The sequence below is a fragment of the Chiloscyllium punctatum genome, chromosome 6, assembly GCF_047496795.1.
Source record: "Chiloscyllium punctatum isolate Juve2018m chromosome 6, sChiPun1.3, whole genome shotgun sequence".
In the NCBI taxonomy this organism is placed as follows: Eukaryota; Metazoa; Chordata; class Chondrichthyes; order Orectolobiformes; family Hemiscylliidae; genus Chiloscyllium; species Chiloscyllium punctatum.
Genome location: NC_092744.1, coordinates 21475439 through 21619617, shown reverse-complemented (window position 1 = coordinate 21619617; position 144179 = coordinate 21475439). Strand labels below are relative to the sequence as shown.

Here is a 144179-nt window from a genome sequence, read left to right as displayed (position 1 = left end):
CATGGTCAACAAAGAAATGCTAGGTGTGATGTCCCAGTAATAAAAAGATAGTAAATGTGTTTTGTTTTTACTGTCACAGAGACTGTAAGGTCTCCAATGTGGATGAGAAATGGATCATATTAAAATTGCAGCCTAGTTAATACATTTAATTTTCCTGACTGTCACTGAACAGTCATTGACAGCCAAATGACTATTGCCCATTCGCGTCATTGTTGATGATAAATTTGACCACAGTCAGGCAGGTGAATTGGATTGATAATGGATTAGTGAGACAGAAAATAATCAAACTATTAAACTTCACTGGGATTTTGGGCTGTGCTGCAATAAAACCTATGCTAAAGATGTAGCTCCCACAATACAGACAGACGCTAAAGTACAGAATGACATTCTACAGCTTCAGAACACTATTCAGCAAACTTGGCCTTCACTATCTCTTTGAAAGTGCTTCTGCTGTTCCTCTGATTATTCCTGACAGCTCTCCATTACTTCCTTCTTACAAGTGTGTACCACCAGTCATTTGAAAGCTTTAATCAATCCTCTTCCACCACCTTCTTTCATATTAATTTAGCATTTCAATACCATCATAGAATCTCTACAGTGTGGAAACAGGCCATTTGGTCCAACAAGTGCACACCCTACCCTCCAAAGAATAAGCCATCCACACCCATTCTCCTACCCTATTACTTTTACATTTACCTCTAACTAACACATCTAACCTACACATCCCTGAACACGATGGGCAATTTAGCATGGCCAATTCACCTAACCTGCATATCTTTGGATTGTGGGAGGAAATCAGAGCAGCCAGAGGAAACCCACACAAACACAAGGAGAACGTGCAAACTCCACACAGACAGTCACCCGAGGCTGGACTCAAACCCCCGTCCCCGATGCTCTGGGGCAGCAGTACTATCCACTGAGCTACCTGAATTTGAATCCTAAACAAATTACAGATGATGTTTCCAATCAAAGAATGTGGGTCAATGACTTCATGTGAGTTAAAACAGGTAGTTAAGATAGGTCATTTAATTCTTCCTGAATTTGCTTGCATATTCCAGAATGCCGCTGTTATTTGTTTTACAGTTCATTGTACATTTTAACGTTTTAATATGTTTCATATTACAAAAGCACTGTTTAATATCCAGTGCTTGCCAATGAGTTCTTTGGATGTTAACAGATGTTCACATCAGACCCTTTAATAAGAGTTAAATTATTTGTTGATTGATATCCCCAATATTGATTGGAACCTACTTAGTTCAAATAGTTTGAACAGGGCAGTTTTGTCAGGTGTGTCCAGGAAGGCATCCTGATGCAATATGCGGATTGGCCAACTAGAGGAGAGGCCATATTGGATTTGGTGCTTGGCAATGAACCACGCCAGGTGTCAGATCTCTGGAGAAGCTGGAGTGGGAGTTGGAGGAGGGGGAATCACAATGTTATTAGGCAGGAACTGGAGTGCCTAGATTGGGAATAAACATTCTCAAGGAAATGCAAAACAGAAATATGGAGGTTGTTCAGGAAGCACCTTCTGGACAGCTTTGTCCCATTGCGGCAAGAAAGGGATGGTAAGTTGAAAGAAGCTTGGGTGATAAGGGATGTGGAACATCTAGTCGAGAGGAAGGAAGCTTACTTAAGGTTGAGGAGGCAAGGATCAGACATGGCTTTAGAGGGTTACAAGGTAGCCAGGAAGCCATTGAAGAATGGATTTAGGATTGCTAGAAGGGGGCATGAAAAAGCTTTCGTGGGTAGGATTAAGGAAAACCCTAAGGTGGTATACACTTAAGTGAGGAACAAGAGGATGGCCAGAGTGAGGGTAGGGCCGGTCCAGGACAGTGGAGTCAGAGGATGTTGGGGAGGTCCTTAATAAATACTTTGTTTGTGTTCAGTACTGAGGTGATAATTCTGAGGACAGCGGGAAACAGACTGATATGATGTTAGGTTGATGTTAGGAATGAGGATGTGCTGAAAATTTTCAAAAACACGAGGATAGATAAATCCCCTGGGCCAGATGGGATATACCCTAGGTTACTACAGGAAGCAAGGGAAGAGATTGCTGCACCTTTGGCAATGATCTTTGCATCCTTACTCTCTACTGGAGTAGTACCAGATGATTGGAGGGTGGCAAAAGTTATGCCCTTGTTCAATAAAAGGGAATAGGGATAATACTGGAAATTACAGACCAGTCAGTCTTATGTCTGTGGTGGGCAAAGTATTGGAGAGGATTCTGAAAGACAGGATTTATGATTACTTGGAAAGCCATAGTTTTATTCGAGATAGTCAGCATGGCATTGTGAGGGGCAGGTCATGCCTCACAGCCCTTATTGAATTCTTTGAGAATATGACGAAACACGTTGGTGGAGGTAGAGCAGTGGATGTGGTGTACATGGTTTTTAGCAAGGCATTTGATAAAGTTCCCATAGTAGGCTCCTTCAGAAAGTAAGGATGCATGGGATAAAGGAAAACCTGTCTGTCTGGATACAGACTGACCCATAAAAGACAGAATGTGGTAGTAGATGGAAAATATTCAGCCTGGAGCTCGGTGAAAAGTGGTGGTCCACAGGGATCTGCTCTGGTACCTCTGCTCTTTGTGATTTATATAAAGGATTTGGATGAGGAAATGGAAGGGTCGGTTAGTAAGTTTGCCAATGACACAAATGTTTGTGAAGTTTTGGATAGTTTTTCAAGGAGAAGAGAAACATTCCACAGCTAAAAGTCATCATAATAGAACCAGTGTTTACTCTGCCATGTCAATAGTATTGAGTGGTAACAGTGCAGTTCTACAACCCGCACATTCCCATCCAGGAGGTGCTCACCTTCTTAACCAGATACATTGGCAGATTGCACTGATGTATAGGCCACCTTCAGGATTTGGACCATCAAGCAACAAATCAAAGTACCACCATCTAAAGGTAGATGATAAGGGAATGATTGTTCACCCTCCCTCCATCTTCACTATTGATCTGAACTGCAGCTACCTGGCCTACATTTGACAGTCCAATGTTTATTATTTCTATTTTGTTGTGCTTTGGTGTTGTTCTGGCAGGTCTGTCCACATGGCAGCCAACTTGAAGTTGCAAATTGCAGACCTGCAACTTATTTCATTTCATTTATCTATTATTTGATATTATAATTGGATGAGGTCAAGCTTAAGATTAAAAATGGCAGGACATCCCACACCTTTATGCTCTTCTTGCTCAATGTGGGACCTCAAGGAAGTGGCTGATGTCCCTGACTCCTTCATATGCAGGATGTGTGTCCAGCTACAGCTCTTGTTAGATTGCATGATGGCTCTGGATGAACTCACTTTGGAGCATCCGCGATGCTGAGGAGGTCGTGGATAGCACATTTAGTGAATTGGTCACACAGCAGGCTAGGATTGCTGGGGGCGAAAGGGAGAGAAAGTGCAGGAAGGCAGTTTTGGAAACTGTTGGGGGAGATAGCTCACCAGGGAAAGGCAGCAGTAGCCAGGTTCATGGTAGCATGGTTGGCTCTGCTGTACAGAAGGGCAGGAAAAAGGGGGTTCAATTGTAAGGGGAGTAGATAGATGGTTCTGTGGTTGAAAATGAGACTCTTGAATGGTATGTTGCCTCCCAGGTGCACAGGTCAAGGATGTCTCAGATCAGTCACAGGACATTTTGAAGGAGGAGGGTGAACAGCCAGCTGTTGTGGTGCATGTAGGCACCAATGACATAGGTAATAAATGAGATGAGGTCCTACAAGCAGAATTTAGGGAGTTAGGAGCCAAGTTAATAAGTAGGACCTCAGAGATAGTAATCTCAGGATTGCTACCAGTGCCACGTGCCAGTCAGAATAGAAATGAAAGATTAGGCAGGATGAATGAGTGGCTTGAGAGATGGTGCAGGACTGGGGATTTCAGATTTCTGGGACATTGGGACTGGTTATGGAGACGTGGGACTATTATAAATTGGATGTTCTATACCTAGGCTGGACTGGAACCAATGTTCTAGGAGGTGCTTTTGCTAATACTGTTGGTGAGAGTTTAAACTAATGTGGCAGGGAGATGGGAACCAAATTAGGAGGTTGGTGAAAAGCAAAGAGGTAGTAACTAAAGCCTGTAAGGAACTAGATAATGAAGTCTGTGTGACTAAGGGGAAGAGTTGGCAGGGAGCAGATGATGAACGCAAAGGGCCAGGTGGTCTGAGGTTCATGTGTCTGAGATGCAAGTAGTAGGTAAAGCAGATGAATTTAGGGCTTGGATTAGTACCTGGGTGTATGATGTTATTGCTATTACTGAGACTTGGCTAAGGGAAGGGCAAGATTGGCTACTAAATATCCCAGGATATAGATGCTTCAGGCGTGATAGAGAGGGAGGTAGAAGGGGTAGAGGGATTTGCATTACTGATCAGAGAGATATCACAGCTGTGCTAAAGGAGGGCACAATGGAGGACTCAAGCAGTGAGGCAATATGGGCAGAGCTCAGAAATAGGAAGGGTGCAGTAACAATGTTGGAGCTGTACTACAGGCCTCCCAACAGTGAGCGTGAGATAGCGGTACAAATATGTAAACAGATTATGGAAAGATGGAGGAGCAACAGGGTGGTGGTGATAGGAGATTTTAAATTTCCCAACATTGACTGGGATTCACTTAGTGTTAGAGGTTTAGATGGAGCAGAATTTGTAAGGAGCATCCAGGAGGGTTTTATAGAACAGTATATAAATAGTGCAACTCAGGATGGCGCCGTACTGGACCTGGTGTTGTGGAATGAGCCCAGCCAGGTGGTTGAAGTTTCAGTAGGGGATTACTTTGGGAATAGTGATCATAATTCTGTAAGTTTTAGTGAGACAAGAGTGGTCCTAAAGAAAGAGTGCTAAATTGTGGGAAGACCAACTATAGCAAAATTTGGCTGGAGCTGGGGTATGTGGATTGGGAGCAGCTGTTTGAGGGTAAATCCACATTTGATATATGGGAGGCCTTTAAAGAGAGGTTGAGTAGAGTGCAGAACAGACAAGGTCCTGTGAAAATGAGGGATAGAAATGGCAAGATTAGGGAACCATGGATGACCATGGGGTGGCATGGTGGCTCAATAGTTAGCACTGCTGCCTCCCAGTGCCAAGGACCCAGGTTTGATTCTAGCCTCATGCAACTGTGTGAAGTTAGCACATTCTCCCAGTGTCTGTGTGGATTTCCTCTGGGTGCTCCAGTTCCCTCCCACAATCCAAAGATGTGCAGGTTAGGCGAATTGGCAATGCTAAATTGCCCATAGTTTTCAGGGATGTGGTCAGGGTGCATTAGTCAGGGGTGAAATGTAGAGCAGTAGGATAAGGGAATGGTTTGGGTGGGTTACTCTTTGGAGGGTTGGTGTGGATTTGTTGGGCTGAAGGGCCTATTTCCACACTGTAGGAGATTCTTTGATTCTATGACAGGTAAAATTGTGAGACTAACTAAGAGGAAAAAAGAAGCATACATAACGTCTAGGTGACTGAAAACAGACGAAGCTTTGGAAGAATATCGAGGAAAGAGGACCAATCTGAAACAAGGAATTAAGAGAACTAAAGTGGTCATGAAGTATCTTTAACAAACAGGTTAATGAAAATCCCAAGGCCTTTTATTTTTATATCTGGAGCAAGAGGGTAACTAGAGAAAGGGTTAGCCCACTCAAGAATGAAAGAGGGAAGTTATGTGAGTCGAGAAAATGGGTGATATTCTTAATGAGTATTTTACATCGGCATTCACCAGGGAGAGGAATATAATGGATGTTACGATTAGGGATGGGTGTTTGATTAATCTAGGTCAAGTTGGCATAAGGAGGGAGGAAGTGTTGAGTATTCTAAACTGCATTAAGGTGAACAAGTCCCCAGGTCCAGATGGGATCTATCTCATTCCTTGGTGAATGCCGATGTAAAATACTCATTAAGAATCTCACCCATTTTCTCGACTCACATAACTTCCCTCTTTCGTCCTTGAGTGGGCTAACCCTTTCTCTAGTTACCCTCTTGCTCCAGATATAAAAATAAAAGGCTTTGGGATTTTCATTAGCCATGTTTGTTAAAGATATTTCATCTATCTCAGATTACTGAGGGAAGCGAGAGAGGAAATAGCCAGGGCCTTAATAGATAACTTTGCAGCATCCTTGAACACGAGTGAGGTCCTGGAGGACTGGAGAATTGCTAATGTTGTCCCCTTGTTTAAGAAGGGTAGCAGTGATAATCCAGCTTAAAAATGTGTTGCTGGAAAAGCGCAGCAGGTCAGGCAGCATCAAAGGAACAGGAGAATCGACATTTCGGGCATAAGCCCTTCTTCAGGAACCTGATTGCTGAAGAAGGGCTTATGCCTGAAACATCCATTCTCCTGTTCCTTTGATGCTGCCTGACCTGCTGCGCTTTTCCAGCAACACATCTTTAAGCTCTGATCTCCAGCATCTGCAGTCCTCACTTTCTCCTAGCAGTGATAATCCAGGTAATTATAGACCAGTGAACCTGATCTCAGTGGGAGGGAAGCTGCTGGAGAAGATACTGAGGGATAGGATCTATTTCATTTGGAAAAAAATGGGCTTATCAGTGGCAGGCAGCATGATTTTGTGCAGGCAGGGTCATGTCTTACCAACTTAATAGAATTCTTTGAGGAAGTAACAAAGTTGATTGATGAGAGAAGGGCAGAAAATGTCATATACATGGACTTCAGCAAGGCGATTGATAAGATTCCCCATGGTAGGCTGATGGAGAAAGTGAAGTCACATGGGGTCCAGGGTATACTGGCTAGCTGGATAGAGAGCTGGCTGAGCAGAAGGAGACAGACAGTAATAGTAGAAGGGAGTTTCTCAAAATGGAGAACTGTGACCAGTGGTGTCCCACAGGGATCCGTGTTGAGACCACTGTTGTTTGTGATATGCATATATGATCTGGAGGAAGGTATAAATGGTCTGATTAGCAAGTTTGCAGATGACACTAACATTGGTGGAATAGCAGATAGTGAATGGGACCGTCAGAAAACGCAACAGAATATAGATACATTGGAGAGTTGGGCAGAGAAATGGCAGATGGAGTTCAATACAGGCAAATGCAAGGTGATGCATTTTGCAAGTTCCAATTCAACAGTGATCTATATGGTAAATGGAAAAGCCCTGGGGAAAACTGATATACAGAGAGATTTGGGTTCAGGTCCATTGTACCCTGATGGTGGCAATGCAGGTCGATAGAGTAGCCAAGAGGGCATACAGCATGCTTTCCTTCATTGGACGGGGCATTGAGCACAAGAGTTGGCATGTCATGTTACAGTTGTATTGGATTTGGTTTGGCTACATTTGGAATACTGCATACAGTTCTGGTTGCTGCATTATCAAAACAATATGGATGATTTGGAGAAGGTACAGAGGAGGTTCACCAAGATGTTGTTGGTATGGAGGATGCTAACTATGAAGGGAGGTTGAATAAATTAGGATTACTTTCATTAGAAAGACAGAGGTTGAGGGGGACCTGATTGAGGTCTACAAAATCATGAGAGGTAAAAAAAGGGTGGTTAGCAAGAAACTGTTTCCCAAAGTGGGGGACTCAATTACTAGGGATCACGAGTGAAAGCAGAAAAGTTTAAGGGAGATATGCGTGGAAAGTTCTTTACGCAGAGGTTGGTGGGTGCCTGGAACTCCTGGTAGAGTCAGGCACGATTGCATCATTTAAGATGTATCTAGACAGATACATGAATGGGCAGGGAGCAGAGGGATACAGGCCCTTAGACAGAGGATCTGGATTGACGCAGGCTTGGACGACCAAAGGGCCTGTTCCTGTGCTGTAATTTTCTTTGTTTTTTATGTGGTACGGTAAACTACCTGTCAAGAATTGCCCAAAAACATTGTTTTAGTTACACACAGGCATCAATAAAATAAGAAGAATATGTGCATGGAAAAATGAATGCATCTACCAACAAGGAGTCCTGTAACTCTCCACCCACTAAGCCCTCCACAAGGCAAAATGAGTCAAAGAAAGACTCAAGGAGGGAGCAGAGGGAAGAAGGAAATGACAGACTGCTAAATGTTAGCACCATTCCAGAAATATCTCACTTCTCAGCAGACTGAACGAATGGAGGAAGAACTGGTAGTTGAACAACCAGGGGAGTGACAGCTGATAAAGAAATCTAAAGAGAAAAAAAAAGAGCACACTGGCAAGAGACCAATCCCTTGGTAATTGGCAATGGTAAATAGCAAAATTTGGTAAAGTTGGTTTTACAATTGCTTCCATTAACGTGTATAGTGTTAAAGCCACTACACAACGTATTTCCACCTTGGATTAAAGCCAACCTCTTGTTTCGGCAGGTAATACCACTCTTCAGCTCTTCCAGCCAGTGGTCATGATGGTAGTTCTGTGTCCATTGGCTACAAGGATTCAAATGCATGATTGACATAGAGTACATTACCAGCCTCTCCTTGTCATACAGCGGTTCTCATCACTTGGCAGTGCCTCACCAAGCAACTGCCTAATTCAGATGGATCAGAAGGGGAGGAGGAAGACCCAGGGAAAAATTCACAAGCACTACGGTGAGAGAACACAATGCTGTCTTCTTTAATGAGATTGACTCTGACTCTGAAAAGGATTCTGGGTAATCCAAGATGGAGGACGGGAAAAGTTTCTGGCTGTAAGAGCTGCTCCTTTTTGGAGGTATTTTGGGTGTTGGAGGTGATTTCCTCGAATTCCAGGAGCAGCAATTTCTGTTGTATATGCTGTTGCATTGTTTTGGAACTTTCGGAAAAAAAAGTCAAAACTACACTAATTTTAAAAGGGAGAAGAACAGACAAAGGACGCACATGGTAAGGACAGAGCAGGAGAGAGAGAGAGAGAGAGAGAGAACACGAACCTGTAGAGTCACTGCCTTTGCTGTTTGAATATGTGTATCACTGGACATCGGGGTGCCTCTGGGAAAATGAACAAACAGTGAAATTCACAACTAATCTTGGAGGAACTGTTGGGCGAAGTTCACAGCACAGAATCAGATAAGTGAATTGTTGTTTTAAGTCTGTTCTAGAGAAAGGCTGCACTAGTGAGTATAGTGGATTCTTTCTTGATTATATGTTTTTGGAGATAAGTCTCTTGATTAAACTTAAAATATAAGCCATAGCTATTAATTTAACCTGGGGCAGTGTTTGTAGAGGAATAAGACGGTGTTATTTTCTGGGTCTGTACATTGTGAAGGAGCAAAAATGGCCTTTGCAGTGATATGTACTTCTTGTCAGATGTGGGAATTTAAAGAGAGTTTAAGGGTTACTGTGGATTATATCTGCCATAAATGCTGTTGGATGCGAACCTTACCAGATTGAGTGGATCGGTTGGAGAGACAGATAGAAGCGATGAGGAATTTGTGATGGATGGCAGTTATATGAAGGGGGGAAAGTCTCAGATACAGTCATTTAAATGGGTAAACTCCAGGAAGGGTAAGAGAAGTAGGCACCTAGGGCAGGAGTCTTTTGTGGATATACCCATTTCAAACAGGTTTGCTGTTTTGGAAAATGTAGGGGGTGATGGATTCTCAGGGAAACATAGCACCAACAGCCAAGTTTCTGGTATTGAGACTGGCTCTAATTCAATAAGGGGTATGTCGGCTTCCAAGAGATCAATTGTGTTAGGGGATTCTGTAGTCAGAGGTACAGACCCGATGTTTCTGTGGCCAGCAGAGAAAAATCAGAATGGTGTGTTGTTTCCCTGGTGCCAGGATCAAGGATTTCTCAGAGAAGGTGCAGAATGTTCTCATGGGGGAGAGGGGCCAGCAGGAGGTCATTGTCCACACTGGAACCAATGACATTGGAAGGGAAAAGGTTGAGATTCTGAGGGGAGATTACAGAGTTAGACAGATATTTAAAAAGGAGGTCCACAAGGGTAGTAATATCTGGATTACTCCCAGTGCTACGACCTACTGAGGGCAGGAATAGGAGGATAGAGCAGATGAATGCGTGGCTGAGGAGCTGGTGTATAGGAGAAGGATTCACATTTTTGGATCATTGGAATCTCTTTTGGGGTAGAAGTGACCTGTATAAGAAGGACGGATTGCACCTAAATTGGAAGGGGACTAATATACTGGCAGGGAAATTTGCTAGAACTGCTTGGGAGGATTTAAACTAGTAAGGTGGGGGGTTGGGACCCAGGGAGATGGTAAGGAAAGAGATCGGTCTGAGACAGGTACAGCTGAGAACAGAGGTGAGTCAAAGTCAGGGCAGGTAGGGACAAGGTAGGACTAATAAGTTAAACTACATTTATTTCAATGCAAGGGGCCAAACAGGGAAGGCAGATGAACTCAGGGCATGGTTAGGAACATGGGACTGGGGTATCATAGCAATTACGGAAACATGGCTCAGGACTGGCAGCTTAACGTTCCAGGATACAAATGCTACAGGAAGGACAGAAAGGGAGGCAAGAGAGGAGGGGGATTGGCATTTTTGATAAGGGATAGCATTACAGCTGTGCTGAGGGAGGATATTCCCATAAATACATCTAGGGAAGTTATTTGGGTGGACCTGAGAAATAAGAAAGGGATGATCACGTTATTGGGATTGTATTATAGACCCCCTAATAGTCAGAGGGAAATTGAGAAACAATCTTGTAAGGAGATCTCAGCTATCTGTAAGAATAATAGGGTAGTTATGGCAGGGGATTTTAACTTTCCAAACATTGACTGGGACTGCCATAGTGTTGAAGGTTTAGATGAAGATGAATTTCTTAAGTGCGTACAAGACAATTTTCTGATTCAGTATGTGGATGTACCTACTAGAGAAGGTGCAAAACTTGACTTACTCTTGGTAAATAAGGCAGGGCAGGTGGCTGAGGTGTCAGTGGGGGAGAACTTGGGGGCTAGCGACCATAATTCTATTTGTTTTAAAATAATAATAGAAAAGGATAGGCCAGATCGAGAAGTTGAAATTCTAAATTGGAGAAAGGCCAATTTTGACAGTATTAGGCAAGAACTTTTGAAAGCTGATTGGAGGCAGATGTTTGCAAGTAAAGGGACGGCTGGAAAATGGGAAGCCTTCAGAAATGAGATTACAAGAATCCAGAGAAAGTATATTCCTGTCAGGGTGAAATGGAAGGCTGGTAGGTATAGGGAATGCTGGATAACTGAAGAAATTGAGGGTTTGGTTAAGAAAAAGAAGGAAGCATATGTCAGGTGTAGACAGGATAGATCGAGAGAATCCTTAGAAGAGTATAAAGGAAGTAGGAGTATACTTGAGAGGGAAATCAGGAGGGCAAAACGGGGACATGAGATAGCTTTGGCAAATAGAATTAAGGAGAATCCAAAGGGTTTTTACAAATATATTAAGGACAAAAGGATAACTAGGGAGAGAATAGGGCCCCTTAAAGATCAAGGTGGTAAAAACAATGACTGCAGATGCTGGAAACCAGATTCTGGATTAGTGGTGCTGGAAGAGCACAGCAGTGCAGGCAGCATCCAAGTAGCTTCGAAACCGACATTTCAGGCAAAAGCCCTTCATCAGGAATAAAGGCAGTGAGCCTGAAGCGTGGAGAGATAAGTGAGAGGAGGGTGGGGGTGGGGAGAAAGTAGCATAGAGTACAATGGGTGAGTGGGGGAGGGGATGAAGGTGATAGTTCAAGGAGGAGAGGGTGGAGTGGATAGGTGGAAAAGGAGATAGGTAGGTAGGACATTTTGCATCAGTATTTACTGTGGAAAAGGGTATGGAAGATATAGAGTGTAGGGAAATAGATGGTGACATCTTGCAAAATGTCCAGATTGCAGAGGAGGAAGTGCTGGATGTCTTGAAATGGTTGAAGGTGGATAAATCCCCAGAACCTGATCAGGTGTACCTGAGAACTCTGTGGGAAGCTAGAGAAGTGATTGCTGGGCCTCTTGCTGAGATATTTGTATCATCGATAGTCACAGGTGAGGTGCCGGAAGACTGGAGGTTGACAAACGTGGTGCCACTGTTTTAGAAAGGTGGTGAGGACAAGCCAGGAAACAACAGACCGGTGAGCCTGACCTCGGTGGTGGGCAAGTTGTTGGAGGGAATCCTGAGGGACAGGATGTAAATGTATTTGGAAAGGCAAGGACTGATTCGGGGTAGTCAACATGGCTTTGTGCGTGGGAAATTGTGTCTCACAAACTTGATTGAGTTTTTTGAAGAAGTAACAAAGAAGATTGATGAGGGCAGAGCAGTAGATGTGATCTTTATGGACCTGAGTAAGGCGTTCGACAAGGTTCCCCATGGGAGACTGATTAGCAAGGTTAGATCTCATTGAATACAGGGAGAACTAGCCATTTGGATACAGAACTGGCTCAAAGGTAGAAGACAGCGGGTGGTGATGGAGGATTGTTTTTCAGACTGGAGGTGTGTGACCAGTGGAGTGCCACAAGGATTGGTGCTGGGTCCTCTACTTTTTGTCATTTACATAAATGATTTGGATATGAGCATAAGAGGTACAGTTAGTAAGTTTGCAGATGACACCAAAATTGGAGGTGTAGTGGACAGCGAAGAGGGTTACCTCAGATTACAACAGGATCTTGACCAGATAGGCCAATGGGCTGAGAAGTGGCAGATGGAGTTTAATTCAGATAAATGCGAGGTGCTGCATTTTGGGAAAGCAAATCTTAGCAGGACTTATACACTTAATGTTTAGGTCCTAGAGAGTGTTGCTGAACAAAGAGACTTTGGAGTGCAGGTTCATAGCTCCTTGAAAGTGGAGTCGCAAGTCGATAGGATAGTGAAGAAGGCGTTTGGTATGCAAACCTTTACTGGTCAGAGTATTGAGTACAGGAGTTGGGAGGTTATGTTGTGGCTGTACAGGACATTGGTGAGGCCACTGTTGGAACACTGCATGCAATTCTGGTCTCCTTGCTATCGGAAAGATGTTATGAAACTTGAAAGGGTTCAGAAAAGATTTACAAGGATGTTGCCAGGGTTGGAGGATCTGAGCTTCAGGGAGAGACTGAACAGGCTGGGGTTGTTCTCCCTGGAGCGTCGGAGGCTGAGGGGTGACTTTCTAGAGGTTTACAAAATTATGTGGTGCATGGATAGGATAAATAGACAAAGTCTTTCCCCTGGGGTCGGGGAGTCCAGAACTAGAGGGCTAGGTTTAGGGTGAGAGGGGAAAGATATACCACACGCAGATGGTGGTACATGTATGGAATGAGCTGCCAGAGGATGTGGTGGAGGCTGGTACAATTACAATATTTAAGAGGCATTTGGATGGGTATATGAATAGGGAGGGTTTGGCGGGATATGGGCCAGGTGCTGGTAGGTGGGACTAGATTGGGTTGGGATATCTGGTCGGCATGGCTGGGTTGGACCGAAGGGTCTGTTTCCATGCTGTACATCTCTATGACTCTATGACTCACTTTGTGCCTGTTCATTCTCTGATGTCCGTGAATAATCCTCATTTGACACAGGTTAGAAATGAACAATTAATTCTTAACAAATTTCATAAACCAACAGAAAATTCTTTCAGAATGGTTAACTGCCGATAATTAATAACCATAGTCCTGATCCCCAAAATCTAACAGTGGAGTTAAATGTGGGGTCCACAAGGAGTTGAAGTATAACTGGCTTGAAATTTGAGAAAGAGGAACATTTTCAAATTGTGGTTACACGCATAAGAAATAATTCTCAAGTGAAAGAGGATGTTGCAACAGTTTAACTGAAAAAAACAGGTGCATCTAAACCGGGGATGAACTGAAAATTGTGGTTGTGACCTTGATAAGCTTTCTAAAACGTTTTGGAAAGGATTGCTGAGAGTTAGATTTTGCCATGTCATTTCCATTTTGCTAGTTTGTGGTTTTGGATACTACTTAAGTGGGAATGTTCACCAATGGTTACACAATGCTCAGCACCATTCACGACTCCTTAGATAATGATGCAGTCCATGTCCAAAGTCAGCAAGAGCTGGAAAGTATTCAAGTTTGGGCTTACAAAAATGGTAAGTAATATTCATGGCAGGCAATGACCATCTCCAACAGAAATCTCCATCTCCCCAGACTTTATAAAAGATCTTAAAGTTAGGGAACCCTTAGGAAGCAGCAATCATAATATGGTAGAGTTCAGTCTGGAGTTTGAAAGAGAGAAGGCAAAATCGGATGTAATGGTGTTACAGTTAAATAAAGGTAATTATGAGGGCATGAGAGAGGAACTGACAAAAATAGACTGGAAGCAGAGGCTTGCGGGGAAGACAGTAGAGCAAAAATGGCAGGAGTTTGTGGGTATAATTAAGGACACTGTACAGAGGTTCACCCCAAGAAAATAAAGATTATCCAGGGAGGGATGAGACAGCCATGGCTGACAAAGGAAGTCAGGAAATGTATTGAAGAAAAAGAAAGATCCTATAAAGTGGCCAAGAGCAGTGGAAAATCAGAAGATTGGGAAGGCTACAAAAACAAACAGAGGATAACAAAGAGAGTAATAAGAAAGGAGAGGATCAAATATGAAGGTAGGCTAGCCAGTAATATTAGAAATGATAGTAAAAGTTTCTTTCAATACATAAGAAACAAACGACAGACAAAAGTAGACATTGGGCCACTTCAAACTGATGCTGGAAGCCTAGTGATGGGAGATAAGGAAATAGCAGGAGAACTTAACAAGTACTTTGCGTCAGTTTTCACAGTGGAAGACAGGAGTAATATCCCAACAATTAAAGGGAGTCAGGAGGCTGAGTTGAGTATGGTTGTCATTACAAAAGAGATAGTGCTAGAAAAGCTAAAAAGTCTTAAAATTGATAAATCTCCTGGCCCCGATGGGAAACATCCTAGAGTTCTGAAAGAGGTGGCTGAAGAAATAGCGGAGGCATTGGTTGAGATCTTTCAAGAGTCACTGAAGTCACGGAAAGTCCCGAATGATTGGAAGAATGCGGTTGTAACCCCATTGTTCAAGAAAGGATCAAGACAAAAGATGGAAAATTATAGGCCAATTAGCCTAACCTCGGTTGTTGGTAAAATTCTAGAATCCATCATTAAGGATGAGGTTTCTAAATTCTTAGAAGAGCAGAGTCTGATTAGAACAAGTCAACATGGATTTATTAAGGGGAGGTCATGCCTGACAAACCTGTTGGTATTCTTTGAAGAGGTGACAAGTAGGTTAGACCAGGGAAACCCAGTGGATGTGGTCTATCTAGACTTCCAAAAGGCCTTTGATAAGGTGCCACACGGGAGGCTGCTGAGCAAGGTGAGGGCCCATGGTGTTCGAGGTGAGCTACTGGGATGGATTGAGGATTGGCTGTCTGACAGAAGGCAGAGAGTTGGGAATGAAAGGTTCTTTTTCAGAATGGCAGCCAGTGACGAGCGGTGTCCCGCAGGGTTCAGTGTTGGGGCCACAGCTGTTCGCATTATATATTAATGATCTGGATGAAGGGACTGGGGGCATTCTAGCGAAGTTTGCAGATGATACGAAGTTAAGTGGACAGGCAGGTAGTACTGAGGAAGTGGGGAGGCTGCAGAAGGATCTAGACAGTTTGGGAGAGTGGTCCAGGAAATGGCTGATGGAATTCAACATGAACAAATGCGAGGTCTTGCACTTTGGCAAAAAGAATAAAAGCACAGACTACTTTCTAAACAGTGAGAAAATTCGTAAAGCCAAAGTACAAAGGGATCTGGGAGTGCTAGTAGAGGATTCTCTAAAGGTCAACATGCAGGTTGAGTCTGTGATTAAGAAAGCAAATGCGATGTTGTCACTTATCTCAAGAGGGTTGGAATATAAAAACACCATTGTGCTACTGAGACTTTATAAAGCTCTGGTTAGGCCCCATTTGGAGTACTGTGTCCAGTTTTGGTCCCCACACCTCAGGAAGGACATACTGGCAGTGGAACGTGTCCAGCGGAGATTCACACGGATGATCCCTGGAATGGTAGGTCTAACATATGAGGAACGGCTGAGGATCCTGGGATTGTATTCATTGGAGTTTAGAAGATTAAGGGGAGACTTAATAGAGACGTACAAGATAATACATGGCTTGGAAAGGGTGAATGCTAGGAAATTGTTTCCGTTAGGTGAGGAGACTAGGACCCGTCAACACAGCCTTAGAATTAGAGGGGGTAAATTCAGAACAGAAATGTAGAGACATTTCTTCAGCCAGAGAGTGGTGGGCCTGTGGAATTCATTGCCACAGAGTGCAGTGGAGGCCGGGACGCTAAATGTCTTCAAGGCAGAGATTGATAGATTCTTGTTGTCTCGGGGAATTAAGGGCTACGGGGAGAATGCGGCTAAGTGGAGTTGAAGTGCCCAGCAGCCATGATTGAATGGCGGAGTGGACTCGATGGGCCGAATGGCCTTACTTCCACTCCTATGTCTTATGGTCTTATGGTCTTAAAACAATTTAATCACTGCTCCTAGACATTCAGTCACTTTACCATCACTGAATCCCTAATTATGAAGATCCTAGATGTTACCATTGACCATACATGAAGCTGGACTCACCATAAATACAGTGGCTACAAAACAGATCAGATGCTAGCAATATTGCAGCGAATAACTCACCTCTGACTCCTCAAAACCTGTCCACCATCTACAAGGCACAAATGAGGGGTGCGTCAGCTGTTGTGCCTCCCTCACAGTGTGTTTAACTCATTTCCAGCATAGAACCTGCAAGTCTACTCTAAATAATAATAAATAATATTTATTTATTTAACACAATTAATACTATAACAACAAAATACATGCTATACCAATAATTTACACTATAAATCTAATCAACTAATTTAACGTAATTCTGGATGATCATATACCACACCAGATCCTGGCCCTGATCTCCGTGGCGACAATCATCTGGTCGTCTTCTCCCAATGGTCCCAGAGGTGTTTTCTCTTCACAATGGTTGGTCATGAGTTACTGCCTCTGAGGGTGGTGTTGCAATGACTCTTACACTTAGTACGAGATGGCACAGCGGCTCAGTTGTTAGCACTGCCACCTCACAGCTCCAGGGATCAGGGTTTGATTCCTGCCTTGTGTGACTGTGTGGAGTTTGCACATTCTCCTCGTGTCTGCGTGGGTTTCCTCCAGGTGCTCCAGTTTCTTCAGTGCAGGTTAGGTAAATTGGCCATGCTAAATTGTTCATAATATTCAGGGATGTGTAAGCTAGGTGCATTGGGCTAATATAGGGTAGGGGAATGGGTTTGGGTGGGTTACTCTTTGGAGGGTCAATGTGGACGTGTTGGGCCGAAAGGCCTATTTCCACTCTTTAGGGATTCTAATTCTCGTAGTTATTCCTGCCCTTTTGGGAGGGTCTTTAGTGTCCTCCAATAGATTTATCAGGGCGCAATCATTCTGATCAATCGGACACAACCAGGTGTTGACATGTCAACGGCAGGTTGGTCCTGAGGCATCCATTCCTGGAGGTGTTGGGCGCCCATAGGTTAGGTAGCCCTCTCCAAATAAGGGAGTCAGGTGCCCCTGTGTCTGCTTGAGGTTCTGATTGTCCTGGGGACAGCATTCAGGTTGATTCTATTAAATTCAAATTCAAGAGTACATTGTATTGTCTGCAGCTGCTGGGTCAATTACATGCTGTCTGTCCCTGGCTGCAGCTTGTCTGGATTCTGCAGTATGTTTATTAGCATAGTCACTTAAGTCAAGGTTTGTCTCAAGTTCCCAGTATGCCTCATTTATTGTCCATTTTCAGAAATCCATCATTTTCAGCAGTCCGTCCAGCCACACAGTGCATCTTTTTTCGCAGCAGAGAGCGGCGGGAGCTGGGCGGAAGTTCAGACGGAGCGCAAAGCTGGTCGGGTAGGTAAGTGATTGTTATATAAAGAACTTACCTCGACGCCAACGGTCTTTTCGCAGCAGAGAGCGGCGGGAGCTGGGCGGAAGTTCAGACGGAGCGCAAAGCTGGTCGGGTAGGTAAGTGATTGTTATTAGAGTGGGTGTGTTCTAAACCCCAGGTCCTACAAAGTAGGGTCTCCCTCCTCCTCTAACCTTAATTAAGAGTCCACAGAGTTGCCATAGGAAGAGGGTCTAAGGAAGTTTAGATCGAAGAGTGAGGCTTCAGCTCAGGAATCTTGATAAGGAGGTTGAGTAAAGAGATTACGCCACAGTTGAAGAGGGTGAAGACATGACTGCTCAGCTGGTTCAGTGCGCTACGTGTTTGATGTGGCAAGTCAACGACTCTGGTGTGTCTGGCTCGTATATGTGTGGAAAGTGTGCGCACATTCAGCAATTGACCGAGCATATTGCAGCACTGACGAAAGAACTCGAAGACCTTAGGCTCATCCGAGAGAACGAGATCTTTCTGGACAAGACCTTCAGTGATGTTATTACACCAATCATGCCAGAAGAGAGCAGAAGAGTGCAGACGATGAGGAAGGCAGAGAGGAGACAGGTGCAAGAGACGCCGGGAGAAGTACCTGTCAGGAACAAGTTGAAGCTTTTGGAAACAGTAGAGTCTGATGACACTACCAGTTCGCAAGGTGGCCATGTTTGTCAATCAAAAGTTGCCGCAGAAGCAGAGCGGAAGAGTCGGACATCGCATAGAGCCGTGGTAATAGGGGACTCCATCGTGAGAGGAACTGACCGGGGTTTTTGTGGCAGCAGACGGGATTTAAGGATGGTGTGTTGCTTTCCTGGTGCTAGAGTGAAAGACATCGCGGACAGAGTGCAGGACATCCTCAAGGACGAGGGTGAAGAGCCCGAGGTGGTGGTACACGTCGGCACAAATGATGTCGGGAAGAAGAGGAGGAACATACTACAGCGAGACTTCGCAGAACTAGGAAGAAGGCTAAAAAGCAGGACGTCCAAGGTGGTTATCTCCAGTTTGCTTCCAGTTCCTCGGGCTAGTGTGGCCAGAAACCGGGAGATAATGGACTTGAACGTGTGGTTGGGGAACTGGTGCAGGAAGCAAGGTTTCAAGTTCTTGGATCACTGGGGTATATTTTATGGTAACCATAAATTCTACAAGAGAGACGGCTTGCACCTTAGTAGAACAGGGATCGGCATTCTGGCAGGCAGGTTTTCTGCTGCAACACCGCTACATTTAAACTAAGTAGCGGGGGGGAGGGGACAAGCTGGATGTTTAAAAAGGAAATTGAAGGGGTAGTTAGAACAAGAGAAGTCAAGAAAGACAACTGTATCAAGGAGGCAGAAAACTGGAAAAGGCATCATGCTGTAAAGTTGAGTGAAATAAGGGTTGAGGGGAAGGGTGAGAGCAGTAACAAATTAAAAATTCTATATATGAATGCACGAAGCATTAGACACAAGGTGGATGAGCTTGAGGCTCTTTTGGAAATTGGCAGATACGATATTGTGGGGATAACTGAGACGTGGCTTCATGGGGACAGGGCCTGGGAAATGAATATTCAAGGCTACACGTGCTATCGTAAGGATAGACTGACGGGCAGAGGGGGTGGGGTGGCCTTGTTGGTAAGGGAGGATATTCAGTCCCTTGCGCGGGCGGACCTAGAGTCAGGGGATGTAGAGTCAGTGTGGATCGAGCTTCGAAACACTAAGGGTAAAAAGACCCTCATTGGAGTCATCTACAGGCCACCAAACAGTAGTCTGGATGTTGGAGGTAAGTTGAATCAGGAGCTGAAATTGGCTTGTCGCAAAGATGTTACTACAGTTGTTATGGGGGATTTTAACATGCAGGTAGACTGGGAGAATCAGGATGGTATCGGGCCTCAAGAAAGAGACTTTGTGGAGTGCCTCAGAGATGGATTTTTAGAGCAGCTGGTGCTGGAGCCGACCAGGGATAAGGCGATTCTGGATCTGGTATTGTGTAACGAACCAGAATTGGTCAGTGACCTCGAAGTGAAGGAGCCATTGGGAAGTAGTGACCATAATACAATAAGCTTCAATCTGCAATTTGAGAGGGAGTGGGTACAATCTGAAGTGACAATATTTCAGTTGAATAAAGGGAAATATGGAGCTATGAGGGAGCAACTGGCCAAAGTTCAATGGTTCAATACCTTAACAGGGAAGACCGTGGAGGAACAATGGCGGATATTTCTGTGTATAATGCAGAAGATGCAGGATCAGTTCATTCCTAAAAGGAAGAAAGATCCCAGGAGGAGACATGGGCGGCCGTGGCTGACGAGGGAAGTAAAGAAACATATAAGGTTAAAAGAGAAAAAGTATAACTTAGCGAAGATAAGCGGGAAAACGGAGGACTGGGAAGCTTTTAAAGAACAACAGAGGATTAGTAAGAAGGAAATACGCAGAGAAAAAATGAGGTACGAAGGTAAACTGGCCAAGAATATAAAGGAGGATAGTAAAAGCTTTTTTAGGTATGTCCAAGGCAAAAAAATGGTTAGGACAAAAATTGGGCCCTTGAAGACAGAAGCAGGGGAATATATTACTGGGAACGAAGAAATGGCAGAGGAATTAAATGGGTACTTCAGATCTGTGTTCACTGGGGAAGACACAAGCAATCTCCCTGAGGTAACAGTGGCTGAAGGACCTGAACTTAAGGGAATTTCTATTTGCCAGGATTTGGTGTTGGAGAGACTGTTAGGTCTGAAGGTTGATAAGTCTCCGGGACCTGATGGCCTGCATCCCAGGGTACTGAAGGAGGTGGCTCGGGAAATCGTGGATGCGCTGGTGATTATTTTCCAGAGTTCAATAGAATTGGGGTCGGTTCCTGAGGATTGGAGGGCGGCTAATGTTGTGCCACTTTTTAAGAAGGGTGGGCGGGAGAAAGCAGGAAATTATAGACCAGTTAGTCTGACCTCAGTGGTGGGAAAGATGCTGGAGTCTATTATAAAGGATGAAATTACGGCACATCTGGATAATAGTAACAGGATAGGACAGAGTCAGCATGGATTTATGAAGGGGAAATCATGCTTGACTAATCTTCTTGAATTTTTTGAGGATGTAACTCGGAAGATGGACGAGGGAGATCCAGTGGATGTACTGTACCTGGACTTTCAGAAAGCTTTTGATAAAGTCCCACACAAGAGGTTAGTGAGTAAAATTAGGGCGCACGGGATTGGGGGCAAAGTACTAGATTGGATAGAGAATTGGTTGGCTAACAGGAAACAAAGGATAGTGATTAACGGCTCCATTTTGAAATGGCAGGCAGTGACCAGTGGGGTACCGCAGGGATCCGTGCTGGGACCGCAGCTTTTTACAATATATGTAAATGATATAGAAGATGGTATCAGCAATAACATTAGCAAATTTGCTGATGACACAAAGCTAGGTGGTAGGGTGAAATGTGATGAGGATGTTAGGGGATTACAGGGTGACCTGGACAAGTTAGGTGAGTGGGCAGATGCATGGCAGATGCAGTTTAATGTGGATAAATGTCTGGTTATCCACTTTGGTAGCAAGAACAGGAAGGCAGATTACTACCTCAATGGTATCAAATTAGGTAAAGGGGCTGTTCAGAGAGATCTGGGTGTTCTTGTCCACCAGTCAATGAAGGCAAGCATGCAGGTACAGCAGGTCGTGAAGAAGGCTAATAGCATGTTGGCCTTCATAACAAGAGGGATTGAGTATAGAAGCAAAGAGGTGCTTCTGCAGTTGTACAGGGCCCTGGTGAGACCACACCTGGAGTACTGTGTACAGTTCTGGTCTCCAAATTTGAGGAAAGACATTCTGGCTATTGAGAGAGTGCAGCGTAGGTTCACGAGGTCAATTCCTGGAATGGCAGGATTGCCTTACACGGAAAGACTGAAGCGATTGGGCTTGTATACCCTTGAGTTTAGAAGACTGAGAGGGGATCTGATTGAAACGTATAGGATTATGAAAGGACTGGACACTCTGGCAGGAGGGAACATATTTCCGTTGATGGGGGAGTGCCGAACCAGAGGACACAACTTAAAAATACGGGGTAGACCATTTAGGACAGAGATGAGGAGAAACTACTTCACCCAGAGAGTGGTGGCTGTGTGGAATGCTCTGCCCCAGAGGGCAGTGGAGGCCCAGTCTCTGGATTCATTTAAGAAAGAATTGGATAGAGCTCTTAAAGATAGTGGAGTCAAGGGGTATGGAGATAAGGCTGGAACAGGATACTGATTAGGAATGATCAGCCATGATCATATTGAATGGCGGTGCAGGCTCGAAGGGCAGAATGGCCTACTCCTGCATCTATTGTCTATCTTTCAGAACCCCTGCAGAAAGCTCAAGGTCGCAGTCACAAGTGCTAAAACAACAAAAATTTGCAAATCCGAATACACACATCTCTTGTTCCTCTTTATTCACACTGCTTGTTGAATGCTCAGCAAACTCTAAGAATAATTTGTCAAACACAGTAGACAGAAAGGGTGGACTGTAGATTGTGTGGATGAGTGGGTGAGAGCCCTTGATTGGGCAGGTTGTCCTTCATGAATCTTGGTAAGATGTTATGTACAATGGCATACTCATGATGTGGAGGTGCCAGGGTTGGACTGGGTGGACAAAGTTAAAAATCGCACAACAGCAGGTTATAGTCCAACAGGTTTATTTGGAAATTACAAACTTTCAGACACTGTGAAGGAGCAGCGCTCCGAAAGCTTGTACTTCCAACTAAACCTACTGGACTATAACCTGCTGTTGTGGAATTTTTAACAATGACATAGTGAGAGTGAATGGTCGGACTTGGTGGTGCTGGTGGCTTTGTGTGTATGAGGTGGTACAGTGATAGCAATTCTCACCCTGCAGAGTGAAGTCCCATGTTGGGTGTCCCGCTTTGCCAGGGACACAGCACTGACCTGAGCTGCTACCTGGGTTTCACCTGGCTTGATCTGGCAGTGTGACATCCTGTGGCAGTCTGCTAAGAAATTAGTAGGACCTCATTCAACTCCACGTCTAGGTCCCTGTCCATGAACAGGGAGGAAGCCCTCCTTTTCTCTGGTCCATGTCTTCAGCGATAATGGTCAAGTACCACTGTATGAAGAGCAGTTCCTAGCTTGAAATATCTGAAGTGCTGTACAGGGCTTTAAATATGGTGCCCGTAGTATGAATGCCACAAGAAGTGGCAACTCCTAGAAATGGAGAGCAGCTCTACCCCTCCTAACACATGTCTTCAGCGATAATGGTCACTCAAGAAAGATGCCAAAGATAAAATAAAAATAAACATTAAAAAATTGCAGATGCTGGAAATCTAAAACAAAAACAGAAATTGCTGGAGAAACTCAACAGGTCTGGCAGCATCTGTGGAGAGAAAACAAGGCTGATACTTCATGTCCAGTGACATTTCTCCAGAATGTTAACAGTTTTCTCTCCACAGATGCTGCCGGACCTGCAGAATTTCTCTAAAAAGTTGTTATTGTATCAAAGGTGCAAAAAAGCCTGGTTGCATGATTGAGAAGGTGAAGAGTGGAAGATTTGTTGTTCCAAGGTACAACAAATTAAAATTTTATATTTGTATAGATTTATCATACAGCACAACAACACAGCAACATCAGAAAATCCTGACTTCTGAAGAGGAATCTTGCCTATTTTCTGTCATGCATAAACAGGTTGGTTAAAAATCAGCATTAATTTCTAAAACGCTCCTCTTTTTTCATTTTCCACCTTGAAATATATGGATTTTTTAAAGACTGCAATGTAATAATATGGCAAGGTGATATAAACTTAGCAAGTTTAAACATCTCAACTCAAGTCATCTATTTTGCAAACCTTAAATGCCAGGGTATTTTCAGGATTAGACTGTATCGTTTGTACTGAGTTTTTGCATGTGAAACTAGTTACCTGTGTGATTTTGTGTGCTCTTTATTGACAAGCATAGTTAATATATAATATGTTCAGTGAGCTTGTGTACTACTTATTAACATTCTGGATGTAGGTTTGCTCGCTGAGCTGGAAGGTTCATTTTGAGACATTTCGGCTCCATACTAGGTAACATCTTCAGTGTTATATGTTTGGGTTTCTTTGGGTTGGTGATGTCATTTCCTGTTCTTCCTTATGGTATGTAAGGATACTAATGAGAGAGGGGCATGTCATTTTGTGGCTAGTTGGTGTTCATGTACCCTGGACTTCAACTAGCCACAAAACGACATGACCCTCTCTCACTAGTATCCTTACATACAGATAAGGAATGACACCACTTCAACTGGGACAAACATCCACCCTCAGACAAGCCAAACAGAGACATGCACAAGAATTCCTAAAGGCAATGCATTACAACCAGAACTCTATCAACAAACACATTGACTTGGATCCCATTTACCACCCCCTGAGAAAAAGAACAGGAAATGACATCACTACAGGAAATGACATCACCAATCCAAAGAAACCCAAACATATAAATAGAAAGCAGGAAACATCAGCAGTGCTTCATCTGGAGGCTCACTGAAGATGCTACCTAATATGGTAATGAAACGTCTGAAAATGAACCTTCTAGCTCAGCGAGCAAACCTACATCCTGAACATCAACCTGAGCTACAAATCTTCTCAATATTCACTAACTTATTAAGATGTTTGTATGATTGTATCGTGGCCTTTTTGTATTCTGTATCCTGACATATTGAGTTTAATATTGGTTGAAATATGCATAATGCTTTTCATTGTAAGGATTTCCTCAGAATTCCATGTGGCATACTTATATGAGAATTTTTTTTTGGTTCCAAAGAATTGAAAGACTGTGAAACTAACCTGACTAGTTTTGTAGTTTCAGCTGCTGATAGAGAAATATACCTTCCTAATTTTCCTTTTTTGCACTCGTTTTTGCTATGTGTGTCTGTGTGTATGGCGGGGGGAGGGGAATAAAGGGGTAGGGCGGGGACAGTGAACTTCAAAAAGGGTCAAATTTTAAATTCATAAATTAGAATTTTTTAACTGTTCTGGCTAAAGTTAAGGACGTTCCAACTAAGATTTTTTGTTACGTAAGAAATCTGGTTTGGTTTGCTTTTATCCTCAGTTACAGTTAGTAAGAAGCTGATTGGTATTTTTGATCATTTCATTAAATCTTTACATTTGCAATAACTGCAGGAATAGTGGGGCTTGATTTTCATTACACGGGGTGGCACAGTGGTTCAGTGGTTAGCACTGCTGCCACACAGCACTAAGGTCCCAGGTTTGATTCCAGCCTTGGACGACTGCGTGGAGTCGCACATTCTCCCTGTGTCTGCGTGGGTTTCCTCCGGGTGCTCTGATTTCCTCCCACAATCCAAAGGGGTGCAGGTCAGGTGAATTGGCTATGCTAAATTGCCCATAGTGTTAGGTGTAGTAGTCAGAGGGAGATGGGTCTGGGTGAGTTACTCTTCAGAGGGTCAGTGTGGACTGGTTGGGCTGAAGGGCCTGTTTCCACACTATAAGAAATCTAATCTATCCCTGTGGGTCATGCTAAAATCAAATAAATTGGAGAAACAGTTGTTTATATGAAAAAAAACACACAATTCTTTGATTTTTCTTGAGCAAGTTTGGGACAAAAACCTACAGTTGTTTCTACAACTTAAAAAATTATTCATGTGCCTGAATGATGAAACTGAGAAATGTTTATATATGCATTTTAATATCATTTACCATGAGTTTGGGCTCGTGTAATTTTAGTTAACCATCTGGGTTTGTCTGTGTTTGGAGTTAACATTTAACTTTTTAAAAAAAATGATACCCATAATTCCAAGTGAGAGAAATTTATCCAGAGTTCCTTGAGAACTATTGAAAGGTCTTTGGGAGAGGACTATCCAGGTTTATGCAGTCTGGGCTGGGAAGTCATTCAAGAAAGAAGCATACATCCAGCTATGAAGTGCTGAGAATTCTTTTGACTTAGTAACGTGTGCTAGGCAGCATTTTTAAGAACAGGAGTTTAAAGTAATGCAATTATCTTAGAATAAGGAGTGTTGGCATACAGACAGTGGAAAAGAAGTCAAGTTTTTGAAGTTGCAAAGGAGCTGCATCAGGCATGGTAATAGCACTGGAGGAAACTAAGTCAGGAGTACAATAATGATGATTAAGGAAAAGATACCTAGAGTTCAACAGATGACTTGAAATTTTAATATTTTCAAGTCCAACAAAACATTAGAAAAAGTCGCTCCTACATTTGGAAATGTGTTAGAATAGGTCTTGCTAGAAGTACAGTTCTAGTTGTTCTTTTAAATGTAACCATTTTGCAAGCTGTACCATACTTGGGTTATTTCTACTGTGTGTTTAAAAATATTTGAATCAGTATTGTAAGGGAATAATGTGGAATTTCCTTTGCTTGTATTTCTGTTCTTAATTTGCTTCTATTTTGTTTTATTGTTAGAAGACTGCAACATGGTGTTCTTAAATTTTATTTTAAAAATCATCTCAATAACAAAATGAAATTATGATCTATCTAACCAGTCTCCATCGGGAATCTGATTTATCCAGCACTAACATTCCCCATAACAACCGGAGCCACTAGTTTTTGATACATGGAAAAGACAATGTTATAGCTGATGCTTTATTAAGTGTACAGATGAAGGAACCAAAATAATGTGATCCAAATAAACACCTGTTAAGTATAGTTGTCATGAAATACATTGTATGTTTATTGTTACTCCATTCAGTATTTTCAAAGTCTGAAAAATAGAGATTTTATCTATGTGCACATTTGCTAAATACAGCAACATCAGAAAATCCAGGCTATGTCATAGAAGCATAATTTGCAGAGGAGTCTCTTCCATCATGCCCATTATATATCATTGAAGTTGATTGAAAAACAGCACTAATTTTTAAACCATTCCTTTATCATTTTCTGTTTCATATTATTCTTTGTTCAGGACTGCAACATGGTACTATGGTAAGGTGAAACACATGAGGGAGATTGGTGAATCTCCAGTTAACAAATCTATTGAACTACAGCAAAGTAAAATAATCTCGGAGTTGAACTAGTCCAAAAGCAATGTAATTCCCTTACTTTGTTCATCTTTGTTGGTTTTTTGGTTTTATGGTTACTTCTTAACATGTTCAAATTATTTTGTGCATCATTTATAAAATGCATAGATGATTTTTATTGATATCTTGAGTTAACTTAGTGGATATTATTATTTAATATGTTTTGGGTTACTTTATTCTGAACTGTTTTTTAAATGTCTCAATTACAATTTTTGAATTTAATATTATGATTAACATTATGACTTTCCTCTCCAGGCTACTGGAGAGACTTGATTCTATTTGTTATTGGATCCTGTTGCAGTTTACATTTTATGGTTGAGTAACAGTCTGCTATTTGTTGATGTGTTGGACTAGCACTGTGCTATGGGTTTTGACTTTTGACGGAAGTTTGTCTGCAAGTAAAAAAAGTTTTTTATGTTATGTTTTCAATGAATGTGGATGTGTATAATGTGTGGTCCACTCCTAAGAGCTAGTCTACAAGAAATGGAAGGTTGCTTGATTGTAGGCCACAGAGAGAATCAAGTATTTATATAAATAGTACATTGGTATGGTGCAGACATTACAGCAAGTCATAAAATTGAATTGAATATATCAAAATTAAATCGCTGGGTGTTTGGAACAATAGAATTGGTTTGCTAATTCCTTACACTGTAGGAAGCCTGCCCATTTCTCTCACCTCAGAGATAGTGAGGACTGCAGATGCTGGAGAGTCATAGTTGATAAAGTGTCGTGGTGGAAAAGGCACAGCTAGTTAGGCAGCATCTGAGGGCAAGACAGCCAATGTTTCAGGCTTAACAGGACTGGTCCTATTGAAGGATTATGCCTGAAATATTGATTCTCTTGGTCCTCAGACGCTGCCTGACCTGCTGTGCCTTTTTCAGCGCCACACTTTATCGACTCTTATTTCTCTCACCTGTCCACCACACATATTACATTGCCTATATGGAAATGTAGCTCACCATAAGTAGTTGACTCTTCATGTGATTGAAACCAACCAAGACTAGGAAGCTCACTGCAGCCTTCTTCAGGTAATGTGCATTTGGGCAAGACATGAGGCCTTGGTGACATCGTGAAATTAACACAGGAACAAAATGAACAAAATTCTGCATATTTACACATATTAGAATAATGTTGCACCAAACTCAGATGTAGTAATTTGTTCTAATCAGAATTTCAACAGGAACTATTATTCAGTGCACATATTTTTCATTGCTGTCACAATTTAGGGAGGAGTGTTCGCATATAGCTGCTGCAACGGAACCAGTTGTTCAGATGTGTTGTTGTACACAACAATAATTGGCTGAAAAAAGATCAACAATGGCATGAATATAATAAAATTTCAAAGGGTTTTGTACAAAGTGAGCAAGTCAGTTCATCACAGTTCAATCACATCTCCAAAATCTAAACCTCTCTGCCACCTGTCCCAACTGGGCAATGCTATTGTTCCCTTGAGCTATAAAAACATTTTCACCAAACGATATTGCAAAAAAACAGAATCAGGTCATTACCCCATTGGGTTTGTTAGGATTCCATTCTGCTTTTCCTACATATGATGAAAAGTATAACCATGTAATCATTTTTGGAATTTGGATTGTTTTAAAGAAATGAATGATTGATATGATTGACTGGATTGATACGAGTCAGTTCTATAAAGCTTTTTCTTCATTCAGCAAGTCATCCTGCAATAGTGACGTAAATTCAACACTGCAAAGAAACCATGTGACTATGGACATCTATGGTGCCAACGGAAGGATGTTTATACTTTAAAGTTTATGACAGGTAGTGGAAGCACATTAAGGCCCTTAGTTTACATTGCAGATCAGAAACCACCAAAGTTGAGTTCAGAAGCAAGTCTTATACAGAGGAGCCTTGATTATGTAGCATTCAATTAACCAAATTTCTGATGATCCTAAAAGATTGCAAGGTCCCAATGCATGTTATCTGGCATCGATTATTCAGCATTCGATTAACCGAATGAAATACTCCCCACCCGCGTCCTTCGGATAATCGAGGTTCCTCTGTATTTCTTCATAGCAGGTGATTTCAGTGCAATTTTTGGGCAGCTAGTCAGTCCACCACAAATATCTAGTTTGTGCAGGTTCCAGGCCAGAACAGTTAGGATAGAAATTTGCAAGTTATTGGAAGTGAGAAAGTTTAGGCCCTCAGATGTGTGAAGGGTTCATGTCAGCAGATTCAATGGAATCATCGATTGTCTTCACAGCCCCTGGGGAAGTATCTCAAAATGTGACTGTTAAATTCAAAACCTGAAGAGTTGATTTATGGGTTTAGTATCTATGGATTTGAGTCTCTGTAATGTATAATATTGGGAAACTTTGTTGTGATATTTGTGTTAAATTCTTTTGATATATACACAAAGTTTGGCTGTTGATCTTTTTAAAAATTATGTTTAGTTGTTAATGAATATCTGCAACTTTGTGTGGATATGTTTCAGTGACTAATGACCACCTTAGCTAACAAATAAAATCATAGCATGTATCAAGCCAGGTTTTGTTCTAGGTTTTGACGTGTCCAATTCAAATTCACAACTTGTAGTACCTATTGAAGAAAACATAAGATTAGTTTTCTTTAGGTTTAAAGTGGTTTATTGCAGAGAAGTGAGAAGAGAGTGTTTTTGGCTGCTGCCGATCTGCTGGTTTCTCTTCTAGTCTGAGCCAGCCTCTCTGTCTTGATCACAGCAAACCTTGTTCAGCGACCTGACTGTCAATCATGTATTTATTGGGCAGCAGAGGACACTTGTCATTGATAATTGATCCCTAATCCACAAACCAATCAACTTCACTTGTAAACAACCCCTTGTCCAGTTCGTCTGCACATTGCTGGAACACATAGCTATACAAACAAGATTCACAAAAGGAATCAAATCCTGACTTTCAGAACATGCAGCCATTTTTGTAAACCCTTAGGTTTCAAAACAATTCTTTCTCATTTCAGACCACAGTTTTAAAAAGCACAAAAATAAAAAGACATGATTTTGCAATTTTTACTCAGCAAGGTTTCAGGAACAATACTGTGATAATATCCAGCTACTGTGTTTTATTGATGTTGACTGAGAGACAAATGTTCACCAAGAAAATAGGGACTCCATCTATGCTCTTCAACATCAATTCACAGGATCTTCTACGTTGACTTGAGTGTGACAGGTGGTCTTAATTTAATGTCTCATCTGAAAATACAGCTCCTCCGCCAGTGTTGCACTCACCTCCTATAGACACAGGGCTTGTCAGCCAAGATAATATCTTTGCATTAAATCATGATCCTACAACTTTCTAGTTAAGAGCATAAAAGTGCCACCGACTGAGCTACAGCTAAAAGACAACTATTTGAAATCTGGGAATATTAGGATGGATTGAGGTTAGAATAATTTATTAAAAAGGGAGGGAATGCAATTGGAGAGAAACAAAATACTGATTTAATGAGTGCAGGAGGATATGCCAAGAGCAACACCAAGCATTATCTAAAAATGTGGTGTCAACCTGGTGAAGATATAACACAATCCTGCATGCCAAACAGCACAAACAGAGTGAGATAGACAGGACTAAATGATCCTACAACCAACAATCACATTGAATCTTTGCAATCCTGCCACATCCAGTCATGAATGGTAGCACCAATTAAATATCTAATGCAGGAGGAAGGTCCACAAATATCCATATTCTCAATAATGGGGAGCTCAGTGCAAAAGACAAGGCTGAAGCATTTGTATCCATTTTTGCTCAGAAGTATCATATGGATGATACATCTCAACTTCCTAGTAAAGTCTCAGCATCAGAAATGCCAGTTTTCAGCCAATTTAATTGACTCCACATCATATCAAGAGGGTTGAAGGTACAGGAAACTGAACCCTGACAACATACCAGTAGTCCTACTAAATATTTTTGTTCCAAAACTAGCTATACCCCTAGCCAAGCATCTCCAGTACAGCGACAACAGTAGCATCTACCTGGCAATGTGAAAAGTTACCCTGGTATGTTCTGTCCATAAATAGCAAGACAAACATAACCCAGTCAATGACTGTCTTATCAGTTGATTGTGCAGCATGAGGAAAGTGTTGTAAGGTGTTGCCAACAATACTACCAAGCAGTACTTGCTCAGCAATAACCTGCTCACTGATGCTAAGTTTGTATTCTGCCAAGGCACTCAACTCTGGTGTTCAATACTGTCTTGGTCCAAACATGGATAAAAGAGCTGAGGTCCAGGGTGAGGTGAGACAGTATTTATCTGAATATATCCCCTGGAAGCCCTAGAAAAATTGGTGTCAATGCAAGTGGGGGTGAACTATTCTACTGGTTATAGTTATGCTGAGCACAAAGGAAAGTGATTGTCTTTGTGGCTAGTCAATCATCTCAGTCTTATGATATCACTTCAAAAGTTCCTCAGGATAGTGTCCTATGCACAGTCATCTTTAGCTGCTTCATCAATGAGCTTCGGTCCATCATAAAATCAGATTTTGGGATGTTCACTGATGATTGTACAATGTTCAGCACCATCTGCAAATCTTCAGACCTTGAAGCAGTCCCTATTCATATGTAGCAACAACTGGACTGTGGCATTATCAAACAAGAGAGAATCCAACTATCTTCCTAGATATTACCATTGCTGAATCTCCCATTAACAATATGCTGTTGACCACAAAAATGAATTGAACGAGCCATACGGGATTAGGGCAGAAACTTGGAATTCTGGGACAATAACTTACCTCTTGCCCATTCACCATTTACAAACCAGGATGTGCAGATTAGGCGGATTAGTCATGGTAAATGTGGGGTTACAGGCATAGGATGGAGGTCTGGATCTGGGTGGAATGCTATTCAAAGAGTGTGGACACGATGGGCCAAAATGACCTCTTTCCGCACTCTAGGGATTCAATGATTCTACGGGTGAAAAAGGAATAATCTTCAAATGCCTGGATGAGTGCAGCTTCAACTACAGTCATGAAGCATGACAACATGCAGGACAAAGCAGACCACTTGACTGGCACCCATCTTCAACATTAATTCCCTTCACAATTGACACAGAGTTACAGCGGTGTTTTGTTATGATTCCAGGACAAGTCAGAACCCAAAATGAAACCCGGCTTGTAGAACACATTTCTAATCTTTGGTTGTTTAGCATTGTTACCAGTCATCAAAACTATTCACTTTAGGTTGCAGAAATCTTTTAACAACAGAACATTGGTTTATTACACAAAAGGCAAAATAAATAATACTATACACAAACACATGCTACAGTTAGAAATATCTTAACAAACACCAAAACAAAGTTTCAGCCTGTTTACAACTCTATCCATTACAGAAATCCAATTCCAGATAAATTTTACAGCTATTCAATTATATGTTTTTATTTAAGGGACTCCTTCCACTGACTTGATTCTCCTGCTGGGAGAAACTAGAATTCTGGTTTCTAAGACCATAAGATGTAGGAGCAAAAAGTATCCATTTAGCCCACTGAGTATACTCCATGATTTAATAGGATCATGGCATTACCTGATAATCCTCAACTCCACTTTCCTGCCTCATCCCCATAACCCTTGATTTGCTTACTGATTACAAACCAAGACTATCTCAGCCTTCAATACATTTAATGACCCAGCATTGATAGACCTCTGCAGTAAAGAATTCCCAAAGTTCACTACCCTCTGAGAGAAGAATTCCTCCTCATGCTTTAAATGGCTGATCACTTACTCTAAGATTATGCCATTTGGTCCAAGACTCTCCAGAAGGAGAAATAATCTTTCTGTATCCACCCTGTCAAGTCCCCTTTGAATGTTAAATTTCATTCTTCTAAACTCCAATAAGTACAGAGTCAAAACGTGCAGTGCTGGAAAAGCACAGCAGGTCAGGCAGCATTTGAGGAGCAGGAGAGTTGACGTTTCAGGCATAAGCCACTCATTAGGAATGCTGAAGGGCTTATTGACTCTTCTGCTCCTCAGATGCTGCCTGATCTGCTGTTCGACCTGCTGTCCTTTTCCAGCGCCACACTGTATGACTCCAATAAGTACAGACCTGATCTACTCAACCTTCCTCAAAAGATAGTCTTTCTAAACACAGGACAAACCCAGTGATCTCTGGACTGACTCCAATGCCAATATATTGCTCCTTAGAAAAGGGGCCTTAAACTGTTCACAGTATTTCCACTGTGGTCTGGCCAGTGTCTTGTATACTTCGAGCTAACCTCCCTACTTTTATATTCCATTTCCTTTGAAATAAAGCCATGACGTGGAGGTGATGGCGTTGGACTGGGGTGGACAAAGTTAAAAATCACACACCACTAGGATATAGTCCAACAGGTTTATTTGGAAGTACTAGCTTTCAGAGTGCTGCTCCTTCATCAGGTAACTAGTGGGGCAGGATCATTAGACAATCTTGAAGCTTATGATCCTGCTCCACTAGTTACCTGAAGAAGGAGCCATGCTAAAAAAAGCTAGTACTTCCAAATAAACCTGTTGGATTATAACCTGGTGTTGTGTGATTTTTAACTTTGAAATTACTGGCTAAACTTATATCCTAGCTTTTTGTCATGCATGCACAAAAACTTCCCAATCCCACTGTGCTTTAGTTTTCTGTATTCTTTTTCCAAATAAATAATATTCAACTTTTCTTCCTCCCACAAACAACCTTAAATTTTCTCAGATTATAGACCATCTGCCAAGTTTGTCACACACTTCATATTCTATATCCCTCTGCAGATGCTGACATCTTCACCGCTTTCCTTTCCTTGTTATCTATGTTGTTTTTTCCACAAACTCAGCAATAATCCATTCACCTCCCCTTCACACCCCCCCCCCCCCCACCCCCAATCCAGATCATTAAGAAATGCTGTAAATAATTGTGCCCAGCACTGGTCCCTATGGCATTCCACTGGTTACAGGTTGCCATCCTGAAAATGCCTTCCTTATCCCAACTCTCTGTCTTCTATCAGTTACACAATCCTCTATATATTCTCCATCTATTCTTCTGAACTAAAAATTTGAATTTTCTGTTCTGAAGTTAAAACTAAATTGAATGGCTTTGAGGTATGTTTGCTCTGCTAGTGATAAGTTCAACACAAAAGGGATTAATATGTAAGGGATTCTCCCACGCACTTACCACATACATACTTAGAACTGATATGAGGTCACTGTCCAAATGGCTTTCTGATCTGTTTTTAAAAATTACCTTCGCAGAACCAATCCATGTCCATCTGTCCATTATGCATCTTTCATCACATTATGCCATCTACAAAATGTACTGCAACAACTCTCCAGGACTCCTTTGACATCACCATTGATGATTTCTACCATCTTGGCAGAAGGACAAAAGTAGGAGATGCATGGGAATGTCAATACCTATATGTTCACCTCCCATTTCATCATGTCTTGGAACTAAATAGCCATTCCTTCACTCATTGGGTCAAAATCCTTAAACTCGCTGCATCTACTCTTAAGACTGCAGCCCATTCAAGAAGGTAGTTCAGCACAAACTTCTCAAAGGCAATTAAGGATGGACAATAAATGCTAGCCCAGGCAGTGATATGCTTATTCCAGGAACAAATAAAAAAGTTGATAGACCAGATCACTTATTCATAGAACATAGAACATTACAGCGCAGTACAGGCCCTTCGCCCCTCGATGTTGCACCGACCTGTGGAACCAATCCAAAGCCCATCTAACCTACACTATTCCATTATCATCCATATGCCTATCTAATAACCATTAAATGCCCTTCAAGTTGGTGAGTCTACTACTGTTGCAGGCAGTGCATTCAACACTCCTACTACTCTCTGAGTAAAGAAACTACCTCTGACATCTGTCCTATATCTATCACCCCTCAATTTAAAGTTACGTCCCCTCATGCTAGCCATCACCCTCCGAGGAATCCCCTCCCTAACGACATTGTGGATAACCCACATCCGCCATTCCTGTGGCAGGCAAGACTTTATGATTTAGGCCTTGCTGTAGTCAACATCATCTTTTTTTTCATAACTGTCATGTGGCTATGCTGGGATGAGGATGGACAATAACAATTGTGTAAATCTATTTTAATTGTTCCTGCTGCATAAGAAGTGAGCAGAAATATACTGACTGCTTAGTTTAAGCCTGGCCTGACTTGTTATTGCATTGACTCCCCTCCAGAGAATTTTAAAAATTCATTCGTGGGATGTGGACATTACCAACGTTTATTGCCCATCCCTAGTTGCCCTTCAGTAGTGAGCTGCATTCTTGAACCGCTGCAGTCCACCTGTCGTGGGTGACTCACAATGCCTTCAGGGAAGGAATTCCAAGATTTTGACCCAGCAACAGTGAAAGAACAGCTATATATTTCCAGGTCAGGATGGTGAGTGCCTTAGAGGGCAACTTGCAGGTGGTGCTGTTTCATGTATCTGCTACCCTCGTCCTTCATGGTTTACCTGCTAGTGCCCAGCAGTTACCATTGACACATTGGTAGCTTTCTACAACACAAAAGAGATGCAGTATAAAATATGGACATATACAGTGAGAATGGAATCTTAGATCAATTAATTACTTAGCTTACCACTGATGTTGTGCCACAACAGTTCAGAGCTTTGCAGTTGAAGCTTGAGACTGCAATAGATATTGCTGCATTAAGCAGTGTCAACAGGAGAAGAATGGCAAAGCATGCAATTGCACCCTGTAGTGTGTTAAAGACAAACTAAGTTAGACAGCAAACTTAAAAATATTACTGATAAACTTATACTGATGCTGAGACATTTAACATTCACCTCATATTTAGAACAGGAAGGTGAATGAAAGCAACGTGGTTCAACTGCAAGGCTTATGGCATATATTATTGTCGCTGGGAAGCAGGAAATGGCACTGATGATGTGAAGTGTTATACAGCCTCTGATCTGGAATTTAAAACAAAATTCAGAAGATATGAGAAAATATTGGAGCAAAAGGCCAGTTAGTTCATCAAGCCTAACTTTAATTCTTCTTATTTGTAAAGTACCCTTTGTGAATCTAGATGCACACACTCAAAGTTACATGAAGTATATCAAAATCTTGGAAAGGATGAAAAAACTTAATACAATGTTACCAGCACTGGGTGACTTTATTCACATGGATAGCCTGGAGAAGCTGAATTAATTTGAATGCAAGTTTTCAAGATGCCGAACTGCTTCAATAAATAAACAATGATAAACTGGGTTGAATTCTACTAAACTTTCCAAACATAATTTCACAGAATTCCAAGAGTAATAGTGAACTATCTCACAAAATTCTCCACTGTTACCTCACTAAGTACACACCGCAATCCTAATGCACTGAACTCAGACTATTATCCCCGATCCCATCTGAAATTAATGGTGACTTAAGGATTTAATAGGTCCAACAGGGCTCTATTGGCCAACCAACAAACCCTATTGAATTGTTATAAGCAATATCAGCATTAATTTGAAGGCCTTAATATAAGCAAAGGGCAGTTGTCTGAAAGCCACTTCACTTGCCTCTTACCATACTGTTCTCCCTCGCTGCGACCCCAACCTTCCTATTTCCAATGTTCCAGCTGTAATCCTCTGTATAAATTGTGAAGCATCACTGACAACAGGCAAAGTTTGTCATTAGTGCAGCCAGAAATGGAGAGTTGCTGGTCTCCAAGTAGCCAACGGTTTGGTTGGGGGTGGCCTGATATCCATCTTTAGAATCCTTGATCCCAGTGAAGTCAGAAACAGCTGGTTAAGTGCCTGGATCCATTTGAAGCATGTCAAGCCTCTCCCAAATAAATAACACATCCTATAGCTTCTTCAATCAGCGGTGTCTCCTCCACAGTCCAAAGATGTGTAGGTCAGGTGAATTGGCCATGCTAAATTGCCCGTAGTGTTAGGTTAGGGGTATGGGCAGGTCGATGTGGACTTGTTGGGCTGAAGGGCCTGTTTCCACACTGTAAGTAATCTAATCTAATCTAATTACAGGAGCCAAATTCTACTCACTATATCTCCCTCAACAGTACATGCCTCAGTCAATCTATTTTACTTTGGCCTATGCTAGTGAAAATAAGACACAAGAACACAAGAAATAGGAGCAAAGGTAGACCTTTTGGCCACTTCAGCTTGCCGGGGGATATTTTTCTGCACAACTTTAATCATAGAACATAGAATAGTAAGTGGTAAAGGAAGCCTTTCAGTCTGCACTGGCTCATTCAAAAACCCATCTCAGGGTTTTCATCCTGACCTGTTTCCCACTTGTCTCCAATATTTTTGCTCTAAGTATTTATCTATTTCCGTTTTGAAGACTATCAATGAATTAGTAACTATGATCTGAAGGGGCAGTGGTGAGGGAGAGAGAGAGAGAGCAAGCAGCCTGAGGTGGACAGTGGCGAGAGCAGGAACAGGCAGCCTCTAGATGGTGAGAGCAGGAATAGGCAACCCCAAGGCGCTGAGAGCAGGAACAGGCAGCTCGGAGGCAGTGAGAGCGGGAACAAGCTGACCAAAGAACTGAGAGCAGGAATAGGCAGCCCTGAGATGGTGAGAGCAGGAACAGGCAGACTGAGGCACTGAGAGTAGGAACAGACAGCACCGAGGTGGTGAGAGCAGAAACAGGCAGCCTCAAGGCATTGAGAGCAGGAGCAGGCAGACCTAGGCACTGACAACGGGAACATGCAGTCTGAGGCTGTGAGAGCAGGAACAGGCAGGCTGAGGCACTGAGAGTAGGAACAGGCAGCACCGAGGTGGTGAGAGCAGGAACAGGCAGACCCAAGGTGGTGAGAGCAGGAACAGGCAGCCCTGAGGTGGTGAGAGCAGGATCAGGCAGACCGAGGCACTGAGAGTCGGAACAGGCAGACCCGAGGTGGTGAGAGCAGCAACAGGCAGCCCTGAGGTGGTGAGAGCAGAAACAGGCAGCCCTAAGGCATTTAGAGCAGGAAGGTGCAATCTGAGGCGGTGAGAGCAGGAACAGGCAGCCCCGAGACAGTGATAGCGGGAACAGGCAGCCCCGAGGTGATGAGTGCAGGAACAGGCAGTCTGAAGCAGTAAGAGCAAGAACAGTCAGACTGAGGCAGTAAGAGCAGGAACAGGCAGAACGACGCCCTAAGAGTGGGAACATGCATTCTGAGGCGGTGAGAGTGGGAACAGGCAGACCGAGGCACTGAGAGCAGGAACAGGCAGCCCCGAGGAGCTGAGAGCAGGAACAGGCAGCCCTGAGACGGTGAGAGTGGGAACAGGCAGCCCCAAGGCAGTGAGAGCAGGAACAAGCAGCCCTGAGGCAGTGAGAGCAGGAACAAGCAGACCCAAGATGCTGAGAGGAGGAACAGGCAGCCCCAAGGCAGCAAGACCAAGAATAGGCAGCCCCGAGGCAGTGAGAGCAGGAACCGTCAGATCGAGGCACTGAGAGCAGGAACATGCAGTCTGAGGTGGTGAGAGCAGCAACAGGCAGCCCGGGACAGTGAGAGCAGGAACTGTCAGCCCTGTGACGGTGAGAGTGGGAACAGGCAGTCCTGAGGCGCTGAGAGCAGTAACAGGCAGCTCTGATGCAGTGAGAGTAGGAACCGGCAGCCCCGAGGTAGTGAGAATGGGAACAGGCTGACCAGACACGCTGAGAGAAGGAACAGGAACCCCGAGACAGTGAGAGCAGGAACAGGCAGACCGAGGTACTGAGAGCGGGAACAGGCAGTCCTGGGGCGCTGAGAGCAGGAACAGGCAGAATGACGCACTGAGAGTGGGAACGTGCAGTCTGAGGTGGTGAGAGCAGGAACAGGCAGACTGAGGAGCTGAGAGCAGGATCTGGCAGCCCTGAGACAGTGAGAGTGGGAAAAGGCAGACCCGAGGCAATGAGAGCAGGAACAGGTGGCCGTGAGACGGTGAGAGAAGGAACGGGCAGCCCCGAGACAGTGAGAGCGGGCACAGGTAGCCCCGAGATGGTGAGATCAGAAACAGGCATCCCAACACGGTGAGGGCAGGAATAGGCAGACCGAGGCACTGACAGCGGGAACAGACAGACCGAGGCAGTGACAGCGGGAACAGACAGACCGAGGCAGTGAGAGTGGGAACATGCAGCCTGGGGCACTGAGAGTGGGAACATGCAGTCTGAGGCAGTGACAGCATGAACAGGCAGACCGAGGAACTGAAAGCAAAAACAGGCAGCCCTGAGGCAGTGAGAGTAGGAACAGGTAGCCCCAAGGTGATGAGAGCAGGGACAGAAATCCCCAGGGTGCTGTGAGTAGGAACAGGCAGACCTGAGGCGCTGAGAGCAGAAATAGGCAGCCCCGAGACAGTGACAGTGGGAAAAGGCAGCCACGAGGTATTGAGAGCAGGTACTGGTGGCCCTGAGACGGTGAGAGCAGGAACAGGCAGCCCCGAGTTGGTGAGATCAGAAACAGGCATCCCAGAGGCACTGAGAGCAGGAACAGGCGGCCTTGAGACGGTGAGAGCAGGAACTGGCAGCCACGAGACGGTGAGAGTGGGAAAAGGCAGCCCTGAGGCACTGAGAGCAGGAACTGGCAGCCCCGAGACAGTGAGAGCGGGAACAGGTAGCCCCGAGATGGTGAGAACAGGAACAGGCTGACCGAGACACTGAGCGCAGGAACAGGCAGCCCCAAGATGGTGAGAGCAGTAACAGGCAGTCCCGAGTCAGTGAGAGCAGGAACAGGCAGGCCGAGGCACTGAGAGTGGGAACATGCAGTCTGAGGCGGTGAGAGTAAGAATAGGCAGCCCCAAGGCAGCGTGAGCAGGAACAGGCAGCCCTGAGACAGTGACAGCAGGAACAGGCTGCCCCGACATGGTGAGAGCAGGAACAGGCAGCCCCGAGACAGTGAGAGTGGGAAAAGGCAGCCCCGAGGCACTGAGAGCAGGAACAGGTGGCCCTGAGACGGTGAGAGCGGGATCAGGCAGCCCCGAGATGGTGAGAGCAGGAACAGGCAGAACGACGCCCTAAGAGTGGGAACAGGCAGACCGAGGCACTGAGAGCAGGAACAGGCAGCCCCGAGGAGCTGAGAGCAGGAACAGGCAGCCCTGAGACAGTGAGAGCAGGAGCAGGCAGCCCCAAGGCGTTGAGAGCAGGAACAGGCAGCCCTGAGGCAGTGAGAGCAGGAACAAGCAGCCCCAAGGTGCTGAGAGCAGGAACAGGCAGCCCCAAGGCAGCAAGACCAAGAACAGGCAGCCCCGAGGCAGTGAGAGCAGGAACCGTCAGATCGAGGCACTGAGAGCAGGAACTGGCAGCCCCGAGACAGTGAGAGTGGGAAAAGGCAGACCCGAGGCAATGAGAGCAGGAACAGGTGGCCGTGAGACGGTGAGAGAAGGAACGGGCAGCCCCGAGACAGTGAGAGCGGGAACAGGCAGAACGAGGCACTGAGAGTGGGAACATGCAGCCCCGAAGTGGTGAGAACCGGAACAGGCTGAGACACTGAGCTCGGGAACAGGCAGCCCCGAGGTGATGAGAGCAGGAACAGGCAACCCTGAGCCGGTGAGACCAGGAACAGGCAGCCCCAAAATGGTTAGAGCAGTAACAGGCAGCCCCGAGACAGTGAGAGCAGGAACAGGCAGGCCGAGGCACTGAGAGTGGGAACATGCAGTCTGAGGCGGTGAGAGTAGGAACAGGCAGCCCCAAGGCAGCGAGAGCAGGAACAGGCAGCCCCGAGACAGTGAGAGCAGGAACAGGCAGACCTAGGCACTGACAACGGGAACATGCAGGCTTAGGCGGTGAGAGCAGGAACAGGCAGAGCGAGGCACTGAGAGTGGAAACATGCAGTCTGAGGCAGAGAGAGCAGGAACACGCAGTCCAAAGCACTGAGAGTAGGAACAGGCAGCCCCAAGGCGGTGAGCGCAGGAACAGGAAGCCCCGACATGGTGAGAGCAGGAAGAGACAGCTCCGAAGTGGTGAGAGCAGGAAGAGGCAGCCTCAAGGCATTGAGAGCAGGAACAGGCAGACCTAGGCACTGAAAACGGGAACATGCAGTCTTAGGCAGTGAGAGCTGGAACAGGCAGACCGAGGCACTGAGAGTAGGAACAGGCAGCCCCAAAGTGCTGAGAGCAGGAACAAGCAGTTGCGAGGCGGTGAGTGCAGGAACAGGCAGACCTCGGCACAGACAGCGGGAACATTTACTCTGAGGTGGTGAGAGCAGGAACAGGTAGACTGAGGTACTGAGAGTGGGAACAGGCAGTCCCGGGGCGCTGAGAGCAGGAACAGGCAGAACGACGCACTGAGAGTGGGAACGTGCAGTCTGAGGTGGTGAGAGCAGAAACTGGCAGCCACAAGACAGTGAGAGCGGCAACAGGCAGCCCCAAAGCGTTGAGAGCAAGACCAGGCAGCCCCGAGACGGTGAGAGCAGGAACAGGCAGACCGAGAGTACTGACAGCGGGAACAGGCAGTCCCGAGGCACTGAAAGCAGGAACAGGCAGCCCCGAGGAGCTGAGAGCAGAAATAGGCAGCCCTGAGACGGTGAGAGCAGGAACCAACAGAGAGCAGGAACAGGTGGCACCGAAGCGGTGAGAGCAGGAACAGGCAGCCCCAAGGCGGTGAGAGCAGCAACAGTCAGATAGAGGTACTGCGAGCGTGAACATGCAGTCTGAGGTGGTGAGAGCAGCAAAAGGCAGCCCGGGACAGTGAGAATGGGAACAGGCAGCCCCGAGACAGGGATATCAGGAACAGGCAACGGTGAGAGCGGGAACATGCAGTCCCAAGGTGTTGAGAGCAGGGATAGACAGCTCTGAGGCAGTGAGAGTGAGAACTGACAGCCCCAAGGTGGTGAGAGGTCCAACAGGTGGACCCAAGACGGGGAGAGCGGGAACTGGCAGCTACAAGGCACTGAGAACAGGAACAGGCAGCCCCAAGATGGTGAGAGCAGGAACAGGCAGCCCTGAGGTGGTGAGAGCAGAAACAGGCAGCCCTAAGGCATTTAGAGCAGGAAGGTGCAATCTGAGGCGGTGAGAGCAGGAACAGGCAGCCCCGAGACAGTGATAGCGGGAACAGGCAGCCCCGAGGTGATGAGTGCAGGAACAGGCAGTCTGAAGCAGTAAGAGCAAGAACAGTCAGACTGAGGCAGTAAGAGCAGGAACAGGCAGAACGACGCCCTAAGAGTGGGAACATGCATTCTGAGGCGGTGAGAGTGGGAACAGGCAGACCGAGGCACTGAGAGCAGGAACAGGCAGCCCCGAGGAGCTGAGAGCAGGAACAGGCAGCCCTGAGACGGTGAGAGTGGGAACAGGCAGCCCCAAGGCAGTGAGAGCAGGAACAAGCAGCCCTGAGGCAGTGAGAGCAGGAACAAGCAGACCCAAGATGCTGAGAGGAGGAACAGGCAGCCCCAAGGCAGCAAGACCAAGAATAGGCAGCCCCGAGGCAGTGAGAGCAGGAACCGTCAGATCGAGGCACTGAGAGCAGGAACATGCAGTCTGAGGTGGTGAGAGCAGCAACAGGCAGCCCGGGACAGTGAGAGCAGGAACTGTCAGCCCTGTGACGGTGAGAGTGGGAACAGGCAGTCCTGAGGCGCTGAGAGCAGTAACAGGCAGCTCTGATGCAGTGAGAGTAGGAACCGGCAGCCCCGAGGTAGTGAGAATGGGAACAGGCTGACCAGACACGCTGAGAGAAGGAACAGGAACCCCGAGACAGTGAGAGCAGGAACAGGCAGACCGAGGTACTGAGAGCGGGAACAGGCAGTCCTGGGGCGCTGAGAGCAGGAACAGGCAGAATGACGCACTGAGAGTGGGAACGTGCAGTCTGAGGTGGTGAGAGCAGGAACAGGCAGACCGAGGAGCTGAGAGCAGGATCTGGCAGCCCTGAGACAGTGAGAGTGGGAAAAGGCAGACCCGAGGCAATGAGAGCAGGAACAGGTGGCCGTGAGACGGTGAGAGAAGGAACGGGCAGCCCCGAGACAGTGAGAGCGGGCACAGGTAGCCCCGAGATGGTGAGATCAGAAACAGGCATCCCAACACGGTGAGGGCAGGAATAGGCAGACCGAGGCACTGACAGCGGGAACAGACAGACCGAGGCAGTGACAGCGGGAACAGACAGACCGAGGCAGTGAGAGTGGGAACATGCAGCCTGGGGCACTGAGAGTGGGAACATGCAGTCTGAGGCAGTGACAGCATGAACAGGCAGACCGAGGAACTGAAAGCAAAAACAGGCAGCCCTGAGGCAGTGAGAGTAGGAACAGGTAGCCCCAAGGTGATGAGAGCAGGGACAGAAATCCCCAAGGTGCTGTGAGTAGGAACAGGCAGACCTGAGGCGCTGAGAGCAGAAATAGGCAGCCCCGAGACAGTGACAGTGGGAAAAGGCAGCCACGAGGTATTGAGAGCAGGTACTGGTGGCCCTGAGACGGTGAGAGCAGGAACAGGCAGCCCCGAGTTGGTGAGATCAGAAACAGGCATCCCAGAGGCACTGAGAGCAGGAACAGGCGGCCTTGAGACGGTGAGAGCAGGAACTGGCAGCCACGAGACGGTGAGAGTGGGAAAAGGCAGCCCTGAGGCACTGAGAGCAGGAACTGGCAGCCCCGAGACAGTGAGAGCGGGAACAGGTAGCCCCGAGATGGTGAGAACAGGAACAGGCTGACCGAGACACTGAGCGCAGGAACAGGCAGCCCCAAGATGGTGAGAGCAGTAACAGGCAGTCCCGAGTCAGTGAGAGCAGGAACAGGCAGGCCGAGGCACTGAGAGTGGGAACATGCAGTCTGAGGCGGTGAGAGTAAGAATAGGCAGCCCCAAGGCAGCGTGAGCAGGAACAGGCAGCCCTGAGACAGTGACAGCAGGAACAGGCTGCCCCGACATGGTGAGAGCAGGAACAGGCAGCCCCGAGACAGTGAGAGTGGGAAAAGGCAGCCCCGAGGCACTGAGAGCAGGAACAGGTGGCCCTGAGACGGTGAGAGCGGGATCAGGCAGCCCCGAGATGGTGAGAGCAGGAACAGGCAGAACGACGCCCTAAGAGTGGGAACAGGCAGACCGAGGCACTGAGAGCAGGAACAGGCAGCCCCGAGGAGCTGAGAGCAGGAACAGGCAGCCCTGAGACAGTGAGAGCAGGAGCAGGCAGCCCCAAGGCGTTGAGAGCAGGAACAGGCAGCCCTGAGGCAGTGAGAGCAGGAACAAGCAGCCCCAAGGTGCTGAGAGCAGGAACAGGCAGCCCCAAGGCAGCAAGACCAAGAACAGGCAGCCCCGAGGCAGTGAGAGCAGGAACCGTCAGATCGAGGAGCTGAGAGCAGGAACTGGCAGCCCCGAGACAGTGAGAGTGTGAAAAGGCAGCCCTGAGGCACTGAGAGCAGGAATTGGCAGCCCCGAGACAGTGAGAGTGGGAAAAGGCAGACCCGAGGCAATGAGAGCAGGAACAGGTGGCCGTGAGACGGTGAGAGAAGGAACGGGCAGCCCCGAGACAGTGAGAGCGGGAACAGGCAGAACGAGGCACTGAGAGTGGGAACATGCAGCCCCGAAGTGGTGAGAACAGGAACAGGCTGAGACACTGAGCTCGGGAACAGGCAGCCCCGAGGTGATGAGAGCAGGAACAGGCAACCCTGAGCCGGTGAGACCAGGAACAGGCAGCCCCAAAATGGTTAGAGCAGTAACAGGCAGCCCCGAGACAGTGAGAGCAGGAACAGGCAGGCCGAGGCACTGAGAGTGGGAACATGCAGTCTGAGGCGGTGAGAGTAGGAACAGGCAGCCCCAAGGCAGCGAGAGCAGGAACAGGCAGCCCCGAGACAGTGAGAGCAGGAACAGGCAGACCTAGGCACTGACAACGGGAACATGCAGGCTTAGGCGGTGAGAGCAGGAACAGGCAGAGCGAGGCACTGAGAGTGGAAACATGCAGTCTGAGGCAGAGAGAGCAGGAACACGCAGTCCAAAGCACTGAGAGTAGGAACAGGCAGCCCCAAGGCGGTGAGCGCAGGAACAGGAAGCCCCGACATGGTGAGAGCAGGAAGAGACAGCTCCGAAGTGGTGAGAGCAGGAAGAGGCAGCCTCAAGGCATTGAGAGCAGGAACAGGCAGACCTAGGCACTGAAAACGGGAACATGCAGTCTTAGGCAGTGAGAGCTGGAACAGGCAGACCGAGGCACTGAGAGTAGGAACAGGCAGCCCCAAAGTGCTGAGAGCAGGAACAAGCAGTTGCGAGGCGGTGAGTGCAGGAACAGGCAGACCTCGGCACAGACAGCGGGAACATTTACTCTGAGGTGGTGAGAGCAGGAACAGGTAGACCGAGGTACTGAGAGTGGGAACAGGCAGTCCCGGGGCGCTGAGAGCAGGAACAGGCAGAACGACGCACTGAGAGTGGGAACGTGCAGTCTGAGGTGGTGAGAGCAGAAACTGGCAGCCACAAGACAGTGAGAGCGGCAACAGGCAGCCCCAAAGCGTTGAGAGCAAGACCAGGCAGCCCCGAGACGGTGAGAGCAGGAACAGGCAGACCGAGAGTACTGACAGCGGGAACAGGCAGTCCCGAGGCACTGAAAGCAGGAACAGGCAGCCCCGAGGAGCTGAGAGCAGAAATAGGCAGCCCTGAGACGGTGAGAGCAGGAACCAACAGAGAGCAGGAACAGGTGGCACCGAAGCGGTGAGAGCAGGAACAGGCAGCCCCAAGGCGGTGAGAGCAGCAACAGTCAGATAGAGGCACTGCGAGCGTGAACATGCAGTCTGAGGTGGTGAGAGCAGCAAAAGGCAGCCCGGGACAGTGAGAATGGGAACAGGCAGCCCCGAGACAGGGATATCAGGAACAGGCAACGGTGAGAGCGGGAACATGCAGTCCCAAGGTGTTGAGAGCAGGGATAGACAGCTCTGAGGCAGTGAGAGTGAGAACCGACAGCCCCAAGGTGGTGAGAGGTCCAACAGGTGGACCCAAGACGGGGAGAGCGGGAACTGGCAGCTACAAGGCACTGAGAACAGGAACAGGCAGCCCCAAGATGGTGAGAGCAGGAACAGGCAGCCCCGGGAAGGTGAGAGCAGGAACAGGCAGCCCGACATGGTGAGAGCAGGAAAAGACAGCCCTAAGGTGGTGAGGCAGGAACAGGCAGCTTCAAGGCGCTGAGAGCAGGAACAGGCAGACCTCGGCACTGATAACGGGAACATGCAGTCTGAGGCGGTGAGAGCAGGAACAGGCAGCCTTGAGACGCTGAGAGAAGGAACAGGAAGCACCGAGTCAGTGAGAGCAGGAACAGGCAGACCGGGGTACTGAGAGCGGGAACAGGCAGTCTGAGGCAGTGAGAGCAGGAATAGGCAGACTGAGGCACTGACAGCAGGAACAGGCAGCCCCGAGACAGTGAGAGTGGGAAAAGGCAGCCCCGAGGCGCCAAGAGCAGGAACAGGCAGTCCTGAGACACTGAGAGAAGGAACAGGCAGATCTAGACACTGACAATGGGAACATAAAGTCTGAGGTGGTGAGAGCAAGAAAAGGCAGGCCGAGGCACTAAGAGTAGGAACAGGCAGACCTGAGGCGCTGAGAGCAGAAATAGGCAGCCCTGAGACAGTGACAGTGGGAAAAGGCAGCCACAAGGTATTGAGAGCAGGTACTGGTGGCCCTGAGACGGTGAGAGCAGGAACTGGCAGCCCCGAGACAGTGGGAGTGGGAAAAGGCAGACCTGAGGCAATGAGAGCAGGAACAGGTGGCCGTGAGACGGTGAGAGAAGGAACGGGCAGCCCCGAGACAGTGAGAGCGGGAACAAGTAGCCCCAAGATGGTGAGAACAGGAACAGGCTGACCGAGACACTGAGCGCAGGAACAGGCAGCCCCAAGATGGTGAGAGCAGTAACAGGCAGTCCCGAGACAGTGAGAGCAGTAACAGGCAGGCCGAGGCACTGAGAGTGGGAACATGCAGTCTGAGGCGGTGAGAGTAAGAACAGGCAGCCCCAAGGCAGCGAGAGCAGGAACAGGCAGCCCCGAGACAGTGAGAGCAGGAACAGGCTGCCCCGACATGGTGAGAGCAGGAACGGGCAGAATGATGCACTGAGAGTGGGAACATTTAGTCTGAGGCGGTGAGAGCAGGAACAGGCAGCCCCAAGACAGTGAGAGTGGGAAAAGGCAGCCCCGAGGCACTGAGAGCAGGAACAGGCAGACCTGAGGCGCTGAGAGCAGAACAGGAACAGGTGGCCCTGAGACGGTGAGAGCGGAAACATGTAGCCCCGAGATGGTGAGAGCAGTAACAGGCAGAACGACGCCCTAAGAGTGGGAACATGCATTCTGAGGCAGTGAGAGTGGGAACAGGCAGACCGAGGCACTGAGAGCAGGAACAGGCAGCCCCGAGGAGCTGAGAGCAGGAACAGGCAGCCCTGAGACAGTGAGAGCAGGAACCGACAGCCCCGAGGCGGTGAGAGCAGGAACAGGTGGCACCGAAACGGTGAGAGTGGGAACAGGCAGCCCCAAGGCGTTGAGAGCAGGAACAGGCAGCCCTGAGGCAGTGAGAGCAGGAACAAGCAGCCCCAAGGTGCTGAGAGCAGGAACAGGCAGCCCCAAGGCAGCAAGACAAGAACAGGCAGCCCCGAGGCAGTGAGAGCAGGAACCGTCAGATCGAGGCACTGAGAGCAGGAACTGGCAGCCACGAGACAATGAGAGTGTGAAAAGGCAGCCCTGAGGCACTGAGAGCAGGAACTGGCAGCCCCGAGACAGTGAGAGTGGGAAAAGGCAGACCCGAGGCAATGAGAGCAGGAACAGGTGGCCGTGAGACGGTGAGAGAAGGAACGGGCAGCCCCGAGACAGTGAGAGCGGGAACAGGCAGCCCCGAGATGGTGAGAGCACAAACGGGCAGCCCCAAGGCAGTGAGACCAGGAACAGGCAGCCCCAAGATGGTCAGAGCAGTAACAGGCAGCCCCGAGACAGTGAGAGCAGGAACAGGCTGGCCGAGGCACTGAGAGTGGGAACATGCAGTCTGAGGCAGTGAGAGTAAGAACAGGCAGCCCCAAGGCAGCGAGAGCAGAAACAGGCAGCCCCGACATGGTGAGAGCAGAAACAGACAGTTCTGAGGTGGTGAGAGCAGGAACAGGCAGCCTCAAGGCATCGACAGCAGGAACAGGCAGACCTCGGCACTGACAACGGGAACATGCAGGCTTAGGCGGTGAGAGCAGGAACAGGCAGAGCGAGGCACTGAGAGTAGGAACAGGCAGCCCCAAGGCGGTGAGAGCACGAACAGGCAGAACGAGGCACTGAGAGTGGAAACAGGCAGCCCCAAGGCGGTGAGCGCAGGAACAGGCAGAACGAGGCACTGAGAGTGGAAACAGGCAGCCCCAAGGCGGTGAGCGCAGGAACAGGAAGTCCCGACATGGTGAGAGCAGGAAGAGACAGCTCCAAAGTGGTGAGAGCAGGAACAGGCAGCCTCAAGGCATCGACAGCAGGAACAGGCAGACCTAGGCACTGACAACGGGAACATGCAGTCTTAGGCGGTGAGAGCTGGAACAGGCAGACCGAGGCACTGAGAGTAGGAACAGGCAGCCCCAAAGTGCTGAGAGCTGGAACAAGCAGCCGCGAGGCGGTGAGTGCAGGAACAGGCAGACCTCGGCACAGACAGCGGGAACATTTACTCTGAGGTGGTGAGAGCAGGAACAGGCAGACCGAGGTACTGAGAGTGGGAACAGGCAGTCCCGGGGCGCTGAGAGCAGGAACAGGCAGAACGACGCACTGAGAGTGGGAACGTGCAGTCTGAGGTGGTGAGAGCAGAAACTGGCAGCCACAAGACAGTGAGAGCGGGAACAGGCAGCCCCAAAGCGTTGAGAGCAGGACCAGGCAGCCCTGAGACGGTGAGAGCAGGAACCGACAGACAGCAGGAACAGGTGGCACCGAAGCGGTGAGAGTGGGAACAGGCAGCCCCAAGGCGCTGAGAGCAGGAACAGGCAGCCCCAAGGCGGTGAGAGCAGGAACAGTCAGATAGAGGCACTGAGAGCGTGAACATGCAGTCTGCGGTGGTGAGAGCAGCAACAGGCAGCCCCGAGACAGGGAGAGCAGGAACAGGCAACAGAGAGAGAGGGAACAGGCAGTCCCAAGGTGTTGAGAGGAGGGATAGACAGCTCTGAGGCAGTGAGAGTGAGAACCGACAGCCCCAAGGTGGTGAGAGGTCCAACAGGTGGCCCCAAGATGGGGAGAGCGGGAACTGGCAGCTACAAGGCACTGAGAGCAGGAACAAGCAGCCCCGAGACGGTGAGTGCAGGAACAGGCAGCCCAGAGACGGTGAGAGCAGGAACAGGCAGCCCGACATGGTGAGAGCAGGAAAAGACAGCCCTGAGGTGGTGAGAGCAGGAACAGGCAGCCTCAAGGCGCTGAGAGCAGGAACAGGCAGACCTAGGCACTGACAACGGGAACATGCAGTCTGAGGCAGTGAGAGCAGGAACAGGCAGCTCCGAGGTGCTGGGAGCAGGCACAGGCAGCCCTGAGACGCTGAGAGAAGGAACAGGAAGCACCGAGTCAGTGAGATCAGGAACAGACAGACCGGGGTACTGAGAGCAGGAACAGGCAGACTGAGGCACTGACAGCAGGAACAGGCAGCCCCGAGGCTGAAAGCGGAACAGGCAGCCCCGAGACAGTGAGAGTGGGAAAAGGCAGCCCCGAGGCGCCAAGAGCAGGAACAGGCAGTCCTGAGACACTGAGAGAAGGAACAGGCAGATCTAGACACTGACAACGGGACCATAAAGCCTGAGGCAGTGAGAGCAGGAAAAGGCAGGCCGAGGCACTAAGAGTAGGAACAGGCAGACCTGAGGCACTGAGAGCAGGAACAGGCAGCCCCGAGACAGTGACAGTGGGAAAAGGCAGCCACGAGGTTTTGAGAGCAGGTACTGGTGGCCCTGAGACGGTGAGAGCAGAACAGGCAGCCTGAGACGGTGAGAGCAGGAACAAGCAGCCCCGAGTTGGTGAGATCAGAAACAGGCGTCCCAAGACGGTGAGGGCAGGAACAGGCAGACCGAGGCACTGACAGCGGGAACAGACAGACCGAAGCAGTGAGAGCGGGAACATGCAGTCTGGGGCACTGAGAGTGGGAACATGCAGTCTGAGGCAGTGACAGCATAAACAGGCAGACCGAGGAACTGAAAGCAAAAACAGGCAGCCCTGAGGCAGTGAGAACTGGAACAGGCAGACCGAGGCACTGAGAGTAGGAACAGGCAGCCCCAAGGCGGTGAGTGCAGGAACAGGAAGCCTTAAGGTGATGAGAGCAGGGACAGAAATCCCCAGGGTGCTGTGAGTAGGAACAGGCAGCTCTGAGGCAGTGAGATCGGGAACCGGCAGCCCCAAGGTGGTGAGAGCAGGAACAGGCGGCCCCGAGGCGCTGAGAGCAGGAACAGGCAGCCCCCCAGCAGTGAGAGCAGGAACAGGCAGCCCCGAGGCGGTGAGAGCAGGAACAGTCAGGCCGAGGCACTGAGAGCGTGAACATGCAGTCTGAGGTGGTGACAGCAGCAGCAGGCAGCCGGAGACAGCGAGAGCAGGAACAGGCGGCCTCGAGACGGGGAGAGCAGGAACAGGCAGCCCCGTGACAGTGAGATCGGGAACAGGCAGTCCCAAAGTGTTGACAGCAGGGATAGACAGCTCTGAGGCAGTGAGAGTGGGATCCCCAAGATGGTGAGAGCTGCAACAGGCGGCCCCAAGAGGGGGAGAGCGGGAACTGGCAGCCCCAAGGCGCTGAGAGCAGGAACGCAGAACAACGCACTGAGAGTGGGAACATGCAGTCTGAGGTGGTGAGAGCAGGAACAGGAAGCCTTGAGACGGTGAGAGCAGGAACAGGTAGTCCCGAGATGGTGAGAGCAGGAACAGGCAGAATGACGCACTGAGAGTGGGAACATTTAGTCTGAGGCGGTGAGAGCAGGAACAGGCAGACCAAGGCACTGAGAGCAGGAACAGGCAGCCCCAAGACAGTGAGAGTGGGAAAAGGCAGCCCCAAGATGGTGAGAGCAGGAACAGGCGGCCCTGAGACGGTGAGAGCGGGAACAGGCAGACCGAGGAGCTGAGAGCAGGAACTGACAGCCCCGAGAGAGTGAGAGTGTGAAAAGGCAGACCTGAGGCAATGAGAGCAGGAACAGGTGGCCGTGAGACGGTGAGAGAAGGAACGGGCAGCCCCGAGACAGTGAGAGCGGGAACAGGTAGCCCCGAGATGGTGAGAGCAGGAACAGGCAGAACGAGGCACTGAGAGTGGGAACATGCAGCCCCGAAGCGGTGAGAACAGGAACAGGCTGACCGAGACACTGAGCATGGGAACAGGCAACCCCGAGCCGGTGAGAGCAGGAACAGGCAACCCCGAGCCGGTGAGAGCAGGAACAGGCAACCCCGAGCCGGTGAGAGCAGGAACAGGCAGCCCCGAGCCGGTGAGAGCAGGAACAGGCAGCCCCGAGATGGTGAGAGCATGAACAGGCAGCCCCAAGGCGGTGAGACCAGGAACAGGCAGCCCCAAGACGGTGAGAGCAGTAACAGGCAGTCCTGAGACAGCGAGAGCAGGAACAGGCACGCCGAGGCACTGAGAGTGGGAACATGCTGTCTGAGGCGGTGAGAGTAAGAACAGGCAGCCCCAAGGCAGCGAGAGCAGGAACAGGCAGCCCCAAGACAGTGACAGCAGGAACAGGCTGCCCCGACATGGTGAGAGCAGGAACAGGCAGACAGAGGCACTGAGAGCAGGAACAGGCAGCCCCAAGACAGTGAGAGTGGGAAAAGGCAGTCCCGAGGCACTGAGAGCAGGAACAGGCGGTCCTGAGACGGTGAGAGCGGGAACAGGCAGAACGACGCCCTAAGAGTGGGAACATGCATTCTGAGGCAGTGAGAGTGGGAACAGGCAGACCGAGGCACTGAGAGCAGGAACAGGCAGCCCCGAGGAGCTGAGAGCAGGAACAGGCAGCCCTGAGACGGTGAGAGCAGGAACTGACCGCCCCGAGGCGGTGAGAGCAGGAACAGGTGGCACTGAAGCGGTGAGAGTGGGAACAGGCAGCCCCAAGGTGCTGAGAGCAGGAACAGGCAGCCCTGAGGCAGTGAGAGCAGGAACAAGCAGCCCCAAGGTGCTGAGATCAGGAACAGGCAGTCCCAAGGCAGCAAGACCAAGAACAGGCAGCCCCGAGGCAGTGAGAGCAGGAACCGTCAGATCGAGGCACTGAGAGCAGGAACATGCAGTCTGAGGTGGTGAGAGCAGCAACAGGCAACCCGAGACTGTGAGAGTGGGAACAGGCAGCCTGAGGCACAGAGAGCAGGAACAGGCAGCTCTGATGCAGTGAGAGTAGGAACCGGCAGCCCCGGGCTGGTGAGAGTGGGAACAGGAAGCCCCGAGACAGTGAGAGCAGGAACAGGCAGACCGAGGTACTGAGAGTGGGAACAGGAAGCCCCGGTGCGCTGAGAGCAGGAACAGGCAGACCGAGGTACTGAGAGCAGGAACTGGCAGCCACGAGACAGTGGGAGTGGGAAAAGGCAGACCCGAGGCAATGAGAGCAGGAACAGGTGGCCGTGAGATGGTGAGAGAAGGAACGGGCAGCCCCGAGACAGTGAGAGCGGGAACAAGCAGAACGAGGCACTGAGAGTGGGAACATGCAGCCCCGAAGCGGTGAGAACAGGAACAGGCTGACTGAGACACTGAGTGCGGGAACAGGCAGCCCCGAGGTGATGAGAGCAGGAACAGGCAACCCCGAGATGGTCAGAGCAGTAACAGGCAGCCCCGAGACAGTGAGAGCAGGAATAGGCAGGCCGAGGCACTGAGAGTGGGAACATGCAGTCTGAGGCGGTGAGAGTAAGAACAGGCAGCCCCAAAGCAGCGAGAGCAGGAACAGGCAGCCCCGAGACAGTGAGAGCAGGAACAGGCTGCCCCGACATGATGAGAGCAGAAACAGACAGTTCTGAGGTGGTGAGAGCAGGAACAGGCAGCCTCAAGGCATTGAGAGCAGGAACAGGTAGACCTAGGCACTGACAACGGGAACATGCAGGCTTAGGCGGTGAGAGCAAGAACAGGCAGCCACGAGGCGGTGAGAGCAGGAACAGGCACAACGACGCACTGAGAGTGGGAACGTGCAGTCTGAGGTGGTGAGAGCAGGACCAGGCAGCCCCGAGACAGTGAGAGCAGGAACAGGCAGCCCTGAGACGCTGAGAGAAGGAACAGGAAGCTCCAAGACAGTGAGAGCAGGAACAGGCAGACCGAGGTACTGACAGTGGGAACGGGCAGTTCTGAGGCGCTGAGAACAGGAACAGGCAGAACGACGCACTGAGAGTGAAACATGCAGTCTGAGGCGGTTAGAACAGGAACAGGCAGACCGAGGCACTGAGAGCAGGAACAGGCAGCCCCATGCCACTGAGAGCAGGAACAGGCAGACCTGATATGCTGAGAGAAGGAACAGGAAGCCCCGAGGCGCTGAGAGCAGGAACAGGCAGCCCTGAGACGCTGAGAGAAGGAACAGGAAGCCCCGAGCCTGTGAGAGCAGGAACAGGCAGACCGAGGTACTGACAGCGGGAACAGGCAGTCCCGAGGCACTGAGAGCAGGAACAGGCAGCCCTGAGGAGCTGAGAGCAGGAACAGGCAGCCCTGAGATGGTGAGAGCAGGAACCGACAGCCCCGAGGCGGTGAGAGCAGGAACAGGTGGCACCGAAGCGGTGAGAGTGGGAACAGGCAGCCCCAAGGTGCTGAGAGCAGGAACAGGCAACCCCGAGGCAGTGAGAGCAGGAACCGTCAGATCGAGGCACTGAGAGCGGGAACATGCAATCTGAGGTGATGAGAGCTGCAACAGGCAGCCCGAGGCACTGAGAGCAGGAACAGGCAGCCCTGTGACGGTGAGAGTGGGAACAGGTAGTCCCGAGGTGCTGAGAGCAGGAACAGCCAGCTCTGATGCAGTGAGAGTAGGAACTGGCAGCCCAGGGGTGGTGAGAGCGGAAACAGGCAGACCTGACACGCTGAGAGAAGGAACAGGAAGCCCCGAGACAGTGAGAGCAGGAACAGGCAGACCGAGGTACTGACAGCGGGAACGTGCAGTCCTGAGGCGCTGCGAACAGGAACAGGCAGAACGACGCACTGAGAGTGAAACATGCAGTCTGAGGTGGTTAGAACAGGAACAGGCAGACCGAGGCACTGATAGCAGGAACAGGCAGCCCCGTGCCACTGAGAGCAGGAACAGGTGGCCCTGAGATGGTGAGAGCGGGAACAGGTAGCCCCGAGATAGTGAGAGCAGGAACAGGTAGCCCCGAGTTGGTGAGAGCAGGAACAGGCGTCCCAAGACGGTGAGGGCAGGAACAGACAGACTGAGGCACTGAGAGTGGGAACAGGCAGCCCTGAGACAGTGAGAGCAGGAACAGACTGCCCCGAGTTGGTGAGAGCAGAAACATGCGTCCCGAGACGGTGAGGGCAGGAACAGGCAGACCGAGGCTCTGAGAGCAGGAACAAGCAGTCCTGAGGCGCTGAGAGCAGGAACAGGCAGAACGACGCACTGAGAGTGGAACATGCAGTCTGAGGCGGTTAGAATAGGAACAGGGAGCCACAAGGCGCTGAGAGCCGGAACAAGCAGCCCCGAGACAGTGAGAGTGCGAAAAGGCAGCCCCGAGGCACTGAGAGCAGGAACAGGCGCCCCGAGGTGGTGAGAGCAGGAACAGGCAGACCGAGGCACTGAGAGCGGGAACATGTGGTCTGAGGCAGTGAGAGCAGGAACACGCAGACCGAGGCACTGAGAGTAAGAACAGGCAGCCCCAAGGCGGTGAGCGCAGGAACAGGAATCCCCGAGGCGCTGAGAGCAGGAACAGGCAGCCCCAAGGTGCTGAGAGCAGGAACAGGCAGCTCTGCGGCAGTGAGAGGAGGAACAGGCAGCCCCGAGGCAGTGAGAGCAAGAACAGTCAGATCGAGGCATTGAGAGCATGAACATGCAGCCTGAGGTGGTGAGAGCAGCAACAGGCAGCCCGAGATAGCGAGAGCAGGAACAGGCAGCCCCGAGACAGTGGAGCAGGAACAGGCAACCCCATGACAGTGAGAGCGGGAACAGGTAGTCCCAAGGTGTTGAGAGCAGGGATAGACAGCTCTGAGGCAGTGAGAGTGAGAACCGACAGCCCCAAGTTGGTGAGAGGTCCAACAGGTGGCCCCAAGACGGGGAGAGCGGGAACTGGCAGCTACAAGGCACTGAGAGCATGACCAGGCAGCCCTGAGACGGTGAGAGCAGGAACAGGCAGTCCTGAGACGCTGAGAGAAGGAACAGGAAGCCCCGAGCCTGTGAGAGCAGGAACAGGCAGCCTCAAGGCGTTGAGAGCAGGAACAGGCAGATCTAGGCACGGACAACGGGAACATAAAGTCTGAGGCGGTGAGAGCAGGAAAAGGCAGGTCGAGGCACTGAGAGTAGGAACAGGCAGCCCTGAGGCGCTGAGAGCAGGAATAGGCAGCCCTGAGACGATGAGAGCAGAAACAGGCGTCCTGAGATGGTGAGGGCAGGAACAGGCAGACCGAGGCACTGACAGCGGGAACACACAGAACGAGGCAGTGAGATTGGGAATAGGCAGCCCCGAGGTTCTGAGATCAGGAACAGTCAGCCTCGAGACGGTGAGAGTGGGAACAGGCAGCCCCGAGGCAAAGAGAGTAGGAACAGGCAGCCCCGAGACGGTGAGAGCAGGAACAGGCAGCCCCGAGACGGTGAGAGCAGGAACAGGCAGCCTCAAGGCATTGAGAGCAGGAAAAGGCAGAACGACGCACTGAGAGTGGGAACATGCAGCCTGAGGTGGTGAGAGCAGGAACAAGCAGCCCCGAGATGGTGAGCGCAGGAACAGGCAGAATGACGCACTGAGAGTGGGAACATTTAGTCTGAGGCGGTGAGAGCAGGAACAGGCAGACCGAGGCACTGAGAGCAAGAACAGGCAGCCCCAAGACAGTGAGAGTGGGAACAGGCAGCCTGAGGTGGTGAGAGCAGGAACAGGCAGCCCTGACACGGTGAGAGCAGGAACAAGCAGCCCCGAGATGGTGAGCGCAGGAACAGGCAGAATGACGCACTGAGTGTGGGAACATTTAGTCTGAGGCGGTGAGAGCAGGAACAGGCAGACCGAGGCACTGAGAGCAAGAACAGGCAGCCCCAAGACAGTGAGAGTGGGAACAGGCAGCCCCGAGGAGCTGAGAGCAGGAACAGGCAGCCCCGAGGTGGTGAGAGCAGGCACAGGCAGATCTAGGCACTGATAACGGGAACATAAAGTCTGAGGTGGTGAGAGCAGGAAAAGGCAGGCCGATGCACTGAGAGTAGGAACAGGCAGCCCCAAGACAGTGAGAGTGGGAAAAGGTAGCCACGAGGTACTGAGAGCAGGAACAGGCAATCCCAAAGTGCTGAGAGCAGGAACAGGCAGCCGCGAGGCGGTGAGTGCAGGAACAGGCAGACCTCGGTACAGACAGCAGGAACATTTAGTCTGAGGCGGTGAGAGCAGGAACTGTCAACCCCGAGACAGTGAGAGTGGGAAAAGGCAGCCCCGAGGCACTGAGAGCAAGAACAGGCAGCTCTGAGACGGTGAAAGCGGGAACAGGCAGCCCCGAGATGGTGAGAACAGGAACAGGCAGAACGACGCACTAAGAGTGGGAATATGCATTCTGAGGCAGTGAGAGCAGGAACAGACAGACTGAGGCACTGAGAGCGGGAACAGGCAGCTCTGAGGAGCTGAGAGCAGGAACAGGCGGCCCTGAGACAGTGAGAGCAGGAACCGACAGCCCCAAGGCGGTGAGAGAGTGAACAGGCAGCGAGCAGGAACAGGCAGCGAGCAGGAACAGACAGCACCAAGGTGCTGAGAGCAGGAACAGGCAGCCCCAAGGCAGCGAGAGCAGGAACAGGCGGCCCCGAGGTGGTGAGAGCAGGAACCGTCAGATCGAGGCACTGAGAGCAGGAACATGCAGTCTGAGGTGGTGAGAGCAGCAACAGGCAGCCTGAGACAGTGAGAGTGGGAACAGGCAGCCCCGAGGTACTGAGAGCAGGAACAGGTGGCCCTGAGACGGTGAGAGAAGGAACAGGCAGCCCTGAGACAGTGAGAGCGGGAACAGGTAGCCCCGAGGTACTGAGAGCAGGAACAGCTGGCCCCGAGACGGTGAGAGCAGGAACAGGCAGCCCCGACATCGTGAGAGCAGGAACAGACAGCTCCGAGGTGGTGAGAACAGGAACAGGCAGCATCAAGTCATTGACAGCAGGAACAGGCAGACCTAGGCACTGACAAGGGGAACATGCAGTCTGAGGCGGTGAGAGCAGGAACATGCAGACCAAGGCACTGACAGTAGGAACAGGCAGCCCCGAGGCGATGAGAGCAGGAACAGGCAGACCTCGGCACTGACAGCCGGAACATATAGTCTGAGGCGGTGAGAGCAGGAACAGGCAGACCGAAGTGCTGAGAGCAGGAACAGGCAGCCCCGAGGTACTGAGTGCAGGAACAGGCAGATCCGAGACAGTGAGAGGTGGAAAAGGCAGCCCGAGGCACTGACAGCAGGAACAGGCGGCCCTGAGATGGTGAGAGCGGGAACAGGTAGCCCTGAGATGGTGAGAACAGGAACAGGCAGAACGACGCACTAAGAGTGGGAACATGCAGTCTGAGGCGGTGAGAGCAGGAACAGGCAGACGAAGGCACTGAGAGCGGGAACAGGCAGCCCCGAGGAGCTGAGAGCAGGAACAGCCAGTCCTGAAACGGTGAGAGCAGTAACAGGCAGCATGAGGCAGTGAGAACAGGAACCAGCAGCCCCGAGGCGGTGAGAGCAGGAACAGGCGGCCCCGAAGCGGTGAGAGTGGGAACAGGCAGCCCCGAGGCGGTGAGAGCAGGACCAGTCAGATCGAGCCGCTGAGAGTGGGAACATGCAGTCTGAGGTGGTGAGAGCAGCAACAGGTGGCCCGGGACAGTGAGAGTGGGAACAGGCAGCCCTGAGGCGCTGAGAACAGGAACTGGCAGCCTGGAGACGGTGAGAGCAGGAACAGGCAGCCCGAGGTGCATAGAGAGCAGGAACAGGTAGCCCTGAGGTGGTTAGAGTAGGAACAAGCGGCCCTGAGGCGGTGGGAGCAGGACCAGGCAGCCCCAAGGCACTGAGAGCAGGAACAGGCAGCCCCAAGGCAGCGAGAGCAGGAACAGGCAGCCCCGAGGCGGTGAGAGCAGGACCAGTCAGATTGAGGCACTGAGAGTGGGAACATGCAGTCCTAGGTGGTGAGAGCAGCAACAGGCAGCCTGAGACAGTGAGAGTGGGAACAGGCAGCCCCGAGGCGCTGAGAACAGGAACAGGCAGCCCCGAGATAGTGGGAGCAGGAACAGGTGGCCCTGAGACGGTGAAAGCAGGACCAGGCAGCCCTGAGACGGTGAGAGCAGGAACAGGCAGACCCGAGGTGGTGAGAGCAGGAACAGGTGCCCTGAGGTGGTGAGAGCAAGAACAGGCAGACCGAGGCACTGAGAGTAGGAACAGGCAGCCCCAAGGCGGTGAGCACAGGAACAGGAAGCAACAAGGCGGTGAGAGCAGGAACAGGAATCCCCAAGGCGCTGTGAGTAGGAACAGGCAGCTCTGAGGCAGTGAGATCGGGAACCGGCAGCACCAAGGCGGTGAGAGCAGGAACAGGCGGCTCTGAGGCACTGAGAGCAGCAACAGGCAGCCCCAAGGTGCTGAGAGCAGGAACAGGCAGCCCCGAGGCAGTGAGAACAGGATCAGTCAGATCGAGGCACTGAGAGCGTGAACATGCAGTCTGAGGTGGTGAGAGCAGCAACAGGCAGTCCGAGACAGCGAGACCAGGAACAGGCAGCCCGCGGTGCTGAGAGCAGGAACAGGCGGCCCCGAGACGTGAGAGAAGGAACAGGCAACCCCGTGACAGTGAGAGCAGGAACAGGCAGTCCCAAGGTGTTGAGAGCAGGGATGGACAGCTCTGAGGCAGTGAGAGTGGGAACCGGCAGCCCTGAAGTGGTGAGAGGTGCAACAGGCGGCCCCAAGACGGGGAGAGTGGGAACTGGCAGCTACAAGGCACTGAGAGCGGGAATAGGCAGCATGAGGCACTGAGAGCAGGAACAGGCAACCCCGAGACGGTGAGAGCAGGAACAGGCAGCCTCAAGGCGTTGAGAGCAGGAACAGGCAGATCTAGGCACTGACAATGGGAACATGCAATTTGAGGTGGTGAGAGCAGGAAAAGGCAGGCCGAGACACAGAGTAGGAACAGGCAGCCCTGAGGCGCTGAGAGCAGGAACAGGCAGCCTCAAGACAGTGAGAGTGGGAAAAGGCAGCCCCGAGGTACTGAGAGCAGGAACAGGCGGCCCTGAGTTGGTGAGAGCAGAAACAGGCGCCCTGAGATGGTGAGGGCAGGAACAGGCAGACTGAGGCTCTGAGAGCGGGAACATGCAGTCTGAGGCAGTGAGAGCAGGAACAGGCAGACAGAGGAACTGAGAGAAGAAACAGGCAGTCCCAAGGTGGTGAGAGTAGGAACAGGCTGCCCTGATGCAGTGAGAACAGAAACAGGCGGCCCTGAGACGGTACTGAGAGCAGGAACAGGCAGCCCTGAGGCAGCGAGGGCAGGAACAGGCAGCCCCAAGACAGTGAGAGTGGGAAAGGCAGCCCTGAGGCACTGAGAGCAGGAACAGGCGGCCCTGAGACGGTGAGTACAGGAACAGGCAGCCCCAAGATGGTGAGAGCAGGAACAGGCAGAACGATGCACTAAGAGTGGGAACATGTATTCTGAGGCAGTGAGAGCAGGAACAGGCAGACCGAGGCACTGAGAGCAGGAACAGGCAGCCCCGAGGAGCTGAGAGCAGGAACATGCGGCCCTGAGACGGTGAGAGCAGGAACCGACAGCCCCGAAGCGGTGAGAGCAGGAACAGGCGGCCCCGAAGCGGTGAGATTGGAAACAGGCAGCCCCAAGATGCTGAGAGCAGGAACAGGCAGCCCCAAGGCAGCAAGAGCAGGAACAGGCAGCCCTGAGGTGGTGAGAGCAGGAACCGTCAGATCGAGGCACTGAGAGCGGGAACATGCAGTCTGAGGTGGTGAGAGCAGCAACAGGCAGCCCGAGACAGTGAGAGTGGGAACAGGCAGGCCCGAGGCGCTGAGAGCAGGAACAGGCAGCTCTGATGCAGTGAGAGTAGGAACCAGCAGCCCCGAGGTGGTGAGAGTGGGAACAGGCAGCCCCGAGGCACTGAGAGCGGGAACATGCAGTCTGAGGGAGTGAGACCGGGAACAGGCTGCCCTGAGACGGTGAGAGCAGGAACAAGCAGATCAAGGCACTGAGAGCAGGAACAGGCCAAGGGCAAGGCCTAGCCCTTGTGAGGTGTGCAAGGCCAGCATACCCAGGTGGTGACGGACTATGATATTGAACTATTTTTTATTTGTTTTCCTATGTTTTAGTAAGAAGGCTTGTAATGTTTAACTTAACTTGCTTTCTTTATTTTTCTACTTTATACCAAGATTCTGTGCCAAGGTACATTTGTATGGTGCCTATGATGGTGCCATAAGTGACAGCTTGTAAACTTTTCACTGTACTGACGCAAGAGAGTACGTGACAATAAAAGTTAATTTTATATGGCAATGTCTTCCAAATCCTAATCCGAGAATTAGAATCGCTGAAGTGCAAATAGATGCCATTCATCCATCAAATCTGCACAGACCCTTCAAGACCCACCCTTTCCTTATAACTCCACATGCACCGTGGGTAATCCACATAACTTGCATATCTCTGGATACAACAGGATAATTTCACATGACCGAATCTGCAAATTTTTGGAATGTGGGAGTAAATTGGAGCATCCAGTGGAATCCCACATGGACACAGGGAGGACGGGGAAACTCGACCGTCACCCAAGGGTAGAATCGAACTCGGGTCCCTGGCACAATGAGACAACAGTGCTAATCACTGAGCCACTGTGCATTGTATATACTCATTTCATAATAAAAAAGAAATTCCTCATGCTGGCTCTGATTCTCTTCTCAGGTAAATTTAATATATACACCAAGGTTAGAAATCAATCACCCAATGGGAAGTTTTTTTTTATTTACTTTGAAAATTGACCTCTATTTCATAATAAACCCATAATTACACTTTTAATGTACATCATAAAGTACACAAATGCATCATATAAAATGCTACCAGTGGCAATTTAATATGCAAATATTTGTGCACATTTAGATTTAGAATCATTAGCGTGAGGAAAGACAACAGAGATCATTTAAAATTATTCATCCAGTCAGTATTATCTTCCCTAATATGATGCATAATTGTATTTTAATTAATATTAGTCATGTGAAATTATATTTCAATATGAATTAAAAGCAGGAGTAAGCCATCAGAGCTTGACTCTGCTGTCATTCAAAACATCATGACAATTCTGACTATTGCACATTGCCACCTAGTATCACTTAACTTTTATCCCATTGCTTATTAAGAATCTATCAATTTCTGCCTTTAAAATATTAGAAAAACATTCTACTTCCATTATCTTTGAACAAAGGGAATTCAAAAGACTCACAGTTCTCTATGTGATTAGATTACATTACTTACAGTGTGGAAACAGGCCCTTCGGCCTAACAAGTCCACACCGACCCTCCAAAGAGCAACCCACCCAGACCCATTCCCCTACATTTACCCCTTCACCAACACTACAGGCAATTTAGCACAGCTAATTCACCTAACCTGAACATCTTTGGACTGTGGGAGGAAACTGAAGCACCCGGAGGAAAACTGCGCAGACACGGGCAGAATGTGCAAACTCCACATAGTTGCCCACGGTGGGAATTGAACCCAGGTCTCTGGCACCATGAGGCAGCAGTGCTAACCACTGGGCCACTGTGCCACCCACTGCTCTGAGAAAGAAATTCTCCATATTTTTGTCCGGGATGGATGACCTCTTACTTTTAACCAATAAGCCATACTCCTAGATTCTTCCATAAGAGGAAACACCTTTTCCAGAGCCCTCAGGATCTGATATGTTTCAATCAAGTGTCCTACAATAATATCAGAGGTCACAATATGTGAGGTCACTTTCCCACATGAAGCACCTTTCTGGGAATACTGTCTAGGAGTCATCAGGATTGAAAATGCAACAACCATTAGGAATTTTTGGTGTCAGAAAAGTTTGAATTGTGCCATCAGCAATGTTTATGATTACATATCGTTATGGTTAGAAAGGGGAAAATGCTATTGCTAGTTTTAAATAAGCAGCAGAAAAAATATTACATAACATAAAAATATTATAAAAAGTGAAAAAGTAAAATATGATTAAGTGTCTGAAGCATAATTCTTATCCAGATTACATAAAACAACTTTTCTTTTTAAGAAAAAGTCTTCGTTGACCTAGTCAAGTTTTGCGGATTATGAAATGAATTGACAATCCTCATTCGCTAAATACTCAAGATGGCAGACTAAAGGACATTGAGAGTTAGAGGAATTTAAGAAAAGAAAAATAACTAAGATAAAGATTTGTTCCTATAACCTCAGGCTATATGAAGGCCAGGAGTTGTGAGGTCCTGACAGAACCTAAACAGAATATCAGTGGACAGGATGTTGCTAAACAAAATTGAAAATGCTGCAAAGAGTTAGCAAGTTTAGCAGTATCTGTAGAGAGAAACAGAGTTAATGTTTAGAAAAGATGTAGACTTGAAACATTGATTTCAGATGCTGCCACAACTTTTGGCATTCACCAGCATTTTTTATCTTTGCTTCAAATTCCCGCACCTGTGTTATTTCGTATTTTTGTTTGCTCAGCAGTTCAACCTGACAGCACAGTTGATAGCACCTTCCATTACTTTACTTACAATTGAGAGTATACTGATGAGATGGCCAGGAATTTGTCCTACTTTCTGTGTACAATGCAGACCTGAATATATCTTCATTGCTGGGTAGATATCTGCTGTAACTGTACTGAAAATGTTTGGCTTGAGGTGAGGGGCATTCGAGAGTGGAAGTCTTCAAGACTATTGGCAGACTGTTGTCAGGACTCAAAGCCTTTACATATGCAGTGCCTCCACTCATTTCTTGATATCATGTGGTGTGAATCAAATGAGCTGAATCCCGGGACCTGTCACGCTGGGGACCTCTGGAGATTGTCAATATGGAGCTTTGACTCAGCACTTTTGGTTGAAGATTGCAAATGCTTCAGCTTCATCTTTTGCAGAAAATGGTGATGTTTGTGCAGCATCTGCCTTCAGTGAGCTGCTTAATTGTCCACCACCAGTCAATAATGGATATCGCAGGCTGCAGAGTTTAGAGCTTAGGATCTGATTCACATTCTTCATTGAACCAGATTTGATCCCTTGGCTTGGTAACAATTTTAGAATGGTCGATATGACAGGCCATGAGATTGCAGATTGTGTTGGGAGTACAATTCAGTTGTTGTTGATGGCTCACAGTGCCTCATAGGTGTTCAGCCTCAAGTTGCTAGATTTGTTGGCAGTTGATCTGTGTCACATAACACAATGAAAGGTATTTTTAATTCGATGGCAGCACTTTGTCTCCACAAAACCTGTGTTGTGGTCACACTTGCCAATACTGTCAGGATCAGACTCATCTGGAGCAGATACATTGGTGATGAGGTCATCAAATATGTTCACGCCTCAGTTCCTTCACAACAGCCACCAGCCCAATCTAGTAACTAAGTCCTTAAGGGCTCAGTTCAGTCAGTAGTGGTGCTGCTAAACCACTGAGCATTCAAGTAGTCCCCCATCACAGATACCACCCCATTGTCACTCGCAGTGCTTACGCTTAGTGGTGTTCAACACGGAGAATCACTGATTCATCAACTATGGTTAGAGATCCCAGGAGAAAGGCAAGCGGGGAGGAACACAGGTCCTCAGAACAATGTTTGGATTAGTAGACAATAAATAACACAAGCTTGACTAGATGTCATGACACTTATTGGGATCCACAGTTAAGAATGTGAACTCACAGTGCAACTCTCTATTGACTAGCAGATCTCAGTTGGGTCTGTGTTGCCAGAACATACAGGTGGTGCTATCTAGGATGTTATGTATAAAGTATGATTCCATGAATATGATTATGTCAGGTTGCTGCTTGACTAGTCTGTGAGACAGCTCTTCCAACTTTGCCACTAGCCCCCAGCTGTTAGCAGGAAGGACTTTGTAGCATTGACAGGACTGTGATTGTCATTGTTTTTTCTGTTGCCTTAGCAGGTATTCAATGGAATTTCCTTCCTTATTTGAGACGTTTTAGTGATTAATAGAACTGAATGATGTGCTAGGCCATTTCAGAGGGTAGTTAAAAATCAACTACATTACTTGGGCCAGACCAGGTTTCCTTCCTCAGAGGACATTAGTGAACCACTGGAGGGATATAGACCAAGGACAGGTAGAAGGGATTAGTTTAATTTAGCATCATGTTTGGCACAACATCGTGGGCCAAAGGACCCATTCCTCTGCTGTCTAGTTCTATGTTCTATCAACCAGATGAGCTTTTACAACAATCAATAAGGTCATCATTAGACTTTTAATTCCAGATTTTCATTGAATTCCATCTGCTAAGGTGGACTATGAACACAGGTCACCAGAAAACTATCTGGATTACTAGTCCAGAAACAATAGCACTACACCCTCTCTTTCTCCAGCTGCAACTACGGAGAGGCAATTCTCAATACTTCCACTGGTCACAAATATGCGTACCCAGAATGGATAAGTACACTGTAATCCAGAATGCAAATTTAATCTGATCCTTTAACATTGTCGAGATAAACCATACCAGAATAACTTTCCATTTTATCAATGAGTGTAAAACAGGCTTTATGGATTAATTGCCACAAAAGAAAAACACACTTCTCATTTCCTTTCAGCTGTGACAATCTGTAAATCTATCTGCACTGTGTCCAGTTGCAGTGAGAATCATCACAATGATAGTTCCTGATTGGATATTCAATCTTAGGGCCTGCAATCCTTTACTCCCATGATTGTTAATTCAGATCTTGACTTAGTACATTGATAGCTTTAAAGCAGAATTATTCCTGTACTATATTATTATAAAATAGTGTTACATTTACACACTAAATGATTTAACAGAATACAGAACAACCTTGGTTATCCAAACATCGATTATCCTAATTTCGGATTATCAAGATCTCAAGGTCCCGATGCTTGGGTAAACATTTGATTATCTGAACATTCCATTATCCAAACAAAATACTCGCCGCCCATGTCATTCTGATAATCGAAGTTGCCCTGTATATAGGTTGTTCTGCCTTAACCTGCATTTCGACAATGTGACTGATGAATTGGGAACGCTGTCTCTTATGCACAAACTTTTAAAATGCGCATTGGCTGTTACGTGATTACAGTACCAACACTTTAAGTTTTGTTTCTAAAGTGTGATTTTTCTATAACATGGGGTTGCACAAGAACGTAACCATTGCATTATAGAAGAATTGACTCTATCTTGCATTAATTTTCTTCAAGGAAAATGGTTACATGATAAATAGCACATATTATAATCAAGTAGAGTGACATCCCAGAGAACAAAATAACAATGTGCATAAAGTACAGTACAGTTAGATTAGAATAAGACACAGAGGAAAATAAGTACAGAATAAGTACAGAGGAAAAGCAAAAATAAACAATGGAGCTGCTGATTTAACAAAACGACAAGCCAAAGTTAGTTATATATTAATAGTGTCAGGATGACTGATCATTGTAGATAAAAGAATTGAATGAGTAAATATTTTAGGGAAAAAAAAGTATCATTAGGCAATGAATTGCTTGATTAAGAGTATTCATAGTCTGGAACCACTCTACAAGAATGTGTTTTTAGCTTCTCGTGAATCTCTTTGGCTTGAGTATATTGCCATAGAACTTACCCAGTAATTTAAAATTTTATGTCCACCCATGACAGTACGTAGGTTTAATCTCTTTATTCAGTGAGGATTAATTTACATAACAACATTTGTCTGATATTTTGGTCAATTTTAGAGATTAATGTCTGATTAAGGAGTCCTTCTTGCGATGTTGTCATAAACTTTAACACATTGCTCATATGTACGTGCAGACAGGATGTATTAGAGTGATACTGTGAGTGATTCATCTTAGCACCATTCACCTCAATAAAAGACCTTCATGTTCAACAACATAAACAATCTTACTGAACTTTGTCATCATTTAGATTATTTTTCTTGTTTTTAGGTCTTTTTATAGCAACATTTAAATCTGGTCCCGCAAAGTAATGATCAGTGCCCATTTTGTGCTAACTAAACCAAAGCAGTGATTTAGTGTGGCAAAAACCTATGACAAAATCTTGCTCATTTGTGATCTTGAATGATGATATTAATGTAACTAATCATAATTGAACAGGTACTTACCATAGGTACAGTTGGTATTCTCTCAACAGCTACAGCAAGTGACCCTGCAGTAACAAACTTCAAAAACAAATTTTACATCAGAAAGCAAATATAGAAGAATTGAATAACAGTTCAAGTATGGGATTTTGCTCTTTGAAAGTCTTTGCCACCTTGAGGTACAGACATGTTAAACAATGGCTTCATACACTCTCTGTCTCACTGATTCCTTACTAAGGCAGTTATTCTTCTGTTTCAAACTGATCAAAGAATAAATGAGGAAGTTGAGTGTATTAATAGCATAGTGAGCATCACAGCTGAGACTGCCACTTGTTCATTGTTTTTCTGTCTTCACATGCAAATTGTAAAAGTCTTGGAAGGATCAACTTCAAGGAACATGGTTAGAACATAGAACATTATAGTGCAGCACAAGCCCTTCACCCTCAATGTTGCACTGATCTGTGGAACCAATCTGAAGCCCATGTAACCTACACTATTCCATTATCATCCATATGTTTACCTAATGACCAATTAAATGCCCTTAAAGTTGGCGAGTCTACTACTGTTGCAGGCAGAGAGTTCCATGCCCTTACTACTCTCTGAGTAAAGAACCTATCTCTGACATCTAGCCTCTATCTATCGCCCCTCAATTTAAAGCTACATCCCCTCATGCTAGCCATCACTATCCGAGGAAAAAGGCTCTCACTGTACACCCTGTCTAACCCTCTGATCATCTGGTATGTCTCTATTAAGTCACTTCTCAAACTTCTCCTCTCTAATGAAAAATGCCTCAAGTCCCTTAGCCTTTCCTCATAAGACCTTCCCTGCATACTAGGCAACATCCTGGTAAATCTCCTTAGCACCCTTTCCAATGCTTCCACATCTTTCCTATAATGCGGTGACCAGAACTGTAAGCAATACTCCAAGTGCAGCCACACCAGAGTTTTGTACAGCTGCAACATGACCTCATGGCTCCGAAACTCAATCCCTCTACCAATAAAAGCTAACACACCGTATGCCTTCTTAATAATCCTATCAACCTAGGTGGCAACTTTCAGGGATCTATGCATATGGATACCAAGATCTCTCTGCTCATCAACACTACAAAGAATTTTACTATTAGCCCAGTTTTCTGTATTCCTTTTACTCCTTCCAAAGTGAATCGCCTCACACTTTTCAGCATTAAACTCCATTTGCCACCTCTCAGCCCAGCTCTTCAGCTTATCTATGTCCCTCTGTCACTGCAACATCCTTCCGCACTGTCCACAACTCCACCGACCTTAGTGTCATCCACAAATTTACTAAAGTGCAAAGTGACACACCATATTGAAATCAAGGAGAATGACATAACAGAAAATGAAATAACGATGCGTATAAAGTGTAGAACAGATAATTAGAATGGAATAAGGCATCATTAATCAACACCATTTTGAAAGTGAAAATTCAGTTGGCAGTTAAGAATGTAAGTGCAATGATAGTATTCATTTCAAGAGTGCTAGAATACAAGAGCAAAAATACTGCTAAGTATAAGGCTCTGAACTGGAAGCATGTGGGATATTGTGAGCATTTTTTGGCCCATATCTAAGGAAGGATGTGCTGGCATTGGAGGGGTCCCAGAGGAGGTTTACAAGAATAATCCTGGGACTGAAGAGCTTGACATTTGAGGAGCAATTGAGGAGTCTCAGTTTGTACTTGACAGAGTTTAGAAGGATGAGGGTGAGAAAGCTTATAAACTTACATGTAACACATCTGCTATAAGATATGCAGGAAAGTGCTTAACCATGGCAGGAGGGCTCATTTGTTCAGAAGAATTAAGGATATCTGTTCTTAGTCTCAATGGATTGGCGTAAATAGGGTGATAACATTTGTTCACTTGTGTAATGTGTAGCAGGACTTCCTTTCGACCCCGAGGGCTGGAAGTTGGAAATATTTTACAGTTGGATGTTGGATAACTGAATTTCTGGTTTATATTGAAGACTCTTAACAAAATTCATACTCAGTAAGAAAATAACTTATAATTTAATAAACAGAGTGGAATATGCATGTAGTAGAACAATCCTGATACATTTTCACGTATACCACAATGAACAGGTTTGGATTCATGAAGCTCAGCTCCCTAATCTTGACTGTTCTGGAATGTGAATGTCTCATTACCTTTACAAAGGCTGAAACTGAGATAGTATGAAAGAAGTAAGATGTTCATACGTGAGAGAGGGAGAGACAGGACAGATGCAAGTGGAAAGGCTAACTCTTTGTGGTCTGATTTGATTGTACACTTGCTTGTCATGGATTGAATGTCTGTGTGTTGTTCCCTGGAGTTCAGGATCCAGGATGTTATGAATTTAATTTGCGTTTTGAGAATCTAAGATGATTTTTAAAAAGGCCATGTTGTAGAACAATGGTACTGGGCATGTTAGCTGAGTGAGGTTACCTCATGACCTTTCCCACATAGTTCAGGCTATTCTCTCGTTATGATGTACTGTTAAAAGGGAAGCTTATCCAGCTAAAGACAATTGGCCATTTGGCCTGGCTTGATCAGGGTTTCCCATCTTGATGTGCATGTAGATTAATTAGTCAAAGTGTGCTCAGACCAGTCAATTAGTTTCTCTTCCTCTACAAACTTTTGCCATTTTATTGCTGCTTATCTGATTAAGAACATGTGGTGTTTTTGTAATCTCAGTACCAATTTCTGCATAAAGACAGCTTGTTTGCACCAATAAGGGGAGTAGCCTGAGAGAGCTCTTAAGGGTAAGAGCTGGCGCCACTACTCTGCTAATGATTTTAAAACCTTAGCTCAAGCCTGGCTTGTAGGTATCTATGTCATATTGTAACATTGACGTCATTGGTAAATACAGGTAATAAGTTAAAATAAATTGTCTGTAAGAGGTTTATATTCCAGACTACCACAGAGAGGCTACAGATCGAGTTCCATTCGGGATTTCCTGAGCCATCTCAAATACAAACTTTAACAAGGAGAGATCTGATTGAAATTTGCAGAATACCGAGATGCCCAGATAGAGTGAACATGGAAAAGATGCTTCTACTAGCAGGAGAGAATAGGGCCCAAGGGTACTGCTTCAGAGTGAAGAGATTACCATTCAGAACCAAAATGAGGGGAATTTCTTCAGCCAGAGGGTGGTTAATCTGTGGATCTCATTGTTGCACAGGGCTGTGGAGGCCAAGTCATTGAGTGTACTTAAGACAGATTTAGATAGGTCCTTGATTGGTAAGGGGATCAAGGGTTATGGGAGAAGACAGGAGTATCGGGTTGAGAAACACATCAGTCACAATTGAATGGTGAAGCACATTTGATGGGCTGAATGGCCTAATACTGTTCCTATTGCTACTGATCTTATGATACAATTATGACACTTGCAACTCCCCGAACAGAAAATTGTCTAAATATGTCCTGTTCACAGAAAGCACAACAAATCTAATCCTGCCAACTGCCGTCCCAAAATTCTACTCATAATCATAAACAAGGTCATAGAAAGTGCTGTTGAAAGTGCTTTCAAGCAGGGTTTACTTAGCAGCTCCACAAATCCCTTGATTCCCTGAGACCCCAAACCATATCTATTCCAACATTAATTGTACTCAATGATGGAGCATCTGTTACCTTCTGGGGTAGAAAATTCCCAAGATTCACAACCCTTACCTCAGACCTAAATGATCAGCTCTTGTGTTTTTAATTCCTTGACCGACAAACACTTTCTCAGCATTTCCCCTACCAAACCCCTTCAGAAACCTTTTTGTTCCAATCAGATCACATAGCATTCTTCGAAACTCTGGAGAACAAAGATCTAATTTAGTCAACTTCCCATCATAGACAACATTCCTTTTCTGGAGAATAATAGTGAACTTTCACTGCAGGGCACCATATTTGTCTTCCTATCCTTTCTTCCACAAGCTCTTCCCAAGATTTTCTGGAGGAATACTTTTTGATTTTTACTTTTTTTTTCTTCTTTCGCTCTTATTAACTTTTATTACGTGGTGTAGCCACGTTTGATACATAGATGTTTACAGCACAGAATGAGGTCACTCACCCAAGGTGTCTGCACTACACCATGAAGATCTGACTACACTGGTCCCATTTTCCAGCCTTTGCCCTGGAGACTGTGGCAAAATGAGTGAATATCTAAATAATACTGAAATATTTCAAGGTTTTCTGATTTAATCACCCCTTCAAGCAGTTAGTTCCAGACTCACACCACTCTCTTGAGTAAAAGGAATTTCTCAACTCTCCTCTCCTTCTATGTCTTACATTAAATCTGCGTCCCCTGGTTATTTGCCCCACCACTCACAAAAAGGGTGTCTTCATATTGCCTTATTTATGCCCTTCATAATCTTACACACATGTATCAGGTCTCTTCTTATTTCCTCCAAGAAAAACAACACCAGCTGATCCAATTTCTCCTCATAGCTCAGACCCCAGCACACACGTAGCACCATGATAAATCTCTGCACTCTCTGGTGCAAATAAATCCTTCCTGTAATGTGATAACCAGAACTGCAATAGTCCTCCAGTTACGACACAACCAACGTTTTATACAGTTCCAGCCTTGTTATTGTATTCTATGCATCAGCTAATAAAGGCAAGTGTCCCATTTGCCTCTTCACTATCTTACATAGCTGCCCTGCTACCTTGAATAAGATGTAGATATGCACATCAATATCCCTCTGATATTTAGTATTACCAGGGTCCTATCATTCACAGTGCAATCCCTTGCCTTTTTAGGTCCCCTCCAAATGCATTACCCCAACAGTGTTCCAGATTAGATTCTATTCAATTGATGTGCCCAGCTGCCCAATCTGTTGATATCTTCCTCAATTTTTACCAGTCTTCAAATGTTTATGTTACACACATACTATTTGAACATACCTCTCCAAAACTTAAATTCAAATCATTGATGCACACCACAAATAGCACAGGGCCCAGCTCTGAGTCCAACAGAAACCCACGGGAGACAGATTTCTAGTCACAGAAACATTCCTTGGCCATCTCCCTCTATTTCCTGCCTGAACCAGCCAATTTTAGATCAAATGTACTATTTTGCCTCCGATCTCATGGCTCTTACGTTCTTGGCCAGTCTACCATAAGGGGCCTTATTGAAAGCCTTGCTAACTTCTATGTAATCCATATCAACTGCATTGCCCTCATCAACATTTCTGGGCACCTTCCCAAAAGAAAAATAATTAATGGCATCAGACAGTCCAGAGAGGGTTCATTTGGTTGATCCTGGGTCTGCAGGACTGTCTTATGAGGAGAGTTTGAGTGTTTTGGGCTTCTACTCGTTGGAGTTTAGATGAATGAGAGGTGACCCTATTGAAACAAAAAAGGTTATTATGGGTCTTGAAAAGATAGATATGGTGAGGTTGGCTTCTCCTTTTGGGAGGGCCTAGGAACAGAGGATATCTGTTTTTCAGCAACAGCAGCAGCAGCACCAAGGGTGGGAGCTTGGACCAGGGGCCTTTTGGGAGCGGTGAGTCACTGATTTGAGTCTTTACATCTAACATCGGAGAGCAGAAGTTTCAGGGAAAGGAGAGACTTTTTACTTCCCTCCAGCTATATAAGTGAGTGTTTGCTAAACCTGAGACCCTACCTCTATAGGGCCTCCCACTCATCCACCTCCTCTAACCTTAAACACCAGGGACACATCAGGTCAGTTCCTCTTCTTTTTTACATTCTGATAAGGGGACTAGCAGGGATGGCAGTGCAGGGAGAGGAATGTTCCTCCTGTATGATGTTTGAGGCGAAGGAGGTCATTCGTGTCCCATCCAAGTACATCTGCAGGAAGTGCACCCAACTCTTGCTCTTCCAAGACCGTGTTAGGGAACTGGAGTGGGAGCTGCATGATCGTCAGGTCATTCGGGAGGCAGAGGCTGTGATGGATAAGAGTTACAGGGAAGCAGTTACTCCGAGGTATGAAGAAAGCTGGGTAACTGTTCGAAGGAGGAAAATACAGTCAGTGCAGTGATGCCTTGTGCTGGTTCCCCTGAAAAACAGGTATTTTTTTTGGATACTGTTGATGGGGCTGATTTACCAGGGACATGCAGTGGGGTGAAGTCTCTGGCAAAGTGTCTGCCCCTCCTGCACAGAGGAAAGGAGGACAGTGTTAGTCATTGGGGATTCAATAGTTAGAGGGTCAGGTAGAAGGTTTGTTAGGAACAAATGAGACTCACGGTTGGTGTGTTGCCTCCCTGGTGCCAGGGTCCATGATGTCTCGATCATGTCTTTGGGATCCTGAAGGGAGAGGGTGACCAGTCATGGTCCATGTAGGTACCAATGACACAGGTAGAAAGAGGCATAGGGGTGGTAGGCAGGATTTCAGGGACCTTGGGTAGAAGCTGAGAGCTAGAACAAACAGAGTTGTTATCTCTGGTTTGTTATCCATGCCACATGATAGTGAGGCAAGGAATAGGGAGAGATATCAGCTGAACATGTGGCTGCAGGGATGGTGCAGGAGGGAGGGTTTCAGGTACATGTATAATTGGGGCTCATTCTGGGGAAGGTGGGACCTCTACAAACAGGACAGTCTTCACCTGAACCAGAGGGGTACCAATATCCTGGGTGGGAAATTTGCTGGTGCTATTTGGGTGGGTTTAAACTTGCTCAGTAGGGAGATGGGAACCTGAGGTGTTGTTCCAGTGCACAGGGGTATGACAGTAGGAAGGGCATGGACAGGATTTCATGGTCACAGGAATGTGCTGGCAGACAGCAAACTGGTTTGAAGTCTGTCTCTTCAATGCCAGAAGTATCCAAAATAAGGTAAGTGATCTTGCAGCAAGGATAGGTACCTGGGACTTCGATGTAAGGAAATTCCAGAGAGGTAAAAAGCAGCAGACTGTCAGGACATGCTGGTGGAGGAAATTGATTTCCTACAGACTTCACAAATTTCAAGGGATGATTACTAAGGGCTAGTTAATATTATAATCTCTCCATAGTGTAAATAACTCACTCACAATAGTTTTGAGTCTAGACATGATGGTAGGGTTGACATTGTTCTGAGTAGCTGACAGCATTAACACTTATTCAGGGGTAATCTTTGATGCAGAAACAGGTCTAAATACTGCTTGCAGCATGGGGCCAATAAGAATTAAAAGGTGTAAAGAAACAGGAATGGGTTGGCAGCCTAGGAAGGGATGTTTAGTTGATCTTGTAAGAGTAAAATGTACTACAGAAATGCAGTTTTATGAATGAATAAATGGAAAAACAGTATAGTAAACATAGAAAACTTATGAGTGAGTTATGAAAGAGAATCGTAATAGAGTATCTCACATATATATAAAAATCTTTTTTGAGTTTTCTTTTATCTGACCCACCAATGCTTCCTCATGCACTCTCTTAGCTTTCCTAATGTCCTTTTTAAGTTTCCCACTGCACTTGTTATACTCCTTTAGGGACTGTGCTCAACCAAGCTTCGGGTTCTCTGATCATGTTCCCACCTTCTGTCTTTAAATCAGTCTTTACAGTGGAAGATACTAAAGAAATGCGGGAGGAATTAAATACCATCACCTTCTCCAAAGAAATAGTATGAGACAACTAATGGGTTGAAGTCTGCTGGCCCTGATGTCTTGCATCCTGGGATCCTAAAAGATGTAGCTACAGAGATAATGGATGCATTGGGCATAATTTTTCAATTTTCAGTGGATAATGGAGAAGTACTAGAGGATTGGAAGCTTAATAATGTTGACCAACTGTTCAAAAATGGAAGGAGGCAAAAAGTGGAAATTATAGTCTGATTAGCGTAACACCTACTGTTGGAGAAGTATTGAAATCAATTTGTATGGAAGCAATAGCTCCCATCACAGAATTTTCCAGTGCAATTTGGAGGTTTCATAGAATCCATATAGTGTAGAAGCAAGCCATTCACTTCATCACCTTTGGGACAGTGGGGGGAAACCAAAGCACCCAACAGAAACCCATGCAGACTCAGGGAGAATGTGCAAATTCCATACAGATAGCCGCCACAGGTTAGAATTGAATCCAGGTCCCTGGAGCTATGAGGCAGCATTGCTAACTACTGAGCCACCTTCCACTCCATTTCAGGGTCATTTTACCTGCTGGCCCAGTGTACTTTAAGAGTAGCTTCTCCGAATCACTTTTAATTTAAGTATATTCTTCCTTAAATATGGAAACAGAAATGGAATACATTATTCCAGACTTAGTCTCACCTAAGTCTTTGTACAATTGGAGAAAGACTTATTTATTCCTGTTTTTCAATCCCTTTGAAATAATGCCCAACATGCTATTTTCTTAGCTCACTGCTTGCTGTTCCTGCATGCTAACTTTCAGTTTACTTGTGCTAATTAATCCAAGCCTCTTTGAACATCAAATTACACATCTTTCTAAAAATGCATTCTGTTTTCCAGTTTCTGATCAAACTGAATAACTTTGTATTCCATCTGCCGTCTTGGTGCTCACTCACGTAGTTGTCTTACTTTCTTTGCAACCTCTATGTCCACCTTACAGTTTACTGTTCCATCTGGCTTTATATTAGATGTACGCAATACACTGTCTCTTCATCTAATATAGATATAATATAGCAGCATTAAATTTATATCTCACCATCTTGGAGGTTATCATTGACTAGGAATTCAACTGGACCAGCTATATCCATGCTTTGCCAACAAGAACAGCTGTGGCTGGGAATTCTGTGCCAAGAAACTCAAGTTATCACTCCCAAAGCCTGTCCACAGTCTACAAGTCAAGAATACAATATTATAGTTTCCACCTGAGTGCATCTCCAAAGCCACTCAATGTTGCACACCATCTGAAACAAAGCAACTTGCTTGAAATGACACCTCATCTGCCATTATAATAAAAATAAACTCCCTCCACCAAAGGCAGACAGCTGCAGCAGAATACATAATCCACAAGATGCCCTGCAGTTACTTCCGAAGCTCTTGCGCCAACAACCTTCTATCCTCCATCATCTAAGAGGACAAGGCCAGCAGAACTTGGAACTGCATCACCTGCAAGTTCCCCACCAAGTTACTCCATTCTGATTTGAAGCTACATTAGCAATGCATTATGACTATGGGCCAAAGTCCTAGAAGTCCCTTCCTAACAATGTTTTTAAAAACAGAAAAATAAGAACACGAATAGTCCATTTGGCCCGTTGGGTGTGCTCTGTCATTCAATACAATCATAGCTGATCCCAACTCTACGCTATTTCAGCTTTATCCCCAGAACCTTTGATCCCTTCAGCTCCATGAACTATGTCTATCCACCTCTTTAAAATGTTTGATGTTTTGGTCTCAAATGATTTCATGGGTTCTTCACTCTCTGAATGAAGAAATTTAGTTTCATCAAAGTCCCAAATGGTTGATGCACTTGCACCAAATAGTTCAAGAAAGCAGCTCACCACTATCTTCTTAATGATATTAGGGGATGGGCAATCAATGCTGGTTTTGCCAGCAGCATTCATATTCCATTAAAGAATTCAAAGAAAAATTAATTCAGATAAATTGTCTCTTTAGCAAAACTGTTCATGTTCAGGCCTGTACCTGGTGGGTCTTGATCCTCATTTTAATACATGGTACATGTTTTTCCACAAAGGAGTTCAATTCACATCATGCAACAATGATGCTCAGGAGTGCTCCTGAAGCTAAGAGGAGCCAAATTTGTTCACATACGAGGCCAGAAACTAGTGTAACAAATGTTAGGGAGCCTCCCATGTTTTAGATCAAGTCTACAAAGAGATCAACCTGACAGAAGAAGGCTGCTCAAAAAATTTCAATTTGGCAAAGGTGCCATAAAACAGGAGCTGTGCCCTCTCTCTATTTCCAAATGCAAAAATAAAGAGTATATTGGAGATTGCTGCACACAGAAATATTGTGTGGAAAGTAGACAATGCATGTTGCTACCAAGTGTATCTTTTGAGCATCTGGCAGATACAAAATCTCTGCAATTTCACATTAAAATATTTGTCAGTAGTTCTTACTAGAACTCCAGTCCACCAGGGTGTCCCGATTATTAGGGCAAAGTCAAAGTAGCGATTTCGACCTGATTCAATGCACATTTTCATTATTCCAATGATTATGGCGATTATACCAGTCACGATCTCTGTCGCCTGCAAGAACCAGAAAGTTGTGTTGATTAGATTAGAGTAGATTCCCTACAGTATGAAAACAGGCCCTTTGGCCCAACAAGTCCACACTGACCCTCAGAAGGGTAACCCACCCAGGCCTATTCCCTTACATTTACCCCTGACTAATGCACATATCACTATGGGTAATTTAGCCTGGCCAATTCACCTGACCTGCACATCTTTGGATAAATTGATTTTATAAAGGCACTAGTTTCAATTTGCCAATGTGATGCAAAATTGGCACTACAGAGAAAGAATCTAATTTTCAGCACCATTTGTTACTAAACTGCAATTTACCCCAGGGCATCAATGTGGACTTCAACAGCTTCCTCATTTCCCCTTCCCCCACCTCATCCTAGTTTCAAACTTCCAGCTCAGTTACTGTCTCCTTGACTTGTCCGACCTGCCTATCTTCTTTTCCATCTATCAACTCCACCCTCTCCTCCTTGACCTATCACCTTCATCTCCTCCCCCACTCACCCATTGTACTCTATGCTACTCTCTCCCCACACCCACCCTCCTCTAGCTTATCTCTCCATGCTTCAGGCTCACTGCCTTTATTCCTGATGAAGGGCTTTTGCCTGAAACGTCGATTTCGCTGCTCGTTGGATGCTGCCTGTACTGCTGTGCTCTTCCAGCACCACTAATCCAGTATTTGATTTTCAGCATCTGCAGTCATTGTTTTTACCTTGCAATTTATCCAGTTCATCAAGAATTTGAATTCTTGAATCTGAATTAATAATTTATTTGGATTTATTGTAGAAATTGAAAAGCAAAGCAGAATAATTTGTGCCATCTTCTCTCCAGTATAATTAACTTTATTAAGATAACATTATCATTGTGGCACAACCGGAAATGTCTTTATGGAAGGTGGTTGACATCACCTTTTTAAATAAGAATGTATGTTTAACTTATGTCATGATGTTGTGGCAAATCATTATCTGTGCAGTATTTATTAAATAAATTCTGGTGGACCTAATAATCTGTCTAATTCTGCATCCACTGATGATGCATTCACTAAGATAATCCAATAAGTTCCAAAAGGGATGTACAATTTTCTTCTCTAGGTTTTTCTAATAGTACTTAATGCACAGGTTGTAAAGATGGAAACTTTCCTCACTCAAAAAAAATTATGGAATTGATCAGCAGCAGAAGTCCATTCAGTCTCCCATGCTGTGGCAGCTCTTTGAAAGAAAACTCCAATTAGTTCTGCTCTATCAGCAACCTTCCCTACAATTTTGCTTTACTTTTTATCTTTTCACTGTAACTCCAATTGCTTTTTGAAACAATTGCTGAATCTGCTCCCACCATCCTTTCAGGAATAGAACCATAGACAATTTAGCAGGAAAAGACCACTCAGCCCTTTGCGCCCACTCCACCATTCAATAGGATCATGGGTTGGTCATTCTACTCACTATCCTGTTCTCACTTTCTCTACACCTTTTAATCACTTTAACTCTTAAGAACTGTGTCTTAGACAACTCCTTGAAACCATTCAATGTTTTTGCTTGCTTTCTGTGGCAGAGAACGGCATTCTGTGGCAGAGAATTCTACAGGCTCCCCACTCTCTGGGTGAAGAAGCTTCTCCAGATCTCAATAACAAATGGCCTACCCCATCTCCTTAGAATATGACCTCTGGTTCTGGATACCACAGTCACTGGGACTGCCCTTCCTGCATTTACACTGACTAGTCCTGTTTGCATTTTATTTCTACTTCTGTGAAATCCCCTCATTCTTCTGAAGTCTGGTGAATATAGTCCCAACCGATTCAGTTTCTCTTCATACATCAGTGCTGCCATCCCAAACATCCATCTGGTAAAACTTCATTTTCCTCTTTCTCTAGCCAGAGCAACCTTCCTCAGGTAGAGACCAAAACTGCACACAATGCTCTGTGTGTTCTTCAATTCCAGCAACTCATCATCACAAAGTCCAATGTACCATTTGTCTTCTTCACAGCCTACTGCAATTACATGCTAACTTTCATCTTTTGGTGTACAAGGACATCCAAATTTTGGTGTACCTCCCCATTTCCCTATCTATCACCTTTCAGATAAGCATATGTCTTGTTTTTGCTACCAAAGTGGATAACCTCACATGTATCCACATTATACTTCATCTGCCATGCAGGTGCCCACTCAGTCAACCGGTTTAAATCACACTGAAGCCACCTCTCTATTCTCCTCTTTACCCTTCTACTCAGATTTGTGTCATCTGCAGACTAGGAGATTATAATATTCAGTGCCCTCACCTAAACATTAACATGTATTGTGAACAGCAGGATCTATTAGTCACTGGTTGCCACTCAGAGAAAAAGACCTGTTTATTCTAACTCTTTGTTCTTTGTCTGCCAACTAGTTCTCTATCCATGTTAGAACACTAGCACCAATCCCAAGTATTTTAATTTTAAACGCTAATCTCCAAAGTTCAGTCTTATCCTTTTGAAAGTTCAACATCAGCTGGCTCCCCCTTGTCAATTCTATGAATTACATCCTTGAAAAATTTCACTAGGTTTATCAAGCAGTTTGGATACAGAACTGGCTCAAAGATAGCAGACAGAGGGTGGTGGTGGAGGGTTGTTTTTCAGACTGGAGGCCTGTGACCAGTGGAGTGCCACAAGGATCGGTGCTGAGTCCTCTACTTTTTTGTCATTTACATAAATGATTTGGATGCGAGTATAAGAGGTACAGTTAGTAAGTTTTCAGATGACACCAAAATTGGAGGTGTAGTGGAGAGCAAAGAGGGTTACTTCAGATTACAACAGGATCTGGACCAGATGGGCCAATGGGCTGAGAAGTGGCAGACGGAGTTTAATTCAGATAAATGTGAGGTGCTGCATTTTGGGAAAACAAATCTTAGCAGGACTTATACACTTAACAGTAAGGTCCTAGAAGACCTTGGAGTGCAGGTTCATAGCTCCTTGAAAGTGGAGTCGCAGGTAGATAGGATAGTGAAGAAGACGTCTGGTATGCTTTCCTTTATTGGTCAGAGTACTGAGTACAGGTGTTGGGAGGTCATGTTGCAGCTGTACAGGACATTGGTTAGGCCACTGTTGGAATACTGCATGCAGTTCTGGTCTCCTTCCTATCGGAAAGATGTTGTGAAACTTGAAAGGGTTCAGAAAGGATTTACAAGGATGTTGCCAGAGTTGGAGGATTTAAACTACATGGAGAGGCTGAACAGGCTGGGGCTGTTTTCCCTGGAGCGTCGGAGGCTGAGGGGTGACCTTATAGAGGTTTACAAAATTATGGGGGGCATGGATAGGATAAATAGACAAAGTCATTTCCCTGGGATCGGGGAGTCTAGAACTAGAGGGCATAGGTTTAGGGTGAGAGGGGAAAGATATAAAAGAGACCTAAGGGGCAACCTTTTCATGCAGAGGGTGGTACGTGTATGGAATGAGCTGCCAGAGGATGTGGTGGAGGCTGGAACGATTGCAACATTTAAGAGGCATTCGGATGGGTATATGAATAGGAAGGTTTTGGAGGGATATGGGCCGGGTGCTGCCAGGTGGGACTAGATTGGGTTGGGATATCTGGTCGGCATGGACGGGTTGGACCGAAAGGTCTGTTTCCATGCTGTACATCTCTATGACTCTAAGCATGGTTTCCTTTTCATCAAGGCTGATTTTGTCTGATCATGTCCTCATTTTCCAAGCGCTTTACTATTAAATATTTTATAATGAATCCTATAATTTTCCTCACCGCTGACATCAGACACACTCGTCTCCAATTTCCTGCTTTCTCACTGTCTCCTTTTTAACAAATGGGGTATATTAGCTACTTTCCAAGCTATCGGAATTGTTCCAGAGTCTATGGAATCTTGAAGGATAACCACTATAGCAGCCACTGTTTCTCAGGCCATTTCCTTGAATACTCTGGGATGTAGACTATCAGGGCCTGGGGATTTATTAGCCTTTCATCCAATCAATTTCCTGAACACCATTTCCCTATTAATACTGGTTTCATTCAGTTCCTCTCTCTCATTAGACTCTCGATATTCCATCATTGTTGGGATATTATTTGCATCCTCCTTTGTGAAGACACAACCAAAATGTGTATTTAATTGGTTTTCCCTTCCTTTTGTTCTCCATTATAACTTTCTGACTGTAAGGTACCAACATTTGGCTTCATTAATCTTCTTCTCTTCACATACTTACAGAAATTTTTACACTCAGTTTGTGTGCTCCCCCTAAACTTACTCTTGTACTCACTTTTCTGCTTCATAATCAAACTCTTTTTTTCCTCCCTTGCTGAATCGAAACTGTTTACAACCTTCACGTCTGTTGCTTTTTTTGATCAATTTGTGTGCCTCTTCCTAATATCATCCCCAGTTTCCTTATTAGCCATGTTTAGGCCATCTTTCTATTTTACTTTTGTGCCAGACAATAATGATGAATTAATGTTGTACATTCATGAGGTGTTTAAATGTTTGTCATTTCCTATCCACAGTCATGTTCCCCAATAAATCATATCTAACTCACATCATTGTTTCCTTTATTTAGATGCAGGACCTTAGTCTCAGAATCAATGACACAGCACAGCTCAATTGCTAAAAAAACAAAACACAAAACATGACAATAAAAGTATTTAACTTGAAAACTGCATTTTTAAAAAATCCCTAGAAATACTCATTCATGGCAACAACTGGAAACAAAAATACTGCACTGAAGTTATCTGCAAGATCGTCACCAGGACAGCAAGGAACCCAAGCTTGGCATGCAGTGGGAAATTTTGCAGATGGCTCGAAGTTTGTCCCAGTGACAGTATCTTGGCTATAGCAGCACAATCCTTTGCAGCAGTTCTTCCATCCCCTTCCTGGGAGAGTGTTAGGGTTTAATACAACTAAACAGCTTGCTCAGCAATTTGAGAAAGCAGATAAAATAGATCACATTGCTGTGAGTGTGGAGTTATACACAGGCCTGTCAAGTTCTGGAACTTATTCGTACTTACAATCTTTAGGCTAATTTCCTTCACAAAAGACCATGTGTGAACTAGATGAGGTTTTGAGACAATACAATTAACTTATCACAAACATGATTGATTCTAAATATATTTAATTGAAAGTTATTACCCCAATGATCACAGTTGGATTTAAATTCCTATTTCCAGATCATCAGTCCAGGTCTCTGGATTACTTTCTTCAGTCATAATTAATCCACTAATACTGGGTAATTTCCTTCAGTTATGTCAAAGTAACCCCAGGCAATTCATGCCCATACCATTTCATAATGTTGAAAAACTGTTTTGGGCTAAAATATAAACAAGTTGTCTCATTTTGTAAACTTCACTTACACCCAAGAACTTGAACTTTGCTTTGAGCATTTCCTGTACTCCGGCACTATTCTGAGTAAGCATTTTCGCTATGGTTTGGTTCAAAGGACCATTTTCCACATATTGCACCAATTCAGGACCACTGGGTAGCACCTGTGGTGGTGGGAGTTGGTTTGGTGTCAGGTTATTTCCAATATTCTTCAGAACGTCAACCATTTTCACAATTGTCTGGAAAAAAATATAGAATGCGTAAGTTCTCTCTGATTGGCTAGCCAATTCTCCATCGTCTACTTCAATTTACATTGATTAACTGCAATCTTGTGCAAAAACTAAAGGCAATTCTGAATAAAATAAAAGTACATGGAGAATAAATATTTGTATCTACTTTGGAAGTACGAGATCCAGAAAAATTCTGGAAAAATACTGGACATAGTTATAAGGTGCAGGATTAGAGTGGTGCTGGAAAAGCACGGCAGGTCAGGCAGCATCTGAGGAGCAGGAGAAATCAATGCTTCAGGCAAAAGCCCTTCATCCGGAATGATGATGAAGGGCTTTTGCCCGAAACATGAACTTTTCCTGCTCCTCGGATGCTGCCTGACCCGCTGTGTTTTTCCAGCACCACTCTAATCTTGTCTCTGATCTCCAGCATCTCCAATACCGACTTCAACATAGTTATAAGGTGCGATTGTTCACAGAATATAATCTTCAACAGCGTATTTTCCAGTACAATGCATGAAACAGAATACCATGTGGTCATGGACTAGAAATGATGAATAAGACTTGACAAGGACATTCGGACTCTTAAAATTATAGTGAAGCCCAAACGTTGAAAGTTTATATGTTCATTTTCTCGTTGAAGCATTCCTGCTCAACAAAGGTGCTGTTGCTGCTACTCCTCTCTCTCTGAATGAAGATTGAACTTCACCCAGACTGAAACTTCCTCCTCTGTTCACCAGCTATGGGCGCAAGACTTTGTTTTCTCTCTCTTTCCATTTAATTTCTGGTTCTGGGGATAAAATTGCACCATCCCCTATGCCCACACTCAGGTCCCATAGGTGAGACAGGATCTGACTGGGGAAGGGCTGGAACAGCAGCAGATGCAATGGTGCTCAAATCATCATCCAAAAGCTTCTGAATTGTTATGATGGTTCCCACCTTGTGATGTGTTGCTGGAAAAGCGCAGCAGGTCAGGCAGCATCCAAGGAACAGGAGAATCGACGTTTCGGGCATCAGAAGGGCTGATGCCCGAAACGTCGATTCTCCTGTTCTTTGGATGCTGTCTGACCTGCTGCGCTTTTCCAGCAACACATTTTCAGCTCTGATCTCCAGCATCTGCAATCCTCACTTTCTCCCCACCTTGTGATGGTAAATCCATGGTGGCAGTGGTGAAGTAAGTTAAAAATCACACAACACCAGGTTATAGTCCAACAGGTTTATTTGGAAGCACTAGCTTTTGGAGGGCCACTCCTTTGTCAGGTGGTTGATGAAGGATGTAATGAAGTAGCAGTGCACCAAAAGCTAGTGGTTCTAAATAAACCAGTTGGACTATAACCTGGTGCTGTGTGATTTTTAACTTTGTCCACCCAATCCAACACCGGCTCCTCCTAGTAGTGGTGCAGTAGGCAGAGTTCAGGCCCTTGAGCCCAGATCATATCCATTCTGCCCAATTTCCCTTTTATTTCCGTTTCATCTTCCTTTTTCAATTTTTTTTTGGTTTTCAATGTTTCAATGTGCCTTTGAAGCTCTGGAAGCAGCGACAGTAATGGAGCATGGCAGCAGTTGCGGCCTATCGTAAACCCAGATGGTGGCAATGGTGACGCAGCAAAGGATGGCAGTAGTGGAGTTTGGCTATGAGGGATGGCAGTAGTTGCCATGCGGTGGTCTGGGCTGAAGCCTTGTGAGTGGTGGTGAAGCCTAGTGTTACCAGGTGGGTCTTAGCCTAGTGCAGATTAAAGCATGGCCAGAGCAAGGGAGAGCAAGCCTTCTTGAGGGAAACCCAGCTTGGAACATTTTCAGGCCCATGGTTTAAGAATGGACTGTAATGTTTGAAATTTTTAATTTATTTATTTGTTTTTCTACTTTTATGCTAAGAATTGTAGTGCTGAACTTTTTAACTTATTTCTTTATTTTTCTATTTCTGTAACTAAGATTTTGTACTTGGGTACTTTGCCCTAAGATGGCTCCGTATTTAGCGACATTGTACACTTATCACTGTACTCTTGTACCTCGTACTTGAGTACACGTGGCAATAAAACCTAAATCTAAAATCTTCCATGTTGTAAGTAAATACAGTATTAGCTAGAAAATTAGAATAATTCATTTGCAAATTACAGATTTATAAAATTAAGAATGTGAAGATATCCAGCAACCTAACTTTTTCTTGCTTCTTCCTCTAACCCCAAATCCTTGCTGGCTTGGATATAGCAAGGTTACAGGTAGCTAGCATCCATTTGCTTTCCTGAGCTCAGAGTATGGGCAAATCACTGGAAATCAACCTTTGGCATCTCAAGTTGGATATGTACCCACCACCCTACACCTAACTGTGGTCAGATGTTACATGCCCTTCAATCTGAAATTAAATGAGTTCAACATTGGATCAACATTGGATATGGTGATTTTCTTCTCAGCTCAGCTACTCATTGGATTATAAGCAGTGTTTACCTCTGAATAAGTGCAGTGTACAGAACAACACCATACCTATCAAGTCTCCACGAAACATTATAATACTAATCAGCCCTTACCAACCATCTCCTGGATCTGAATAGATTCCCCAATTAATATGTACCTGTTAAATAGCTTTTAACAGGGCCATTATCCCTGCAAGAAACTAACTGACAAAACAGTGCTTCCATGAAATTGCAGGAATGAATAAAACTCATACCTGTAAGTAGTAAATAAGTCTCACAACCCAGCTGCAGTAATCATTTTAATATCCTTTATTCTTTTATTAAGTACAGGCACAATTTCTAACTTACTTAGAGCATGTGGGCCTAGTATTTTGACTAACATTTACTAACTTAAAAAGGCAAAAGGACTAACACTTCTTAATTAGAAAGCAGATCAGACACATTCTTAATCCCATCAGAAGTAGCAGCCAGCATTTAGCACATTTTAACCCATTTCCTGTCTCCTAGGACAGAAGCCCTTCAAATGTTTGTGTACTATAAATAAAACAATGCAACACCACAGTAATGGAATTTTAATATATGTAAGAACTGTGTATAAAGGGGCCCTTGTAAAAGTGTATTTCAGGATTCAATTGCCACCTCAAACTTGTGCTGTGATTGCAGAATAAGACAGGATGTTTTCGTCACTCACCAATTTTGGTTGTTATTTGATCAAGATCCCACATTAGCTAGCATCCATTTGCTTTCCTGAGCACAGAGTATGGCAGATCACTGGATATCAACCCACTATCTTAAATCTACCAGTGGTCAGACGTTACATGTCCTGTAGTCTGAAATTAAGCTAGTTCAACAATCGATCAACATTGGATCTGGTGTATTTTTCCACAGCTCAGCTACTCATTGGTTAACATGCATATCCCTAACTTAATGTTCCTGACTTAAAATCAAACTAATATCATACAGGCCTTTCCAAGATTATATAATGATTAATTTGGCACTGAGATATTGAGAGAGCCCTTCAAATTAATTAATATAATTAGTATAACTGTTGGTTTAACTTTGGCAAATTATCAAGCAAATTGTGGTTCTAGTCAGGAAGAGTTACATAAGGATTTGAGGAACAGAGCTCTCCATCAGGATAGGAACTCTCATCTTATATTCAGGAAACTGTATCACTGAAGGAAACAAACTAATTTGCTTTGGCAACCTCTATCAGTATGCAGAAAGTTCAATGACAAAGTAAGTATTTAGTCATGTACATTGTCAAAAAAAAACTGACATGGCTAACTGCAGAGCACTCGTACACATCCATTGAAACCTAGATTGCCTAGAGTCTCATTTTTAACTCAATATCATTGAATCCACATTGCACTTCCTTCATCTGATTCTCAGTTAGACAGTAGGACAATTCCGGTCTTGAATATATCACTACTTCAACTGAATTACATATTGTGTCAAAGGGCTGAAAATTATTTAAGATGTAAAGACAGTGCATTTTGTTTTGCTGACCCTTCCCTTCAGGCCCAAAATAGAAACAAATTGTCTTTGATATTCTGTTAAAAATCACACAACACCAGGTTATAGTCCAACAGGTTTAATCGGAAGCACATTAGCTTTCGGAACGTCACTCCTTCATCAGATGATAGTGGAGGGCTCAATCCTAACACACAGAATTTATAGCAAAACTTTACAGTGTGATGTAACTGAAATTATACATTGAAAAATTGATTGTTAAGTCTTCATCTGTTTAAAGACTTAACAATCAATTTTTCAATGTATAATTTCAGTTACATCACACTGTAAATTTTTGCTATAAATTCTGTGTGTTAGGACTGAGCCCTCCACTACCACCTGATGAAGGAGCGACACTCCGAAAGCTAATGTGCTTCCGATTAAACCTGTTGGACTATAACCTGGCGATGTGTGATTTTTAATTTTGTACACCCCTGTCCAACACCGGTATCTCCAAATCATGATATTCTGTTGACAGACTGAGTTAACTGATCTCAGGAGGGCTAATAATTGAGGTGATATAATGCTCATAATCATTCAGCACACATGAATCCATCCAGCCCCTTTCAATTATGCAGACTCTTTCAAATCAGTCCACTCCTTTACTCTTTCCCATTCACTCTGCATTTTCCACCTCCTTTTAATGCATTACCAATAACCAGGAGTTGAATAAGAAATCATAAGGTTTCTCTACAATCAATCATGTCCAGCCTCTTTCACCAGGAACATTGGTTGTGACTATTAAATGACAAATGAATATTGGGTCACTTAGATATTCAATTGGCATAGGATCAGGAATAGGCATTTAAGTTCTTGTGTCTGACCTGCCATTCAATTAGATGGTTTATGTGCCCTCAGTTACACTTTGCCACTGTTACTTCATATCCTCTGATGGACTTTAATATGAATTAGAAGACATAGTCCATTTGCCTCTCTACTGCTCCACAATTCTTTAAAATCATGACAGTTCAAATTGTTGCAATTCCTTATTCCAACCACCCCTGATAACCATTAATGCTAGTATTAGTTAGAAATCTGCCTCTACCTTAAATATTTTCAATAAGGCCACCTCCATCACTCTGTGGTGAGAGTTCCAAAGACTCTCAACCTTGCAAGACAAAAAAATCTCCACATCTCAGTCTTAAATAGGAGATCCCTTACTTTTCAACCATGTCCTCTAGTATGAATCTCTCCCATGAGGGGAAACATCTTTTCAGCATCTCTCCCTCAGGATATTGCATTAACAATGATATCTCATTCTTCTATCCTCCAATGGGTACAAGTGCAGCCTCTCCAAACTTTCCTCATAGGCTGACCACCCCATCATAGGCACCAGCCGAATGAAGGGACCAAATGGATGCTGTACTGGTTTTAATTCATTGTGTTAAATAAGAGGGACAAGACTGCTCACAGTCTTGTCTAATGCTCTATTAAACAGTAGGAAAACTTTCCTACTTTGTAGTCCTTTCTATAGAATGAATGACAACAGTCCACTTGTCTGCTGAATCATGTGCTATACCAACATAATAATTTCATGAGATTCATGTACCAAGGCTCTCAGGTGTACCCTAGGTTACATAATCTCTCTCCACATAAACAGTATACCACTTTTCTCTTCTTTCTGCTAAAGTGGACGAGTTCATGTTTTCCCATATTATACTCCATCTGTTAGACTCTTTTTGTACTCCTCACAACTCATGGTCCTTTATGTATATTATCAGCAAACTGAGCAACCATACATTCCATTCCTTCATCCAGATCTTTGAAATAAACTGTTTGTAACTGAGGTCCCAACACTGATCCCTTTGGCACAAAATCCTACCAACCTGAAAGCAATCCATTTATGCTCACTGTCCAGTTCCAAAGGGCCAACCAACACTTTATCCAAGCTAAAATATCACCTCCTGCAACATGAGCACTTACTTTGCACAGCAACCTTTTGATGTGAGAAATTATTTAAACATTTTACACATCTTAAAGTCATAAAGCATGCAAACAGGCCCTTCAGTTTAACCAGTCGATGCTGAACATGATGCTAAAATAAACTAGTCCCACCTGTCTGTTCCTGGACCATATTCTTCCAAACCTTTCCTATTCCAAACCTTTAGATGTATCTATCTAAATGTATTTTAAACATTGTAATCATACCCACAGCCACCACTTCCCCAGGATGTTCATTTGACATGCAAACCACCCCCGTGTAAAAAAATTGACTTACGTCATTTTTTAAATATCTCTTCTCTCACCTTAACAATGTGCCCCCACTCACAAAATCCCTCCTCCTTGGGAAAAGACAACTACCATGAACTCTATCTATAACTCTCATTATTTTATAAACTTCAATCAGATCGCCTTTCAATCTCCTATGCTCCAGGGAAGAAAGTCCCAGCTTATCCAGCCTTTTATAACTCAAATCTTCCATTCCAGCAACATCCTGTAAATCTCTTCTGGACACTCTCCAGCTTGATAATATCCTTCCTATGCCTGGACGACAGTATTCAAGAAGATGCCTCACCGATATCCTGTACAACCTCAGGTTGTCTTCTCAACTCCTATATTCAAAGGTCTGAGCAATGAAGGCAAACATGCTATCTAACAACCCTGTCTATACGTGATGCCAACTTCAAAAAATTATGCACCCGCACCCCTAGGTCCCTCTGTTCTACAACACTACCCATGTATTGTATAAGTCCTATCATTATTTATACAGTGTATAAATACCTCGCATTTATCAAGATTGAACTCCATATGTCATTTTTTCAGCCCATTGACCCATTTGATCAAGATCCCTTTGAAACATTAGAAAATGTTTTTCACTGTCTACTGTGCCATTAATTTTGTTGCTCGCTGGAAACTTACTAACCGCGTCTTCTATATTCTCATCCAAATCATTTATATAAATTAGAAACAAAAGAGGACCCAGAGGTGATCCCTGTGAACACCGCTGGTAATAGACCTCCAGTTCAAAAAGCAACCCTCCACCATTACTTAATCAAATGCTTTCTGAAAATCTAAGTATTGAATTGAATTGAATTGAATTTATTCTAACGTGTATCGAGGCACAGTAGAAGCTTTGTCTTGTGAGTAATAAAGGCAGATCACATAGTTAAATAGCATGGATAAGTAAATAATAGGTAAACAGCGGCAAAAACAAAACACAGGTACAGGCTAATGTTCAAAGTTTGTGAGTCAATTCAATATTCTAACAACATTGGGACCCTGCAACCACATGTGATAAATGTGCATTTCAACAGCTTCTTCATTTCCCCTCGCCGCACATTATCCCAGGCCCAAGCCTCCAACTCGGCACTGCCCTCCAGACCCCCGTGTCCTATCACCTTCTCCCTCACCTTCATCCACCTATCGCTTTCCCCCCTACCTCCCCCCAACCTCACCTCCCTCCCATTTATCTCTCAGCCCTGACCCACAAGCCTCATTCGTGATGAAGGGCTTATGCATGAAACATTGAGTCTTTTGCTCCTTGGATGCTGGCTGACTGGCTGCGCTTTTCCAGCACCACACTTTTGACAGTATTCTAACAACAGTAGGGTAGAAACTGTTTCGAAACCGACTGGGGCATGAGTTCAGGCTTCTGCTACTTCTCCCTGATGGTCAAGGTTGTAGAAAAGCATTGCCAGGGTGGGATGGATCTTTAAGAATGCTGGCAGTCTTTCCTTGACAGTGGGCCTTACATTGCTGGTTCTTTATTATCTACGTCATGTGTTACTTCCTCAAAGAACTCTAACAAATGAAACAAATATGCTTCCCTTTCATAAGTACATTCTGATGCTGCCTAATCACATTAAGATTTTCTTAGCGGCCTGTTACTATCTTCCTAATAATAGAGTCCAGCATTTTCCCTATGAATTATAATCCAACTGTCTCAACCTTGAAAACTTACATTGACTCAGCACTCACAGTTTCAAGGATTATAGTTTCAAAACTGTATTGTGTAATTTGTGAAAGTGTGCTTCCCGATTTAACTCCTGAATAGATTCACTCTAATTTTAATATTGTGTTGCCTTGATCTAGGTCATCACCACCACCAGAGAAACAATCTTCTGTACCAACCCTTCCAAACTCTTTAAACATTTTCAACACCTTGATTAGATCAGATCATTTCACTCTTCAATTGCTAACGTGCACGAAGAGATTATCAGAAATTGAAGTCAATGGCAAACAGGGGGACACTTTCAGCTGGTTGGAGTCTAGCTGACTTTAAAGGAGATTGATTGTAGCTATTGGAGGTGAATTATCTGAGTTCCAGAAGCTCACTACAAGAGCTCCTTAGAGTAATGTCCTGGGCTAACCATCTTCAGCATTCTCTTCATCATAAGGTCAGAATCAGGATTGATGACTTTACAATATAAAGCACTATGCATCAGCTCTCAAGTACTAAGAGGTCTAATCCATGTACAGCAAGTCCTGAACAATGTCGACATATAAGGACAGATTGATACCATCCATCATTCAATGGTCTGGCAGACACAACAATTCAAACATTGAAGGCAGACTTAAAGAAACAGCATGCGGCTTCATTAGATACCAAACTCTCCCAGTTCCTGTTTGATGACAGGACCATCCCTCATGCAACTACAGGGATAGTCTAGCAGAACTACTAATGGAGAGCAGCCTCCACACCATGTTAAATCTAATCTTCCTAGACTTGAGGAGCATGGTGAAACAGCATCAGAAATGCCAATATCAGACACAAGACTCTGCCAAGCAAGAGAGTCAGTTTACTTCAGGGGATGATGTTTGGTGTAGGAATCACAGGAATGGCCCTGCATGGGTAAGAGGCATAGTCAATGCAAGGTTAGGTCCAGTAATGTATAAAGTTTGGGTAGGAGCAATGGTCCTGAACAAGTACACGGCCATACGAAAGCTGCAAACTCACAAAGGGTGCAGGAACAGAATGTTCCCAGCTCCTAGCCAGCCCTTCTGACTGTTCTGGAACATGTGGGTTCTCCCTCTCCATCAAGCATTGAAGATAGCTCGCAATTTGAGATGGACACAACGAATGTTGCCACCTCAATGCCTTTGCCGCCTGAATACAGAATCTATTTCTTCCAAGCTGCTCCATGTGCAAGATGGAGATACTATGAATTACACATAGTACACAATGGAAGGGTTTGAAGAATCTGACCCTGTGCTAAAACACCCCAGGAGGAGCTTCAAAAAAAAAGGACCATGTGCTCAGACTCAGCGGGGAAGGGATATAATGACTGCAACAAGGTTAGTCAGGTGGACCTCACAGAACATGACTTCCCTGATTGAAGCTGTTAATCTGGTCCAATCAGGGGAGGCCTGCCTGACAGATACAAACAGGAGTATCTACCTCCAACTCCATTTTGATTTAATTCCTGTTCTCCCCTTCACTTTTCGGTCACATAGCCTTTGTTGAGAAGGGCACTGCTTGCCACTGGCCCACTCGCGTGTTTCCCTTCTTCCTGGTGGTGGAATATAAATAAAGATTTACACACTTGTTGTTTTTCGCTGTGTCTGACACCTGCACACACACGACAGCACTACCACTGTTAGGCAGTAATGTGGGGGGAAAATGGAAAAAAAGGAGTGTCAGAGGTTCTGTCCATTCTGAGAGCTGGCTCTGAGGGAGCTGGATCAGTGTGTTGAAGGACTCTCCATTTTGTGTTAAGGAGGGGAGACAGACCTCTGAACTGCTTGGACCACACAGTCAGATCAGTGTGTTTAAAAAAGAAAAGAAAATGAACAGAGTGTCCCCCTCCAACTCTATTTAGATTTAATCTCTGCCTTCCCCTTCACTGTTCAATCATGCAGTATTGCCCTTTGTTGAGAAGGGCACTGCTTGTCACTGGCCACTTGCATGCTTCCTTTTTTCCTGGTGGTGGAATATAAGTAAAGATTTACACATTTATTGTTCTTCACTGTGTCCAACCTGCAGACATGGGTGGGTGCCAGGGAAAAATAAGCACTATCGCTGTTAGGCGGTCATGTGGGGCAAGAGAGAGGAAAAAAAGGAGAGAAAAAGAACAAAAACAAAGAAAAAGAGAAAGAAAAGAATAAAATATGAGCAGGAGTGTCATATGTTCTGTTCAATCTGAGATCTGACTCTGAAGAAGCTGGATCAGTGTCAAGGACTCTTCACAAGTAAATAAAGGGTGACTTGGTGACAGGATGCCAGTCTCTGTGGAGTTATCTTACAGTCCAGTGTAAATTACCTCCCATTTTCCAACATCAGGCTTTGGTGTCATAGTTTGGGCCACTCACTTATTCTGTATATTACCCATTACAATTGCTAGGTGCAGCCTACATTGAAATCAGTGCCCTCCTAAGTATTTACCAACGTCGCTATATTCCTTCATCAAGTTGTTACTAAATATAATGAAACCTAAGACCTTGGAATAGCACCTGGGAAAAACCAGTTATCTACACATTGCCCTGTTTCTATCACATCCTGGTATTCAAAGCATCTATAATTTTCCCCAGGCTGTCTCTATCCTTCACAATCAATTTCCAACCAAATCTGTATGTTGCCTCCTAGCCTAAGCACTTTTGTTTTTGCTAATGATGTTGAATATCATCAAATGCCTTCTGTAACTCCACAAACAATAATAAGACAACTTCCTCACTTGCCTTCTTAGTGATCTTTGCAAAATAAATCCCAAATACTCCTCAGACCTAATCAACTCATATTGATGCAAGTTTTCAATCACCCCACCCTTAATGACAAATCTCACTCATTTCCGCATGATTACTGCTAAAGTATCAAGCCTGTAGTTTCCCAGATTCTCGCTCCATTCTCCCTAAAGAATAGTGTGACTCTTGTAAATTTCCCATTGACTGACATGATCTTGGAATGATTGGAGCTTTGAAAGATTATGATGAATTGCTTCACATAATTGTTTTAATATTCTGAGGTGAAAGCTATTGGGTCCTGGAGGTTCAGCTCTTAAATCCCATTATTTTCTCCACTGCCATATTGTTTATAAGTTCCTCCCAATGATTTATTTCAGTTTACTTTCTCTCACAAGTATTTCACCCTGTTTCCCAATGAAATTGAAAATCAATACATCAGTCATTACTTTTTAAAAAAAAACTGTATCCCTTGTGGAGTGAATATTGGCCCAAATAATACCGCTTACCTCTCTCTTCTAAATATATTTACAAAAATATTCACTTTTTGTCTTTAAAACCACAAGAAATAGGAAGAGGAGTGGGCCATTTGGGCCCCTTGAGTGTGCTCCACCATTCACAGCTGATTTGCCAATTCTCATGTCCACTTTCTTGCATTATCACCATGATTCCTGATTCTTGTACTAATCAATCTCAGGCTTAAATATACACAAGGACTCTGCCCTCACAACTCGCTTTGCCAAGGAGTTCCAAGGCTCAAAACCTCTGAGAGAAGACATTCCTTCATATCTCAGTCTTAACCCCTTTATTCTGACCCTGGATTGTTTGGTCCTAGACTATTCCAAAAGGGGAAACATCCTCTCAGTATTTACCTTGTCAAGCCCCTTAAGAATCCTGTATGTTTCAATCAGATCACCTTTCATTCTTCTAAACTCCGGTTAGTAGTGTCCCAACCTGTTTAGCCTTGTTCATAAGACAATCCCTCCATACCACAGATAATCTGAGTGAACCTTCTCTGTATTGCCTCCAACAAAGCTCTCTTAAATAAGGGAACCAAAACTGCTCATGGTACTCCAGTTGTGGTCTCAGCAGCACCTTGAACAGTTGCAATAAGACTTCCCTACTCTTATCTGTCTAAAAAATGGCCACATGGTGACTGAATGGTTAACATTGCTGCCTCACAGCACCAAGGATATGGGCTCAATTCCAGCCTTGAATGACTATCTGAGTGGACTTTACACAGTCTCCCTATGTCTGCATGAGTTTCCTCCAGGTACTCTGAGAATTTGTATAGGGTATGAACAGGCAGGGAGAGTTACGTTCTGAGTATTGTGAAACAAGAGGTTCAACTGAGTATGACTCAGATCAGATAAGAACTTACAGTTAACAATGGGGTGCTGGAGGCAAGGGTAATGGGTTAACAAAGTGGAAAAGCATTCATTATGTAGCTCCATTTAACGAGGTGAGGTAGCATTCAGTATGGAACGTCAGTTAACAAGGTGAAATGTATTCATTATGTGAAGCCAGTTAACAAGGGAAAGAACATCATTGTATAACAATAAAGGGCTTGGTCTCTGCTATTGATATTCATTGATTGTAACAGTCAGCCAATTGATATGTATATTGCCTTATCTGGATGCTCCTCCCTGTAAAATGACTATATAGTTAATTGAGACACGGCTGTTCCAGAGAAGACCATGAACTCATGTCCCTGCGCATGGGTGATCATTCTGTATCCTTCCAGGGCCCAGAATAAAGATGAAGGTGATAAAACTGTACTGTGTCTCTGAGCATTTTGCTTTGACTGAGGGGGGAGCAGGACAACAATACTCCTGTTTCCTTCTACAGTCCAAAGATTTGCAAGTTATGTGGATTGGCCAGGCTAAATTGCCCAGGGATGTCTAGGGATATACATGGAGAGGGTAGGGAGTGGGTCAGGGTGGGATGCCCTTCAGAGGGTTGGTGTGGACTTGATGGGCTAAATGGCCTGCTCCTACACTGTGGGGATTCTATGAATTTTATACTCGAACATGCTTGAAATAAGGACCAGCGTTCCATTAACCTTCCTGATTATCTGCTGCACCTGTCTGCCAGCTTTTTGTGTATCATGTTCAAGTATCCCTAAGTCTGTTTGTGTTGTGGCTTTCTGCAGTTTTTCTGTTTATATATTTTGTTGTTCAGTTCTCCATTCCAAAATGAACAACTTAATATTTCCCCATACTGGGCTCCATTTGCCAACTTTTTGCCCTATTACGCAACCCATCAATCTCTCTCTTTCTAAACTTTATTTCTCTCATAATCTGCCATTCTGCCTATTTTTGTGTCAATAGATTTGGCAACAGTACGTTCACTTTCTTTCTCGTTTATTGTAAACAGTTGAAGTCACAACACTGATCGTTGCAGAACCCCACTGGTCATGGATTGTCAACCTGAAAAAGAAATCATTATCCCCACTTACCTGCCAATTGGCCAATTCTCCAACCATACTTTTAACCTTTTGTGAGGTACCTTGTCAGACACCTTCTGGAAGTCTTAATACAGCACTGTTACTTTTTTTTTAATGTTTATTTTATGTTTCATCTCTAATGTTTTTCTTTGAGATTTATTGATTTATATCTTTATGCCAATCTGCTTAGTATTGAATCATTTGCATGTTTGAAAACAACTTAGAGTCATAGAGTCATAGAGATGTACAGTACGGAAACAGACCCTGTGGTCCAACACCTCCATGCCAATCAGATATCTCAACCCAATCTAGTCCCACCTGCCAGAACTCAGCCAATATCCCTCCAAACCCTTCCTATTCATATACCCATCCAAATGCCTTTTCCATGTTGCAATTGTACTAGCCTCCACCACTTCCTCTGGCAGCTTATTCCATACACATACCACCCCATGCGTGAAAACGTTGCCCCTTAGGTCTCTTTTATATCTTTCCCCTCTGACCCTAAACCTATGCCCTCCAGTTCTGGACTCCCCGACCCCAGGGAAATGACTTTGTCTATTTATGCTATTAATGCCCCCCATAATTTTGTAAACCTCTATAAGGTCAGGCTCAGCCTCCGATGCTCCAAGGAAAACAGCCCTAGCCTGTTCAGCCTCTCCCTTTAGCACAAATCCTGCAACCCTGGCAATATCCTCCTTGTAAATATTTTCTGAATCCTTTCAAGTTTCACAACATCCTTCTGAAAGGAAGGAGACCCAAATTACACACAATATTTCACAAGTGGCCGAACCAACATCCTTACAAAGGCAACATGACCTCCCACTTCCTGTACTCACTACTCTGACCAATAAAGGAAAGCTTACCAAACGCCTTCTTCACTATCTTATCTACCTGCGACTCCACTTTCAAGGAGCTATGAACCTGCACTCCAAGGTCTGTTTGTTCAGCAACATTCCCTAGGACCTTACCAGTCAGTGTATAAGCCCTGCTAAGATTTGCTTTCCCAAAATGCAGCACCTCGCATTTATCTGAATTAAACTCCATGTGCCACTTCTCAGCCCATTGGCCCATCTGATCAAGATCCCATTGTAATCTGAGGTAATCTTCTTCACTGTCCACTACATCTCCAATTCTGATGTCATCTGCAAGCTTACTAACTACACCTCTTATGTTCACATCAAAACCAGTTATATAAATGATGAAAAGAAGTGGACCCAGCGCCCATCCTTGTGGCACTCCATTGTTCACAGACCTCCAGTCTGAAAAACAACCCTCCACCACAACCCTCTGTCTTCTACCTTTGAGCCAGTTCTGTGTCCAAATGGCTAGTTCTCCCAGTATTCCATGAGATCTAACCTTGCTAACTCGTCTCCCATGGGGAACCTTGTCAAACACCTTACTGAAGTCCATATAGATTACATCTACCCTCATCAATCCTCTTTATTACTTCTTCAAACAATTCAATTTCCCATGCACAAAGCCATGTTGACTATCCCTAATCAGTCCTTGCCTTTCAAAATACATGTGCATCCTGTCCCTCAGGATTCCCTCCAACAACTTGTCCACCACCGACATCAGGCTCACTGGTCTATACTTCCCTGGCTTGTCCTTACCACTTTTGTTAAACAGGGGCACCACATTAGACAACCTCTAGTCTTCTGACACCTCACCTGTGCCTATTGATGATACAAATATTTCAGTAAGGGACCCAGCAATCACTTCTCCAGCCTCCTACAGAGTTCAAGGGTACACCTGCTCACATCCTGGGGATTTATCCATCTTTATGCGTTTGAAGACATTCAGCACTTCCTCTTCTGTAATATGGATATTTTTCATGATATCCATTTCCCTACATTCTATGTCTTCCATGTCCTTCTCCACAGTAAATGCTGATGCAAAATACTTGTTTCGTATCTCTCCCATTTTCTGCAGCTCCACACAAAGGCCACCTTGCCGATCTTTGAGGAGCCCCATACTCTCCGGAGCTACTCTTTTGTTTTTAATGTATTAAGGTCATTTATGTACTAACTTATTGAATATTAACTTGTATTTTACCCTTCGTAGCATCCGTGGTTACTTGAGTGAACAGGTAGAAACATGTCCCTTGAAGTGTGCGCATTAAATATTGTTAAATATGTGCTTGTAAAGACCTCTTGTTTTAAGTTCACTGTAAACAGTTCAGCTCAGTTAAACGTATGGCCTATTCCTTTAAAATTTCCTCAGAAACATTTTAAACTTGTGTTTGTGAAGGATCTTGCTCTCTCTTGAACTTAATGCCAAACTTCTAGGTTGTTGTAATGGTGAAGATGTGTTGAGATTCCCATGTTACAAAATATTAATTCTGGTTCTTCAATTGATTCCAAATCGTAGAATAGTTCCAACATAGGAGGCCATTCGGAACACCTGGCCCATATTGGTGTTTATACTCATTGTGATTTTTTTTATTTATTCATGGGATGTGAGCATTACTGGCTGGTCAGCATTTATTGCCCATCCTTAGTTGCCCTTGAGGAATTGGCTGCCTTCTTCACCTGCTGTGGCTTGACCGACTATGCTGTTTGAAATGAACTTTCAGGATTTTGACCCAGTGACAGAGCAGGAATTGTGATATATTTCCATGTCCTGATGGTGAGAGGCATAGAGTGGAACCTGCAGGTGGTGGTGTTCCTATGTATCAGCTGCCCTTGCTCAACCAGATGGAAGTGGTCATGCGTTTGGAACTTGCTGTCTGAGGATCTTTGGTGAATTTCTGCAGTACATCTTGTACTTAGTACATAATGCTGCTACTGAGTGTAGGGGGGGGGGGGGGGGGGGGGTGGATGTTTGTGGATATGGTGCCAAACAAGTGGGCTGCTTTGTCTTGAATGGTATCAAGCTTCCAGAATGTCATTGGAGCTACACCCATCTAATCAAATGGGGTGTATTCCACTCCCCACTTGTGCTGTGTTGATTTCGTTGTTTGTCTCCCCTGTGCTGCTGCCTCTAATGATTTGTTCCAGCGCCAAAGTCCCTTCCAGTAAGACAAATAAAAATGGTGAAAGGGACATTTCATAACTGGGAATCGAGACACAAAGCTTCTGAGTAAACTGCGCACGCATCGCTAACGGGACTGAGTCAAAACATCCAGCGCAATGGAGACAGAGGCAGATAATCTGCTGACAAGTTACCAGAGTGAAACCTTGAACGAGGAAGTTACAGAGACGGGCACTGATTAAAAGACTGTTAAGAAATGTACGGAACACATTTATAATTGGGCAGTTTAGTACTTTCAATTAGTTGAATCTCACAACAGAAATATGACCGAAATTTGATCTGTCCTCGGGAAACTTGGAAAGCGGCAACACAACGTAAGGCATGTTTTCAGATGGCGGAGTGGTCATTTTGATAAAATGAATTCTAATAACATTTTGGGTTACGATACTCGATAAAACGTAATATACCTTGCTTCCTGCGTCGATCGTGATTGTGTGAAAACAGACTTTGGTTGAGTTGTTCGTCTGGTTCCAATGCCTCCCTTGAGTTCCACAATTCCAAGAACCAATCCGATTATTTCCCAACGCCCGTATTCTGCAACAGCTCGCTGACGACAGAATCTACAGGGTGAGCAGTGGGAGGAGTGTACTGGAGTGAAGGAGGTCAGCAAGGTTAGTCTCCAGTGAATGTGCTGGTTAGGAAGCTTCGAAACTGTTTTCCGAACGACCATGGCCTTTCTGTACTTTTAAAGATCAATCCCAACCAAAGAGACGGGAAGCAGGCCAAATAGTGGTCTGCTGAGAGGAAACCCACATTAAATGATCAAAAAGACTTCTTTCAGTGGGAGTTTAGGAGTGGGGCCGGGCTATAGGGAGAGAAATCACGGTCATCCACAACCGAGGATTCCCCCACGTTTGCTGACTGTGTCTTCAGCTGTGTCGCCGATACTACCTTCCCGCTTTTCCCAGAACAATGTCAGCATTCTGCAGGGACTGTTCCCTTCACAAACCCCACTGTCACTATCCCCACCCACCCCGAACCCCAAAGGGAACACTATCCCTGCTCATGACTCCACCCCCATTCCCCCCACCATCACACCCACTCCAGTTACAGGGTCCGCCCCCACTCCCAGCTCTACACCCACACCAGATCCCAGCTCCCAGCCCTGCCGAGTTTTCACCATCCCCCCAGACCTCCCCCCTCACTGAGGACGAACGATCAGTCCTCAGCAAAGGACTCACCTTCATCCCCCTCCGTCCACGCATCAATGAATTTAATACACGCCGTGATGTCGAACAATTCTTCCGTCGCCTCCGCCTCCGAGCTTACTTTCACAATCAGGACTCCCGCCCACCTTCCGCGGACCCGTTCGCCCACCTCCAACACATTGCATCCACCTGGACACCCCGCGCTGGCCTATTACCTGCCCTCGACCTCTTCATTTCCAACTGCCGCCGGGACATTAACCGCCTCAACCTGTCAACCCCCCTCCCCCACTCCAACCTCTCACCCTCACAACGCGCAGCCCTCCAATCCCTCTGCTCCAATCCCAACCTCACCATCAAGCCAGCGGATAAAGGGGGCGCAGTGGTAGTCTGGTGCACTGACCTCTACACCGCTGAAGCCAAACGTCAACTCGAGGACACCTCTTCCTACTGCCCCTCGACCATGACCCCACCCCCCATCACCAAACCATCATCTCCCAGACCATACAGAACCTCATCACCTCAGGAGATCTCCCACCCACAGCTTCCAACCTTAAAGTCTGGGATACCCGCACTGCCCGGTTCTACCTCCTTCCCAAGATCCACAAGCCTGACCACCCTGGCTGACCCATTGTCTCAGCATGCTCCTGCCCCACTGAACTCATCTCTACCTACCTCGACACTGTCCTATCCCCCCAGTCCAAGAACTCCCCACATACGTTCGAGACACCACCCACGCCCTCCACCTCCTCCAAACTTCCGTTTCCCTGGCCCCCAACGCCTCATCTTCACCATGGATATCCAATCCCTCTACACCTCCATCCGCCACGACCAGGGCCTCCAAGCCCTCCGTTTTTTCCTCTCCAGACGTCCCCAACAGTACCCTTCCACCGACACTCTCATTCGTTTCGCTGAACTGGTCTTCACCCTTAACAATTTCTCCTTTGAATCCTCCCACTTCCTCCAAACCAAAGGGGTAGCCATGGGCACACGTATGGTCCCCATCTATGCCTGTCTCTTTGTTGGCTACGTAGAGCAGTTGATCTTCCGTAATTACACCGGCACCACTCCCCACCTCTTCCTCCGCTACATTGATGACTGCATTGGCGCCACCTCGTGCTCCCGCGAGGAGGTTGAGCAATTCATCAACTTCACCAACGCATTCCACCCTGACCTCAAATTTACCTGGACCATCTCTGACACCTCCCTCCCCTTCCTGGACCTCTCCATCTCCATTAATGACGACCGACTTGACACTGACATTTTTTACAAACCCACCGACTCCCACAGCTACCTGGATTACACCTTTTCCCACCCTACCTCTTGCAAAAATGTCATCCCGTATTCCCAATTTCTCCGCCTCTGCAGGATCTGCTCCCAGGAGGACCAGTTCCACCACAGAACACACCAGATGGCCTCCTTCTTTAGAGACCGCAAATTCCCTTCCCACGTGGTTAAGGATGCCCTCCAACGCATCTCGTCCACATCCCGCACCTCCGCCCTCAGACCCCACCCCTCCAACCGTAACAAGGACAGAATGCCCCTGGTGCTCACCTTCCACCCCACCAACCTTCGCATAAACCAAATCACCCGCCGACATTTCCGCCACCTCCAAACAGACCCCACCACCAGGGATATATTTCCCTCCCCACCCTTTCTGCCTTCCGCAAAGACCGTTCCCTCTGCAACTACCTGGTCAGGTCCACGCCCCCAAACAACCCACCCTCCAATCCTGGCACTTTCCCCTGCCACCGCAGGAACTGTAAAACCTGCGCCCACACCTCCTCTCTCACCTCTATCCAAGGCCCTAAAGGAGCCTTCCACATCCATCAAAGTTTTACTTGCACATCCACTAATATCATTTATTGTATCCGTTGCTCTCGATGCGGTCTCCTCTACATTGGGGAGACTGGGCGCCTCCTAGCAGAGCACTTTAGCGAACATCTCCGGGACACCCGCACCAATCAACCAAACCGCCCCGTGGCCCAACATTTCAACTCCCCCTCCCACTCTGCCGAGGACATGGAGGTCATGGGCCTCCTTCACCGCCTCTCCCTCACCACCAGACACCTGGATGAAGAACGCCTCATCTTCCGCCTCGGAACACTTCAACCCCAGGGCATCAATGTGGACTTCAACAGTTTCCTCATTTCTCCTTCCCCCACCTCACCCTCGTTCTAAACTTCCAGCTCAGTAACTGTCCCCTTGACTTGCCTGGACTTGTCCTACCTGCCTATCTTCTTTTCCACCTATCCACTCCACCCTCTCCTCCTTGACCTATCACCTTCATCCCCTCCCCCACTCACCCATTGTACTCTATGCTACTTTCTCCCCACCCCCACCCTCCTCTAGCTTATCTCTCCACGCTTCAGGCTCACTGCCTTTATTCCTGATGAAGGGCTTTTGCCCGAAACGTCGATTTCGAAGCTACTTGGATGCTGCCTAAACTGCTGTGCTCTTCCAGCACCACTAATCCAGATTCTGTTCCCTTCATGTCATTCCTCGATCACGCCTAACCCTTTCTCAGTCCTCAACGTAACTCCCCATGTAATCACACAAGATGTAACACTTGCCCATTCACCTCCACTCTCCTCATTGTCCAAGGCTCCACACATACTTGGTGAAGCAGCATTTCATTGCACTTCTTTCAATTTCATTCCTGATGAAGGGCTTATACCCAAAACATGGATTTTCCTGCTCCTCAGATGCTGCCTGACCCTGCTGTGCTTTTCCAGCATCACACTCTCAACTCTGCTCTCCAGCATCTGCAGACCTCACTTTCTCATTTCAATCTAGTCTACTACATTCATTGCTTGCAATGCAGATACCTCTACACTGAGGAGAGCAAATGCAGACTGGGTGACCGCTTGTGGAACACCTCCATTCTGTCCATAGGAATGATCCTCACTTTCCAGTTGCTTGCCATTTCAATAAGCCACTTGGATGTTGTGTTAACATTCATGTCCTGAGTTTCCTGCAGCTTGAGGAACAATACTTAATTTTCTGCTTCAGCATTTTAGAGTCACAAGGTCCCAATATAAAAGTCAATAATTTCAGAAACTGACTGCATTATGTCTGATCTCTTTTTTTCTTACATTCTCTTCCCCCCAACCCCCACAGTCATAATTCTAACAGAAACAGAAATTGTTGCAGAAACTTAGCAGCTCTGGCAGCATGTGTGGGGAGAGAATCGACTTATGTTTCAGGTCCAGTAACTGTTCATCAGAACCCAGTTCCTGACCCGCTGAGCTTCTCCAGCATGTTCTGTTTCTGTTTCAGATTTCCAACATTTGTTCTTTGTTTTATCTTGTTTGTGTCTTGTTTACTTTGCTGTTATTTGAGATAATCCATTCTCTCCATTTCCCACCAAAATGCAGACCCATTTTACATCTCCTAAATGCAGATGCATTTTACATCTCCTATTCACTTTCTCCATCATTAACAATGTCTTTGCCTTTTGCGCTGGGCCTCTGTCTCAGTCAAAAGTGAAAAAACAGTTCCAGCACTTTTCAGTTCTGAAGAAGAGCTGTATCCGTGCTTAAAATGTTAACTCTATTTCTGTCTCCTTAGATGCTGCCAGACCTGCTGAGTTTCTCCAACCTGCCCTGTATTTATTTCAGATTTCCAGATTCTGCAGTTGTTTGCATTTATTAGAGAAATCACAAGCACTGCTGCTTCTAGTTTCTTAATCCCTGAATAGATTTCCTCCCCTAACCACCTCTTACATAGCATTTGGGTGCCCGGAATTGGAAAGGATAGTTGTAGTGGAGTTGAATTATTTTGGTTTAGCAAAAACTCTTGATTTTCATACTCTTTGTCTCTATTTGTGAAACCAGTCAAAGCTCAGGTTTCTGTATAACACACTTTAACATCACAACCTTTGCTTGATGATTGTATATAACTTGGTTGATCATAGCATGCAATCAGCTCTACCTCCTTGAAGGTATGCACTATCTTGGCAACAACATCTAAAAGACTTCAAACTCACATACACCACAAACGACCAACCCATGCACAGTGAGAGTATCTCAAACCAAGTGACATAATCTATTAGTTTATGGCTCATGGTGTTATTACAAGTTTAAAAATGGCATAATTTAAAATGAAATTAGCACCAACCAAAATGCTTGCAAATAAGTGCTATTTCTGTTCATGCAAACAAAAGATCACATTGTGCACTGCATGATTTAATTTCATTTTAAACTGAAGCTAAACACACTTACAAATGCCTAAAATGGAGCAGATAATGGGACAGCAAGATGGTATAACAGCTGGAAAACTGATTTATAAACTGAAAATGCTGGAAGTATGGCTCAGCATAGGCAGTGTAGAGAGAAGCTTTGCTTCTGGGTCAGCACTTGGTGTCCACAATCTGCAGTAATTCTGACGAAAGTTCTGTTTCCCTCCACCCAACTGTCACTGGGTATGTAGAGCATACACGTCCTGTTTTGGTGGACCAGAAGCAATCTGTTTGCCATTTCTCCAAATAGCAATCATACTTCCTATGAGACTCCTTCAGCAAGAAGCTAGTCGCAGTTGCCTGAGAGCTGTTTTTTAAGTTCGTTCATGTGATGGAGGCGTCGTTGGCTGGGCCAGCATCCTCTGTCCATGATTCTTTTTATTTTCTTTTTGCTTTACCGTACCTTCTTGTGAAGATCTCAGTCACAGTGGTAGCAGCAGCAGTGAGGTAGGCTCAGTGCACTTGAACCACTGCACTCTGTTTGCAGTACCTACACTCACAATGCCATTCGGAAGAGAAATCCCCCAGGACTTTTCCCCAACGACACTGAAGAAATGACAATATATTTCTAAGTCTGAAGGGTGAATGGCTTGGAGGGCAACTTCCAGGTGGTAGCGTTCTCATGTACCTGCAGCCCTTGTTCTTCCAGATGAATGTGGTCATGGTTTTGGCAGGTACTGTCTAAGGGGCCTTGGTGAATTTCTGCAGTGCATCTCATAGATCATGCACACTGCTGCTATTGATTGTTACTGGAAGAGGGACAGAATGTTTGTGGATGCAGTGCCCATCAAGCAGCTGTTTTGTCTTGGATGGGGTCAAGCATTTGGAGCTGCATTCATTCAGGCAAGTCTAGAGTATTACATCACAGTCCTGACATGCCTCCTAGAAGGGGGACAGGCCTGGGGAGTCAGAAGCTGAGTTACTTGCTGCAAGATACTTGTCTTTGACCTGCTGTTGTAGCCACAGTATTTATATGAATACAGGGCAACCACTGCTTTCGCGATGTCAATTATCCGTGGTTTGCCGCAGCTGAAAATATTGCGTGGAACATTCCAGAATCAGGAACCGGGGAGGGGGGCTGTTGAGGAGGTAAATTTCTCATTTAAATTAATGGGTTCGCTACTATCCACTGTTTTGGGCATCCGCAGTAGGTCTTGGAACATATCTCCAGCAGATATGTGGGGGTGGGGGTGGGGGGGGAGGGGGGGGAAGGGGTGCGGTGCTCTACTGTATATCAATTATGGGAAGTGTGCATTGCTAGCAAGATGACATTTGCCATCTATCTGTAGAAGACTGTTTTCTAAACTGGAAAAGACTTCAGAAATCTGATGTACAAAGAGACTTCGGAGTCCTAATTCAGGATTTTCTTAAGGTTAGAATTCAGGTTCAGTTGGCAGTTAGGAAGGCAAGTGCAATGCTAGCATTAATTTTGAGCGGGCTAGAATACAAGAGCAGAGGTGTACTGCTGAGACTGCATAAGGCTCTGGCCAAACCACGTTTGGAATTTTGTCAGCAGTTTTGGGCCCTGTATCTATGGAAGGATATGCTGGTATCAGAGGAGGTCCAGTGGGGGTTTACAAGAACGACCCTGGGATGGGCAGGTGATGGTCTAATGGTATTATCACTGGACAATTGATCCAGAAACCTAGGTATCGACCCAGGGACCTGGGTTCGAATCCTGCCATCTAATGATGACCATGAATCCATCACCAATTGTCAGAAAAACCCATCTCGTTCTCTAATGTCCTTTAGTGAAGAAAACAGCCATTCTTACCTCGTCTGAACTACATGTGACTTAAGATTCACAGGAATGTGGTTGACTCTCAACTGCCCTGTGGTCATCGAGGGATGGGCAATAATGCTGGCCTGAGCAGTGATGTCCTCATTCCATGAATGAGTAAGAAAAAAATGTAGGGCTTGTCATATCTAGAGCGGTTGAGGACCCTGGACCTGTACTCAAATTTCGAAGGATAAGGTGGAATCTCATTGATACTTGCAGAACACAGAATGTTTGAGATAGAATGGTTGTGAAAAAGACGTTTCCACTCGTAAAAGAGACTAGGACTCAAGGGCACATCCTCAGAGTGAAGGGATGGTTGTTTAGAACTGACATGGGGAAGAATTTCTTCAGCCGGAGGATTGGTGGATCTGTGGTACTCACTGCTGCAGAAGGCAGTGGAGGCCAAGTCAGTGAGTGCATTTAAGACAGAGATGGTTAGATTTTTGATTAGTATGGGGATCAAGAATAACATGGAGAAGTCAGGAGAATGGGTTTGAGAAACATATAAGCTATGATCGAATGATGCTGCATACTCGACAGTCAAATGGCCTAATTCTACTCCTATATTTTATGTTTCTTTTGTCTATTACTCTTGAGAAATGTGTCAGTTGAACTGCTGCATCCCATGTGGTGTAAGTGCACCCACAGTACTGTTCGGAAGAGGGTTCCAGGATATTGACCCAGAAACATTGAAGGAATGTTGATGTTTAAACTCACGATGGTGAGTGACGTAGAGTGGTGGTTTAGTGTTATTTACTGTTCTCTTTGTTCCTTAAGGAGGTGGACGAGGTTGCAGGATTTTAGACCAATACCTTTGGTGTTGCTGCAGTGCATCTTTATGTTATATACTGTTGCCACTGTGTGGTATTAGTTGAGGGAATAAATTATTAATGTGGTGCCATGTAAGGCTACTAGTTTATTGGACAACGTTAAGCTTCTTGGGTGTTAGTAGAGCTTCAATGATCAAAGGAGAAAGTGAGGACTGCAGATGCTGGAGATCAGAGCTGAAAATGTGTTGCTGGAAAAGCGCAGCAGGTCAGGCAGCATCCAAGGAGCAGGAGAATCGACGTTTCGGGCATGAGCCTTCTTCAGCCCTTCCCGAAGAAGGGCTCATGCCCGAAGGGCTCCTGCTCCTTGGATGCTGCCTGACCTGCTGCGCTTTTCCAGCAACACATTTTCAGCTTCACTGATCAAAGCCAGTGAAGAATATTCTATCAGGTACTGTTCTTTGTAGATGATGCATAGGCTTTGGGAAGTTATTATATGAATAATTTTACCCAAAGTTCCTAGCCTGTGACCTGCCCTTGTAGCCAAAATAGTTCAGCAAATTTTGTTTCAACAGCACCTTAAGTATTCTTGATAAACTGGCAAATCTTATACACCTCAAAATACCACAAAGTTTACCATATTATACTGTCTGAAATTAATAGTTTTAAAAATTTATTTACCTCAATATAAGTATACATGTTGTTCAATTGACTGGCCACACGAAATATCAACAGTTGATTCAATTTCAGGTTGATGTTTCCTTAAGTGCCACAATCTGTTGCAATGTGTGAGTAGTGAGTTGAGGGTGTGAGTGAGAACTTATTTCCAGTAAAATTGCATTATTATTTAAGTGATTTATGCAGTAAGTAAAGTATAACAGTGATGTGTATATCCCCTGCATTACATTTCTATCACTAAGGCAACTGATCCTGACTTGGAGGCAGGCCGAGATGGTCAGCGGCAAGAGCAGGAGCTGGCCACACCAGCCAGCCTGAGGTGGTGACAGGAACAGGAACAGGCAGCCCGAGGCAGCAGTAGGGTTGAGGTTGAGCGTGGAGTGGGGGATGGGTCGAACCCTTGTAAGGAATGTGAGCCCAGCATGCGCTTCTGGAATGTGGTGTTGAACTTTTAACCATGTTTCTTTGTTTCTCTACTTTTAGTAAAAAGGACTGTCATGTTTAATTTTTTAAATCCTGTTTCTTTACTTTTCTGCTTTGCGCCTAAGATTCTGCACCTAGATTCTTTTCCAGATTAGAAACTAAAATTAGAATTAAGTTGATTGTCACATGAACTCACATGAATACAATGAAAAGTTTACAAGTGGACCTTTAATCTGCAAGTAATTTATAATAGATAGTGAAATTAGCAAGTATTCACAAAAAATAAACTTACATTTCCTTTTGCAATCTATGGACCAAAAAAAGCAAGTGCACCTCTTTCCCTCTGCACTGAATTCCTGCTGTGGATGTGATATCTCCTTCCTGATCACACGAAGTTTACAAATCAAATTGTTTGTTGGATTATAATCCCAACCAGTACTGGTCTACTCATTCTCTACTCATACTTCTCCTCTTCATACCTGGTATCAGCCTAGTGAAACTTCTTTGGACTCCTTATTCTTTAGATAAGGGACCCAAAACTGTTCACAGTTTTCCAGCTGTGGTTGGATTCGTGCCTTGTAAAGTTTTAACAAAATCTCCCAACGTTTATACTCCATTCCTTTGAAATAAAGGGCAACATTTCATTTGCCTTCCCCATTACCCACTGAATGTGCATGCTAGCTTTTTATAATTCATGGACAGGGACTCCCAAATCCTTAACTACTCTATCAAGCTAACTCATGATTTTGAAGACCTCTATCAGATTTCCTGTTAGTCTTCTTGTCTCCAAGGCATCAGTCCCCTCTTCTTCTGTTTCCCCCCATTACAGAAGTCCCTCATCTCTGAAATCAATCTTGTAAATTGCTTCTGCACTATCTCCAATGTGTTCACATCCTTCCTGTAATGTGGTACCCAGAACTGTACACAATACTCCTGATGAAATCTAACAAGTATCTTTAGCAAGTTCAACATTACCTCTTTACTCAAACATATGCTTGTGGTGTTATTTACACCGCTGGTGATAAATTTTACTTACTTCACTACTCTGGTCATCACACATGATGGAAAAGTACTGGAACTTACTTAAGGACAGAGATCAAGGTAAAATCTTACCTCGCGAGCTGATCAATCTCACACAACCAGTATTCAGACGAACACTTATTCAGGGCAAAAGTGAGGACTGCAGATGCTGGAGATCAGAATCTAGATTAGAGTGGTGCTGAAAAAGCACAGCAGATCAGGCAGCATCTGAGGAACAGGAAAATCAACGTTACGGGCAAAAGCCCTTCATCAGGAATGAGACAAGGAGCCTCTGGGGTGGAGAGAAAATTGGGAGGGGGGGGGGTGGGGCTAGGGAGAAAGAGTGCAATAGGTGGATGGAGTTGGGGATGAAGGTGATAGGTGGGAGAGGTGAATCTGTTTCAGGACATGATTGAAGAGCTTTCGGGGAGAGGAGATGACCAATTTGGGATTTTAAAATTCCCCTCAGACTGTCAGGGACAACACTGCCACCTGCAGGAAATGCTTTGCCATTTCCAGTGCAATGTCTCAAATGCAAGACAGAATGAGAGTCATTATAAAAGATTTTCTAAATCATAGAATTCCTACAGTGTGGAAGCAGGCCATTTGGCCCAAAAACCCCACACTGATCCTCCAAAGAGTAATCCACACAGACTCATTGCCCTATCCTATAACTCTACATTTACCCCTGTCTAATGCACCTAACCAACATATCCCTGAACAGTATGGGAATTTAGCATGGCCAATTAACTTAACCTGCACATCTTTGGATTGTGGGAGGAAACTGGAGCACCCAGAGGAAACCCACACAGACACAGGGAGAATACGCAAACTCGACACAGACAGTTGGTTGAAGCTGGAATCGAACCTGGGTCCCTGGCGCTGTGAGGCAGCAGTGAAGGAAGTGGAGTCAAGGGTTATAGAGATAAGGCTGGAACAGGATACTGATTGGGAATGATCAGCCATGATCACATTGAATGGCGGTGCAGGCTCGAAGGGCCGAATGGCCTACTCCTGCATCTATTGTCTATTGTCTATTGTCTATTGAAGCAAAATTTCCTCAAATTACTTGTCTGTTTAGACCCAGGATGACAGAAAGCATGGATCAGATTCTGTACTAATCAAAGATTCTTATTCATTGGAATAATAGATTATTGCTACAGGAAGACAATGACAAACCGTTGATTTCTCATGCAACTAGCTAAAACTCTTACTCCCTTTTAAGACAGTCCTAAACACACATACAATCAGAAGTAAGCAGTTAAGAGGATTGATATTATGGGTGGATGGAAAAGCTAGGAAGTCAATTCAAGAGCCTTGTTTACAAGGTTCACTGAAATGATCCTTGTGCTTGTCAGGACTTGGTGTTTGTTGATCTCTTTTTGCCAAGTGCTTTTCATTGCCTTGCAGGAGTTCACAAATTGCAAAGTTTCTTAGCTACTGGTTAAAAGTCACAGCTTATAGCAATTAAAGAGGGAAAATAAACTGGATTTCTTCAGGTTTTAGGTATTTTTAACTGCAGAGAGAGAGAGAGCGCATCTCCCCTTATGAGGGCTTCTTTTCATATTGTACACATCAACAAGTGGTTCAGCTACCTAGGACTTAATCACATGGTTGTTGGCAAGCAGAAGACCTTTGGTCATCAACAACTGGTCACCATTTCACAAATCGATCAACTACTTATTGCTAGCCAATCTCATTTTGTAGACCTGATCTGATGTCAGCTCATCTGCAGGAACGATCCTCTGCCGCTTGAACAAGAAACAGCCTTTAAAATTAGTGTTCATAACCTGTTTTTAAAAAGTACAGCAACCTTTTCCACAATCCTTGGTTTTAAAACAGCCCTTTTCCCATTTCAGTCCACAATTGAAAATACAAAGAAAAACATTACAGAAGGTAATTAAGAAAGTTGGCACTATATTAGCATTTATTGTGATGGCCATTACATACAAAAGTAGTCAGGTTATACAAGGTACATCTGGAGTACTGTGCATTATATTGTTCAACTTGTTTAAGGAAGGATATAAATGTACTTAAAACAGTTTAAAGAAGGTTTGCCAGGCTAATACCTGGAATGAGCAAGTTGTCTTATGAAGCAAGTTTGCTTAAGCCAGGCTTGTATCTGCTAGAAACTAGAAGAGTAAGAGGTAACTTGATTGTACATATTAGATCCTGAGGGGTTTTGACAGGATAGGCACAGAGGGGATATTTCTTCTTATTGGAGAATCTAGAAATAGATGTCACTGTTTACAAATAAGGGGTCAACATTTAAAACAGAGATGAAATAATATTTTATCTCACCGAGAGTCGTGCGTTTATTGAATTCTCTTCCAGAAATTGTGGTGAAAGCTGAGCCTTTAAGTATTTTTTAAGGCATTGGTGGATTGGCTCTTCATAGAATCCCTGCAGTGTGGAAACAGGCCATTTGGCCCAACAGGTCCACACTGACCCTCCAAAGAGGAGCCTATCTATTACTATTACTCTACATTTCCCACGATTAATGCATCTAACCTACACATCACTGAACACTATGGGCAATTTGGCATGGCCATTTCACCAAACCTGCACATGTTTGGATTGTGGGAGGAAACCGGAGTACCTGCAGGTATCCCACACAGACATGGGAAGAATGTGCAAACTCCACACAGAGGAGGCTGGAATCAAACTCGGGTCCCTGGTGCTGTGAGGCCATCACACTCTGCATGAAAACGTTGCCCCTTACTTCCCATTTAAATCTTTCCCCCCTCACCTTAGACCTGTGCCCTCTAGTCTGGACTCCCCCACCCAAGGGAAAACACCTCATCTATTTATCCTATCTATGCCCGTCATGATTTTATAAACCTCTGAAGTAGGAGATGACACTAGGCACATGGAAACACAAGATGGCCGCTGAGCCATCAGTTGTCCATTTGGCACATAAGATGGCCACAGAGCAAATACAGACACTGCCTGGGGCCACCAGAATGCCAGCACAATGCACTCACAACCCGGTTGGTTAGTTTAATGTGGGTGGGGAAGAGAATACACATGAGTAACGTATACTGCCCGCCAAAGTATCTGGGTCCAGCCAACACCTTTGATAGAAATGCTAAAAGCTTGATACTGACTTGAAGGGCTTTTGCCCGAAACGTCGATTTCGCTGCTCGTTGGATGCTGCCTGAACTGCTGTGCTCTCCCAGCACCACTAATCCAGTATTTGGTTTTCAGCATCTGCAGTCATTGTTTTTACATTGTTTTTACAAAGTTCTAATAGCCAGGGCTGCAGTAATCGTCCTTTTCAGGAAGAGCGATTAGCACCCATTAATACAGCAATAGACTTCCGCACAGGCATTGAAACTGACAATATCCTCATTAAAATTAACAACAAACTGTGCTGAAATTAACAAAGGCTGCTTTGGAACTGACAATGACTGTATCAAAACTGTCAACAATTCTGATTACTATAAACAAATCATGTTACAAAGAAATAATCTCATCACTGACTTATTGTATCACAAGATGTGTAAAAGTATCTTGTCATGTGCTCCGGGTCGAGAGAAGAATCGTAGCTGACCACTGTGCTGTTGGTGTCTTTCTCTCACTGGAACTCCGGTATTTCCTCGTACAATAAACTCTGTCATTGAACGCTGACTGACTCTGAGACTGGTGATTTTCCCCATAACATCTCTATAAGGTCACCCCTCAGCCTCCAACGCTCCAGGGAAAACAGTCCCAGCATGTTCAGCCTCTCCCTTTAGCTGAAACCCCTCAACCCTGGCAACATGCTTGCAAATCTTTTCTGAGCCCATTTAAGTTTCACAACATCCTTCCAATAGGAAGAAGACCAGGATGTTTTGAAATAACTATTACGGTTAGTAAAGTTTGTCTATTACCACAAGGGCATGAACATTTTCACATCATTTCCCAACATGTGTGTACAAAATGTGCTCTATTTCTGAATGTGTTCAAAACGTAGAGGTTTCCTTGACTGCAACACATAACAGTTGTGTGTGTGAACAAATTATTGGCCATGGCCCTCAGTAAGTCAAAAAATTGAATTGAATACATCTGGCAACTAATGGACTGCCATCAAAAATAAATCACTATTAAATATCTGCATGATTGGAACAACACAACTGTCACAAATTTCTTATAGAATATAGTGGCTGCTCCCAACTCCTCTGTCTTCTACCATACATGTAACGTGGCCTATACAGAACTCTAGTCCACTATAAATGGTTGACTTTTAATGCCTTCTGAACCAGCCAAGAATACAAAGCTCGCTGCAGCCTTATCCAGGCAACGAGGATTTGGGCAATACATGTGGCCTTGGTGAAATTGTGAACAGCCCAAAAACAAAATGAACAGAATCCTGCATGATTACGTGCATTCTAATGATATTGTGCCAAGCTCAGAATTAAGTTGTGCAAAGCAAAATTTCAACAGGAACCCTTGCTTATCCGGGATGCTTTTCCATCAATCTCAGTACTGAGCCTGAATCCTTTGGAACTGTTGGCCAGCAATCAATTGCTGTGATGTGTTGTCATACACCACAATAATAGGCTGATAAAACAAAAAAAAAACACAAGAACATGAATATAATAGAGTTTTCAAGATTTTAGTGCAGAATGAGCCACTCAGTACGTCGAGGCTCAGCAATCTCTACAACACCACGGAACCCATTCTCTCTTACTTTCCCAATTTGGACTGTGGATGCTAGCTTGAGCTCTCTGTTCTCTACTTGCTGATGAATTTCACTAAAACTCAGTATCTAGTTGTCATCCTTTGATGTCGATGCGATCTTTCGGTCTGCAAGAAATCTGTCATGTTTCCTGTGTTAGAAAAGTCACTTCACATCAAAAATATTTAATTACCTGTGAGGTGTTTTGATATGTCTTAAGGTCATACAAGGTGTCATAAAAATACAAGTCATTATTTAGCTCTACTTGCTCTCCTTATGCATTCATGTGTCTGACCACATTTTATGTAAAATATATCTGAGAGTCACGGAAGTTTACAGCACATTAAAAGGCTCTATGGCCCACTGAGTCTTCACCAACTAAAAGCAAATACCTAGTATTCTAATCCCACATTCTAGCGTTTGGCCCATAGCCAATATATCTTGGCACCACAAGTGCACATCTCAGTACTCTTAAAATTATGAGAGATTTTGTTTCGACAACCCTTATAGCAGCATTTCCACCAATCACTGAGTGAAAGAAAATTTCTTAACCTCCCATGAAAACCTTCTGCCCCTTACTTTAACTATATGCTCCCTTCATTCATCCCTCCATCAAGAATCCTTCCTTTCAGGATGAAGTCACCATCATCATGGTACCAAAGAAAACTCATGCAGTATGCTTCAATGAATACCAATCGTGCCTCTGATCTCCATGATTATGAAGTGCTTCAAGATGTCATCAACTCAACCTCCAGGCTTGCCTTGATGCCTTGCAATTCAACAACCATCACATAAGTTCCACAATGATTGCCATTTCCCTGGTGCTACACTCATCCCTGGAGCATCTGGATCACAAGAATACCTGCATCAGACCCCTACTTATTGACTACTGCTATGCTTTCCACTGTATAATTCGAACAAAACTAATCTTTATATTCTGAGATGTAGGTCTGTGCTCCACCCTTAGCGACTTCCTGACCCACAAACCACAATCAATGAGAACAGACAACAACTCCTGTCCCACAATAACCTTCAACACCATTGCCCAGCAAGATTTGGACTTGCTGGTGTTGGATTGGGGTGTACAAAGTTAAAAATCACACAACACCAGGTTATAGTCCAACAGGTGTGATTGGAAGCACTAGCTTTCAGAGCGCTGTACCTTCATCAGGTGGTTGTGGAGTACACAATTGTAAGACATATAGGTAACTCAATCTCTCTTCATAACTAAAACTCTCTAGCCCGAGCAAAAATCTGGAAAATATAATCTCCAACTTCCAATCATGTCTCTCCTGTAGTGTGGATTCTAGAATTGCACACAATATTGTTGCAACTTTGGGAAGAGTAATTTTAGATTGGGAGACAGGAAGTTAGAATTTGGTGTTTGTAAAATTGTAAAAAATGGAGGTGGGGGGATGGGGAAGCATTGCATGGTCCCATTAAAAGATGGGGGGCATTCTGGTGCTTAGCAATTTAAATTATGTGTCTGTGAAAGCAGCTTGAAGGTTTGAAGGTGCACAGAGAGCACACGGATTGAAGCATTTATATCGAAAGGCCGTGCAGATTAGATTCCCTACAGTATGGAAACAGGCCCTTCAACCCAACAAGTCTACAGCGACCGTCCAAAGAGTAACCCACCCAGACCCATTCCCCTACCCTATATTTACCCCTGACTAATGCACCTAACACTATAGGCAACTTAAGACCATAAGACCATAAGACATAGGAGTGGAAGTAAGGCCATTCGGCCCATCGAGTCCACTCCGCCAATCAATTATGGCTGATGCATATTTCAGCTCCACTTACCAGCGTTCTCCACGTAGCCCTTAATTCGTCTAGACAACAAGAATCTATCAATCTCGGCCTGGAAGACATTTAGCGTCCGGGCTTCCACTGCACTCCGCGGCAATGAATTCCACAGGCCCACCACTCTCTGGCTGAAGAAATGTCTCTGCATTTCTGTTCTGAAATGACCCCCTCTAATTCTAAGGCTGTGTCCACGGGTCCTAGTCTCCTCATCTAACGGAAACAATTTCCTAGCATCCACCTTTTCCAAGCCATGTATTATTTTGTACGTCTCTATTAAGTCTCCCCTTAATCTTCTAAACTCCAACGAATACAATCCCAGTATCCTCAGCCGTTCCTCATATGCTAGACCTGTCATTCCAGGGATCATCCGTGTGAATCTCCGCTGGGCACGTTCCAGTGCCAGTATGTCCTTCCTGAGGTGTGGGGACCAAAACTGGACACAGTACTCCAAATGGGGCCTAACCAGAGCTTTATAAAGTCTTAGTAGTACATCTCTGCTTTTATATTCCAACCCTCTTGAGATAAGAGACAACATTGCATTCGCTTTCTTAATCACTTAGCATGGCTAATTCACCTAACCTGCACATCTTTGGATTGTGGGAGAAAACCAGAGCACCTGGAGGAAATTCACGCAGACACAGAGAGAATGTGCAAACTCCACACAGTCACCCAATGCGGGAATTGAATCCGGGTTACTGGTGCTGTGAAGAAGCAGTGCTAACCACTGAGCCACCATGCCACCCCAAAAATCAGCAAATCATCAAAAACTTTCCTTTGTGTTTTATAAGACCATAAGATATAGGAGCGGACATAAGGCATTCGGCCCATCGAGTCCACTCCGTCATTCAATCATGGCTGATTGGCATTTCAACTCCATTTACCAGCATTCTCCCCATAGCCCTTAATTCCTTGTGACATCAAGAATTTATCAATCTCTGCCTTGAAGATATTTAGCATCCCAGCCTCCACTGCACTCTGCAGCAATGAATTCCACAGGCCCACCAATTTCCTAGCGTCCACCCTCTCCAAGCCATGTATTATCTTGTAAGTTTCTATTAGATCTCCCCTTAATCTTCTAATGAATTCAATTCAATGAATACAATCCCAGGATCCTCAGCCGTTCCTCATATGTTAGACCTACCATTCCAGGGCTTATCCGTGTGAATCTCCGCTGGACATGCTCCAGTGCCAGTATGTCCTTCCTGAGGTGTTGGGACCAAAACTGGACACAGTACTCCAAATGGGGTCTAACCAGAGCTTTATAAAGTCTCAGTAGCACAACGGTGCTTTTATATTCCAACCTTCTTGAGATAAGTGACAACATTGCATTCACTTTCTTAATCACGGACTCAACCTGCATGTTTACCTTTAGAGAATCCTCAACTAGCACTCCCAGCTCCCTTTGTACTTTGTCTTTACGAATTTTCTCACCGTTTAGAAAGTAGTCCATGCTTGAATTCTTTTTTCCAAAATACAAGACCTCACATTTGCTCACATTGAATTCCATCAGCCATTTCCTGGACCACTCTCCCAAACTGTCTAGATCCTTCTGCAGCCTCCCCACTTCCTCAGTACTACCTGCCTGTCCACCTAACTTTGTATCATCGGCACACTTCGCTAGAAGTTTGGTATGGGATGGTATTATATTGGAAGTTATTTAGTAGTAGTGTATATATAAAATCTTGTTAAGCATTTCAATAGTTACAATTGTAAATTCTTTTTTAACTTTGCCTGTAATTTAATTGTTGTATCAAAACAAAGTGCGTTTTGCTTAATTGAATTGTAACTGGAATGCAGCACTTACACTTAACTTGAAAATAAGAAGAAGTTAAGGCCTAGGCTATCTTAACATATTTTGAGCAGGTTTGGTCTGGATCACACTTGTCAGGGTCAAATCTCTAATTCCAGGTAGGGTTTAGAATTATTGGACTCAAAGGCTGTGAGTGTTGGCGTTCTCTTCAGGTGTTGCATTCAGTTGATTTAAATAGGGTATGCTTTGTGTAATAGTGGCTCATTCACTCACTAAGAGTTTCATGGATGTGAAAGAAATCATTTTGAGTGTTTTATAGAAAATAAGGATGGCAAAGCTGTTGGAATTGGCAAACAAGTTTAAGTTGGGGTTGCTTTTGTTCATGTGAGAATGGGAGGTAATTGCAGCAGTTGTTCAACATCTACAATTGCTGGATATGCCTTTGGAATAATTGGGAATGGTAACAATTCAATTGCAAATGAAGCAGCTTGAGCATGAAAAGGAAATGAAGCAATTTGAATTATGATTGAAAGTAGAAGGAGTGAAAGAGTTTTTGAAATTCTGAGGTTGGAACTGAAAACTCGAATGAAGTCGAATGAAATCGAGGTAATTGCATCGTAGCCGAAAGCCTATTAGGGATCGGTTCAAATATATCCAAACATTGCCTAATTCAACAAGAAGGATATACAGTTAACAGGCCAAGCAGCAGTTTTTACGAAGACAATAGGTTTTACATTTAGCCAATCAATTTGAACCAGGCACTCAAATACCAAAAACCTATCAAATTTAAATCTGATGGTTTTGACAACTTAGGACAAAACCTATTGTCAGAAATTGATATGTCATCACGGATATAAAAGAAGGGGGCAGTTGGACAAAGACCCCAGAGATAACTGCCATCCACCAGAGCTGACAGCCCTCAAGTCTAGAGAGAAAGCATCATATAAAAAATGACAGTACCAATGATAGAAAAAGGCGTTCCTGACAGAAGAATGTTGGAGGACAGATGGAACGTAGGAGTGGGACTTATATTTATTGGAACAGCATACCATTAGGATTTTGTTTTATTTGGGAATGGTTAGTAGCTTGAAGGGATTTATTCAGTTTCTTAAAAGTTTGTTCACTGGAGGTGCCAGTGCTGGGCTGAGGTGTACAAAGTTAAAATTCATACAACACCAGGTTACAGTCCAACAAGTTTATTTGGAAGCACTAGCTTTCGGAGTACCACTCCTTCATCAGGTGGTTGTGGAGAATAAGATCATGATCATGAATTTATAGCCAAATGAGTCCCATATGACAGAAGTGTGATATATTAAACAATTTTCAATTAAATCTTTCATCTTTTAAAATTATATATGCTGGTTTCTGTTCTTTGAAATGTAAATCCCAGAACTTTTTAAAATTACATTCTCAAGATAGTTCAGCTTTTCCAACGATAGGTGTGAAGTTTGTCTGTATCCCAATGTGTAGTAGACTGACAAGCCCTCTGCAAAGTTTAACGTAGTTTTACATGGATTCATGCAGTTTTTGCTTTTCTTTCAAATTTCTTTTTCCCCACTCTACCGCCGAACTGCGGTAGTGCTTATTTTCCCCAGCACCCATGCTGTGTGTGTGCAGATGTAGGACAAAGTGGAGAACAACGGCTGTATAAATCTTTATTGATATTCCACCACCAGGAAGAAAGGAAACACCCGAGTGGCCAGTGACAAGCAGTGCCCTCCTCAAAGGGCAGAACCTCCTGTTTATATTGTCAGCCAGGGCTCCCTAATTGGCCCTGGTTACCAACCCCAATCAAGAATTTCAGCACCAATGAGATCCACTGGCCATGGTTCCAATCACTACAATACAATTCCAGCATAACCTCCCTGATTTTAAGCACTACATCTTGGCTATTAAAATCAAGTATCCCACATGCCTCCTTCATCACTTTATCCATCTGAATTAGATTAGAGTAAGTAAAAATAAAATAAAATGGAGGAGAATGCACAAGACAAAAAGCAAACTCTGTTTAATGAAAAGTGCTGGAGGACATGCCAAGAGCAGCAAAGACAAACTTAAAAATGAGTTACCAACCTGGTGCAGTAACATCATAGAAGAGCTTGCATGCCAAGCAGTGGATGCAGCATGAGATATACAGGGCTAAGTTATCTTTCATGCAAAAGATCAAGGTTAAGCTCTGCAGTCCTGTCATGTCCAGTCCTGAATACTTGTGGACAGGAGGAGGCTCAACAAATAAACCCATCCTCAATGATGGGGAAGTCCATCACAGCATTGCATCCATTTTCAGCCAGAAAAACTTGGTGGCAAATCTAACTCTGTCTCCGACAGTGGTGTGGGGGAAGGGTAAATGAGGAAACTGTTGAAGTCCACATTGATGCCCTGGGGTTGAAGTGTTCCGAGGCGGAAGATGAGGCGTTCTTCCTCCAGGCATCTGGTGGTGAGGGAGCGGCGGTGAAGGAGGCCCAAGACCTCCATGTCCTCGGCAGAGTGGGAGGGGGAGTTAAAATGTTGGGCCCCGGGGCGGTTTGGTTGATTGGTGCGGGTGTCCTGGAGATGTTCGCTAAAGCGCTCTGCTAGGAGGCGCCCAGTCTCCCCAATGTAGAGGAGACCACATCGGGAGCAACGGATACAATAAATGATATTAGTGGATGTGCAAGTAAAACATTGATGGATGTGGAAGGCTCCTTTAGGGCCTTGGTTAGAGGTGAGGGAGGAGGTGTGGGCGCAGGCTTTATAGTTCCTGCGGTAGCAGGGGAAAGTGCCAGGATGGGATGGTGGGTTGTTTGGGGGCGTGGACCTGACCACGTAGTCGCGGAGGGAACGGTCCTTGCGGAAGGCAGAAAGGTGTGGCGAGGGAAATATATCCCTGGTAGTGGGGTCTGTTTGGAGGTGGCGGAAATGTCGGCGGATTATGTGGTTGATGCAAAGGTTGGTAGGGTAGAAGGTGAGCACCGGGGCATTCTGTCCTTGTTACGGTTGGAGGGGTGGGGTCTGAGGGCGGAGGTGCGGGCTGTAGACGAGATGTGTTGGAGGGCATCTTTAACCACGTGGGAAGGGAAATTGCGGTCTCTAAAGAAGGAGGCTATCTGGTATGTTCTGTGGTGGAACTGGTCCTCCTGGGAGCAGATCCGGCGGAGGCGGAGGAATTGGGAATACGGGATGACATTTTTGCAAGAGGTAGGGTGGGAAGAGGTGTAATCCAGGTAGCTGTGGGAGTCGGTGGGTTTGTAAAAAATGTCAGTGTCAAGTCGGTCGTCATTAATGGAGATGGAGAGGTCCAGGAAGGGGAGGGAGGTGTCAGAGATCGTCCAGGTAAATTTAAGGTCAGGGTGGAATGTGTTGGTGAAATTGATGAATTGCTCAACCTCCTCGCGGGAGCATGAGGTGGCGCCAATGCAGTCATCAATGTAGCGGAGGAAGAGGTGGGGAGTGGTACCGGTGTAATTACGGAAGATCAACTGCTCTACATAGCCAACAAAGAGACATGCATAGCTGGGGCCCATACGTGTGCCCATGGATACCCCGTTGGTCTGGAGGAAGTGGGAGGATTCAAAGGAGAAATTGTTAAGGGTGAGGACCAGTTCGGCCAAACGAATGAGAGTGTCGGTGGAAGGGTACTGTTGGGGACGTCTGGAGAGGAAAAAACGGAGGGCTTGGAGGCCCTGGTCATGGCGGATGGAGGTGTAGAGGGATTGGATATCCATGATGAAGATGAGGCGTTGGGGGCCAGGGAAACGGAAGTCTTGGAGGAGGTGGAGGGCATGGTGTCTCGAACGTATGTGGGGAGTTCCTGGACTAGGGGGATAGGACAGTGTCGAGGTAGGTAGAGATGAGTTCAGTGGGGCAGGAGCATGCTGAGACAATGGATCAGCCAAGGTAGTCAGGCTTGTAGATCTTGGGAAGGAGGTAGAACCGGGGAAAATGGGGTTCCCGGACTATGAGGTTGGAAGCTGTGGATGGGAGATCTCCTGAGGTGATGAGGTTCTGTATGGTCTGGGAGATGATGGTTTGGTGATGGGGGGTGGGGTCATGGTCAAGGGGGCAGTAGGAAGAGGTGTCCTCGAGTTGACGTTTGGCTTCAGCGGTGTAGAGATCAGTGTGCCAGACTACCACTGCGCCCCCTTTATCTGCTGGCTTGATGGTGAGGTTGGGATTGGAGCAGAGGGATTGGAGGGCTGCGCGTTGTGAGGGTGAGAGGTTGGAGTGGGGGAGGGAGGTAGACAGGTTGAGGCGCCAGTTGGAAATGGACTTCAACAGTTTCTTCATTTCCCCTTCCCCCACCTCACCCTAGTTCTAAACTTCCAGCTCAGTAACTGTCCCCATAACTTGTCTGGACTTGTCCTATCTGCCTATCTTCTTTTCCACCTATCCACTCCACCTTCTCCTCCTTGACCTATCACCTTCACCCCCTCCCCCACTCACCCATTGTACTCTATACTACTTTCTCCCCACCCCCACCCTCCTCTAGCTTATCTCTCCACACTTCAGGCCCACTGCCTTTATTCCTGATGAAGGGCTTTTGCCCGAAACGTCGATTTCGAAGCTACTTGGATGCTGCCTGAACTGCTGTGCTCTTCCAGCACCACTAATCCAGAATCTGGTTTCCAGCATCTGCAGTCATTGTTTTTACCTCCTACAGTGGTCCCCAGGGTCACAGAGGTCAGACATAAGCCAATTTAATTCAATCTTAATGATGTAAAGAAATGGCTGAAGGCAGAGGACACTACAAAAGCCAGCACTGATAACATTCTGGCAATTCTACTGAAGCCTTGGTGTTCCATAACTAGATTTGCCCCTGGCTAAGCTAATTTAGTACAGCTAAAAGAATGGCATCATTCCAGCCATATGGCAGGTGTGTCCAAGCTGAAAAAAATATTTTGATACACTATAATTCTGGTCCAGGCTGGTATTACCTTGATGTGGTTGACAGTACAGTTTTGTCATAACTAGTGTGGCGATACTGAGATAAGGATGGACAATGAATTTTTTTGAAATTATTTTCATTGTTCCTGCTTGGTGAGAAGTGGGTAGAAACACTTTGGTTGCTTGGTTTATGCCCTGCCTCATTTTCCATACCATTGACTTCTCCAGGATGGAATGGTTCACCTGATGGTGGCCAGTAGTTATTATTGAGGCAGAAGTGCTTTTTTTGAAAATAGAAAAGAGGGGTAACAGACATATGGATACATAAAGTGGAATCAATTCACTATATAGCTTACCTCTGATGTGGTGCAACAATAGTTCAAAGCTTGAAAACAGAATAGATATTATTGCATGCAGAAATGTCAAAAGGAGAAGTATCAGGTATATAACTGAATCCTGTAATGTGTTAAAGACAAAGGCATAGAGTCATAGAAATGTATGGCACAGAAACTGACCCTTTGGTCCAACTTGTCCATGCTGACAAGATATCCTAAACTAATCTAATCCCATTTACCAGCACTGGCCCATATCCCTCCAAACCCTTCCTATTCATATTCCCATCCAGATGCCTCTTAAATGTGGTAATTGTACCAGCCTCCACCACTTTCTCTGGCAGCTCATTCCATACACGCATCACCTTTTGCGTGAAAAATTTGCCCCGTTTAAATTTTTCCCCTCTCACCCTAAACCTATGCCTTCTACTTCTGGACTTCCCCCACCGCAGGGAAGAGACCTTGTCTATTTACCCTATCCATGTCCCTTGTAATTTTATAAACCTCTTAAAGATCTCCCATCAGCCTCTAATGCTCCAAGGAAAACAGCCCCAGCTTATTCAGTGTCTCCCCTTAGCTCAAACACAGAAAATGTTTAAAAATATTGATTGGTAATGTTTTCATATTTATAATTTAATACTCACCCTACGAAGTGAATTGTTTATCAACCTATATGGTTGATTGTTCAAGTTTAAAATATATATGAATATAGCAGGTAAACAGAAAATAGCACTGATGATGTTCATTGATATGTACCCTCTGACCTGTAAGTATTAATAAACATAGAAGATCAGATGAAATAGTCATTTGGCTTAGCAAGCTTACTTCTCGATATTTTCCTCATCAACCTGTTCAAAGATGTTATTACACACCTCTGGAGCAGGTTGGACTTGAACCCAGGCCTCCAAGCTCAGAGGTGGTGCCAGTATCACTGGGCCATAAAAGCATCTTCAAGCTTACTCAATATTCTCAGATATAGAAGCAGATGCATCAAGAACATTCCAAAGACAATTTCACGAAGGGAAACATTTACAGGGCTATAGGATAAAAACATTGGAATGACATTAACTGGATAAATTTAGCAAAGAGTTACCATCAACACAAAAGTTTGAATATTTCCTACTGTGCTGCACTACTCTGTAATTAAAGGTCATGATTTTATCCATACTCAATTGCCTACAATGAGAAGCAAACTTTCACAATACTCCGTCATCCAAACAGATGCACCACTTTTGTGCGATGATTCATAATTGACCAAATTTATTGAGACACACTGAAGCTGGAATGATAGTAGTTGTTGGGAGAATGAGATGGCTGTTCACATATCTGGTTCTCAGCATCAGGAAAACTGTCCCCAGTTATGGAAGGGCTACAAGGGCCAGATTGGGAAATCCATCTCACTGGTGGTGGGATGCCAATGTGGCTTAATTAGGAGTCACTCAACACTCCATATTCCTGAACTTAAGGGAATTTAATGGTGGCTCTATTCTTAACACAGTTCTCCTGTTGTTCCTGAAAGCCACACAGCAAACATGGATTTTCCAATAACCTCAAAAGGGTTCCTCATTCACAGGCAGCCAGAGAGATGTAGCCAGAGAGATCAGAAGAGGAGACTAAAATTTCCCTCCACCCCCTCTGAATATGCTTTCATATCCACGGTCCCATCTATCTGTTGTTGGAAGTGGGACTTCCGTTATCTGAGATACTGGATTTCAGTGAGACATGCACTACATATATAAGTACAATGCACTTAGAGTGAATTGAGCTTCCCCCATTGAAGCAACATGAACTCTCCATGATTCTCCTATCAATGGTGGATTTACATGTCATGAACTTAATTTGAGATAACAAGTTCAAAATAAAATCTAATGTTGTAATGTTTTTACAACATTACAACAAAAAACCTCCTATTTCTAATGTTGTATTTTTTTAATTTGACTATTACTGTTTGTTTCCTATCACTCAGCCAATTTTGTCCTTCTATACCATAACCAATAACTTCTGAGAGGTCTGATACACTGTATTAAACACCTTCTGGAAATCCATGTATCTGACATCAACAATTTTACTCCTATCAGCTTTTCTGTTACCTCTTCAAAAATCACCAGTAAGTTAATTTAAAACAATTTCTCCTTTAGAAATCCATGCTGACATTCCTTAATCAAATCACCTTTTTCAAAGTGACTATGAACTCTATCCCAAATAATTATTACTAGAATTTGCTTCACCACAAAAGTGAAACTGATAGTCTGCAATTGCTGGGATTATCATTTCAACCTTTCTATATGGAAAACCAAGGGATTATTGTCAGTGACTACCCTGACTTCCTTCAAATCCTTTGATGCATCTCATCCAGTCACAGTGCCTTGTCAAACATAAGTGCTCACAGTCTATTCAAGACTTCGTCCTTATTAATTTTGACTTCTGGTGACTAAGTTCCCTCCTCTGTCACCATAGTTTGGGTAGAATCCTCCTCTTTTGTAAAGATAGAGGCAAAATTATTCATTAGCCCCTCAGCTCTGTCTCCATGTGTAAATTCCCCTCTTAGTCTCTGATTAGCCCTACTCCTTCTTTAGCAATTTGTTATTGTTTATTTGCCTATAGAAGATTTTGATATTTTATTCTTTACATGAGCTGTTGGTCTTTCCTCATAGATACACTTTGCTCCTCTTATTTGCTTTTCCTTCCTGTTGATTCTTGATTATATTTTCTGCCTTACACCTATCATAAACACACCTTACCTTTCTAAAATTAATTTCTACCTCATTTGTCCTGCAGGGAACATTGGATTTGGTTGTCCTACCTTTCTCATTGGAGAGAATATATCTCAACTGTCCCTGCTCTTTGTAGGTGGTGCATCGTTCAGTTATTATTTTTCCCACCAGTCTCTTATTCCAATCAATCCTGCTCAACTCAGTTCATGCCCTTTTAAAGTCCACTCTCTGTCAACTGATTCTTCTCACTTTGGATCATAGTATGTCCGTTTCCACCATTATGTTGTAATTTATGATACAATGATATCTATCTCCCAAATAGTTCTGCACTGACACTTGATCTACTTGGTCCACCTCATTGCCAAAAGCCAGATCCAACAATGTATTCTTCCTTGTTGGACTGGACAGATATTGCTATAGAAAGCTCTCACACGTGTAATCCAGGAACACTTGCCTCTTCATCCCACCTACGCTTCAAATATCCCATTCTATTTGAGTAATTGAAATCTCCCATTATATGGCTATATTTAATTTTATTCACTCATAGGATGTGGGTGTTGCTGGCTGGTCAAAGTTTATTGCCTATCCCTAGCTGCCCTTGAGAAATGGTGAGTTGCCTTCTTGAATTGTTGCAGTCCATGTGCTGTAGTAGACCCACAATGCTTTTATGGAGGAAATTCCAGGAGTTTGACTCGGTGACAGTGAGGAATGGTGATATATTCCTAAGTTAGGATAGTGAGTGGCATGGAAGGGAACTTGCAGGTGGTGGTGTTCTCATGTATCTGCTGTCATTGTCCTTCTGGATGGAAATGGTTCTGGGTTTGTAAGGTGCTGTCTAAGGATGTTTGGTGATTTTCTACAATATTGTCATCTCTGTCATTTCCCAGCAGATTTGTTCCTCTGCACCCTGTCCACAAATTGGTGGTCTTTACACTATACCCAGCAATTCACTTTTTATTCCTTAGATCTAATCATAGAGTCATAGAGATGTACAGCATAGAAACAGACCCCTCAGTCTATGCCAACCAGATATCCTAAACCAACCTAGTCCCCTTTGCCAGCACTTGGCCCATATCCCTCTAAACCCTTCTGATTCATATACCCATCCAGATACCTTTTAAATGTTGTAATTGCACCAGCCTCCACTATTTCCTCTGGCAGCCCATTCCATACACCTCTTAGGTCCCTTTTAAAATTTTCCCCTCTCACCCTAAACTTATGCCTTCTAGTTCTGGACTCCCTGAATTGCACGCAATATTTCAAAAGTGGCCTAACCAATGTCTTGTACAGCTGCAACATGACCTCCAAACTTCTATAGTCGATGCTCTGACCAATAAAGGAATGTATTCCAAACACCTTCCTCACTATCCTATCCACCTGTGACCCACTTTCAAGGAACTGTGAACCTGCTCTCGAAGGTCTCTTTGTTCAGCACCAGTCCCCGGGACCTTACCGTTAAGTGTATAATTGCTGCTCTCATTTGCCTTTCCAAAATGCTGCACGTGATTTTTTAAAAATTAAACTCCATCTGCCACTCCTCGGCCCATTGGCATATCTAATCAAGATCTCATTATACTCTGAGGTAACCTTCTTCGCTGGCCACTATACCTCCAATTTTGGTGTTGTCTGCAAACTTACTAACCATTCCTTCTCTGTTCATATCCAATCTATTTATATAAATGACGAAAACCAGTGGACCCAGCACCAATCCTTGTAGCACATGGATGGTCACAGGCCTCCAGTCTAAAAGGCAACCCTCCATCATCACTCTATGTCTTCTACCTTCAAGCCAGTTCTGTATCAAAATGGCTAATTGTCCCTGCATTCCATATGATCTAACCTTGCTAACCAGTCTACCATGAGAAACCTTGTTGAATGCCTTACTCAAGTCCACATAGATCATATCCACCACTCTGCCCTCATCAATCATCTTTGTTACATCTTCCAAAATCTTAGCCAAGTTAGTGAGACATGAAGTCCCAAGCACAAAGCCATGTTGACTATTCCCAATCAGTCCTTGGACTTCCACAAATTTATTCTGTCCTTGGACTCTCTGAGATATTCTCTTTCTCCAGCGCTACAATGATTTCCTGAACCAATAATGCTACCTCTGCGATTTTTCTTCCATTTCTATCTTATCTGAGCAATGTATACCCAAAAATACTTAACACTCATTTTTGCCCTTCATTGAGCCATGTCTTCCTCACTGTCACACCATCAAACTTCCAATTTGCAACCTTTGTCTCCCAACTCCCCAATGTTATTGACTATTCTCCATGCATTTATCTACATGCACATTCACTGTGTTTTGAACTTCATTCCTTTCTCCTCTACTCTGGCTGACTGTACTCTATCCTTGTGCCAGCTATATACCTAAGTAGTTTGGAAGCCCTGGTATTCTCCTCTGCTATTCCATCTTGTTCCCACACCTCTGCCAAATTCGTTTAAAGCCATCCTAATGCCACTGACAAAAAGCCCTGCAAAGAACTCAGTACTATCTTTGTTCAAGTGAAAATGTCTGGCTTCTACAGATGGCATCTTCCTCAGAGCCAATTACAGTGTCCCAGAAATTGAAAACCCTCCCTCTTGCATCATCCTTCTAGCCATGCATTCATCTGCCTTATCCTCCTATTCCAGTACTTGCTTGAATGTGGCACTTGGAGTAATCTGGTTATTACTACATTTGTGATCCTGCTTCTTAACTTTCTATCCAGCTCCCTAAATTCTGATTAGAGGATCACATCCTCATTTTGTTAACCACTTACCAATATGAACCTCAGCTTTAACATAACATTTAATTAGCATTCATAATTGCAGTTACATTTTTGCTATCATTACAGAGGTCAAAGACATGAGAATTTGATCCCAAGAGAAGTATCTTTGAGTAAGTAATTGCCTTTAAGAGAGAAGAATCAAAATGATGCCAGTATCAGACATTTAATTCTATAAGGAACTTTTAAGTACGTTCAATTGCCTTGTTTATATTGTACGCTCTTACACCTACAAAGGAGGAAATCATAGAATCCCTACAATGCGGAAAGAGGCCATTCAGCTCATTTTTAGCACTATCCCTCCAAAGGGCATCCCACTCAGACCCATCCTATCCCTATAACCCCACATTTAACATGGCCAATCCATCAAACCTGCACATTTTTGGACTATGGGGGGAAACCGGAGCACCTGATGGAAACCCACAGAGACACAGGAAGAATGTGCAAACTTTACACAGAATCACTGAAGGTAGGAATCAAAGCCAGGTTCCTGAAGCTGTGAGGCAGCAGGGCAAATCATTGAGCCTCCTTGCCACCCCAAAATACTGGCATTGATTATTTCAATTATTTGACAGTTTCTGATCTGGAAATAAACAACTTACAAAATACAGGAATGCATAATATGTAGCAGGTAATAAATGTCATTCACACATTATGCCAAATCCTTCTTTAGATTATCAGAGAATCATACAGTATAGAAGAGGCCCTTCAGTAAGATTTAGGATGCATAGGATGGGAAACTGCAGAGATGGGCACAACTGAAATGTGGAGCTTATTCAAGGAACAGCTACTGTGTGTCCTAGATAAGTATGTACCTGTCAGGCAGGGAGGAAGTGGTTAAGAGAGGGAGCAGTGGTTTAATAAAGAAGTTGAATATCTTGTCAAGAGGAAGAGGGTGGCTTATGCCAGGAAAGACATAAAGAGAGAGCTAAGAAGATCCAGGAGGGGACATAAGATGTCGTTGGTAGATAGGATCCAAGAAAACCCAAAAGCTTTCTATCGGTATATCAGGAATAAAATAATGACTAGAGTAAGATTAGGGTCAATCAAGTACAGTAGTGGAAAGTTGTGCATGGAGTCCGAGGAGATGGGATAAGTGTTAAATGAATATTTTTTGTCAGTTTTCACACTGGAAAAAGACAATGTTGTTGAGGAGATTACTGAGATACAGACTATTAGACTAGATGGGATTGAAGTTCACAAGGAGGAGGTGTTAGCAATTCTGGAAATTATGAAAATGGATAAGTCCCCTGAGTAGGATGGTATTTATCCTAGGGAGAAGCTAGGGAGAAAATTACAGATCCTTTGGCTTTGATCTTTATGTCGTCATTGTCTATACAAATAGTGCCAGATGACTGGAGGATAGCAAATGTTGTCCCCTTGTTCAAGAAGAAGAGGAAAGACAACCCTGGTCATCATAGATCAGTAAGCCTTACTTCAGTTGTGGGTAAACTATTGGAAAAGGTCATTAGAGATAGGATTTATATTCATCTAGAAAGGAATAAGTTGATTGGGGATCGTCAACATGGGGTGTGAGGGTTAAGTCGTGCCTCACAAACTTTATTGAGTTCTTTGAGAAGATGACCAAACAGGTGGATGAGGGTAAAATGGTTGATGTGGTGTACATGGATTTCAATAAGGCTTTTGATAAGGTCGCCCACAGTTTGCTATTGCATGAAATACATGGGATTGAAGGTGATTTAACAGTTTGGATCAGAAATTGGCTAGCTGAAAGAAGACAGAGGGTGGTGGTTGATGGGAAATGTTCATCCTGGAGTTCAGTTATAGTGGTGTACTGCAAGGATCTGCTTTGGGCCACTGCTGTTTGTCATTTTCATAAATGACCTGGATGAGGGTGCAGAAGGATGGGTTAGTAAATTTTCACATGACACTAAAGTCAATAGAATTGTTGTGGATAGTGCCGAAGGATATTGTAGGTTACAGAGGGACATAGATAAACTGAAGAGCTGGGCTAAGATGTGGCAAATGAAGTTTAATGCAGAAAAGTGTGAGATGATTCATTTTGGAAGGAGCAACAGGAATAAAGAGTATTGGGCTAATGGTAAGGTTCTTGGGAGTGTAGATAAGTAGTGAGATCTTGGTGTTCATGTCCATATATCCCTGAAAATTGCCACCAGGTTGATAGAGCTGTTAAGAAGGCATATGGTATGTTTTCTTTTATTGGTAGATGGATTATGTTTCCAAGCCATGAGGTCATACTGCAGATGTACTGGATTATTGTGTACAGTTCTGGACACTGCATTATAGGAAGGATGTGGGAGCATTGGAAAGGGTTCAAAAGAGATTCCCCAAAATATTGTCTGGTATGGAGGGAAGGCCATATGGGAAAAGGCTGAGGAGCTTGATGCTGTTTTCATTAGAGAGAAGAAGGTTGAGAGGTGGCTTAATTGAGACATGTAATATAATCAAAGGATTAGACACGGTGGACAGTGAGAGACGTTTTCCTTGGATGGTGATGGCGAGCATGAGGGAACACAACTTTAAATTGAGGAGTGATAGAGAACAGATGTCAGAGGTAGTTTTTTTACTCAGAGAATAGTAGGGGCATGGAACACCCTGCCTTCAACAGTGGTGGACTCATCAAATCTAAGGGCATTTAAATGGTCATTGGATAAACATATGGACGATAATGGAATAGTGTAGGTTAGATGGGCTTCAGATTGGTTCCACAGGGTGGTGCAAAATTGAGGGCTGAAGGGTCTATACTGCACTGTAATGTTCTATGTTCTATGGACATAGATTTTATTAAATCGGTAATATTAGCAATTACTATGTCCAGTTAATTTAGCTGTATGGTTTAAAAGCTTTATTCGCAAAATGAGAAATACTCTAATTGACAGCTCAGCTCATTGTTGGGAATACATATATATATTTAAGGACTAGCTGGAAAATGGTGGAATGTTTTTGATTATTGGATGTTTAGATTTTTTAGACATTCTCTGAATAGAGAAGCTTTATGCCATGCGATTCCTGATGAAGGGATTTTCCTGCTCCTCGGATGCTGCTTGAACTGCTATGCTTTTCCAGCACCACTCTAATCTAGAATCAGGTAACTAAGTACATATCGAACTGTTAGCTTCACTGTCCAAGAAATCACATGGTATAACGCTTCTCTATTCAGAGAATGTCTAAATAATCTAAACATCCACTCTAATCTAGAATCTGGTTTCCAGCATTTACAGTCCTTGTTTTTACTAAGCTACCTGATGCATTGCGAAAAATTAGGTGACTTTGGAGAAGCATTGAAACACGAGTTGTGGATAGTGAGGAGGGCTGTTGTTGGTCGCAAAGGGACTTAGATATGATGCAGAGCTGGGCTGAGAAGTGGCAAATGGAGTTCAACCCTGTCAAGTGTGAGGTTGTCCATTTTGGAAGGACAAATAAGAATGCAGAATACAGGGTTAATGGTAGGGTTCTTAGTAAGGTGGAGGAGCAGAGGGATCTTGGGGTCTATGTTCATAGATCTTTGAAAGTTGCCACTCAGGTGGATAGAGCTTGTAAGAAGGCCAATGGTGTATTAGCGTTCATTAGCAGAGGGATTGAATTCAAGAGTCATTAGGTGATGTTGCAGCTGTACAGGACCTTGGTAAGGCCACATTTGGAGTACTGTGTGCAGTTCTGGTCGCCTCACTTTAGGAAACATGTGGAAGCTTTGGAGAGGGTGCAGAGGAGATTTACCAGGATGTTGCCTGGAATGGAGAATAGGTCGTACGAGGATAGGTTGAGAGTGCTAGGCCTTTTCTCATTGGAACGGCGAAGGATGAGGGGTGACTTGATAAAGGTTTATAAGATGATCAGGGGAATAGATAGAGTAGACAGTCAGAGACTTTTTCCCCGGGTACAACAGAGTGTTACAAGGGGACATAAATTTGAGGTGAAGGGTGGAATGTATAGGGGGTATGTCAGGGGTAGGTTCTTTACCCAGAGAGTGGTGGGGGCATGGAATGTGCTGCCTGTGGGAGTGGCAGAGTCAGAATCATTGGTGACCTTTAAGCGGCAATTGGATAGGTACATGGATGGGTGCTTAAGCTAGGACAAATGTTTGGCGCAACATCGTAGGCCAAAGGGCCTATTCTGTGCTGTATTGTTCTATGTTCTAAAATTCAAGGAGGTAAGAAATATTGTTGAGAGGTCTACTTTTCCATGCTAATGATTGCCTGGTAACCTTCTCTGGTTCTAGAATTCTGTTTTGCAAACACAGTTTTCAGAGGGTTGGTAGAAAGAAGACACTCCCATTTACAAAATTGGAGGTGTCGTGGACAGCGAAGAAGGTTACCTCAGAGTACAATGGGATCATGATCAGATGGGCCAAAGGGCTGAGGAGTGGCAGATGGAATTTAATTTAGATAAATGTGAGGTGTGAAAATTTGGAAAAGTAAATCTTAGCAGGACTTATACATTTCATGGGAAGGTCAGAGGGAGTGTTGCTGAACAAAGAGACCGTGGAGTGCCGGTTCATATTTCCTTGAAAGTTGAGTCACAGGATAGTGAAGAAGGCATTTGGTATGTTGTCCTTTATTGGTCAGAGTCTTGAGTATAGGAGTTTGAAGGTCATGTTACAGCTGTACATGATGTTAGTTAGGCCACTTTTGAAATATTGCATGCAATTCTGGTCTCATTCCTGTCAGAAGGATGTTGTGAAATGTGAAATGGTTCAGAAAGATTTACAAGGATGTTGCCAGAGTTGGAGGATTTGAGCTATAGCGAGAGGTTGAATAGGCTAGGGTTGTTTTCCCTGGACAATCAGAGGCTTGGGGGTGACTTTATAGAGGTTTATAAAATCATGAAGGGCATGGATTGGATAAATAGACAAAGTCTTTTCTCTTGGGTGGGGAAGTCCAGTATTAGAGGACATAGATGTAGAGTGAGAGGAGAAAGATATAAAAGGGACATAAGGGGCAACTTTTTCACGCAGAGCGTGGTGCATGTATGGAATGAGCTGCCAGAGGAAGTGGTGGAGGCTGGTACAATTGCAGCATTTAAAAGACATCTGGATAGGTAAATGAATAGGAAGAGTTAAGAGGGTTAAGGACCAAGTGCTGGCAAATGGGACGAGATTAGGTTAGAATATCTAGTTGGCAGGGTCTGTTTCCGTGCTGTACATCTCTATGACTGTATGACTCCAGAAGCTGTAGTTTTTCTTCTGAAATCTTGCTTCTTTGAAGAATTTGCTGCTAATTTAATAGAATTTCCAAATGCCAATTTTTTTTTGTCAACCTGCTAAAATCTGACTGCAACCAATTCTCAATAACATCACTGTGAGTTGATTTGAATCAGGACTGAACATACATCATCAATTTATAGCTGTCAGCAACGCACCTGCAAGAAAATACAAAATTTCTTGGAGGCGTTGTAGCACAGCAACCCTATCTCTGATCCATGCAAACTGGGTTCTCTCTGCTTCAGAGGTATGTTATAAAGTCTCTGAACAGGGCAATTTAAAACATCTGCAGAATTTCAAGGGGTTCTTATGGCACAGTGATGGTGGCTACCGCTGAACCAAGAGGCTTAGGTTCAAGTCCCACCTGCTCCAGGTCTGTTTAATAGGGCTTTTACAAATACATTAAGGACAAAAGGATAACTAGGTAGAGAATAGGGACCCTCAAAGATCAGCAAGGCGGCTTCTGTGTGGAGCCACAGGAGATGGGGGAGATAATGAATGAGTATTTTGCAACAGTATTTACTGTGGAAAAGGACATGGAAGATATAGAATGTAGGGAAATAGATGGTGACATCTTGAAAAATGTCCATATTACAGAGGAGGAAGTGCTGGGATGTCTTGAAATGCATAAAGGTAGGTAAACCCCCAGGACCTGATTGGGTGTACCCTGGAGCTCTGTGAGAGGCTAGGGAAGTGATTGCTGGGCCCCTTGCTGAGATATTTGTATTATCGATAGTCACAGGTGAGGTGCCAGAAGACTGGAGGTTGGCTAACATGGTGCCACTGTTTAAGAAAGGTGGTAAGGACAAGCCAGGGAACTATAGACCAGTGAGCCTGATGTCGGTGGTGGGCAAGTTGTTGAAGGGAATCCTGAGGGACATGTATTTGGAAAGGCAAGGACTGATTCGGGATAATCAACATGGCTTTGTGCATGGGAAATCATGTCTCACAAAGTTGATTGAGTTTTTGGAAGAAGTAACAAAGAGGATTGATGGGGGAAAAGTGGTGGATGTGATCTGTGTGGATTTCAGTAAGGCATTCAACAAGGTTCCCCATGGGAGATGGGTTAGCAAGGTTAGATCTCATGGAATATAGGGAGAACTAGCCATTTGGATACAGAATTGGCTCAAAGGTGGAAGACAGAGGGTGGTGGTGGAGGGTTGTTTTTCAGACTGGAGGCTGTGACCAGTGGAGTGCCACAAGGATCAGTGCTGGGTCCTGACATTTTGTCATTTATATAAATGGATTGGATGTGAAAATAAGAGGTATAGTTAGTACTTTTGCAGATGACACCAAAATTGAAGGCGTAGTGGATAGCGATGAAGGTTACCTCAGATTACAACGGGATTTTGATCAGATGGGCCAGTGGGCTGAGAAGTGGCAGATGGAGTTTAATTTAGATAAATGTGAGGTGCTGCATTTTGGAAAAGCAAAACAAAGCAGGACTTATACACTTAACGATAAAGTCCTAGGGAGTGTTGCTGAACAAAGAGACCTTGGAATGCAGGTTTATAGTTTCTTGAAAGTAAAGTCACAAATAGATAGGATAGTGAAGAAGGTGTTTGGTATGCTTTCCTTTATTGGTTCTGAGTACAGGAGTTGGGAAGTCATGTTGCGGCTATACAGAACCTTGGTTAGGCCACTTTTGGAATATTGCATGCAATTCTAGTCTCATTTCTATTGGAAGGATGTTGTGAAACTTGAAAGGGTTCAGAAAAGATTTACAAGGATGTTGCCAGGGATGGAAGATTTGAGCTATAGGGAGAGGCTGAACAGGCTGGGGCTGTTTTCCCTGCAGTGTCGGAGGCTGAGGGGTGACTTTATAGAAATTTATAAAATCATGAGGAGCATGGATAGGGTAAATAGACAAAGCCTGTTCCCTGAGGTGGGGGAGTCCAAAACAAATGGGCATAGGTTTAGGGTGAAAGGGGAAAGATATAAAAGAGACCTAAGGGGAAACTTTTTCATGCAGGAGTGGTACGTGTATGGAATGAGCTGCCAGAGGAAGTGGTGGAGGCTGGTACAATTACAACATTTAAAAGACATCTGAATGGGTATATGAATAGGAAGGGTTTGGAGGGATAAGGGCCAGGTGCTGGCAGGTGGGACTAGATTGGGTTGGGATATCTGGTCGGCATGGACGCCTTAGACCAAAGCGTCTGTTTCCGTGCTGTACATCTCTATGACTCTCATTGAACAGGTTAATTAGAAAACATCTGGAGAATTTTAGACCCTCGTGGAGCAATGGTAACATCCTTATTTCTAGTCCAGGAGATCTCGGTTCAAGTTCTACTTGCTCTGGTTGTAGGACATGACACGTACATGAAATACCTAAAGAATTTCTATTTCCTCTGTCCAGTGGTCACATTATGTATTTCTAAGTAAATTGCAGCAAATGCTAAGTGTAGATCTAAGTTTTCTTTACACACCCCGAAACACTCCTGAGTAAGCATCAACTAAGTACAATGTGAAACTCCCACCACAAAAAGTTAGATACATTGGGGAGCTTTACTGTCCCCTCCAAAACTCACAGGGCAAATACAGCACAGATCACAGAGTAAAACTTGACACTCGTGCATTGAAAGAGTGGCAGGTACAACTTGGGCTAGCTACAGTATCCAAATTATCAACTCAAATTAAACAAATCACAGTTTAAATGAATTGCCTTCTTTGCCCACAAATAATTAGGTCCATTTTCAATTTGGTCCATTTTCAATTTGGCTGCAGATATACTCTGATTTCAGAAGTGGACATCTAGTAGCTGGCACGGGTGGCACAGTGGTTAGCACTGCTGCCTCACAGCGCCAGAGACCCGGGTTCAATTCCTGCCTCAGGCAACTGTCTGTGTGGAGGCTGCACATTCTCCCCGTGTCTGCATGGGTGTGCTTGATTTCCTCCCACAGTCACAAAGACGTGCAGGTTAGGTGAATTGGCCATGCTAAATTGCGCATAATGTTAGGTGAAGGGGTAAATGTAGGGGAATGGATCTGGGTGGGTTGCTCTTCAGCGGCTCAGTGTGGGCTTGTTGGGCCGAAGGGCCTGTTTCCTCGCTGTAAGTAATCTAATCCAATCTCACTTCTTCCAGCACTTAACTGACAACCAAAGCCCAAATGTGGAGGTTTCAAGTTTTGACGTTTCCACTGGATATCCTTTTATTCTATTCTCAGCATTTATTTTGGGCAAGCTATATCAGAGAGTTAATGTGGGAAAAACTAAGGACAAGATCTGGCTAGTTTGTCATCTTGTGCAATGCAAATCAACCATACCAAAATCATTGTTTGAACAAGTACTTACCATAGAATGAGTTGGTGTCGACTCCACAGCTACAGCAAGTGATCCTGCAATGATAAACTTTGAAAACAAATTTCACATCAGACAGCAACTTAGAAGAATTGAAAGGAAATTAAAACATGGGATTTTTCTAAATGATTTCTCTGTTGAGCTAGAGATTTATGTTTGACAATGGCTTCTACATATGCTGTGCTTTTCTCTGAATCACCACTAAAACATTCTTCCTGTTTGAAGCTCCAAAGAGAGTGAATGAAGGAAGTTAAGTGGGCCTGTTGGGTGGAGAGCATTACAAATCGAAACTTATTTACTCATTTTGTATCTTCGTAATTACACTTACCCTTTGGGGAATAGTCAGAAGGGTGCTCACATCTCATGAATAAGTGAGATGAGATGAAAAAGGAAACCACATTAACCAACTTTTCTCTTTAGCAGGACTGTTCATCTTCCAGTCTGAAACCAATGTGTCTCATGCTTGGTGAGTTGCTGGTAATTAACTTGATTCAAAGGAGTTCAGTTTAGGCTGCCTGTTTTTCATTTCGGAGCATTCAATAAGACTTGGGTGTTGAGGGCTGCGTGGAAGTAAGGTGTTTGAAGTACAATGAATGTGGAACAAGTAACCTGCAGCAATAGCAGTCAGGAATGCTCCTGGAGCAATAAGGAAAACTCTACTCTTACTGATTCTATATGCAAAGCCACATGCGGGAACCTCTTTGGTGACTCCAGGTTGCATTTACATCTGGTTGCTCAAGGAGGCCCAAATGAATAATCATGTTCTAAACAATCACAAAGCCCTCTCATTTAGAAATGCAAGGAATGCAGGATCTATAATGAAGACTGATAGCACATTCCATTCTGTCTGGAAAAGTGCCAATGCATAATTGAACCCAGATATAGCAAACTCTGAACTGTTCTAAATATTCTTATGGTCCTCAGTAGTACTTACCAGAATTCCAGTCCAGAAAGGTGTCTCAGTAAGTAGGGCAATGTCAGGGCCAAAACATAATAGAGTACTGATTCCAACAATAAGGGTGAGTATCATTATCTCTATTGTCTGCAAGAACCAGAAAAATAAATTATTTTTAAAATTACAAATATTAGCAATTTCAACTTTGCCAGCATGAAGTGGTAATCATTCTCTCTTCCCATAGAAAAGGTACAAATTACAACTCCCATGATTTCTCTTTTTTAATTAATTCATGTGAGTTGGGCATTGCTGCCTAGGCAATAATTTATTTCCCATCCTTAAACACCTTGGAGAATGTTGAGCTTAATTTAGGGAAGTGTGTGGTGCTGTAATTTGGAAAGGCAAATCAGGACAGGACTGATACGTTTAAAGGTAAGGTCCTGGGCAGTAATCCTGAACAAAGAGACCTCGGAGTGCAGGTTCAGAGTTCCTTGAAAGTGGGGTCGCAGGTAGATTAGGTAGTGAAGAAGCTGTTTGGTATACTTACTTTATTGGTCAGAGCATTGAGTACAGGAGTTGGGAGGTCATATTGTGGCTATACAGGACATTGGTTAGGCCGCTGTTGGAATACTACATGCAGTTCTGGCCTCCCTGCCATAGGAAGGATATTGTGAAACTTGAAAGGATTCAGAAAACATTCAAAAGGATGTTGCCAGGGTTGGAGGGTTTGAGCTATAGGGAGAGGGGCTGAGGCTGTTTTCCCTGGAGCATCAGAAGCTGAGGGGTGATTTTATAGAGATTTATAAAATCACGAGGGGCATGGATAAAGTAAATAGACAAAGCCTTTTCCCTAGAGTGGGAGAGTCCAAAAGTAGAGGGCATAGGTTTAAGGTGAGAAGAGAAAGATTTAAAAGGGACTGAAGGAGCAACCTTTTCATAGAGGGTGGTGCGTGTATGAAATGAACTGACAGAGGAAGTGTGGAATCTGGTACAACATTTAAAAGACATCTAGGTGGTTATATGAACAGGAAGGGTTTAGAGGGATATGGACCAAATACTGACAAATGGGACAAAACATTTTCAGATATCTGGTAGGCATGGGTGAGTTAAACTGAATGGCCTGAATCTGTGCTGTATATTTCTATGATTCTATGCTGCAGTCGATGGAGTATAGGTACATTTACAGAGATGTATGCGATAGAATTTCAAGAATTTGACTCAGTGTCTGTAAGACAATGGTAATACTGTTCCAAGATAGAATGGTTTGGGGCTCAGAGGGGAGCTTGTGTTCTCATATATCTACTGCAAATGTCCTTCTAAGTGGTAAAGTTTATGAGGTTGGAAGGTGCTTTAGTGAAGTCCTGCACTGCAGTAATAAAACTTGTGCACTTTGAAATTTCATTCCCATTTCAATAAATGTTAGCATTCCATTTGCCTTCCTAACCACTTGCTGCACAAGGTGTTAACCTTTTTGTCTAACAGCAATGTATTGCAGATGCTGGAAATCTGAAATAAAAACACAGAGAATGCTGAGAAATTCAGCTGGTCTGGCAGCATCTGTGGAGCGAGAAAAAAACAGAGCTAATGGTTCAAGTCCAGTATTGCTCATCTTCAGAATGAAGTGTAAAATAACTCCATGAAGGCCAATGTCCCATCACCAAGTCACCCTTTATTTACCCATGCATAGTATTGGATGTAGGTTTGCTTGCTGAGCTGGAAGGTTTTGTTACCCTACTAGGTAACATCTTCAGTGGATTAGTGGTGCTGGAAGAGCACAGCAGTTCAGGCAGCATCCAAGTAGCTTCGATATCGACGTTTCGGGCAAAAGCCCTTCATCAGGATATTCTGATGAAGGGCTTTTGCCCGAAACGTCATTTCAAAGCTACTTGGATGCTGCCTGAACTGCTGTGCTCTTCCAGCACCACTAATCCGGAATCTGGTTTCCAGCATCTGCAGTCATTGTTTTTACAACATCTTCGGTGGGCCTCAGGTGAAGTAATGCTGAAAATTTCTGCTTCCTATTTATATGTTTGGGTTTCTTTGGGTTGGTGATGTCATTTCCTGTGGTGATATTATGTGGTGAAGTCACTTCCTGTTCCTTTTCTCAGGGGTGGTAGATGGGGTCTAACTCGATGTGTTTGTTGATAGAGTTTTGGTTGGAATGCCATACTCCTAGGAATTCTCATGCATATCTTTGTTTGGCTTGTCCTAGGATGGATGTGTTGTCCCAGTCGAAGTGTGTCCTTCCTCATCCGTATGTGAGAATACTAGTGAGAAACGGTCATGTCTTTTTGTGGCTAGTTGGTGTTCATGTATCCTGGTGGCTAGTTTTCTGCCTGTTTGTCCAATGTGGTGTTTGTTACAGCCCTTGCATGGTATTTTGTAAATGACATTAGTTTTGCTTGTTGTCTGTGTACGGTCTTTCAAGTTCATTAGCTGCTATTTTAGTGTGTTGGTGGATTTGTGGGCTACCATAAATAGAAAGCAAGTATTTTCAGCATTGCTTTGCCTGAGGCCCACTGAAGATGTTACCTAGTAGGGTAACAAAACATTTGGAAATGAGCCTTCCAGCTCAGCGAGCAAACCTACATCCAAAACCTCAACCTGAGCTACAAATCTTCTCAAAACTCACTAACAGAGCCAGCTAGCTCAGAGCCGACTCCAAGAATGAGAATAATCCCTGACACTCCTGTTTATATTTTGCCAGTCAGGACTCCCTTGATTGAACCAGGTTAATAGCCCCAGTCAGGAACTCATATTCAACAAGGTCCACCTGATTGATCTCATTCCAATCACTATAAAGTGAAAATATGAAGAAATATTGTACAGTGCTTGAAATATTAACTCTGTTGCTCTCCATAGATGCTATCCTATGTGCTGAGACTCTATAGTATTTTCTGTGTTTGTTTCTTATCAAACAACATCTTGCTGCGATGTGATAAATACCTTTAAAATATTATAACTTTTGGAATTTGTACTTTTGGGATAAACAGATTTTGATTTCAGTCATGTGAGATTTTTCTTTAGGAAAGGTAAGTAAGTTATTTGAAACAGTGACCTAATTTCCAAAAAGGCATGTGCTTCACTGAAGTGCCTAGATTATGCAAATTACATCTGTTTTCTCTAATTTAGAATGTTAAAGGGTGATCTGATTGAAGTCTTCAAGATATTAATGGTAAAAGAGAGGGTAGATAAAGATAAACTATTTCCATTGGTTGGAGATTCTAGAACTGGGAACATAGCCTGAGAATTAGGGCCAGATTGTTCAGGAGAGATATTAGGAAGCACTTCCACACACAGCAGATGGTAGAGGTTTGGAACTCTTTCCCACATATGGCAGTGGAAGTTGGATCAATTGTTAATTTTAAACATGAGATAGAAACATCTTTGTTAAGAAACGGTATTTGGATTAATGGCCAAAGGTAACTATACAGACCTAGATCACAGATCAGCTCTGATCTTATTAAGATCTATCGAAACTGTTTCCTGTTATGTGCATATTGTATTTATTATATATATAAACACAGTATATATAACATATACATCATGTATTCTAAATATATGCCGATTGGCATGCAACACATTGACTCTTGTATGCTGAACTCATTGCTGTGCACAGACCATAGAGGCCCATGGAGTGTGAGAAAGTTGCCAGTCACCAATGCACAGTGACAGTAGTGCAATAACTCAGTGAGCCTCCTTCTAAAGCACCTTTCAAACCCACAAGCTCTACTGCAGAGGAGGAAAAGGCGAAGGGTCTGTTTCCATGATGTACATCTCTATGAATCTATGACATCAGATGCAGCACAAAATCACCACATGGAAATTCCTTACCAAGCCACACATCATTCTGAGTTGAAATTGTATTACTGTTCCTTAACTATCATTATGTCAAAATCCTGGAACTGAATTCCTGAACATGTGCATGTCTTCAATCCATCCCTAGGGCAATAGGGGTGGATAATAAATGCTGACTTCATCAAAGATGGCCACATTACATGAATAAATCTTTAAAAATCTTCTATTTATACTAATAGGTTACCCCATACACCAGAGCTTTCCAACATAGAAGATGGGGCCCCAAGTAACGTCAAGAGCTGAAATTGTGGATTCTTGAGTTCAAAGACTACATTGGCCACCATAAAGATCCAACTAAGTTGTAATAACTCTGCTCCTGCTGTAATATGCTCCTGCTTTCACAGCTCCTGCTATCCCTCACTGAGAGGTTGCCACAATTTTGAAACTTCTGTGAAGATGACATTGGGAAAACACTTTGCGAATCATTGTCCTATGCCACGTCCTCTTATGTGGAATTACTTTTGATGTCGCCTTTTACTAAGTGCATTTTGAAAATTCAAGTGCACTGCATCTACATTTCCCATTTATCCATTATCTTAAATCACTGAGGTAGATTAGTAAACAACAAGCCCCACTATTCCGAGAGGTATCACAAATATAAAATTTGATTACCACCAAACTGCTCAATTTTACTGAAGAGTCAAATTCAGATGAAAAAGGTTTTCTAGTCACTAGAAAGTAACTCCGAATTGCTATTGTCTAACTATACCTTAAAGTCTATCTTTCCAAAAATTCTCATGCATATACAAGTAGACACACAAAGAGACAAGACACGAGTATTATGGATGAGACAAGAACAAAAATATTCAGACGCATAGTTTTGGCACCAATTTGGATGACAGTCTCAATGAGTTATTTTCTTTCAGCTTTCTTCTGACTCCTTCCAATCCCTTGGTAATGACATGAGGCTATGGATATACCAGTTGTCAGTCGTTCATTCACTGGTTGAGTGTTTGTTCTTTCAGTCCTTCTGAAGGTGTATTTTTCTCCATTTACTTTTGGCAGGGGAATTGATGAGAGAACAATGTACAGGGAAAGGTAAGGGAGAGAAGTTAGCTACTCGAGATTTTATTTTGCTTACCCACACAGAAGGGAGCAAGAGAGATGGATTCTTTCTCTTTATAGGCTGGATGTTTTCTGTTGTATTGTTCACAGCAAAGCTATCATCAGCTGCCACGGACCAACCACTGCCTTCAGATGCTGAACCCTCGTGATCCCAAAACACTTGTCCCAATTGAAAAGCCAATTGTCTCTGGGCAAAATTGACCAACACACACAGACAGTGCCTATCTATCTGGAATGCTTCCTGACTATTTGAAAAGGTAACATTACAGATACAATTTCCAAAATGTTACAGTAACTTGTTTCTAAAGCTGAAAATATTTCTTGCACCATTTCCTTGGTTTAAAACAGTACCTTCTTCTATTTTCACAGTCCAAAAGAGTGAAAGTTATTTTTATACCAATTTGCAGTTTACTTCCTCAATGTATCCTCATAAATTAATTTCACGTGATTTCCCTTTTACCAGTTCATGTTGACTCAATCTGATTACTTTGAGCTTTCCTAGATTGTCTGCCATAAAGTCCTTAATAATAACTTCCAAAATTTCCCAATGACAAATAAGTTATGTGCCATTTTCTGCCTTTTCTCCCCCCTATGTTTTGAATAAAAACATTGAAATTCCTACTTTCCAATACAATGGAAACCTTCCAAAATACAAGGTATTTTGGAAAATAATAAACAATACTTCTATTTTCTCTGCAATTTCTAAAAGACCCTGTGTCTAGTAATTTTCCCAGCACATTTCCCCTCAGGCTGGTGATTATTAACTTCCTTCTTGACTTTCAAGAATTTTTGGCAAGTTTTTTTAAGTCTTCTACAATGAAGGCAGATACAAAATACTTGTTAAAAACTTCTCTAATTTTTTAAATTATCAATTCCCCAGAATCACTGTCAAGAGGACTCTAAACTATCTTTAGTTATTCTTTTCTTATTTAAATACTCGTAGAAACTCTTACCTATTTGTACAGCTCTAGCCAGTTTTTTCCTCATGTATTGTTTTCTCTATTGCTTCTTAAGTAATTCTTTTCTGATTTTTAAAATCTTGACAAACATCTGACCTACTACTAATAAATACAGACATTTTCAATATTTCTTTCAATATGATACTATCTTCAACATCCTTAGTTAAGCAGTGATGATAGATCATTCCCAAAGGTTCCTTTTTTTCACTCACAAATCTTGCTGAGTTATTAAATATCTTCTTAAAAGGCTGCCACTGATTTTTGCTGCTCTGTTTTCTCAGTTTACATTCACTAGCTCTTCCTTAATACTTTCACAGTTATCTTTATGTTGATGGAATAGGTTAGTCTTAGGCACACACTTCTCCCCTTCAAACTGTAGATGAAATTCTATCATGTTATGAATACCATCACTGAGGTGTTCCTTTATCATCGGGTTTACTTACACCCAAAATTTCAAGCTTTCCTTTGAAAGTTTGCTGGACACCAACATTTTGCTGAGTGTGCCTTGTTTGGTTCAGAGGATCAACTAGTGCAGGGGCACTGGCCTGTTGCTGTGTTGCTGGGAATTGGTTTTGTCCAAGGACATTTCCATCATTATTTGGAACGGAAGCCATTTTCACCACAATTCATTTTCACACAAATTCAGTGAGTCTTTTCTGTTTTGTAAAATCATCATCTACCGTAAATGTCAACTTGAATTAATTGTCTGTATCGTGTGTGCATAGTTCCAAATAAAGCACTCCTGTTTGAAAATAGAAAAGGTTTCCATAAGTTTAAGCAAAATTCTTCTTTTGATTCCAGGATGGGAGGTGTGGTGGCATATTGTTTCTGGTATGAGCAAGATAGACAATGAAAGAGATGACCAGTACACACATAGAGCAGAAAGTTTTGATAGGAATTTCAGAAAAGTTTGGAAAGTGGCATTCAAACTTTGGCCTTTTGGCTCGGTATATCTGTAGTTCTTGAGGACCAGAGGAAGAGATTCTGCTCGAGTGCTGCAGGTTTGACGCAGCGGACGTGTGCTGGCGGGGGAAGAAACCACAGGGATCATGTTGTGAGTTGTCGGAGCTGCTGGAGACCATCGCTGGATCGTGATTGGAAGTTGGAGGATCGTTTGGTTGTGCTGACCTGCTCTTGGTGGATCGTCATGCTGGCTTCGGCCTAACGCCAATTCAGGGACCAGCCAACCTCTGAGCTATGGCCTCAGCAGCCACTTGCCGCCCGGGCCAGGGCATTCAGAACACAGTCAGGGTGACTGTGAAGAAGGTGGAGGAGCACATTCCGGTGGATCAGACAGTGTTTGTGAAGAAAGTTTTGCTGGAGTGTTGCAGGCTTGCAGCAGTAGGGTCCGCAGTAGGAACTGCTGGAGGTGTATGTCAGAATGCTTCGGGCAGGTACCATGAGTGAATCCATGAGGAAAGGCATCATCACCCTCGTCTACAAGCGGAAGGGGGAGAGGGAGGAAATTAGAAATTGGAGACCGATCTCACTGTTAAATGCAGACTACAAAATCTTGTCAAAGGTCATCGCCAACCGGGTCAGGTCTGCTCTGGGATCGGTGATCCACCCTGACCAAACCTGTGCTGTACCGGGCAGGAAGATCTCTGAGAGTCTCGCACTCCTCAGGGATACGATCGCTTACGTGCAGGACAGGGGGGTGGACACCTGCCTCATCAGCCTGGACCAGGAGAAAGCCTTTGACAGGATATCGCATACATATATGAGGGATGTCCTCTCCAAAATGGGCTTTGGGGAGGGAATCGGAAATTGGATCAGACTGCTCTACACCAACATTGTCAGTGCAGTCTCAATCAATGGGTGGGAATCAGATAGCTTCCCTGTAAGATCTGGAGTCAGGCAGGGATGCCCCCTCTCACCCGCCTTGTTTGTGTGTTGCATAGAGCCATTTGCCGAATCCATCAGGAAGGATGCGAGCCTGAGAGGGGTGACTATTCCTGGCAGCGGGGGCCTGCAGGTTAAGGCCTCCCTGTACATGGATGACGTCGCTGTTTTCTGCTCGGATCCGCTGTCCGTGCACAGACTCGTGTGCATCTGCGACCAGTTCGAACGGGCCTCGGGGGCCAAGGTAAACCGAGGCAAGAGCGAGGCCATGCTCTTCGGGAACTGGGCCGACCAATCCTCTATCCCCTTCACCGTCAGGACTGACCACCTGAAGGTGCTGGGTATTTGGTTCGGGGGGGCTGGGGCGTGCGCCAAGACCTGGGAGGAGCGGATCAGAAAGATGAGACAGAAACTAGGCAGATGGGGGCAACGGTCGCTCTCCATCGCGGGAAAAAACCTGGTCATCAGGTGTGAGGTCCTCTCAGTATTGCTATATGTGGCACAGGTCTGGCCTATCCCCAGGACCTGTGCCGCCGCAGTCACCCGGGCCATCTTCCAATTCATTTGGAGATCAAAGATGGACCGGGTCCGAAGAGACTCAATGTACAAAGACCGGTGCAATGGGGGAAAAAACACGCCCAATGCCACCCTCACCCTGATGGCCACCTTTGTGTGTGGCTGCATCAAGCTGTGCGTGGATCCCCGGTACGCAAACACCAAGTGTCACTACGTACTGAGGTTCTACCTGTCCCCGGTGTTGCGAAGGATGGGCCTGGCCTCGCTGCCGCGGAACGCTCCGAGTAGTTGGACCGTTCCGTATCACCTGTCCTTC

At 44.9% G+C, this 144179-nt stretch overlaps 1 protein-coding gene and 1 long non-coding RNA gene across 5 annotated transcripts; one reads left to right on the top strand and one right to left on the bottom strand.

The window, feature by feature from the left end:
- Positions 1 to 26274: 26274 nt before the first annotated feature.
- On the bottom strand, positions 26275 to 105940 carry LOC140478764 (membrane-spanning 4-domains subfamily A member 4A-like). 4 transcript variants are annotated; one of them, XM_072572113.1, is made up of 8 exons: positions 105908 to 105940; positions 97702 to 97854; positions 81083 to 81289; positions 75645 to 75773; positions 65725 to 65781; positions 35384 to 35509; positions 35176 to 35292; positions 26275 to 27944 (listed from the first exon to the last, which is right to left on the bottom strand). In XM_072572113.1, the coding sequence occupies exons 1-8, from the start codon at positions 105923 to 105925 to the stop codon at positions 27867 to 27869; spliced, it is 885 nt and encodes a 294-aa protein (XP_072428214.1). In that variant the 5' UTR covers positions 105926 to 105940; the 3' UTR covers positions 26275 to 27866. The 4 variants fall into 4 exon arrangements, with proteins under 4 accessions (XP_072428214.1, XP_072428217.1, XP_072428215.1 ...); XM_072572116.1 differs by having other exon boundaries at positions 35176 to 35225; XM_072572114.1 differs by lacking the exon at positions 35176 to 35292.
- On the top strand, positions 97826 to 142265 carry LOC140478765 (uncharacterized). Its single transcript, XR_011960863.1, has 2 exons — positions 97826 to 97905; positions 139661 to 142265. It is a non-coding gene; the product is annotated as an uncharacterized lncRNA (long non-coding RNA).
- Positions 142266 to 144179: the final 1914 nt, after the last annotated feature.

What these genes read in the sequence shown, in the direction of transcription:
- LOC140478764 (XM_072572113.1), bottom strand. An exon ending in CGATCGACGCAGGAAGCAAG is followed by an intron (nt 81,290 to 97,701) that starts GTATATTACGTT and finishes ATTTTTTTCCAG; the next exon opens with ACAATTGTGAAAATGGTTGA. An exon ending in GAATACCAACTGTACCTATG is followed by an intron (nt 35,510 to 65,724) that starts GTAAGTACCTGT and finishes TTTAAATTCCAG; the next exon opens with ATCAGAGGCTGTATAACACT.